Raw genomic sequence first — 143,603 nt, forward strand, 5'->3', positions numbered from 1 at the left:
ATGATTTTAAATGTGTACTTAAGTAGGTTAGTTCATTTCGCTTAAAATGTTTTTTGTTAAAATACAATGTCTTTTAATTAATTGGGAATAAATATTACATAAAAACTTGTAAAATATATAGTATTGGTTCACTCATCATCATATTTCCTTCTTAACCCTGTAGTGCATTCTATCCATTTCTAAATAAAAAAATATTACACATCAATCTGTTAAGATTTTAGGTGTTTATGAATTACAGGTTTCAGTGCGGTAATATCTCAACACGTGGCGTTATATAAAAAACAAAAATTATCGATTACTCCTTACATATCTGCACAATTTCTGTTGTCCAATTATAACACAATGTAATTAAAAAGACAAAGTATTATTTTCATGTGTGCATGCTCACGATATCTCAAAAATCATTCTAGATAAAACAACTTTTTCATAACAAAAACTTTAAAAAAACGATTTAGAACTCTTTTGGTTTTTCCTCTAGGTTAATAAATAAGGTTTTAAATTGTTTAAAAGTTTGAACGGTGGTCGTATTAAAACAAAAAGGCTTACCAAGCTCCCCAACGATACGTAACTTATTTTAAACGTTAAAGAATTTAAAACTGTTCTTACCTTTATTAAAGGTTGAATAACAAATAGATATTTGTTAACTATAATTATAAATTTTATTCACTCATTATCTCCTTTGGTCACTCTGTCAGTCACCAAAATAATAATTTCAGTACATTTACAAAAATGTATTCGTTACCATTCGTAAGACTGAATTGCACACCAAATATAAGGAAAGTGCGGCTGGACGGCGGGTAATTGAAGAAGTATTTGTACAATATGAGACTCTATGGTCATCTGGCGAGCACGTAAACGACAATAAGGGTTCTAACGATAGAAGACGGTCGCCAGTCCGCAGAGTGGCTGAGAGCACTAGCGTGACAGCTGAGCTCTTCAGGGTAGATGTCCAGGAGGGGAGTCTGGCGGCCGGTGCGATGGTCTGTACAGGTGGCGGCACGAGTAGCTAGCACCAAGTGCTGGGCGGCGTCTAGTGGGGCTGTGTGGATCTGTAGACTCCCGCAGCCACCGCCGCAGCCAGTGTCCCAGCCACACCAGCCCGCAGTCACACAGCCATGGGTTGTCATGTAGCAGAAGTCCACCTGACATAAAACACATAGTCAACCACAGAATGTACGGAATAATACCATATAAGTACAAGGTGTTAAGTCACTTCTACTGGAATATAAGAACACATCTGTAGAGACTCCCTAGCTAGTGTCCTAACCACAGTCACACAGCCACAGGTTGTTATGTAGCAGAAGTCCACCTTACATACAAGACATATGTAGTCAACCACGGAATTTAAGGCACGATACACTTTAAGGTCAAATTGTTAAGTAACTTCTATTCGACTATAAGAACAAATCTGTACAGACTCCCTATGAATTGTGCCAGCCAAACACTAGCCCGCAGTCATACAGCCACGGGATGTCATGGAGCAGAAGTCCACCTGTCTTACAAGACATAGTCAACTATGGAATGTAAGGAATGATATATTTTAAAGTACAAGTTGTAAAGTAACTTCTACTGTACTATAAGGTAACCTCTATTAGACGATAATAATAAACTTGTTAAACCTACATAAATCCAATCCTTAGATAAGAAACATACTAATCACATTACCTGCGATGAGCTTGGTGCCGATATGCTCCCAGGAGGACGTATTGCTGTAGAGGGCCGAGGGGTTGAGGGAGAGGAGACTGTTATCCCGCAGGTTAATGGGCAAGTGAGCCGTTTTCGAAAGGCCGGCGAAGAAGCCGGCGGGGATGTCCTGTACCTGGGTGCCGGAGACCTCGACAACCAGCTCGCGACATTGCCCTGAGAGCGGTCAGGGCACCAGGCTGCAGGGACATGAGAGCGCGACCGGTGATGACAAGGTGCCGTAGTCGGGACAGTGACACACCGGCCAGCTGGTCCGCTAGCACGCTCTCTCCCATGGTGACTGTCAACTTCCTGAGGTGTCATAAAATCGTAAAAAATATTAATGATTTTGGACGTCAAAAGAACAATAGAAAACTAAGTAAATTACATAAAGATACGAGGATTATGAGCAATATTTGTGCAGAGCAGCAGAAACTAGCATTGATCCAAAACCAACTAATTTTGGAAACGTGTACAAAATATTTTCTTATAAAATGTACACGATTTGATTTCTAATAAAGAATTAAATGTTAGTAGCAAGAAACACTTTGCTAGGAATTTTTTTGAAGAAACAGTTAAGCTCTAGTTTGATATTCCACGTTCAAATATATAAGTCATTCCCACGTGGTTCCTAAGTAACAACCAGTGCAGAATAAAAAATATGAGGAAATATTATTGAAAATGTATAGTAAGGGCTCAATTGTATGAAGTTTATGTACATCTTCCTTACCCGCTATAGGAAGATCCTTTAGTGTTTGAAGTCTTTTACAAAAAAAAATAATTAAATCCATAAAAGAATAAATTAATATAAACGGTTTTTCTATTAAAGTAAAAGTATTCACATTACAAAAACCATTCATTTTCTAAAATGATGGAAATTGCCTTAGTGCCATAAAACACGTTGTCGTTCAAACTTGTTATGTGATTAGAGTCCAAATTTAAATCCCTGATTACAACAGAACTATTAAAAATCTGATGCAGTTCACTGATAAAATTAACTCCAAGATCAACTTTTTCGAACTGCCTCCTCCTGTGAACTGGCCTCAGAGTCACACTTCGCAGGTTGTTGCCTCGGAGACACAGCCTGACAAGTCTGTAGATGGGTTCGATATGCGGGAGCTCCGACAAGTAGTTGTGCTGGACGTAGTAGTATTATTTGCTGCTAGTAATATTTTCTTAACTACTATAATATTACTTTTCCAACAAATTATGCTAATATGTTTCTTCGGTTCTTGGCAATGGGCCATTATATTTAAATTATTAAATAAAAATAATTTAATATAACGAACATTTCATACTCACAAGTTATCTCATAAAATATAATATGATCAATAATATAAGTAATTTTCTACAATAGAAAGTCCCTGATGAGTAAGGTCAGTATACAGACAAGGTTAGGAGAAGGAAACACAAGTCACTCCGAATATTCAATTTTAGTACGAGAGAAAAGTTTAACAAAAATAAACATACAAAAAAATAAGCTACAAAGCTTTTATAGCGCTCACTCAATGGGGATAATTTAAAGAAAATGCATCTTTTACTATTATTAATGTATGACTGCAAACCAGAAGGTTTCGCTAGAGCTGCTTTAGAGAGGATAAAGCTTTAGTAGTGGTCACTCAATGGGAATAATTGAAAGTAAATGCGTATTTTACTATTATTAATGTATGAGTACAAATCATAAGGTTTCGCTTGAGCTACTTTAGAGAGGGTAAAGCTTTGGTAGCGCTCACTCAATGGGATTAATTGAAAGCAAATGCATCTTTCACTATTATTAATGTATGAGTGCAACCCAGAAGGTATCACTAGAGCTGCCTTAGCGAGGACAAAGCTTTAGTAGTGCTCACTCAATGGGTATAATTGAAAGTAAATGCGTCTTACTATTATTATTGTATGAGTGCAACCCAGAAGAGCTGCCTTAGAGAGGAAAAGGTTTTAGTAGTGGTCACGCAATGGGAATAATTGAAAGTAAATGTGTCTTCTACTATTAATATTATTGTATGAGTGCATCCCAGAATGAGTTGCTAGAATTGCCTTAGAGAGGACGAAGCCTTGCCTTGGTAGAGCTCACTTAATGGCAATAATTGACACGGAGACGCCTTTGAGCGACAAGGAATAAGCTATTAATGAGACAAAGCTTCAAATCATTGTTTGTTGTAGCTGTCAAACTTCTAATCAATTCAGATTAGCTTCAAAAAATATAACAATACTTTTGCAATAACAACACTGTATGCTTCGTTATCATTGCAACATGAATATCACTTAGAGAAATATTTTAGCTAAACTACTCTAAATCAGCATATATTAATTATCATGTAACACGCTGCGTTGTCATTCTAATAGTATATTAATTACCTAAGCTATTGAATTTTGAGACTGACATTTTTAATAGCTGGCTCAAATGAAGTTTTTCCTGAGGAGACTTATTGCTTAAAATTTGCGTAAAAACAACACGTAATTTAATCACTAAAGTTTGTAATAGTCAAAATTTAGGAACATCTGGGACCTATATACCAGCTATGAACACTACGTGAAAGTATTTTACGCGTAACGACATTATATGTTATGTATATCATAAATTAATTTAAAAACTAACTGATACTAATAAAACTTCAAAAGAATACAATGGTGGAACGAACGCTTTAAGTAAGAACGATAATGCAAGGCGTGTTGCAGTACAATATTGCTGTTTAACGAGAGACTTGTTTCGGCGCAACAGCTGTGCCCTTGTCTGTCCTGGCAGACCCTCGCTCACTGATTCTTACCTTTCCTTTCCATAAAAATTATACATTAATATAATCATAATACATTTTTAGAATCATAATCCTGGCCAACATATCTATATAATGTAGTATGTACTATAAATTGATGAATAGTGTGAGAAATTGTAATATGAAAAAAATTTTAACGCGTAAGATTTTGGCACAATTGTATGACTTTCAACATAATCCATTTAAAACCAGAGAGATCTTTGAGTAATTGTAAAGAATTCATAAAGCTTTGGTATAGCAATTGGACAATTTACGCCACTTTTCAAACATTATAAAGCATACTGTTTAAAAATATTTTTATTTAGTTATAGTAAAAAAATACAAAATTTTATCTTGTTTTCTAAATGACAACATATATACAAATGCATACTGTTTAAAAAACATTTAATTATATAATGTTAGAAACAACTGAAAAAAACCATTCAGCTTAAATATAATCAAGAAAGTTTTCAAAATCTATGTTACAGTAATGTATTCTATAGACATTGCCAACAATTATAGCACTGAGTGCAAAATCGCAAACAAGGAAGTGGACTCACAGGAATGTTTTATCCCCAATGTTGATGATATTGTTTGTGATGAGTCGCAGTGTCTCCACTTGGCTGCCCAGACTGTCGCTGTCCACAGTGTCCAGGCCAGCCCCTACCACGTCCAGGTGTGAGATGTGGCTGTGCGGCAGCTCTTTAAAATATCGGTTAGAGTTGAACATGGTGAAATAGACATATTTCACAGGTACAGGATGTTTAAAAATGTTAGTACTTATTTTTGGATATAATTCATTTTGTAAAATAAAAAAAAAACATCTCTATAACACTATGATATAGTTGGACTCCTATAACACTATTTTGACCAGTTTAGTGTATGTTTTTATTTTTTATTTCAAAACACCATAACTCAGAAATTGCTTAAGTTATTACGTAATTTTACATCCGTCTGAATCTTATTTCAATATATCTTCCTACTGATAGAAACCAATAAATGTCTAACAGTTTCAAAATGGCAGTCCTTTAAAAGTGTTGAAACAAATTATTTGATAAACAGACAAGTAAATATCAAGACTCATTAAATATAGCTTTTAAAAAGTCCTAAATTGTATTAGAAATGTTTTTGGCTATCAAAATATGATAAACAACGAAATACATGCATGTTTTATTCATTTATCAGTCATTTTAATTTACATTATGAGAAGATTAAGCTTAGGTAAACAATATGACACGTTAATTTGTTATATTATGTTGTTTACTACTATTATGCAATGAATTTCAACTAATAACTATACAGATACAGGTTACTCGTATCACTATTTAAAAAGGAATGTATTGTTTAATAAAAACACACACATCCATAGCCAATTTGTTTTTAAATTAAAACTCCAAAATTCTTCTATACATCGCAACACGTTACATTGAAAAATGCCAATTTTACTTGGAATAAAATAACAAAGCTATAAATAACTAATGGTGTTCTCGCAGTAACGACGTATGTTCAACAAACAACAGTTTTTTTTTCTGTCGTCACTTCAATTTGTTTCCCATTATTTGAGCATGCAATGTGACACCAGAGAAAAACTGCAAACAATTTCAGTCAGTGTTCTTTAGGTTCGTTAAACTATAGTTTTAGAATGAATTACTTTTCACAAGAGTACAACATTGCTAATATCTTAAAAATTATAATCGTTTCCACATCAAATGTATTTTGTTAAAAAAAAAAAAAAAAAAAAAAAAAAAAAAAAAAAAAAAAAAAAAAAAAAAAAAAAACTTAACACTAATGTACATAATACAAGATTTTCGTAACATAATTGTTTGCTAAATGTTAGGCTCATATGGTATTGGTTATACAATCGTAGATATAGGATAAATAGTGTAAATGGAAGGCACGGGTCATTGGGCAATACATTTTTCCATTCAGCTATCGTTTACATGTTAAAGACGTTTCATATTTGAAGTAAATTTAAAACATTGTAAAGTTATAAAATATTTTTTTCAAATTGTCTCAATAGTTAGTCTGCTCATATTTAATTTATGTTCAGTATAAATGGAAAACATTATTTAAGTTCTTTCCACCAATAATAAAGAAATATCATTTCCTCGAGCCTTAAGCTAAATAACTTACGAAAATCTATACGTAATTTCTTTAAAACATTTTAGCAATTATGTATTTGTATATATAGTCTGGAATAGATTAGATAATACATTAGTCAATATCCTTCCTGTTGGAACCGAATTACAAAGAAGTCAAATTAGGGACAAGCAGACCAAATGCAATATGCTGGCCTATCTACAAAGCGGCACAGTCAGAAGCCAGAACTTAAAGCGAAACGAAACAACGACGCTGAGAGAAGCAATTACACTGAAATAAAAGCTACAAAGGGTTGTTCAGTGGATTGTTCAAGTAACAAGAGATTGTCCTAGAAAATCAAATCCGCAGTCGTTTAATTTCTTTTTTTTATCTTAGCTTAACACTTGGATAAAGAAATTATAAACCTTCAGTTTTACTGTACATATTGATCGTACAGGCACATGTACGACCTTGTGGAACACTCTTATGGGTATTTGTAAAAACAAAAACAAATAGCATAATTAATTGGTTTATTTAATGTTTTAAATTAGTTAGAAATACAGAAAAAGTAACGAATTAGGGATTTCAATAACTTTAATAATTTAAAAAACGTACCTACCAGGTTTTCAATTCTCTAGTACTTTTCTACCACAAGGTTTCGCACAAATTGACGAACTAGGGCTTTATTTTTAAGAAATACCCGTCGGAACCTTAATTATTATAAAATATGTTATTTAAAAATAATTATAAACCAAAGAATCATTATGAGCAGGCTGCACTGACCTGGTAGTTTATAGAAGGGAACGCCAACACAACTAACATCTTTAATGTACGATGAGTTAGATGAGCGACAGGAACACATCGTGTTGAAGGAGCAGGGATGAGATATTTCACTGAAGCAGAGGTGGGTCCATACCATCAAAACCACGATACTCAGCATCCTGTTCTCCCGCAAGTAGAAGTAGGGTTTTTTTTAGTGTAGGTTACTAAATATGCCCTTATATAATATGATCCGTATTATGCAAGGTTTTTAAAACATGAATCAAACACAAAAGATATTTAACATGTATTTTTTATTTCTAGATTTCTTCTTCAAAGGAATCGTGTAAGACGTTGGCTTTATATATTTGTGGTAAATAATAAATTTTTAATGCATTCGATGTCGATGGCTACATCATCCAAAGCTTAGCTTTAATTAATTCTGTTTTACAATCATACAAATCAAATATTTCTACTAATAACAAAGCTAGTAAGATGACAAAGATGTTGATGTTGCTAACGATTATATTTATTTGTAGCTCGTGTATCACGATATCGACGTCTGGTAGTCAGTGTACAGTAACAATTGACAAGGATATGAGTTAACCGATGCAACTCAATCCGTTAATGATGTATAACCTGTACATAAACAATCGACAACTGTTTAGCACACTTGAGAGTGTAGCTCGTGTATCACGATATTGACGTCTGGTAGTCAGTGTAAAGTAACGATTGACAAGGATATGAGTTAACCGATGCAACTCAATCCGTTAATGATGTATCTGTAACTATGAACAATCGACAACTGTTTAGCACATTTGAGAGTGTAGCTCGTGTATCACGATATCGACGTCTGGTAGTCAGTGTACAGTAACAATTGACAAGGATATGAGTTAACCGATGCAACTCAATCCGTTAATGATGTATAACCTGTATATGAACAATCGACAACTGTTTAGCACACTTGAGAGTGTAGCTCGTGTATCACGATATCGACGTCTGGTAGTCAGTGTACAGTAACAATTGACAAGGATATGAGTTAACCGATGCAACTCAATCCGTTAATGACGTGTAACCTGTATATGAACAATCGACAACTGTATAGCACAATTGACAGTGTAGCTCGTGTATCACGATATCGACGTCTGGTGGTCAACGATAAATAACGATTGACAAGGATATGAGTTCACCGATGCAGCTCAATCGGTTATTGGTGTGTAACATCTACACAAACGATCAATAACCGTATAGTACACATGACAATGTAGCTTGTGTTTCACAAGTATTGACGTTTGGTGGTCAGATAAGCATAAACAGTGCAAGGAATATATGTTCAGCGATACCACTCAATCAGTTAATGATGTACCTCGACATCAACCTCTACATGAAAGCTCGATAACTGTACACCACACTTGGCAGTGTTACTCGTGAATCATGGTATCGACCTCTAGTAGTCAGCCAACAATAGAGGACCACGCTTATTAGTTCATATACATTACTCAAGCAGTCAATGATGAGTAACCTTTATATTAGAAAAAATTATAACCGTATAGCAAACTTTACATTGTGGCACCGATATTGCAGTATTGTCGTTTGGTATTCTGCCAACGACAATGATGTGTAACTTCTTCATGGGCGATCGATAACTATACAGGCACACTTGACAGTGTGGCACGTGTATTAAGGTATCGACCTTTTAACAATAGAGAGCCAGGCATATAAGTTCACCGATACCACTCATGGAGTTAATGACGTGTAACCTCTACATCAATGTTCGATAACCCTATACATACAATTAACAATTTGTTACTTATATCAAGGTATCCATGTCTGGTATAATGCCTAAACTGCATTTAAAATAGACTAATAAGTCCATCAGTACCACTCAAGCAGTCAAAAAAGTGTAGCTTGTAAACAAAGGATTGATATATTTTATCCCAATTTAATGTAAAAGCCTTTTAAACATCCGCCTTTTTTAATGTATTTAACATGTATATTGTTAAATCTAACGTTACCAGTCAAAAAATCCACCAACCTAACGCATGATATTACATATAGCGCGTCATCTCACAATTTTTATAAAACTGCAAGTTATTAGAATTATAGTCTTTCTAAACTCATTGGATGTGTTTACTCCATAATAAAATATTAAATCTGCATTCAATTCATATTAAATTAAATTTTGCAAACCTTATAACTAAACATTGACGCCATATTAGGTTCGTGACATAAATAATTCTTTTATTAAAAGTAACTTCTTCTCTTATATCGGACCTATAAGTCACTCGAACTAGAAATGCTTAAACATGTGCAAAGTCTACGAAATTGCATGCGAACCCGTCGGTAATTTTAAATAATTTTTAATTGGGCAACATGGCAAACTCAACTTCTAAATTAAATTTTGCAAACCTTATAACTAAACATTGACGCCATATTAGGTTCGTGACATAAATAATTCTTTTATTAAAAGTAACTTCTTCTCTTATATCGGACCTATAACTCACTCGAACTAGAAATGGTTAAACACGTGAAAAATGTCTACGAAATTGCGTTCGGGCAACATGGCAAATTCAACTTATAACACTGAAAATATCCTACACCGGAAGTGAATTACATGGCTGAAAGTAATAAACTTTTTTATCAATGTTGTTTTTGGCACACATTTTCTTCATCTTGAGAACAATTAAGGCCTACTCAACTATGCGACCGGAAATACCTTAGCCTGAAAGTAAATTTAAACGGCCGAAAGGTGACAGTTTTTTAGCTGACATACTTTTAGTTTCCAAAACCTTTTCACTCGTAGGTATGTCTTTTCTTGATGTGTAAGGGCAAGCAAACTTAACAGAGGGCCAGAAGTTATCGTTAAACGCGCAAATTTTAATATAAAGACCAATAATAATTATATTAATTATTGAATCTCTTAACTGGAACCATGGAAACTGAATTAAAATTAAAATACCTATGACATAAGTATCACATCGATGGTTATAAGCACAGACATTTTATGTCCACTTTTTTTCACTTTTGACATTTTTATATCTTTGGAAAGCTGTAGTCTTCATCTTTCAGATCATACATATTGTATGTCCATTATTACAATAGAAAAATTAATAAAAATTCTTTAAAAAAAAGTGTACACTTTGGAATGACCTAATTTTACACTGCACACTTGTAGCATGTCCAGTGATTGCAGTACCAGCTGATCAGAGAAAAATACCATTAGAGCACAGAGTATCTTTGGACTTGCAATGATTGTGTATGAAAATACTAGGCCTACTATCTCTGGTATTTATTTTGCATCTTGTAGTATGTCCAAAAATTCGCTGATCTCAAGTGCACTCATATAGTATGTCCAACATTTTGGTTTACAATTAGGTTAGGTTTAGGACATTCAACATCTTTGCACAACAGAACATAATCCATAATAATAAACAAGACCACGAAGACCGTCTTAATGTTTCTAGTTCGAGCTGTTAACCTCTACTGAGAAAGCTTGTGTTATAACCTTTTCTGATTATTTTGTAATTACCGTAATTACTTTGAAGATTTTTAGGTTGAAATTTAAGAAATTTCAAAATGGTTAGTCGCGGGCAGAAAATGCTGGTAATGCACAGATTTATTATAAGAGAAAGCTCTCAGCTTACAACTTTACAGTTTACGATTCAATAGGTGAAGGTTTTTGCTATGTTTGGGATGAATGCTCTACCGAAATTGGTACTGGATTGATTACATACATGTCTTCCGAAGGAAATCAAACATGTCACAACGTTTTGTGACACTTCTGGTGGCCAGAATCGGAATCAATTCATTGCTTCAGGAATGATGTGTATGTTGTAAACAAGACACACATTGAAACTGTTGACTTAAAGTTCATGGAACCTGGCCACTCGTACTTAGAGGCAGACTCAATGCACGCCACGATTGAAAGAGCGCGCAAATACAGGAAAATCTATAGCACTCAAGAGTGGGCACTTTTGATTGGAATGGCTCGTAAAAAAACCTAAACCTTACAATATTGTGATTTTGGATTTTGGAAAAATCTTTGACCTTTGCAAACTGGGAAAAAAATCTAATATTGAACAGAACGAAAAACACCAAAAATGAAACTGTGAATTGGCTTAAGGTAAAGTGGTTCAGGTTTCAAAAAGCAAACCGTTTAAAATTCTGAACCAGTACGAACTAAAAAAGGGAATAGAGTTTTTTACTCTTGATTTACGTATGGATTTCGAGACGCCACTCGTTTGGGAACAACAACTTCTCAGTCCGAAGTACACCGAGCCTATTCCGGTTTCCAGTGCCAAGAAAAAGGATTTGATGTACCTATTTAAAGCGGGTGTAATCCCAGAAGCATACACCCATTTTTTCACTGGAATTCCTAGTTTGGGATTGGCAAGAGATATTGTACCTTACGTCGTAGAGGAAGAAGAAGGAATCGAGTCTCTCACTGAAGCAACCAAAAAGAAAAAAGGAAGACGCAGTAAAACAGATGTTAAAGGCAAGAAACCAGAAAAAGAACTCAGCAAAGAGACCAAGAAAATCAAGGAGCCTAAAAAAAACCACCAAAAAAGAGTAAAGAAAATAAAACCTCATTAAAGCAGTAGTAATAAAATGTCTAAAACGATAGCACTGCTTAAACCTTACAATATTGTGATTTTGGATTTTGGAAAAATCTTTGACCTTTGCAAACTGGGAAAAAATCTAATATTGAACAGAACGAAAAACACCAAAAATGAAACTGTGAATTGGCTTAAGGGTAAAGTGGTTCAGGTTTCAAAAAGCAAACCCGTTTAAAATTCTGAACAAGTACGAACTAAAAAAGGGGAATAGAGTTTTTTACTCTTGATTTACGTATGGATTTCGAGACGCCACTCGTTTGGGAACAACAACTTCTCAGTCCGAAGTACACCGAGCCTATTCCGGTTTCCAGTGCCAAGAAAAAGGATTTGATTGTACCTATTTAAAGCGGGTGTAATCCCAGAAGCATACACCCATTTTTTTCACTGGAATTCCTAGTTTGGGATTGGCAAGAGATATTGTACCTTACGTCGTAGAGGAAGAAGAAGGAATCGAGTCTCTCACTGAAGCAACCAAAAAGAAAAAAGAAAGACGCAGTAAAAACAGATGTTAAAGGCAAGAAACCAGAAAAAGAAACTCAGCAAAGAGACCAAGAAAATCAAGGAGCCTAAAAAAACCACCAAAAAGAGTAAAGAAAATAAAACCTCATTAAAGCAGTAGTAATAAAAATGTCTAAAACGATAGCACTGCTTAAACCTTACAATATTGTGATTTTGGATTTTGGAAAAATCTTTGACCTTTGCAAACTGGGAAAAAAATCTAATATTGAACAGAACGAAAAACACCAAAAATGAAACTGTGAATTGGCTTAAGGTAAAGTGGTTCAGGTTTCAAAAAGCAAACCCGTTTAAAATTCTGAACAAGTACGAACTAAAAAAGGGAATAGAGTTTTTTTACTCTTGATTTACGTATGGATTTCGAGACGCCACTCGTTTGGGAACAAACAACTTCTCAGTCCGAAGTACACCGAGCCTATTCCGGTTTCCAGTGCCAAAGAAAAAGGATTTGATGTACCTATTTAAAGCGGGTGTAATCCCAGAAGCATACACCCATTTTTTCACTGGAATTCCTAGTTTTGGGATTGGCAAGAGATATTGTACCTTACGTCGTAGAGGAAGAAGAAGGAATCGAGTCTCTCACTGAAGCAACCAAAAAGAAAAAAGGAAGAACGCAGTAAAACAGATGTTAAAGGCAAGAAACCAGAAAAAGAACTCAGCAAAGAGACCAAGAAAATCAAGGAGCCTAAAAAACCACCAAAAAGAGTAAAGAAAATAAAACCTCATTAAAGCAGTAGTAAATAAAATGTCTAAAACGACAGCACTGCTGAATAAATCCCAGAAAGACAGACTCATGTAACTGAAACACATTTAGCTGTTTACATGAAGCACTACCTAATTTATTTATTATGTTTTGTTTATTTGTATTTGGGTTTCTAATAGCTGGTAGTAATTTTTATTTTCAAAATGTAAAAAAAATAAAAGTAGTCTACAATGTATGACAATAATATTATTATACTAGCTTTTGATTTTTCATTACCCTACTAAATCATCTAGGGGCAGTTTTTGTTTTGCACACGTGTAGCATGTCCATAAATCTGTTGTTCAGAAGTGCACACATATAGTATGTCCAACACGGTTTGATTTACAAATTATTGGTAAAAATATGGCTTAAAGAAAGTTCAAACTATTTATTTAGATGCACTTCCAATGAATGTGACCAACAAAATTTATTCCATTCAACAGTTTTAGTTTAAGTTTCCCCCAAAATAGAAACTTTGTTTTCGCAGTTTCCGAAATTTTATGAAACTGGACATACAATGCCTGTGCTTATAACCATCGACATATTGTCGTAAGTACTTCGACTGAGAAGACGCATTTGATTTTAAAAATGGCATGCGATGCTGCGGGTAACTGCTAAAAAAGGACAACCACATCTAAAGATCTAAAAATGACATTTTTATTCACTAAAGATTTCTAAGAAGATAGATCATTTGAAATAGGGAAATTCAGGAAGTTAAAGAAATTATCTAGTTTTGTTTATGTTGTATCAACAACAAGTGCAAGTTAATCATTTAAAAGACTAGTATTTACATGAGTTTAAAATTTTTTAAATATGACCCGCCTAAAACCGTCCACCAAACTAATTAGCATCCAGTCTAGATAAGGTTCTTCGTGACCGACTTCTTATTCATCTTTGAGATGGACATGGGTTCCAGATTCTAAAAATCAGATTTCAAGCTGTGCTAAGCAGAAGGTGAAATTTAGCTGAACTCAATATTAGTCGAGAATAATCCTTTCCCACCATAGCTACATTATGTGTAGATATTCGATTACACCACCATGACTTGGGATAGTGTCTGAAACATCATAGTGCACCTTGGGAGATAATGGAAACACATGTCCATCTAGATTACATTTTTTTGGTCTAGGTGTCTGTAATGTCGAAACAATGAAAATTTTCTTTTTTGCTGACTTTTTTATTTATGGCGTCAGATTCCACTCGCTGCACTAAGCAAAAGGCGAAATGGAGCTGAACCCAACATTCGCTTAGCTCCTGATTTAGCTCTAGAAAACAAGAAAAGTAAGAATCACGTAACTATTATTTATCACTCAAAAGAATCAATTCAATATGTTCAACATATTCTAGACTTGATTAAAATTTTAATAAGCAAAATTGAATAATTATGTAAAAATATCGTGAGTTTATTCATGGCTGAGAAAGTCCAATTGAGAATCTACCGCATTATTAATTTTTATACGGCAGGTGGATATTTAACAGCCACGTCATTTTTTAATGTAATGTGAGAGTTTATTATGATCTTTTTGTGGTATTATCACATATTATTAATATTATAACATCAATTTCATACCTCTCAGCCTATCACTTGAGGGCCTGGAAAAATGCAATTATGTCTCTCTGCCCACATATATCAGGAACTGAACTATGGACTGAAGATTTGCATGAAGCTTTAGTTCGATGATGGTGCGTGTACTCCGTGGGATATGGCATGAGCGATTTTATTTACTGTGATCTTATACGAGACAATTGGAGAATAAATACACTTCATTTCAACATGAGTTTTTTTATTCATAGAGTAAAAAAATAAAACACATTTAGTCCAACACATTAAACGTAATTTTGTGGTGACTTGGTGTGAAGTCTTTTATTATGTAAACACTGATACACGTAAAGGTATCATTTGGCAACATATCTTGAGAAAGATTTGAAATCCTCGCTTGGAATTTTGCATGATACTTCATTTCTACATAAACATCATAAATAAATTTTTTAACACACTGAGTATACACGTGACATAAAATATAAAAATAAATAATAAACTATAAATATTTTGGAATTTGTATTATTACACTAAAAAGAGAAATAATCAAGAACAAGTTTTATTTCAGCGCACTCTTCCATTCTTTTACCCTCCATAGCTGACTAGAAAATTAATTACATACACACTGTTGTAAAACATAACTTAATGAACAGAAATGTTAATGTGATAAAGCGAAAACTGTTATGCCACTTGCGATGTTGCGGATTTACACCTTTTACTTGCTCAATCAGACCCACATTTTAACAACTCAGAAGACAACATCTCCAAAATAGCATCATTCTGAAGTTGTTAGTAAAATTGTAAAATTTTTCTTCTTCAACAACTCAAAAAGTGTCAATTTAAGGTCATGCTATCAAATATAATTGGAAACGCTTAGCTAGGGATAAATATTTTTTTTTTAATTTTTTTTTTTAAGATAAACTAGTTTTATTAACTTTAAATGGGTTCTTAGCATCAAAGGGGTAATTTAAAACTCGACAAAAATGTAATTAAACCAGCTTTGTTGGTAATGTCAACCACAATGACAGAGTTATTGACAGTTCAAACAAAGGTATGTCATTAATGATGGTCAGTATGTGGTGTGAGGTAAACTGACTATACTGTCTATAAACATGACGCCATTGTCACATGAGTACTGGGAAGCGACCACGACACTATACGTCACAATCAGGTGTCAAATAAAGCTCTCCTGTTGACAATATTGCATTACATTGATTTATACTCGTTTTACCAATGAAACATAGTTTGTCATCAGGTCTTGGTTACATTCGTGCATCTGTTTCCACACTTTAAATGACCAAATTACAGAAAATCTTTTATGCAAATAAATTTATATCTATGGTTGGTTTTAATTTATTAAAAATATAGTATACGAGCTTTCTCTCAACAAAGTATGTGGAATACCTTTGCGAATTTCATCCTGAAACTTTAAAAAATGACTGGTTTCAGAATACATTCAAATAAACTCATCAGATAATTGTGAACTACACGTAGTTATAGTATTAGTTTATTTATGTTATAAGGTATCTAATAAAAGTATTTCAGGGCATTTTAGTGCCAATAGGGGTTTTAAGATTATTAAATTAAATTATAAATTAAAATGGATTTTTAATGCCAACAATATTCAAGAGCTTTGCCAAAAACAGTCCATTCCTTATAGCCTGGATTTTGGTATGCTATGTAACAGGATTACACAACAAACCCCAATTATAGAAATTACAGAGCACACTAGACTTAATTGGCAATATTACTACTACTGTATGGCAGTGGCGTATACTGTACGCCGCACCACGCCACGCTAGCGGCAACTCCCGGTCACGAACGCTATCGTGACTCTCCCTAATTGGTCGCTATCAGCCACAAGCCTACCAACAATTCACAAGTTCAACTCATGAGTTAACGTATGAACAAGTTGCACTTAGCATTTAGTAATTATTTAATAACCTAACTACAAATATAGTTTATAATCAGTTAAACCTTTGGAAAGGATATTTTAAGCAATTTTTCAGGAACAAAAATGTTTAGTTACAATGAAGTTTTATTTAGCTTTAAAAATAAAACTGAGTAAAACTCAATAATAATTTCGTAGACTATAAAGACAGTAGACGCGATAAGATGTCTACATTCGTTACTGATAATATTTATATAGACGCGAGACCTTAAAGTATCACACATTTAGTCTTCCAACATTGTCATTCTCAGATTAATAAATAGTAAAATTAATTTAATCCAGAATCATGCTAATACATATAACACTGAATGAATTACGTAAATAATAATTATAATAGAAATAGAAATTACATTTATGGGAAATGTTTTTTCCTTTATTGTTTACACAGTCTTAACTCTGGAATAAATTTTAATTAGATTAATCAATAGGAATACAAATTGACAAATCGACTGCTAAAAATCCTGACTTATATAACTTGTATACTTAAATATGGTTAATGAGGAAGTATAATGATAAATAGTCATCCAAATATCTTTGGAGTAAACAATCACAATATATATGTAATATTGTCAAATCAAAAACCTGAGGGAATAAATTTATTTAATATATCAAAGTTAAACCCATGACTATATAATTCCAGAAGATGTTACCTAATAAAGGCATATAATGGCTCTGAGGAGAGTTCTAATTTTACAACTCTTAGAAGAGTACACGTTTAAAAGTTTTTGGATCCAGTAAAATTAACATTCTTAGAACTTTAGTTTTAGTTACACGGTTAGAGACAAGGGAATAGCAGTATAGAGACAAGGAAAACCCAGCTGGTTTAAAGTGGCCGTTTGATTTCTATATCTCAAGTCTTTGGGACACGTACGCTTGTCTCATGTTCCTACCTCCCCTTATTGAGTCTCTGAGAATTAGTAGACCAAGCCGTTTAACACGACAAACTTGTCGTTCTCTTGGCTCATAAAGCTGAAGCAACTAATTCTCAGCTCTGAAGCCGCGAATCTCAACTCGCTCTTCTGAAACCTCTAAATTTATTTTATACTGCTTGTTTTATTAAGCCATTCCCGAAAGCTACGTTTAATTCATACTAGGAGATTGTTCTCCAGAGTAGTGTTTGTGCTAAGTAATATTTGCAATAATAAACAATACAAATATATCACAATACCGTCAGGTTTCCACATATATCCATTCATTGTGCTAGTATAAATGTACATTTTATAGTAATAAAATATCTAATATACTATATGTGTTCGATCATTAAACTAAACCTTATGTAAATCCTAATAAGAGACCACTATGGTCTTGTATATTCTACAGGACTTTAACAGGTTTAATGTTTCTTTTGCAACTAGTACTACTTGTCCATATCCCAAAAGGAATGCGGTTATTCCATTGCAATCTTGCAAAATTATATACAGAAATATGTTGAAGAAAGTTCAAATGGCTATCAAACACGGAACTGTCTTGAACGTGAGAATCACCAAATGGGCGTTTTGGCGTCAGAATACAACTGGGCACGAAGTCTAGCGGTATTTTAAAACTACTGTACTGTAATTAAATGTACTCATGCATCTATAACCAATCTCGTGATCATCATGTATATAATTTTCTTAAACCTTATATCTAGTTTTTCCGGTATCGTTTATCTACTATAGTTTACACATTTCGTACTTTAGTCATAATGCATCCTATGACTTAGTTACCAAAGTTAGTCTTCTATTTGGGATAATACTTTTGAAAAGCTTCTAACTTACACTAATGGGATTTTAAAGATATTAACCATTGTTTATTGATACAAGAAATTAGTAACACAACGTTCTAGATCTGAAATGTGACGTATTACTCAGGTGAATACCTAACGTAACACATAACTACAATCTAGGTTAAAATAAACAAATCATTCCAGAGTAACTTGAATAAATATTAGTTATTTATTAAGTCAGGAACCTCAACAAACCTGTTGTGTCTCGACTTCAAACACTAGTCTCTAAAGCACTAATTATTAAATCTAAACTAAAGAATACAGGTCTCGATTGGTCATCACTGAAAAGGCCAACCACTGACATCTGACCAAAGGTATTAGGTATAAATGTGGATCGTTACTAATTCATAAGGAAAGAATACTTAACATTGTTTTAGAGTTTGTTATATTGAAGAACTAGATTCCTTGTTACAAGTACGTGTTATTTCATTTACACTTTGAGAACGACCTCAGATAAACTGTAAACTTTAATATTAATCATCCAATAAAATATCTTATCACTTGAAATCCCACGCTTTACCTTATTTGACTTTAAAGTGACTCAACTGCGGTCAATGTTACGGTGGAATATCTTTGTTATTTCACCGGAGACCGACATTAAGAGCACGTGAGACTAACCTTTGGCATGACTGCCAGGGCTGCCACTGCCGTGCTGGCATTTAGCCCGCAAACCTAGTCTTTCACCTTATACATCGGCAACAACAGCACTTTATTTTAAGAAATCAAGGCCTTTTTACTCAACGGGTGCAAAATTAAGATAAAGATCCGTTACAGTTCATGAGACAGGTACATTGAATCATAAGTCACTAATCCTCCAGGTTTCTTAAAAGCACAATACTGTTTATAAAACTAAATCTGAAACATTTATGTTTTTTTTTAGAGCTCCTAGACTCCAGGAACTCTCAGCCTCTATGAGCTCCATCCATCACGCATCTACCCGCCTCTGGAAGTATTCGAACTACAAAGAATCTCATTAGGAGGTATTGTATAAATTTAGTCTAAAAACACTAAAGTAAGTAAACTAAGTAAAGTAGTAATGTCAACCACTTATAACTTAGTGTATAGTACTTAGAGTGTAAAATGATATTATACTTTATACCATAATATAACCAATGAGAAATTCAACTAAACCTTCTTACGTGTAGTCTTTTTATCGCAAGGATTTCACTAGTGATGGGTTTGTTATTCTTTTTAATATATTTTTTTTAATAAAACCCTAGCAGTAAATTAAATTAGATAGAAAATTAGTTGCATTTGAAATATTGCTTATATTCTACCCAGGAACACAATATTACAGTTTTTGTAAATATTTTTGTTACACCCCGTATATAGTTTGAACTTTTTTTAAATTGAGTATATTTAAATAAAATAGTACTCAACACGTACTTACAGTATATAAAATCTTAGGAAAGCTTTTCGTGCGTTTAAAACATTCTTTTTTTTCTAAAAAGTGCCCACAATAAAATTCAAGTTTGAGTTACACAGAAAAAGTTGTACTCGCTGCTGTTCTGGGGGGAGGAAAAAACTTAAGTCGCTTCTCGCAGTTTATGATCACATTTTTAAACGTGTTTTCGATAAATGCCGCACATGGCGACTCTCCCAACTGTCCGAACCAACCCCCTTCAGATAAATAACTAGGTTTAGCTCATCTTTACTTTGGTATTTCTTTTTACAATTCCCTCGATGTCTTCTAACAAACGACCACTGTCCACAGTAGTGTTTTATCAATAAATGCCGCACATGGCGACTCTCCCAACTGTCCGAACCAACCCCCTTCAGATAAATAACTAGGTTTAGCTCATCTTTACTTTGGTATTTCTTTTTACAATTCCCTCGATGTCTTCTAACAAACGACCACTGTCCACAGTAGTCTTTTTATCAATAAATGCCACACATTACGACTCTCCCAACTGTCCTAACCAACCCCCTTAAAATAAATAACTGGGTTTATCTATTGTTGTATTGTAGCTGTAGTATTGTTGGTTATTGTAAACAACAGCACTGCAGACCGAGGTTAAATCAGTGATTACTGCGGGTTCGTTTGTTTCGTGTTGTCGTTTTGTAGATAATAGGAATTGCCTAAATAAGTTCATTATTTTAATTTTTATTTGATAATACATATATTCGAGAGGGAATGCGAAAGTTACGTCGGAAGAGTAAGGTAATAAATATAATGAAAGATAAATATATATTATGATAGATAATAAAGGAGGCTAGAGTAAGAAGGGAACAGATTGTTTTAGAAAGAGGTACAAGTAAACATGTACTATAATGCAAAAAATAAATCATTTAAAAATAGAACAAACTCTTAAGGTACGTAGTTACAGCAGAAGACCTAAGCTGAATACTACCTACGTATTGTAATTAATAAATAACAAATTTTATTGAATGGTCTTTTTACTCTTGGTCGTGACGACCCCCCATTACCATAAGTCTAAGTCGGAAATATATAGATGGTTTAAACTTGCACTTACGTATTTTTACATTAATGAAATAATTCGTACTGAAGTATGTATAAATGTTTATATCATATTTCAGTAAAGTTTCTTTAAGATTACCGTTTAAATAAACAAGAGGTATTAATAATTCCCTTATCTTTAAAACTTTTTCTTATTCGAATATAAATATAATTTATTTAAAAGCTGAATTTAGTATAACATTTTATGATATTTTAAATGCAAAACATTCAGGGTTCAGAAGTACAACAGTATAACTATTGATAAGGATATTTTGACCACATATTGGTGTATGTTCAAACAGTGGAGACTGATAGAGTAAGTAATCCAAACACAAGTGATAATATCACACGTACTGCATCTTCAAGATTTATAATACACAAACGTTGGGCTTGTAAGTTTTATAATAATTAAAAAAACATTACTGAAGTATCAAACAAATGAAATTACTTTGCCGGAATCGTCTTCGGATTTATGACAAATTTACTACTTCCATACATTTGAATCCAAGAAATGTTTACATTCTATACATGTTGCGTGTACAGTATATATAATCAGAAAGGTTTTACGCGTATCACGAGGGTGTGGGAAGAAAAGCGTAACGAGCGCTGCTCAACCTTGAACCACATCGAAAACACATTTTACCACGTACAAAAGGAATAATTTTGTTATGTAATTTTCTTCGGGAAGAAACCGGAATCATACACTAATCATTTATTTAGTTTAACACCAATAAATATTTGTTTCTCCCATTCTTTGACGCCGCTCTCCCCACACAGATCAACAGAATGTAGAAGTTATCTAAAGAGTTATTCATTGTAAACAACAATTCGATAACATTATCAAAGTAACAAATTTAATTTGAATTTCACAAAGCCTTATTTATTTAAAAATACTTAATTAATGGCTATTCAAAGCTAGTAAGACACAAATGTTATTTTCAAAATGGAATTACCAGTTTACGATTAAGTAAGGAGTTTATTGATGTGGTTGTTACTGACATCTTGACTCTATTAAAAGTTGAAAATCTAAGGTTCCTTCTCTATATCAATTCAGAGGAGTGCATGATAATCCAGACAATCACAACATTTTGTATTTGCCAACAACGAACAATGCAGGAAATGAGAGTGACTATTGTAGTTAGTGTCAGACTAGAAATGTTATTGTTGTATTCATCAAATAGTAATCATGTTTTTCTGTGTATAAAGTTATAATATTGCTGTAAAAAAGCAAATTGTATACTAATAAAAATAACGTTTTGTACTATTTAGTTAATTTTTTAAATCCTAAAAATTCATAAGGGAAATATTTGAAGAGCTATAATTAAGTCAGCTGCCAGCACGTGTTATCGTAATTTAGCTAATTTGATAAGTAATTAACAGGTAATGTTGTAAATTAGATCAAAAGTTTTGAGAAAATAAGATTTTTATTTGTATACCACTAGACGCGTAGGAATCGTTTAAAATTCGTGAAATAATTAATTCAATTATAATGTTATATGTAGTAGTGATATCTACAAGCATTGATTATATAGGAAATCTTAAAACTGTTCCACATTTTAACAGGAAGTATTTAGTGAATAATTCGTATTTTTGCCTTAAATAAAAATAAATATTAAAACAAACTAACCTAGAGTAATACTAAAAAGTATTTTAAGTATTACGAAATAACTATGTATTTGAATAAGAAACGGATACGAACAATAAAAGAAGATAAAATATTAAACAAAAATAAGAAATGGTAAAAGAAAACACTACTTTTTGTTGATTATACGAAACTATACCTTGAAAATAAATTTAGGAAATTTATGACTCTAAAAAGCATGATTAAATAAATAGTTAAATTAAAATATTGTTCAATTTTGTAAGCATAATTTGGCATTAATGGTTGAATATTTAATATTTATGCAATGGTTTAATTCCATGGTTAAATTTGGGATTAATTTAAACAACTACGTAGAATAACTATGTTTAAGAAAATTATAAATTATTGTGTCAAGTTGAGTGATTAGGATTTGTAACCAATGTTTTAAATATGGATGGGGTACAATTATGCCATGTCCTACGATGTCAGAAAACTTATTTGTTAAATTTATTTTTAATTAATTAGTACTTAATATATAAAAATAAATAATTTATATTAGTTATTTTAATTTAATATTAATTAATTTGTGCATGGTGTTATTTATTAGGTTGTACTAGATTTCTTCTACCATTAGTAGCAATAATGACTACCACTACCGAACTATGTGCCACAGTCGCGTGCCACAGCATGTGGCCACATTTCTGGCAGTGGTTCAATAAATGCTCAAGATTACGAGTCCAGACCTGTCCTGACCATTTCCACGACAGATAACAAACGAGGTTTAGGGCGCAGTCTTATTTCTGTCTGCTTGGAACTTCCTTTAGCAATAACTTCACAAAAGTACTGCAGTGTTTTAACTCTTCACAAAGGCAGACCTATAAAGCTCGTTGTAAATGGTTTCCACAGATGTTGTACCTAAATAAGCTGAAGCATGTATGTTTAAAATAAAACATGCATTAACTGTACAGATGGCAAACAATTAATTATTTCACAATTACACAAACGACAATAACAATTTGACGACATAATCATGAATTTATTTAGTTCAAGAAAGTTACAAAAGTTCGTGTGGTTCATCAAGGAATGCTTCAAATGGAAATATTGACGGCTAGAATCTAAAAGCATTCATTAATAAAAATGTTCATGGGGATTGACCCTCACAATAAAAATCGCCCTGTTTCTCACGGTTTTTTCCAAAACTACTCAAGACCTCTGGAATCAGAATCATTGAGGACTGTATTCTGGATAGTCACATGTATCCTTAAGATTTATCTAAGATCTGTTGACTGTATAAATATTAAATAATTAAATTCTACTGCTTGTAATTTAAACATGCCTTGATTTTCGCAGACTCTAACATTACAGTTTCAATTACGAAGTCTCACTTGCATTTACAGAAATAACTATAGACCACCAAACCTAGTAGACTATGTACGATTTCCTCAAATGTTTACATTGTTAACATTAAACGAAAATAGGTTATTACTAATTTTAACCTAACCTAATTTTATAACTAATTTTCTAAGTAATAGTACTATATTAATCACTGTAATTTAATGAAAATGAGTCTAATTAGACGCACAGAGGATTCATTTTGGAGAGAAACCACGCTGGATGATAGTTTAATAAAGTCACCTATTAAAGTAATTTAGAGAGAAAATATCAGGCAATCGGTTTGTTGTACCTTAGTGACACGTTTTTAATTAATTGTTATTGACTACAAACTTAAAATAAAAGATCCATGGACCAAAATTAAAATACTCAAACTCGTTTTTCAAAACCTAACCAAAATTAAATAAATACATATATTGTAATATTATAATATTTTACTAATCTATTACAATAATTTATGGGTTAGTGAGAATTATGTGATTCCTTAATACTTGCGAGTACTGGTTATGAGATTTGGACGTTGTGAATTAAATGTCAAAATAGATTGATTTTAGGTCCATTCTTCATTTTATTCTATGCGAAATAATAAATCCACTTTGGTTTCAATACAAAGTGTACCGGTTGTGTTCGTGCCTTCTTGATCCAAAGAAACGGAAATTATGATGACAAGTTTGAGAAGTTTTAATAAAGCTTTCAAAACAATAAAGTCTCTTCATCCTGGAGTTGGTTGAAAACAATTGCACTTTCAAAGTTATTGTTCGATAAAGTGTTCATTAAACTATATAAACTGGCAGTTCTGAATTTTACAAACTACCTCTTAAGTACTTTATTCCCCTGGCTTACAGTTCGGTATTTCCAAATATTAGATGAGGTTAAATTGAATAGGATGTTTATTATTTACATTTTAAACATTAATTATCATTACTGTTATTGGCTCCCTGACACCGTAATTTCTTTTGCCACTGTATATCTTTCGTTGATTATTGTTCCTTGAAATTAAACCTTTACAACTGTATATAACACTTAGGGTTTAACAATATTTTATTACGAAAATATTCTTAACCTTTTCTGAATTGGTAAGGAGCCGTAATAATCGACAAATAGACGTAAGGCCAGTTATAATAATTAATAGTGTCTTTTCCGTATGGTGGTAACAGAATTTCAGTGCTTAGATATTAATCGTTAATCGTATATAGTAAAATATAATAGTAAGAATGCTTACAATTGATGAATTTAGATTAAAATATAAGGGGAATGTGCAATTAACGAACGAAAATTAGGCGTTTTCATTCCCAGCACCTATATGGATAAACTCGAGAAGGTTGGGTATACAAGTACAGTGTGAGGCGGAGGGCGAAACTGTCGGCCCCAATAACAGTTTAGTTGCCGCTGAACTGTAAATGTTATTGTTATGGGAGTCTGTGGCTCACACTAAATGATAATGTCTCCACTCTTAATAGTGGTTTCCACTCTCGCAGTGATATTTATGTTATTGTGACGATGATGAAACTGTAAAATGTATCGCGAGTTAAATCCATATAACCATGTTTTGCATTCTAGGCTAATCGCACAAAAGGATAGATGTTTTGCTAGTCCTTGTTATAAGTAATTCAATACTGAGTTTAATGTCAAGTTATTAGAGAACAACAGACAGATCTAAACCTTAATAAACTTCATGCACATTGTCTTTCGTACAATAAGGGTCGTGGATAAAACCAAAATGTGTTATTAACACAAGATGTAAGTAAATAATCAAATCATTGGCTGGGATGGTTCTCGAAGAGAAAGCGAAGCTCTTTACCTTCAACTGAGAATGCTATAACACTGTGACGGCTGATATCTTATGTCTGTCTGTGTCTGAAGAAACGAAACCACGTCGAAACTGCTTCACTAGGCGGAGTATTTATCCTTTGCTGAACCTGGTTTCTCAAGCAAGCTATGTGCATAGCACAAGGGTGGTGCCCACAGTGCCTTTAGGTGGGGGCAGCTGTGTTTTCTAAAATTTGAATACTTGAATACTCTGACTGCTGAAGCTCTTTAGAGATACCCCGCGAATCAGATCGTAGTGAAAACTCTTACTTGTGAGCAAGGCAATGCTTGAGGAACGACTTAACAGGAGTCTTTCCCTCCCCAGGTATCATGTGCTGTTAAGATGACCTGACATATAGCCTACACGGATATACTTGTGTGAGTCTAAAATATCATTTTCTCGATTAGTAGAGAAATTATTTTGTTTAGAACGGTTTTACTCCCTCAACACGTTGTGAGGAAGGCACAGATGAGACACAATTTCATATTTAATTAAAAGTGTTGCAATACAACTGTCTCTCCTCAGTACCACGAAGAAGTGCAAGACGCTAGTCCCGAACGGATGAGAAACCAAGTTTGAGCAAAAAAGTAGATACTCTGAGTAGTAAAAGCTGTTCCGATGTTGCTTTGCCTTTTCAGACACATAGCCAACATATTCCAGCTGTCACAGTGTTACAACGTTGTTTTCAGTTGAAGCTGGAGAGCTTCGCTCTCTCTTTGGCTTCGCTCTCTCTTTGAGAACCAGCCAATGTAAGAGACAAAGCTCAACTATTAAAACTTTTCTTGCTTATAAGATTATCCTGGTAGACTACATCTCGTATATATCTTCAATCAAAGCATATTGCTAACAATCGCTATAAATAATAAATCGTGATTATACTTAATATATTATTTAAAAGATAAAGTATTGTATATTTGAAATACATCAGTTACGTAATATTTAGAATCGTTCATATTCCATTATTGTTGTTTCAATACATTTTATTATAAGTTAAAAAGGTTAACATTTTATAAGGAGAATATACTATCCGCCATTACAAAGATTGTATATTTGTAACAAAAACTAGTAGGAATCAGGTATGTTGCAACTTTAAATGCATATTTTACACAAACAATGTGAAGTAAGAGTGAGAACACGGTTACGTAATTTAGATTTCTTCTTACGAAATGTTTTCTCGTAATAAATCTCGGGAGTGTCATATAACAAAGGTTGGCACTTTTAATGCGGGAGTGTAAAGTCAAATTAAAACAAACACAGTAAAATTCTTCTTTTATACTCTTGTGTACATGCTGTACAATGATTAAAACTAGCTACTCTTCCATTCTTGTTGCTAATTCCTCCTATTTGCCATTTTTCTATACGAAGAAAGCTTGTTTTAAAAAGTGCTTGCAAAATAGACAACCTAATTTCCTATTTTTATTAATATATCAGAATTTAAATACTGTAAACATAGCAGGGATTTAAATTTACAAAAAATTGGGAAGTACGTTAAGATATTAAATATTTCTTAAAAATTATTAAATTATTTTGTATTCTTATTTTGATTACACTGAAAGAATATAACAGTTAGAATGAGAAAATTATTGCCTATGTTTGTTTGTAGGCAATTAAATACGAATAAGCGTGTACAGATATATAACAATAAACTATGTCTTAATGTAAGTATTAGATCCTCTTTATCACGTGTTCTTTAGAATCTAGATTCTAGTTTATGGAAACTGCAAGAATGCATATACTCTTTTTGCGTCAAAAGATCGTGTGCTCTACATAGTACTAACCTACATGTATAGTAAGTTGTATACTAACATTAAATATACTAATCAATACAAAAGAATACGTTTAAAAATTATAATTTATAGGTAAAAAAGTTTTAATACAGTTATGAAAACTTAAATTAACAAAGAATCCCATAAAAACAAAACCACTTTGTTATGATTGAGGTAAAAACAGTAGTATCTGGAAAATACATTATATTTCAATTTTATATTTTATTTTCTTCTTCACGTGTATGTTATGTTTCGTAGTTTTCTCTGATTGGAGGTTTATTGTATTCGGTCCTGAAGCATCGAGACAAAAAATAATTCAGTGATATGGGTTTCTTCCATTGTTTGTTACTTAAGTTATGCATACTTGGAAATATTTGGCTTTTACGGTTCTAGATGAGCTTTTTATTGCATTTCACAAATCGCATCAGAGATGGTAGGAAATAATTGATGTCTTTGTTATGTTTCTACCATGTTGGAAATAAAATGTTGTAAGCTACGTAGCAGCGGGAAAGCCAAATGGCAGAGACAATGTTTTCTTACGTGTTGTCTTCCACAAGAATATTAAAAATATGTAGAATATTGTAATAAGTTTTAGGATAAAATCTATTTGGTATACAATGGTATTTTACACGGTATTATAAAACTAACGAGATAAAAGTGCAGAACTAAGGGTTTCTTCCATTGTTCGCCATCATCTTAAAGATTCTAGGAAAATGTCCCTTTTTATGTTCTGCTTCCACTTAAGACTAAATTTTACGCCGTAGAGCAACGAAATGGATTGGAATGTAAAAGCTTTGATTTTCTATCAATTTTGAAAATAGTTCTGGTTCCACGTGAGTTATTTTTTGCAGCTGGAAAAGTGGCAACCAAGATACCATTTAAATATTCTAAACAAAACTGATTCGCACTTCCCAAGTATGTAGATACACAACAAAACCACCTATTCTATGAAATAAAACCAATACACACGTTATGTTTCTTATGTCCTGCTGTTTCTTCTATTGACAAATAAATTTTGGCAGCTATAAAAGATTCGAAACAAAACTATTTTATTTCAAGATGCAGCTGCCACAATTTTAGGTTGACAAACTAAAAAAACAAGCAAAAATAATAAGTAAAAGAAATGTAGTATTTTTGTACAAAGATTGCCGTGATCTAAAGACCAACTTGCATAGGCTGTTAATAAAATATTGTTTAATCCTAAATGATATATGCAGTTGTAAAGGTTTAATTTTAAGGAACAATAATCAAACAAAAATATAACGTGGTAAAAAGAAATTACGATGTCAGGGAGCACTTAAGGGTAAAAATAATCAATATGTCAAATGTAAATAATTGTCAAATGTCATCCTATAAAACTTAACCTTATCGAATATTTTCTAATACTGAACTGTAAGCCAGGGGTATAAAGTACTTAAGCAGTGATTTGTAAAATTCAGAGCTGCCAGTTTACGTAGTTTAACGAACGCTTTGTCGAACAATAACTTAGAAAGTGCAATTGCTTTCAACCAACTTGAAGATGAAGGGACTTTATTGTTTTGAAAGCTTTATTAAAACTTTTCAAACTTGTAATCATAATTTCCGTTTCTTCGGATCAAGTAGGCACGTACTCAACCGGTACACTTTGTCTTGAAACCAAAGCGTTAAGTAGCTTCATTATTTCTCATCGACCAAAACGAAGAATGAAACTAACATTATTATCTTTTGACATTTGCCAGAACATCCTAGTGTCAAAACACCACTACTCGCAACTATTAAGCAATTCTCATCACTGTAATTCCCACTAACTCATCACAATGATAGTAAAGTAGAGCACCAAAAACCATGCTTTAATTCCCTCTTTAACTACATAATCATATCTCTCTTTGTTAAATAATACGCGTAATGGGTACTTAAACTACTTTTATAGATTAATACAATAATATACTAGTGCAATAATTTAAATTAATATTAATAAATTATTTTATTGGTTTTAAAAAACAAATTTTAGTATTTTACCAAAAATAATAACGTTCAATTTTTACCCAGGGCGTTTCTCTTTTACATATGTTGTCAATAATAATTAACAACATTTCAACAAATTACAGCACACTGTTTCCGATGCGTCATATTTTGTAATTTGCTACAATAGCTAACCTTATTAAACTACAATTCAACGTGATTTCTCTCCAAATTGAATCCTCTGTGGGTCTAATTAGACTCATTGTCATTTAATTAGAATTTTTAATATTGTAACTGAACCGTTCTGTAAGAAACAAAATGTTTTAAATATGCTATTTAATTGGAAATTGGTTATAAAAAAGCTACGGTTATTTTAAAATTGGTAATTATAAGCTATTGTAGTTTCTAGTTAATAATGTTTTAAAACAGATCTTAGGAAATCATTAATAATCTACTAGTTTCGGTTCTGTTTGGTTATTTTGGAAAATCCGTGTGAGGCTTCATAATTAAAACTGTAATGTTAGAGTTTACGAAGATTCAAACTTGTTGAAATGAGAAGCAGAATTTATTAGGTTTTTTTTTATTCAGTGAATAGACCATCGATGAATCTCAAGGATACATTTCACTGACCAGAAAACAGTCCCCAATGATTCTAATTACGGAGGCCTTAAGTAATTCTGGAAAACCCGTGGGAAACAAGCCGGATTCTCATTGTGAGGATCAATCTGAATGAAGTTTTTATTAATAAATGCTTTGAGACTCTACCCCCCAAAAATTGTTCTATGTGAAGCATTCCTTGATGAAGCACACACACTTCCACGTTATATTATAGTCAGCATTGGATACAGAGATGTTATATTTTCCATAGATATCACAGATCATAATGAAATATCGTCCAATGAATATTTAAATGACGGCGCCTTTGGAACTTTAGAGGTGGAGTAAAACGGATGGATTTATTCATGATAACCATATAGTGTTCACAGATTTCTGAATTGGATGTAGACATTCCTGATCACAGGCGAGAATTTCCGATTACGCCAAGTTCAAAGGTGGTATTTTGAAAAGAAGAAATTAATAATTGATCTCTTCAATAAAGCATTACCATCAATCGTACTCTTAGGAAATCCAAGTAGACCCTTTTTAACAGTAATATAGTGCCGTACACTAGAGCGGTTGTTGGTACTGTAAAAGTTAACTCGTAAACATCCTATGATATTTATCAACAATATCAAATTTACAACTATAATACACAAAAATAAAAACATTTTAATAATATATAATATTAAATAGTAAATTTGTAATTACATTATGTATTATAATAAATTTACATGCAATTTATATATTTTTTACAAAGGCAAAAACGGATCTCAAAATACTTATTTAATATATAGTAAAGTCGCCAAGAAATTATAATATATTACAAAACTAAATAGAATTCACAGTTGGTACAATAAGGATTTAAAACACACACACACACACACACACACACACACACACACACATATATATAAAACACTAACACTACTGGAACATTTTAAACATGTCATACATAAAGAATAATTAAAATCTTTGTATGTGTTTGAAACTCTAAGTCCATATTAAAACTCTATGAGTATTTACTCTAAGCCCTCTTTATTTTTATTCATACTATGTAAGCAAAATTTTAATATATTTGAATAATGTGAAACTTACTGTAAAAGAGACTAGAAATATTCTATTTCACTTAGGAAAGCAATCTTACGTAAGAAGACGTTTCTTTGCTTAACGGAGTGATTTATAAGGAACAAGGTCTGCGAATACATAAGTAACTGAAGTGGATCTTAGACAAACTTATCTCGAAAACACAGATCAGGTCTTTGATATTCAGATGTTAATAAAATCAAAGATCGTTGGCTGCAGCTCCGACGAGGCTGTTTCTCTCAAAGCGATCCGGGTATATTAGCTGAGAGATCTTCATTTAATCTCGACTCGAATTCTTCGGTAACGCGAATCTTTTAATTCTATTTACGCAGTCTGCAGTTCTTTTGCTACACAAAACACACTTACTCGGTACTTTCTAAATTAAAATCTTTATAGAAACAGAGTTCTACGTTGGCAGGTTTTCATAGGTTCGCTGGTGTTATACCGGCAGTATTGATCAAAGCGTATTTCCATTCATTGCTCATTCATTAGAGGTCAACGTTAGACTTGTACATGTTAGCAATACAGAGAAGACATTGGGAGTTTATAATTCTTCTAAAACATTATGTCTAGCTAAGTATTACTTAAAATATTACCCACTGGGTAAACCAGTTTGAGTTAGCTTATTCACATTTAATAGACACGTTTTATTTTTCCTAAATAAGTGTAATAAAAAGTACTGTGTGAGCTCTTAGTATTTTTTTTTATTCCCTGAGGACAAGAAGCTTATAAATTGCACTTAGTGCTATAAGAACCTTAGCACTGCATCCGGAGAGACAGGATGGGTAAGGTTAGGGGTAGGGGCCGCTTCCAATCGAGATCCGTGAGGAAGAATTAGGGCACTAATTTCAAAGTCATGTCCCCCCGAAAGAATGGGAGGCCAGCTCTGAACCAGCCTCTCCAGTCAAAGCAGGCAGGGTGTGGCACACCCTTGTTGAGGTTAGGAAGAACCTTTGGTAGTTAAGGGAACGAACTCCACCAAACCCCAAAAGTCATCTCCCGTAGTAGACTAGACCTATCGAATATCCCTTGCACCCCAGAATCTCGACATCTGCGGTTAGTGATGTGCCGCTCCTGGACACTCATAGGGTTCCCAGATTTAAGTGATCGGTTTTTACTGTGCCCAGTGGTAGGTTCAACTGGAAGGTGTAAACCAGCCAAAAGTGATCCCTGCTGGGTCAGAGCTCTTAATTAATAAGGGTCCGTCCGTGAGGTTAACCTTGTGGGACTGCCTTAATGTTTTTGGTCTTCTTTAATTTTCTTCATCTCTATCGTACTTATCTTTAATTCTGTCCTTCGGAGAGCGTTACTTCGGTTCAGCGAAATTTCGGATTTCCAAAACATACCAAACTAAGTTCTTCCCAAAGTTAGTAGTAGTTAGTTAGTAGTTAGTAGTTAGTTAGTAGTTAGTAGTTAGTTAGTAGTAGTAGTTCTGCCTACGCTCCGGTGGGGGTGGAGTGAGGAGCGGCGGACATTTCAAATGACAATGCCTGGTACGGGACGGCCAATCACCGTGGACGGGAGGAGCCGGAAGTCTTTGGCGTCGGCACTGCGGCGAGCACTGCAGCTCCACGGCCGGGCTACCCTTGCCGCGAAGCCGGACCAAGGCAGGGTGGCTCGAGTCGTGACGACTTGCCCCACCTCCAATCACATGATGCGCGGAGGCCGACACACCCGTTTTGCTGACTGGCGGTTTATTCACCGGGCGCGGCTGAACACCTTGCCGCTGAACGGGTGTCGGAGGTGGGGGAATGAGGACCGCCGCTGCAGAAGATGTGGAAGATATGATGAGACGACTGCCCACGTGCTATGTCACTGCCTTCCTATGATGCCTGTCATAACAAGACGACACGACGCCATCCTGGAACTTTTGACATCGGAGATCCGTGGGCACCCTCAGGAGGAGACTCGTCTGGACAAGAGGGTGCCGTTCCAGGAGCTGGTACCAGACGTGGAGGTCCCGGAGGAGGTGGCCAGCTGCCGACCGGACATCGTGACGATCGACCGGAGAAACAAGATTGTACGTGTAGTCGACGTCACGGTGCCCTATGAAGACGGTTGGCAGTCGGTGACGACGGCCAGGGAGAGGAAGGTGGAGAAGTACGCACCTGTGGCACGACTGCTCTCGGTTGGGGGCTACCGAACAACTGTAGACGCCTTCGTGGTGGGGTCCCTAGGCGCCTGGGATTCCGCCAACTGGACCACCCTCAGCCGCCTGGGAGTTGACCGCCGCAGGGGTGCTGCCCTGGCCAGGCGCTGCGTCTCCGAGGCCATCAAATGGAGCCGGGACATCTACGTGGAGCACGTGACGGGCATCCGGCAGTACGTGGGTTAGTCGCTCATCAACTGTCCCAATTTTTAATTATTGATTATTTATTGTCTATTTATTAATTATTTATTGACTATTTATTATATTTTATTGCATGTTTTAATTATTGACTAGTATTTATTGTATTTATTGATTGTTAAGTTTTATAGTTTTTATTAGATTAAGGTATGCATGACTGACTGTTTTATGCATTGTATTACTATAGCGTCAATGGCCTGTTATTAGATATATAAGATTTTATTATGTTGTTATTTTGCTTGCATGTTTAAATTCTACCTATTTGTCCGGCTAAAAACAAATAAAGGCAAAAAATGAGGCCCCAAAATATCAGCGGGACACAGTAAACAAGTCCTATCCATCCACTCTGCCGTCCGCCATCCGTGGTTCGACGTTTGACAGGTTGCGATGCTTGTAAAGGTTATCGTAAATTATCATTACAAAAGATATGCTTCCAATTAGATTGTGAATAGAAAGGCCGTGGCTAGTAATTCACTCAATAATTCTCTCAATCGAATCGGTAAAATCAACTATTTAATTATTAACTATGGGAGATGTGGTCTACAAAGTTACAGTTCAACGAATGAATTTTTTTGGTACACGTATTAAAATTTCACTGCCTCATCAGACTTGATGGACTTTGAGAATGCGGATTGAGGGTTTCATTATATCCATGATCGAATGAATTTACCAAAGAAGAACGAGAGGGGTGAAGATTATGTCCGAAAGCGCTTGACAGATACATAAGATCGAAGGTAAAACAGGATACATGTAAGTTGTTCTACATCAATAAGGACTTAACTTCTGTATTATTTGAGAAAAGGTTATCTTTATTAACGACCTTTATTTTACAGCCAAACTCGGGTAATACAAACATAATTCGACATTCTGACCATTATATTTGAACTCCTTCGCCACGAATCTACGTGATTTTTGATAATAGCTCTTTTTCAGATTGATTTAAATCTTAACGCTAATAACACAGCTTGTTAGCCGTACCTGATTACTTGACACAGAAAACGGTCGTAAGAAGGCAGGATTGTTATAGCAGTTTCGGCTAAGGTCTCGACTCAGTTTTTTAATAAAAGTATCAATAATGTCCTCTGTGGAAGCCATATCAACTGCACTAGATGTAACAATAAGGTCACCAGAGCTACAGAGTTATGCAAGGATGGGTGTTCTATCCAACACACTTATCTCGTGTTGGAGTTGGAAGAAAAGTTATCAGGATTGTAGGTAAGCGTTTTAATCTCAGATCAAGGTGAAGAGATTCCTTGTAAGCGTCAATTCGAAGCTGTAACAATTCGGGGTATCCAGGTCCGTGTGATCATTCCAGGCAGCAAAAAAAAGATATATCTATCTGATGGTTTTGTGTTTTGACAATTGGGAAAGCTAGTGGAAATGCGTCTTAATTGAAACATTATTAAAGGGATTTCCCACAACAATAATAAAGAGTCTATTGTGGAAGCGTGATTGAAATTAAAACTTTTGAAAGAGAAAAATATTTAACGATAATTTAAGACGTACTGGAGTCCCTCGTAGTTATTCCAAACCAATCACAGGTGCAAACTGTGTGAAACCGATTGGAATCAATTGCCTTTACGCAACAGTGAGTAAATGTTGGGTTTAGTGGAATGCCAGATATGGGCTCATTGTAATGCCACCAGTCATTATCTGCGGATATTAACATCGACCGTCCCGGGACGATCATTTATTTAATCATTTTAAACAATGCAACGATTATTTTTCAAATTTATTACAGCTCACCAAGCCCTTAAAATCCATTTCGTTATATTCTTTAAAATATTATGAATATTCTGTTAACTCTTAATTAATCAAATAAACAGAGTAAGATATACGCTTGATCAGTAGTAAATTGAAAATAGAAGACTCACAGAAGTACATAAATATTAAACACAATTTTGCAGTACTTAAGGTGATAATTTCTCATATGTGAAAAATTAAACATTCATTTCGTAAGTATTCGATAAACATTTAACTAGTTACTAACAGAATTGACCACGATACCATATTTTTTATAGATTATAAAAATCTATTTCCACTTACATTTTGGTAATACAATCCATTATAAAACGACTTACAGTTTTAAAACAGCTAAAATAAACCGTCATATTATGGTAACTTTGCAGTAACTTCAGTATGATGTGAATTAAGGAATTTTAATAAATACCGATGACAAATTCGAGTTATTTTGTATGAAAATAAATATGGGTGTGGGTTTTAAGTTTAAAACATTATTCCTTTTATATAATGAATACTGCCACTAGCTTTCATTTGATAGTTAATAAATATGTCATCACTTAATTTTAATTGTTGCGCTGAAAATTGGCTAGCGTAATTACGGAGCGCGTGCTTACCTTCACTAAAACTTCAAAATCTCTGTAATTTTTCACTCAATACACTTAAACTGTATGTAATTTAACTTGTAACCAAAGTTCTTATACAAAGTTATTCTTGTGAAATATTTGTATAATGCTGGTGTTTCGGGTTATTTAAGTCAAACTTTTTAAAATTCCGTCATTTTGAAAATTTCCATGATTAATTTGTATTATTTTGACCTATTGCGTCAAGTGAAATGATTTAACTTGTGATAGTATACGTACTACATATACTAAACTAAAATCATACAACAGAAATTTTTAAGGAACATCAAATTGGTTCATAATGTCGAAGAATAAAAAAATCAGATGCTTCATTACATTCAATTGAACTAAAGAGATATTCTGTGCTCGTATAGTTACAGTAAATAGGAAGTCTTTGACCTTGAATCTCAGAAACCGATTAGGTTAGAAATTGTTAGTACATTGTTATACTATATGCATCGTATGGACAAACAGAATGTATAAACTATTACTATAAAGGAGCACCGTATACCGTGATAATTTAAAAATACTGCATAGAACATACCCAGTACATATATTCTATGAAATAAATAAATATCGTACGAAAAACTAACCTTTTTTCAAAATAAGACGATATGAGATTCTTCTTAAAAAGACCAATACTCTAAATGTGGATGGTAAAATAATTGTTATGTCCTACATTATAAAAAGGCTTTAATTGTACTAAAAATCTGAAATGAAAAGATATTTTATTTAAACAAGTAAAATAAAGAAACTATTTATTAATTAATTAATAATGTACATTAATTATTTTTATTTGTAAATGGTGTTATAATTCGGTTTTAGCAGTTTTCTTCCACCTTTAGTAGAGTAGCAATAAGGACTAGCATTAAGGAACTATGTGCCACAGTCGCAGTCACAGTGCGACGCGACAGTGTGTAAGTCGCGTGCCACAACGTGTAGCAGCCACATTTCTGGCAGTGGTTCAATGATTACGAGTCCAGACCTGTCCTGACCTACTCCATGACAAATAACAAACGAGGTTTAGACCGCAAACTCTTATTTCTGTCTGCTCGACGAAGCTTCCTTTGGCAATAACTTCACAAAACTACTGCAGTGATTTAACTCTTCACAAAGGTAATGAAATGATAATTTTAAATGGTTTCCAAAGACTCTGTACCAAAAAACACAGTGATATTTGAAATCAAAATTCCATTTAACTGTACAGATGAAATAGAATTAGGTAACTGACTATTTTAAGGACGAAAATAACAATTTAACGAAATAATCATGGATTGGTTCGGTTATATTCTTACAATAATTTAAGAAAAATAAATTTAAGACGTAATTTTGGATTCCATGATTTAAGGCCGAGAAATGGATTCTTGCATAGAAAATGCTAGAGAAACCATAAATAATTTGGTTTATAACCAAACACAGTACAGCTATGAACACAGAAAATTTTTTCTGTATTTATATGAAAAATAATAAGATCTTAGAAAAACCCACAGACTCACAATCATGTCCATTGTACTTGCCAATACTTCTTTCAGACCTGCTAACATTTTAGTATACAGAATCTTTGGAAGTCTTTCTCCTGTTCGAAAATTGTCCAGGCATTTCGTCACCCATGTCACAGGCATTCTTTTTAATCTCATCAAGTTAACAATTTCCGGTTCACAGCAGAATCAATGGACTCCCGGCTCCTGATAGACTATTTAATTTATCTGGCCTTAACACTCGGCCATAACGTCCTACCAAGATTCTCCGTTACACGAACAATGTTTTACATCCAAGAGCTATCCATCCTTACGTCTATCTTTTTACTATAATGCATCAGAGTAGTGTTAAGAAAGTACATATATAGTATTGCTAGGTGGTAAAATAGCCTCTGAATGTATTAAGATTTGGATTTACTTTATTCAGTGTTGCTATGGCGATAATTATAAGGGTCATAAGAAAAGTGTCATTCAAAAGATTTATGTAAAGGTGTTTCCTCCTAAGCTACATAAGGATTTTATCAGTTACCAGGCTCTGAGATGAGGGTTAACATGTGGTTTCACAACAACACTATTAGTGTTCATAAAAAGTCACTGAAGAGTTATTTTCCAGTAGGTTCCTCGTAGCTTTAATTGAAGTATTAAAATTGTGCAATCAATTATTTCAACATGTTAATGGCATCAGTAACTATTTCATAGTTATAATAGCAAATTACTATTTGATAAACTAATTAAATGTTTTTAAAATGTTACTAAAGGTACTATTACACTTACTAACAATTGTTATTGCAGATATTATTGATGTTATTTTGCTAAACGAGCACCTGATGAAATTGCAGCCAATCAGTAAATGATTTCTCGTCTGAAGTCTATCCAGTCCACGTCAGATCCATTAGAGTCTTTCCATGCCATTGAACTTATAAGGCTGGAAATCATTCTTTTTATTTCACATATATTGCAGGGCAATTATTTTAGGTAACTGTATACCTGTGAACACATTTCACTATTTATGAAGTTAAATTACTTTAAAATAAACTGCAAAAAATATTAATACATTTTATAAAAAGCTGATTTGGAACATTTAATTATTGTTCGGGCGGTATTAGTATTTTCTGGTTTTTTATAAAAGATACGATTCACATAACTTAAAATCTTGGTTTTTTTCATAAAATTGCCTTTACGTAAGGTAGATTAGTAGAGTATTTTAGCTTATGAGAACACAACAAAGGCAGTTAAAATCAGGAAACATGAGGTAGGCAAGCTAATTTCATTAACGTAAATGATTTGTGTAAACCTTTGTGATGATGTAATGAGTAGGGTAAAAAACATGATACGACTAAATTAAAACGCTGAGACTTTAAGCGGACTTCAGTAAAAATTCTGAATAGTTCTCAATGTTGTCAACAAACAAAATTGAACCCAATAGATCTAATTTTGAAAATTTTACTGTTTACATTACGACACATTTGTTGAGACTGTTAGCGATAAAAGGTGAAATTAACAGTGCAAAGTTTCTTGTGAGCATTACTTGAGGCATAAAACTCGAGATGTTAGAAGAAAATCATATATGTCCTTCTGTCCGCACGATATCTCCGAAACTAAATTACCTAGAATTAAATTATAGAATTTAAATTTTGCAAAAAGCGTAATGTTTATTGTTGTCTAATACAAGTACTAAAAGCAAAACAATGCCTTGGTAGTCAAGCACAGAAATCTTTATCTAGTGCAAAACAGAACATTATTGTGGAGGACATGTGTAAATTGCATGTACGAATGCTGCCTGCTAATAACAATATTCGTAAATTTGAAATTTCAGAGGTTAAGACCCCTTCATCTTCCCAGAGGGGTGCTTTCAGTCTCCCTTTTTCATCCACTACCTGAGCGTATTTCAGAAGGCGAAGAAGAGCTAATATTATATGTTAAGTACTAACAGTCTCGGGTCAGGTGACGTAATTAATAATTTATTACGATAAATAATAAACATTAAATATTTCATAATTACTTAGTTTTTCAGAATTAATTTGCGTCTATGGTAGCCCTTTCCTTGTAGGAAGGCACAATGTGAAAGAAATAGGATCAAGCATTGCATACCCCTATAGGAAGCAATAACTAAAATAATCAGGCCTACCATCACCACATGTCCTTCTTCAGATGTCCTTCCCTATCACGAATCTGCTACTAGCACTTCCTCAATCCAATGTATTAGGCGGCTTTAATGGGTTCTCTTTTGTAATAATAGTATTTTAACCCCTCCTTTGTCATGTAATCAACAGTGTTACTTGTCAAACTCCTTTTTACCTCTTTAGAACAGTCGTTTGTGCAGGTGATGCTAGAAGACACATTGTGGAGACGGCAAGCTCTACTTACCCCGGCTTTTGTGAACTGACCTACGTCCTCGTTCGTCTAGTCGATAATTAAATTCCTTCAACCCGTTGGAAACTTTTCCTGGATGTTCACAGTTATCAAATGTGTAGACTGGGACTCACATAATGATAGCAACAGAGTGCTGTATTAATGGTCCTTCGAAATAATCTACTAAATTTTTCGGCCATTGGATAGCCTAAAAGCAATTAAGGGGGGTGAGGGGGTTCATCCAATCCCTCTCTTACCTGTAAACCTCAAATATTTATTTGAAATATCCCAGCTAAAGCTGTCACAATGATTTCATGCTCACAGGTTTAACTACTAGTAACACATTATGTCGCCGCTGACTTCAAAATTGTTTCAAGTATTTACCTAAGTAAGTTCGTCCCCTTTCGCTGGTTTTGAAACTACCATTTTTCTACAGTTTTAAAAGTAATAGTTAAAAAAAATTACCACATCTATATTAAAAGAATGTTTTCTCATACTAATATATAAATTTAAATGGTCATTTTGGGAGTTACATTAAGTAATTTACAACAATTCCATGAATAGTTACCCTTATTTTGTAAGGCCTATTGAGTACAGATTTCACACGCACTGGATTAGCTTCCCCCTTCAGTTTCAAAAGAAGATTTTAAAAGAGCTTTAATACGAGTGGGATAAGCTGACGTCGGACTAAATGTAAGAAACAGCAGTGTAAAGTTAATTAGCTTGGCTTTCTTTTATTCATACAAATACAAAGAACGTAAACCCACGCGTGTATGCTTAGCGTTCTGGATCATTTACAAGTCGTTGGCTTTAAATCATATCTAAACTTACACCCTGTGTTCCACCAAAAGGTTTTACGATGCAATTCTTGTACTCGATATCTTATGGATAATACTACAGCTTCACCAGCAAAGGGAATGTACATTAATTCTTTATCGACATAAATATTACTAAATAATATATTTAAGAAAGTTAATGTTAAATGTGAAGTTATAGTAATTTTATGCAAAAAATATGAGAATGGCGGTATCTAAACAACACCAATTAATGTGAATGTGGGTGGCAACAGCCCCAGGGCGTACGCTATACATTTGACAAGCTTTGTGGAATTTTACTAATTGCGATAGGTAATGCAATCAAGCCCAAATTTGCTAATTTAATTAATTAACAGCCACTATGAATGTACTTTTTGTTATAATCAATGGACGGATCAAGGTACTACATTTAGAAGTGACACTGTATAGTAATCTTTAAAGGAGTGAATTCTTCATATTTACCTCTTTCACAATACGATTACTTTTAAAATGCTATCCTATCATATGAACGTTTATACAAAAGTAACATTTGAAAGGAGTATATTACTACAAGGAACACCAACTGAGAAAAATATATTTATTGTACAAACATCATAAATGAATGCCTTTAATTATAATTAATTCATAATTTTTACTCGTATACTTTAAATTTCATAATAAATTTACACTAAATACGTTTGCTTTAATCTCAAAGAAAATCACCTGAATTTTGCGTTGTCGTTGATACATAAGAATTCACGCTATTACAAACACAAATGCATTTCCGTCTGGCATAAAACTTTTTTCTAGCTACCAATATAAAACAGAAAATTTTTCTAAACAAATAAAAAGTAATAAATTATGGTATTTCCAATTTCTTATTTTAAAATATTAACTATAGTTGGCCGCAAGAAAATAGTCCTATGGAGGCTGTAGCGTCTAACCACCCTCCTCCCCCCTATAACCCTCGCCTAACACTAACACGTGCAGTTTTAAACGTAACAAAAATTAATAATTTTTGTTAGTAAAAAATTTTACTAATAAACCAACATAAACTGTTACGGTAAACAAATATACTTAAATTATATTTCACTCATCTGTTTTGAAAAAAATCCAAGAAGACATTATACAACCTAGAAGCCAAGAGCCATTTTACACTCATGGATTTCAATCGAAACTTAGTGTGTGATACAATCCAAGTTAGCTCTCGGCTACTAGGCTACTACCCTCATAGTCACTCATGGCAGAAACATCCGGTGGACATCAACGATTTGGCAACACCGCCTCAAACGTGATTAGACTATTTTTCTGCGGACTACTCTAGTACTGTTGTACTACAACTTAACTACTCGCATATTCATAGTTCTTGCCTTATTTTTAATTTTTATAATTTATCTCACAGTTAAGTTTCTAGTAATTCTCGTACAGCTAAATGACATAACAGACTATATTAAACTTAATGTTAACAAATTATAATTGTGCTCTAGTTTTAAACATTCATTGCATAGTTTCAAAAATGTTTGTACAAGAACAATCAATCAGTTCACTACTGAATACAATACATGTAAGATTTGGTCTTAAAGATAGATCGTAAGAATCTAATATTTTACATATATACAATTATAAATCGTAATCTTAGAAACACATAAAACACTAAACATGATTTTAAATGCGTAATTAATTAGGTTAGTTCATTTTGCTTAAAATGTTTTTTGTTAAAATACAATGTCTTTTAATTAATTGGGAATAAATATTACATAAAAACTTGTAAAATATATAGTATTGGTTCACTCATCATCATATTTCCTTCTTAACCCTGTAGTGCATTTTACCCATTTCTAAATAAAACAATATAAAAATTAAAAATCAATCTGTTAAGATTTTAGGTGTTTATGAATTACAGGTTTCAGTGCGGTAATATCTCAACACGTGGGGTTATATAAAAAACAAAAATTACCGATTACTTCTTACATATCTGCACAATTTCTGTTGGCCAATTAAAACACGATGTAATTAAAAATAAAAAGTATTATTTTCATGAGTGCATAATCACGATATCTCCAAAATCATTCTAGATAGAAAAAACGTTTTCATAACAAAAACTTTAAAAAAATTATTAGCACTCTAGAACTCTTTTGGTTTTTCCTCTAGGTTAATAAATAAAGTTTTGAATGGGTTACAAGTTTGAACGGTGGTCGTATTGAAACAAAAAGGCTTACCAAGCTGCCCAACGAAACGTAACTTATTTTAAACGTCAAGGAATTAAAAACTGTTCTTACCTTTATTAAAGATTGAATAACAAATAGATATTTGTTAACTATAATTATAAATTTTATTCACTCATTATCTCCTTTGGTCACTCTATTAGTCACGAAAATAATAATTTCAGTACATTTACACAAATGTATTCGTTGCCATTCGTAAGACTGGATTGCACACCAAATATAAGGAAAGTGCGGCTGGACGGCGGGTAATTGAAGAAGTATTTGTACAATATGAGACTCTATGGTCATCTGGCGAGCACGTAAACGACAATAAGGGTTCTAACGATAGAAGACGGTCGCCAGTCCGCAGAGTGGCTGAGAGCACTAGCGTGACAGCTGAGCTCTTCAGGGTAGATGTCCAGGAGGGGAGTCTGGCGGCCGGTGCGAGGGTCTGTACAGGTGGCGGCACGAGTAGCTAGCACCAAGTGCTGGGCGGCGTCTAGTGGGGCTGTGTGGATCTGTAGAGACTCCCGCAGCCACCGCCGCAGCCAGTGTCCCAGCCACACCAGCCCGCAGTCACACAGCCATGGGTTGTCATGTAGCAGAAGTCCACCTGACATAAAACACATAGTCAACCGCAGAATGTACGGAATAATACCATATAAGTACAAGGTGTTCAAGTGACTTCTACTGGAATATAAGAACACATCTGTAGAGACTCCCTAGCTAGTGTCCTAACCACAGTCACACAGCCACGGGTTGTCATGTAGCAGAAGTCCACCTGACATAAAACACATAGTCAACCACAGAATGTACGGAATAATACCATATAAGTACAAGGTGTTAAGTCACTTCTACTGGAATATAAGAACACATCTGTAGAGACTCCCTAGCTAGTGTCCTAAAACCAGTCACACAGCCACAGGTTGTCATGTAGCAGAAGTCCACCACCTTACATACATGTAGTCAACTACGGAATTTGAGGCACGATACACTTTAAGGTCAAATTGTTCAGTAACTTCTATTCGACTATAAGAACAAATCTGTACAGACTCCCTAGAAAATGTGCCAGCCACACTAGCCCGCAGTCATACAGCCACGGGATGTCATGGAGCAGAAGTCCACTTGACATACAAGACATAGTCAACTATGGAATGTAAGGCATGATATATTTTAAAGTACAAGTTGTAAAGTAACTTCTACTGAACTATAAGGTAACCTCTATTAGACAATAATAATAAACTTGGTAAACCTACATAGATCCAATCCTTAGATAAGATACATGCTAATCTTCACATTACCTGCGATGAGCTTGGTGCCGATATGCTCCCAGGAGGACGTGTTGCTGTAGAAGGCCGAGGGGTTGAGGGAGAGGAGACTGTTATCCCGCAGGTTAATGGACAAGTGAGCCGTTTTCGAGAGGCCGGCGAAGAAGCCGGCGGGGATGTCCTGTACCTGGGTGCCGGAGATCTCGACTACCAGCTCGCGACATTGCTGGAGAGCGGTCAGGGCACCAGGCTGCAGGGACATGAGAGCGCGACCGGTGATGACAAGGTGCCGTAGTCGGGGCAGTGACACACCGGCCAGCTGGTCCGCCAGCACGCTCTCTCCCATGGTGACTGTCAACTTCCTGAGGTGTCATAAAGTCGTAACAAAATATTAATGATTTTGGTCGTCAAAAGAACAATAGAAAACTAAGTAAATTACATAAAGATACGAGGATTATGAGCAATATTTCCGCAGAGCAGCAAAAACTAGGATTGATCCAAAACCAACTAATTTTGGAAATGTGTTCACAATATTTTCTTGTAAAATGTACACGATTTGATTTCTAATAAACAATTAAATGTTAGTAGCAACAAACACTTTACTAGTAATTTTTTTGAAGAAACAGTTAAGCTCTAGTTTGATATTCCACGTTCAAATATATAAGTCATTCCCACGTGGTTTTAGTATTCCTAAGTAACAACCAGTGCAGAATAAGAAATATGAGGAAATATTATTGAAAATGTATAGTAAGGGCTCAATTGTATGAATTTTATGTACATCTTCCTTACCCGCTATAGTAAGATCCTTCCACATATAAAAACAATTTGAAGTCGTTTACATAATAATTAAAATCCATAAAAGAATAAATTATTCTAAAAGGCTTTTTTTTATTAAAGTAAAAGTATTCATATTACAAAAACGATATATTTTCTAAAATGATGGAAATTGGAAGCGATATCAGTCTAATAAACAAAATGAAATAGCACAACGATCCATCATACAGGGTCGATACATCACATTTCAATTAACTGTAGGTGCCCAATCTTCAATTTCTGTTATAACAAGCTTTGATGTATTACGTTAATATAAAGGATGTTTTCGAGGCATTGTACCAACGAACCTTCAGCACACATCACTTTCTCCAAATAAGTCGAATATTTCTATAATATGTACTAATGTCCTTGGTTTTCCACAATGGTCACATAACTCACAATGCTTTTTAATTACAGAATTGTTAATTTTGTATACTTGTGTTAATAAGATCTCATTCAGAGCTCAAATTAAAGAAATATTGTGACTAGTTTCCAAGTGCCAGCTGTTTAGAAGATTCTCCAGTAATTTACACAAAAACCGGAAAAAACAGCAAGAAACTTACAAGATATATAATAAGTTTTTTATGTAATTTAATTTAAAAGCAAACAACATTTGAATTTTTTCTGATATTGTGTGATTTTGCGTAAAAATAGGATGATGTTAATACTGTAGTAGTATTCATATTTATTTCAACAACAAAAATTTGCATAGTAAAATCATTTATGAGGTATACACGGATCTTATCAATACAAATAAGTATACAAAACAGCAATCCAAACAAAACGTTTTAAAGTTACAAACCTTTACCTAACAAAACACATATATTATATATAGACGAAAGTATAAGCATTTAGAAAACATGTTTCATTTTTAATTATGATGGGGTTAGTAATTTCCTTTCGAAGTTATTAGAAAATCTATAATTTCATAGTGAGTATCACAACACGAAAAAATTATAATGGTTCCAACCATCTCGCATTATCAGATACATTATAATATTGGTATACAGGACACTCCATCTTTAGTAATCAATTCCTATTTCAAGTATTAGAGTACTCATATATTATCGTGAATGAGAACTATTTTAAAACTATTAAAGTTAACACATCTTAAGGCTTAATTAAACGTAATATTTTATACTAAGTGGCCTAAAAGTATACCACAAGAGAGGAAAGATCTGAGTATTGGACGGTTATACGCTATCAATGGAATGTAGAGCAGCCTAACAATCGATACGTAGCGAAAATTCTCGACCTTTATCTAATAGTGTACAAACACTACAAATACTGAATTTTATGTACGCCAAATCTGGCACAAACCGAATGGGTAATCTTTAAACCTTCTACCTTCTGACCATCGAATTCCTGCTCCAGTGTTTCAGATGGCGTAATGTGGTGGCGAAGTAAGAATCGACATTGATTTTCTTGTTAGGCTCCTACATTCGCCTGTGCTTGTTGTGTCGTGTTCATTCAATCCTTGAAACTTTGTGTTATATTTTTAGTAACATATAACGATGGCAAATGTCCGAAATCCCGTTAGCTTTAATAGCTTCTAGAGTTGACTCATGAGTAGAGCGACATTCACTCCCTCACCTGAGACACAGTACACAGAGCTACTTATATGTCGATTGTAAATTCCTTTACTTTTCCCTTGTGAATTTTTAAGAGACCGTCCTTTCCTTACGGCTTGTATTATAAAATTATAAATAAAATTACAGAAATACCTCTTTGAAATAACAGGTTTTTTTTCTAAACGCACTTTACTATTTATTTTTATTAAACTAGTAAAAGAAAAGATTAGTTTTTCTTAGTGTATAAAGGAAGTTATTTTGTTTAAAATGAAATATATAACTTTGAAACGGTCTCTTTTAGATATCGCGTATAATTGGAGTTATATAAAAGTACTGGAACGGTTAGGCATTTTCAACCACCATAAATAAACTAAAGAATAAAAGTTTATATTCCAATACTATTTATAAATATTTACCGTTTTATGCAACATCATCACATAAGGAGGACAGCCCAAGAGGTGTAGGTAGAATATGTTGACATATTCTCTTTTGTTACTTTAGCTTTCGCGTCAAAATCAGTAATTTATGAGGTTTTAAGCAAATATAACACGTTAACCTCTAACAATATTTTAACACAAGTTTACGTTTATTATATTGGAATATTAAAGAATAGTTTGCAAATAATTTATCAAGAGCTAAAAGTCTTCGCATCCTGTGTCTAAGAATTCTTTTCTTCTCGATCTAAATTGATCAGTTTAAAACCTTTCTTTCTTACAAGTCTCTAGATCATTTCAACTCACAAGTCGTCTCCTCTTAATTTCCATACTTCACGAACCCTTTATTATCAGAACGTTATAAACCGTTCTACTATGATTCTTTTTACCTACCTGAGCAATGATATTTGATGATGCAGCCTACCTGAGCGAGGTGAGACCTTGCAATAGTACAGCGAGAGGGTGCCGAGGTCAGCTCTGCAGACTCAGCGTGGTCAGCACTCGAAGACCTGCCAGACTTCCCGCGTCCCAACGCTCCAGCCGAGGTAACTCCGTCATAGAGAGAGACTCCAGGCGCTGCAGTCCTTGGAAACTCTCTGCCGTCAAAACCTTTTGGCACATTAATTTCAATGGGTTACATTTAAAATAAAACGTGTATTGACTTCTTAAAAAAACCCTAACAAAACTTTCTGAACTATTACAGTTTTTAATTTTAACTAGTATGAAACGTTTATTTATTTGTTTTATTTTGTTTTGTTTTTTGTAATGTATAAGGTGAAATACATTCCTACAAAAAATCTTTACCATCCCACAATCTTTATTGTCCACAATATTTGAATGAAACTTTGGAGAAATGATTTTGTTATTTATAATCAAGGCATTCATTATTTTGTAGCTTATTCAACATTTTTTTAGTGCCTCGCTCCGGTAACTTTAAAACTCGTACTGTGAAAACGGGTTGATTGAAAATGTCCGGTTTATTACTTTGAATAACATGTTCTTGTGTGTATGTCCAAGTCTTTGGTTGTGTATAAGTGAGGTGTCACCAATGTTATAGGTGCTGTACAGTTTTGTTTTGTTTCGTTTCAGTATTGAAAACCAGTTTGAAATATTTTACTAAAAACCATCCGATATATATATATATATATATATATATATATATATTTATTTATTTATTGCATTAAAAATAAAATCATTTGACCTTAGGAATGTAAAATTTCATATGGCATAAAGTTCCCCTTCATTAAAATAATTTGAGTTGGTACTCATTTTCACGGTTGAATAATTCTGGTAAATACAATTATGTGGTATGTACTTTGAACAACTCATTATTTGTATATGAATTAGACCGTATAACTATTTTATTTAATCAAGTACAGAGAAAACCCGATGTTGTATTGAAGTAGGTTATTTTGAAATGGTATATCATTTTTGGAATATATTTATTCTAAAGGGCGTTATTGGCTAGAGATTAAAAACCATGAAGAGCCTGTCTTAAAATATAAATTCGATTTAAATAGATTCTTTAGGATATTACATGAGGATTTGAACTTTTTTTTACAGCTATAAAGTTTCTCCCTTTATACATTTAGAATACGTCGTATGATTCCTTAAACAAACAAAATATTATGATTTGTTTTTTTTTTTCAATATTAAGTCTAATTAAATTATAATTACGTAGAAAATAAAAATTGAATAAATTAGTTTATAATTTGTACAGGAATACATTTTTATTTGATAACAATATCTGTATTGTATCAGCATAGAGTATCCACTTCCATGAATCGTGATTGAACTGACATACATTAACAACAACTGGACAACAATATTTGTCTCGTACTGGTACCAGACTGTTAAATTCTCGTCTGATTATTCTACCGCAGCTGATTGAACACTAAGGGTAATGACTGATTAAGAATTTATACTGGAATGGAATTTGATGATATTATTGGCTGATAAAATACACATTACAATCCAGTCAGGTATTCAATAATAACCTGCTGCACAATGAACTCCATGAGTACCCATCAGCCAATTATGTAAAACGTAGTGGAATCTGCGATCTGATCATCCATTGGCAATATCCATTAAAGAGATTAGGACGAAACTATCGTAAAATTAATCTCTTTAATATTAGCCCTCTTTTTCGTGCAAACAATTTATTACTCCGTAATTTAAAATATGATAGGTCTCCCTGATTAACCTTATGAACACGTAAATTGTTTGCAACGCTTTCTTAATAAATACACTATAAATACATAATATATATGTAAACATTTTAAAATAATATTCGCCTTGGGCTCGAAGGTGGATGTAGACCAAATTCGATTTCATTGTCAGGGAGTTAATTAGACGTAATGTGTTTTACTCGTTTTACTCGGAGGGATTAGTTGAACAGAGAGTTATGTTAAAATATCGATTTACTTATTTATTTGTTACAGATGTGTTTAGTTTAATATATATATATAAACAATCGAAGCTTAAGCATTTGAAGCTTTGTTGCAATTTGTTTTTAGTTGTGTTTATGTTATTTTGACGTGATTGTAAAATTCTCTTTGAATGCTGCCTCATTTCTTGAAACAAGATGTGATTTAGCAGAGTTAGAGTGACATGATATACCATTTATTGAGACTTTTCTAAAAACAAAGATAATATTTTTAATTGTTGAAAATCACGTGGGTGGTAGTAAATACGTTACAAATTATTCAAAACTAATAATATTATTAGTTTTTTTTCGCTTCTTGGTAAAAGCTCTTTATTTACTGCGATTGATATCACACTAATGTGTCATAAAACATGATATTTGATTAATGACTATTGATGATAAAGCTATTATATTTGCCAGTTGGTTAACTCAAACAGCATAATTTTTCCGATCCTACCATGGGTAAGATCAGCGCATGTAACGTAATATATAGACTATTGGAGGTAAGTATGAGGAGAGAGAGCTCGACATTACAGACGGTTTATCATGAATCTCATGAACATAAATGGACATGTAATTGTTTTGTGTGTAAATAGAAAAGATTTTGCTCGAGTATTGATTATAAAAGTTGTGTTTGTCCATTGGTTGACCAATACGTAAAAAAAACTTTATGGAACACGTAAACAATATGTGAAGTTCAAATAAGCATTTTTAAAACCAACTCTGATAAAAAATGTGGTTTCTTAAACTAAATTCTTACATGCACATACTTTAGTTCTATATTCTATACTCATATATAAAGTATAACGTTTTTTGGGTTTGTAAAGTTTTGCAATTAAAACTAAATACTTTTAATTACGTAAATACATTCTTTAAACACAATTAATTTAAAACTATTTATGGAATATTTGCCGACTAAAATATTATTAATTAAATCTAGTTTACCAATTATTTTAACTGCGTATTTCAATGAAATTAAAAAGAAACATTTTAAAATTACTGACGGATGTTTTGATACTATTTGTAGAAAAATTCTCTGTTTATTTTCGAATAATAGCCGTGTATGAACTGGTTGTTACGTAATATTGTTCATATTTTAAACTCTGAATATAATTCAATGTTTAGAGTGAAGACAGCCAAACTTTTACTGTTCAAAATTATAATTATACGTGTTGAAATTGTTAAAATACTTAACAGAACCAAACCATCAACATCATTTCATTAATATTATGTGTTTCATTAATATAGATTATTCTAGCTTATTACCTGCAATGGGTTTGATGATACATCCAGGTGCTTCAACAGAGGAACCCTTGGCCAACAAGGGGTAGGGAGACTACTTAATCTGTTTGAACTCAAAATGAGAGTCTTCAGACTCAAGAGACTTTCTACGGCAGTGGTGGGTAACTCTTGAAGGTGATTTCCCGATAGGTTGAGATATGTGAGTTTCTGCAGAGGGAAATGTGGTGCTGTTCTAAGAGCAGTGAAAGAAAGGTCAAGACGACGAAGTTTCGGGATGTAGTGGAGAAGTTCTTTAAAATTGGCCGTGAGTGGGTTTCTGCAGAGCTGTAAATTCAAAAGGTTACCGAGACCCGTGAACACGTTGTCAGGGAGGATGGTGAGTTTGTTGCGACACAGGTTGAGACTGGTGAGGAACTGCGTCTCATGGAACATAGTACTGTCCAAGCGGTCGATCTGATTGTAGGACAAGTCCAGATGTCTCAGTGTGAAACCGATGTCACCAAAAGACTGGCTGGGGAATATTATGAATTCGTTGTTAGAAAGGTCTAAACCTTCAATTCTTGTGTTCTGAAATACGTCTCTAGGGAGAGTCCGGATGTGGTTCGACGACAGATCCACCACCCTAAGTAGAGGACAGCTGGAGAACTGTGAAACTTGCAGAGACTTTATGTGGTTATGAGACAGATCCAAGATTTGTAAACTGCTCAGTCCAATAAATGCCTTTCTTCTCACGAATACTATCCCATTATGTTGTAGATTTAAAGTCTCGAGTTTACTCGTATTTGTGAAACTAAATGGATTAATTTGATAAATCATATTATAACCCAAATTCAGTCGTGTCAGATTTTCCACGAAGTATAGAAACTGTGATGGCACGTCGCTTAACCTGTTGTGACTTATGTCAAGTGAGTTTATCTTTATTGGTATTGCCTCTTCGCCAACTGAAAGTGCGGCAATTTCATTCCTCGATACGTTTAAACTGATAGATGAACTCGCATTGAGCGTTGAAAATACATTTAATGACAATTCCCTCAATTCATTCAATTGTAAATCCAACTTTTTTAACTGGGACATAAATGAGAAAGCACTGGGATGAATTGTACTAACTCTGTTTTGTGAAAGTATAACTTTCATTAAATTTGGTAACTTATTAAATGCCTTGGGATAAATCGTTCTAATGTTGTTTCCAGTCAGTACAACAGTCTGAAGATTGTGCATGGACGAGAAAGTATTAGGGTCCAAAGCGTTAATGTGATTGTAGGATAATCGAATGACTCTTAGATTTTTGTGGAAGCTGGCGTTGAAAAGTCCTCGAGGTAGTTCTGTTAGTCGATTTGATTCTAGATTTAAATACTGTAATTTATCAAATGTACTCAAGGCACTATTTGATATTAACTTCAAATTGTTGTTATCTAACGCTAGCCAAACGAGAGACGTCAATGGCCGAAGAAAATCCTCTGGAAAGTCGTCTCTGTATAGACCGAAACTAATTTCCAAACTCTCTAAACTTTTTGCAACGTCGCTGAATGTATCACTCTCTATTTCAAGAAGTCTGTTGAAAGAGAGACTCAACTCTCTCAGATTCGGTGTGTTATTAAAGACGTTACTTCCAAGTCGCATGATTCGATTGTTTTGCAGCAATAGAGTATCTACATACTCTCCCCAACCTATGAAGTCGTCTTGTTTCAACTCACGTATTAAATTGTAGCCCAAGTTAACGTGCGTTAATTTGACACACTTTTCCAAAGCCTGTTGAGGAACGTGATCAAACTGATTTCCGGCTAAGGATACAGCCTTTAGAGACTTTGAGAAGTTGGTGAACTCATGATTGTCTAGTTTTGTAATTTTGTTCATAGGCAGGTACAAATATTTAAGTTTCCTTAAGTGACTTATTGCATTAGGGAACTTGGCCAGTAAGTTTCTCTCCAAATCAATATATTCTAAGGTATCTTCTAAGCCCGAAAACGCTCCCTGAGATATGTTATCTATTTTATTCATAGCTAATATTATTCTACCTGCCTTAGTGCCATAAAACACGTTGTCGTTCAAAGTGGTTATGTGATTAGAGTCCAAATTTAAATCCCTGATTACAACAGAACTATTAAAAATCTGATGCAGTTCACTGATCAAATTATCTCCAAGATCAACTTTTTCGAACTGCCTCCTCCTGTGAACCGGCCTCAGAGTCACACTTCGCAGGTTGTTGCCTCGGAGACACAGCCTGACAAGTCTGTAAAGGGGTTCGATATCCGGGAGCTCCGACAAGTAGTTGTGCTGGACGCTCAGAGTTTGTAGCGACTCTGGAAGATTCTCCGCTCTAACAGTCCTCAGTTTGTTGTGGTCCAAGTTCAGCCAGGCCAGACGCCGGAGTGACACAAGCGCCCCTAGCGGCAATTCCTGCAGGTCGTTCTCCCCCAGGAAAAGCGTGTCTAGGGTGTCCCTGAGGTAGCTCCAGTCTGCAGTGTCCAACGAGGATATTCGGTTACTACAAACAGTTCAAATTGTGTCTTACTAGATATATTTCACACAAATTTAGGAAACTTGAATAATTAGACGATTTAATTAATCGAGTTCACATACCTGTGTAAGTTGAGCCAATTAAGCGCTTTGAGGGATCAAAGAGCTTGTAGTGGCAGTTCATCAAGCTGGTTTTGGCTAAGATCTAGCGAGCGGAGTGAGCCAGCCATGCTCCTGTAACACAACCGATGTATTGTTTTGGTATGGAAAAATGTATAATTATTGAAATATGAAGTTATTTATGTACAATTATTTGTATTTTATAAATTGCCCTCACATTGATTGTAAATTGTATAAACTAATTAAAACAGTTCGTTAGAACACTCAAACAGATAAGACCTCTAGTGTAAAAATATAATGGATTAAGCTTTTACAGAATTGAATCAATGAAGCATATTATATGGAGGAGTAAACTATCAGATGGTAGTTAAAAGGTTTATAAAGGTGTTTAAAACTGTTGTAATATTTTCTTAACTACTATAATATTACTTTTCCAACAAATTATGCTAGTAAAAAATAATAATTCAATAAAAGTAATTTAAATATAACGAAAATCTTTTACTTACAAGTTATCTCATAAAATATAATATGATCAATAATATAAGTCATTTTTGCAATAGAAAGTCCCTGGTGAGAAAGTTCATATGTTTATAGCACTCACTCAATGGGAATAATTGAAAGTAAATGCATCTTTTACTATTACTATTAATGTACGAGTGCAACCCAGAAGGTACTAGAACTGCCTTAGAGAGGACAAAGCTTTAGTTGTGCTCACTCAATGGGAATAATTGAAAGTAAATGCATCTTACTATTATTATTGTATGGGTGCAACACAGAAGAGCTGCCTTAGAGAGGACAAAGCTTTGGTAGAGATCACTCAATGGGAATAATTGAAAGTAAATGCGTCTTACTATTATTATTGTATGAGTGCAACCCAGAAGAGCTGCCTTAGAGAGGATATAGTTTTAGTAGTGGTCATGCAATGGGAATAATTGAAAGTAAATGTGTCTTCTACTATTAATATTATTGTATGAGTGCAACCCAGAAGAGCTGCCTTAGAGAGGATATAGTTTTAGTAGTGGTCATGCAATGGGAATAATTGAAAGTAAATGTGTCTTCTACTATTAATATTATTGTATGAGTGCATCCCAGAAGGAGTTGCTAGAGCTGCCTTAGAGAGGACAAAGCTTTGGTAGACCTCGCACAAGGGAAATAATTGACAAGGAGACGCCTTTGAGCGACAAGAATAAGCGATTAATGAGACAAAGCTTCAAATAGTCGTTTGTTGTAGCTGTCAAACTTCTAACCAATTCGGATTAGCTTCAAAAAATATAACAATACTTTTGTAATAACAACACTGTATGCTTCGTTATCATTGCAACATGATAATCACTTAGAGAAATATATTAGCTAAACTACTCTAAATCAGCATATATTTATTATCATGTAACACGTTGCGTTGTCATTCTAATAGTATATTAATTACCAAAGCTATTGAATTCGAGACTGACATTTTTAATAGCTGGCTCAAATGGAGTTTTTCCAGAGGAGACTTATTGCTTAAAATTGGCGTTAAAACATCACATAATTTAATCACTTAAGTTTGCAATAGTCAAAATTTAGGAACATCTAGGACCCATATACCAGCTATTAACGTTACGTGAAAGTATTTTACGCGTTACGACATTATATGTTATGTATATCATAAATTAATACAAAAACTAACTGACATTAAAAAAACTTCAAAAGAATACAATGGTGGAACGAACGCTTTAAGTAAGAACGATGGTGCAAGGCGTGTTGCAGTACAATATTGCTGTTTAACGAGAGACTTGTTTCGGCGCAACAGCTGTGTCCTTGTCTGTCCTGGCAGACCCTCGCTCACTGATTCTTACCTTTCCTTCCCTTTAAAATTATACCTTAATATAATCATAATACTTTTTTAGAATAAAAAAAATATAGTAAAAATGTGTGAATTTAATGTAGTATGTACTATAAATTGATGAATAGTGTGAGAAATTCTAATATGAAAAAACTTTAAACGCGTAAGATTTTAGCACAATTGTATGACTTTCAACATAATACATGTAAAACGAGAGAGATCTTTGAGTAATCATACGTAAGCATACTGCTTTAAAATATTTTGACTAATTATAGTAAAAAAAATTACTAAATTTGATCTTGTTTTCTAAATGACAACATATATACAAATGTATACTGTTTAAAAAACCTTTAATTATATATATAGTTAAAAAAAACTGAAAAAACCATTCAGCTTAAATATAATCAAGAAAGTTTTCAAAATCTATGTTACAGTAATGTATTCTATAGACATTGCCAACAAATACAGCACCGAGTGCAAAATCGCAAACAAGGAAGTGGACTCACAGGAATGTTTTATCTCCAATGTTGATGATATTGTTTGTGATGAGTCGCAGAGTCTCCACTTGGCTGCCCAGACTGTCGCTGTCCACAGTGTCCAGGCCAGCCCCTACCACGTCCAGGTGTGAGATGTGGCTGTGCGGCAGCTCTTTAAAATATCGGTTAGAGTTGAGCATGGTGAAATAGACATATGATGTACAGGATGCTTCAAAATGTTAGTACATATTTTTGTATAAAATTCAATTTATAAAATAAAGAAAAACATTCCTATAACACTATGGTATATTTGGACTCCTATAACATTATTTTGACCAGTTTAGTGTATGTTTCTACTTTTTATTTCAAAACATCATAACTCAGAAATTGTTTAAGTTATAATGTAATTTTACATCCGTGTGAATCTTATTTCGATATATCTTCCTACTGATAGAAACCAATAAATGTTTAAAAGTGTCAAAATGGTAGTCCTTTAAAAGTGTCGAAACAAATTATTTGATAAAGAGACAAGAAAAATATCATGACGCATTAAATATAGCTTTTAAAAAGTCCTAAATTTTACTAGAAATTTTTTTTTACTATCAAAATATGATAAAAAACGAAATACATGCATGTTTTATTCATTTATTAGTCATTTTAATTTACATTATGAGAAGCTTAAGCTTAGGTAAACAATATGACACTTTAATTTGTTATTTTATGTTGTTTACTACTATTATGCAATGATTTTCAACTAATAACTATACAGATACAGGTTACTCGTATCACTATTTAAAGGGGAATATATTATTTAATAAAAACAAACATTGCCAAAGCTAATTAGTTTTTAAATAAAAACTCCAAAATTCACCTATACATCGCAACACGTCACATTAAAAAAATGTCCATTTTACTTGGAATAAAATAACAAAGCTATAATTAACTAATGGTGTTCTTGCAGTAACGACGTATGTACAACAAACAACAGTTTTTTTTCTGTCGTCACTTCAATTTGTTTCCCATTATTTGAGCATGCAATGTGACACCAGAGAAAAACTGCAAAACAATGTCAGTCAGTGTTCGTTAAACTACAGTTTTAGAATGAATTACTTTTAACAAGAGTACAACATTGCTAATATCTTAAAAAATATAATCGTTTCCTCATTAAATGTATTTTGTTTAAAAAAAATACATAACAAGTAATGTACATAATACAAGATTTTCCTAACAGAATTGTTTGCATAAATGTTAGAGTCTTATGGTATTGGTTACACAATCATAGATATAGGATAAATAGTGTAAATGGAAGGCACGGGTCATTGGGCAATACATTTTTCCATTCAACTATCGTTCACGTTTTAAAGACGTTCATATTTGATTGATAATAGGTTTTGAATGAACGGAATGTTTCTTGCATTACCACGTTTAAAGTTTAAACGGGATATCTAAAGGGTCATAAGTCCTTTAATGATTTAAAAACTAAAGAATGGCAAGAACTAATAGCACCGGTTGATGGCCTTAGGCTTATATTGCCCTAAGATATAAAAGACATCCAAAGTCTGTAAACGAATCGTGCGTGATAAACCTGGAATTATTTAAAACAGAATTCCCGTACATGATTGAAACGGATAAGTTTTTTTGTTACAGCTCTAAAAGTTCTCCTAGTAGGCTATACGATTGGGACACCTCAACTAACTTATCTGGTAAAATAGATAGTCTTAAATTTATGTTTTCCTCTATCCATTGAATACGTCAAAAGGACAGGCCAAGGCACAGGGAATGCGCTAGGTGTACCACAAATGACTTTGTGTTTACAGATTATATGATTTGAAGAGTTAAAGAATTATAAGAATGGCAAAAGGCTAGTTTACCTTGTAATCGGGACATTATTAGACACCCAGAGAGTTGCACAGAATGTGAAGCTTCCAAGAGTTCGTGGACTTAAAATTCTAAACATCGACCGAATTACCAGATAGAAGTCAGGTGTTTACAAAGGGCAATCTTCACAAAAGTAAATTTAAAACATTGTAAATTTATAAAATATTTTCTTCAAATTGGTCTCACTAGTTCGTCTGTTCATATTTAATTTATGTTCAGTATAAATGGAAAACATTATTTAGGTTCTTTCCACCGATAATAAAGAAATATCATTTCCTCAAGCCTTAAGCTAAATAACTTACGAAAATCTATACGTAATATCTTAAAAAAAACTTTAGCAATTATGTATCTACATATATAGTCTGAAATAGATTAAATAATACATTACTCAATATTCTTCCTTTTGGAACCGAATTGCAAAGAAGTCAAATTAGGGACAAGCAGACCAAATGCAATATGCTGGCCTATCTACAAAGCGGCACAGTCAGAAGCCAGAACTTAAAGCGAAACGAAACAACGACGCTGAGAGAAGCAATTACACTGAAATAAAAGCTACAAAGGGTTGTTCAGTGGATTGTTCAAGTAACAAGAGATTGTCCTAGAAAATCTAATCGCGCAGCCGTTTAATTTCTTTTTTTTATCTTAGCTTAACACTTGGATTAAGAAATTACAAACCTTCAGTAATACTGTACGTATTGATCGTACAGGCACATGTACGATCCTGTGGCACACTCTTATGGGTATTTGTAAAAACAAAAACAAATAGCATAATTAATTGGTTTATTTTGTTTTTAAAATTAGTTATACAGTTATTGAAATTCAGAAAAAGTAAAGAATTAGGAATTGCAATAACTTTAATAATTTAAGAAACGTACCTACCAGGTTTTCAATTCTCTAGTACTTTTCTACCACAAGGTTTCGCACAAATTGACGAACTAGGGCTTTATTTTTAAGAAATACCGGTCGGAACCTTAATTATTATAAAATATGTTATCTAAAAACAGTTATAAACCAAAGAATCATTATGAGCAGGCTGCACTGACCTGGTAGTTTATAGAAGGGAACGCCAACACAACTAACATCTTTAATGTACGATGAGTTGGTTGAGCGACAGGAACACATCGTGTTGAAGGAGCAGGGATGAGATATTTCACTGAAGCAGAGGTGGGTCCATACCATCAAAACCACGATACTCAGCATCCTGTTCTCCTGCAAGCAGAAGTAGGTTTTTTAGTGTAGGTTACTAAATATGCTCTTATATAATTATGCAAGAGTTTTAAAACATGAATCAAACACAAAAGATATTTAACATGTATTTTTTATTTCTAGATTTTTTTCTTCAAAGGAATCGTGTAAGACGTTGGCTTTATATATTTGTGGTAAATAATACATTTTTATTGCATTCGATGTCGATGGCTACATCATCCAAAGCTTAGCTGTAATTAATTCTGTTTTACAATCATACGAATTAAATATTTCTACTAATAACAAAGCTAGTAAGATGACAAAGGTGTTGCTGTTGCTAACGATTATATTTATTTCCTCATAAAAGAAGTTAGTACCAACTTCTATTTCAGAAAAAATCCTTGTACTTTCCCTGGTTCAGTTTGTTACCTCATCTGAAACAATGTTAAAAGACGGGTTTGTATAGCTTTTGTAAGCACGTATACACAGTTAGAAAGATCACTTAATATGTGTTTTGAATCCAAGATAGATGCAAGCTATTCTAATTTTCTCATTACATTGAGAGTGACGGGAATAACTTATTTAATTGAGGAAATAAAATAGCTCGTGTATTACGGTATCGACGTCTGGTGGTCAACGATCAATAACGATTGACAAGGATATGAGTTCACCGATGCAACTCAATCCAGTTAATGATGTGTAACCTGTATATGAACAATCGACAACTGTATAGCACTCTTGACACTGTAGCTCGTGTAATCACGATATCGACGTCTGGTGGTCAACGATCAATAACGATTGACAAGGATATGAGTTCACCGAAGCAACTCAATCCGTTAATGATATATTTCCTGTATATGAACAATCGACAACTGTATAGCACACTTGACACTGTAGCTCGTGTATCACGATATCGACGTCTGATGGTCAACGATCAATAACGATTGACAAGGATATGAGTTCACCGATGCAACTCAATCCGTTAATGATGTGTAACCTGTATATGAACAATCGACAACTGTATAGCACAATTGACAGTGTAGCTCGTGTATCACGATATCGACGTCTGGTGGTCAACGATCAATAACGATTGACAAGGATATGAGTTCACCGATGCAACTCAATCCGTTAATGATGTGTAACCTGTATATGAACAATCGACAACTGTATAGCACAATTGACAGTGTAGCTCGTGTATCACGACATCGACGTCTGGTGGTCAACGATCAATAACGATTGACAAGGATATGAGTTAACCGATGCAACTCAATCCGTTAATGACGTGTAACCTGTATATGAACAATCGACAACTGTATAGCACAATTGACAGTGTAGCTCGTGTATCACGATATCGACGTCTGGTGGTCAACGATAAATAACGATTGACAAGGATATGAGTTCACCGATGCAACTCAATCGGTTATTGGTGTGTAACATCTACACAAACGATCAATAACCGTATAGTACACATGACAATGTAGCTTGTGTTTCACAAGTATTGACGTTTGGTGGTCAGATAAGCATAAACAGTGCAAGGAATATATGTTCAGCGATACCACTCAATCAGTTAATGATGTACCTCGACATCAACCTCTACATGAAAGCTCGATAACTGTACACCACACTTGGCAGTGTTACTCGTGAATCATGGTATCGACCTCTGGTAGTCAGCCAACAATAGAGGACCACGCTTATTAGTTCATATAAATTACTCAAGTAGTCAATGATGAGTAACCTTTATATTAGAAAAATTTATAACCGTATAGCAAACTTTACATTGTGGCACCGATATTGCAGTATTGTCGTTTGGTATTCTGCCAACGACAATGATGTGTAACTTCTTCATGGGCGATCGATAACTATACAGGCACACTTGACAGTGTGGCACGTGTATTAAGGTATCGACCTTTTAACAATAGAGAGCCAGGCATATAAGTTCACCGATACCACTCATGGAGTTAATGAGGTGTAACCTCTACATCAATGTTCGATAACCCTATACATAAATTTAACAATTTGTTACTTATATCAAGGTATCCATGTCTGGTATAATGCCTAAACTGCATTTAAAATAGACTAATAAGTCCATCAGTACCACTCAAGCAGTCAAAAAAGTGTAGCTTGTAAACAAAGGATTGATATATTTTTTCCCAATTTAATGTAAACGCGTTTTAAACATCCGCCTTTTTGAACGTATTTAACATGTGTATTGTTAAATCTAACGTTACCAGTCAAAAAATCCACCAACCTAACGCATGATATTACATATAGCGCGTCATCTCACAATTTTTAGAAAACTGCAAGTTATTAGAATTAGTCTTTCTACGCTCTTGTGATGTGCTTACTTCATAATAAAATATTAAATCTGCATTAAATTCATATTATATTTAATTTTGCAAAACTTATAACTAAACATTGACGTCATATTAGATTCGTGACATAAATAATTCTTTTATTAAAGTAACTTCTTCTCTTATATCGGACATATAAGTCACTCGAACTAGAAATGCTTAAACATGTGCAAAGTCTACGAAATGGCGTGTGAAGCCGTCGGTAATTTTAAATATTTTTTAATTGGGCAAAATGGCAAACTCAACTTATAACACTGAAAATATCCTACACCGGAAGTGAATTACATGGGCTGAAAGTAATAACCTTTTTATCGAAATTGTTTTTGGTACACATTTTCTTCATCTTGAGGACAACTAAGGCCTACTCAACTATGCGACCGGAAATACCTTAAACTGAAAGTAAATTTAAACGGCCGAAAGGTGACAGTTTTTGAGCCGACGTACTTTTAGTTTCCGAAACCTTTTCACTCGTAGGTATGTCTTTTCTTGATGTGTCAGGGCAAGCAGACTTAAAAGAGGGCCAGAAGTTATCGTTAAACGCGCAAGTTTTAATATAAGAACCAATAATAGTTATATTAATTATTGAATTTCTTAACCATGAAAACTGAATTAAAATTATCAGATCTATGACATCAGTATCACATATTGTCGCAAATACTTCGACTAAGAAGACGCGTTCGATTTTGAAAATGGCATGCGATGCTGCGGGTAACTGGTTGCTAAAAAAAGGACAACCACATCTAAAGATATAAAAATGGCATCTTTATTCATTAAAGATCTCTAAGAAGATAGATAATTTGAAACAGGGCAATTCAGGAAGCTCAAGCAATTATCTAGTTCTGTTATCATGTTGTATCAACAACAAGTGCAAGTTAATCATTTAAAAGACTAGTATTTACATGAGTTTAAAATTGTTAAAATATGACCCGCCTAAAATCGTCCCCCATACTTATCCGGTCTAGATAAGCTTCTTCGTGACCGACTTCCTTTTTCATCTTTGAGATGGTCATGGGCTCCAGATTATAAGCCTCCAGAATCAAGTCTGTAGCAACATCAGATTTCACGCTGTGCTAAGCAGAAGGTGAAATTTAGCTGAACTCAATATTAGTCGAGAATAATCCTTTCCCACTATAGCTACGTTATGTGTACGATCACACCACCATGACTTGGGATAGTGTCTGAAACATCGTAGCGCACTCAGTTGTATACCTTGGGAGATAATAAAAACACATGTTCATCTAGATTACATTTTTTAGTCTAGGTGTCTCTGATGTCGAAACAATATAAAATTTCTTTATTACTAACTTTTTTATTTCTGGCGTCAGATTCCACACGCTGCAGTAAACAGAAGGTGAAATGGAGCTGAACTCAACATTCGCTTAGCTTCTGATTTAGCTCTAGAAAACAAGAAAAGTAAGAATCACGTAAATATTATTTATTACTCAAAAGAATTAATTCAATATTTTCAACATATTCTAGGCTTGATAACAGTTTTTATAAGTAAAATCTAATACTTATGTAAAAAGCTGGCGTGTTATTCAAAGCTGAGAAAGGCAAATTGAGAATTTACCGGATTATCATGATTTATACAGAAAATGGATATTTAACAGGCACGTAATTTTTAATGTTGCGCGAGAGTTTATTATGAATGTTTTGTGGTATTATCACATGTTATTGATATTATAACATCAATTTCCTACCTCTCAGCCTATCACTTGAGGGCCTGGAAAATGCATTTCTGTCTCTCTGTCCGCATATATCAGGAACTGAACTATGGACTAAAGATTTGCATGAAGCTTTAGTTCGATGATGGTGCATGTACTCCATGGGATTTGGCATGAGCGATTATATTTACTGTGATCTTATACGAGACAATTGCAGAATAAATACACTTAATTTGAACATATGTTTAACATGTGTTTTTTTATTCATAGAGTAAAAAAATAACACATTTAGTCCAACACATTAAACGTAATTTTTTGGTGACTTGGTGTTAGGACCACCAACTAAAGTATTTCAGTGCATTTTAGTGCCAATAGGGGTTTTAAGATTATTAAATTAAATTATAATCATGTAAACACTGATATAAAACAGAATTTAGTGAACAAAAACGTAAAGGTATCATGTGGCAACATATCTTGAGAAAGATTTGAAATCCTCGCTTGAAATTTTGCATGATACTTCATTTCTACATAAACAACAATAAATAATTTTTTTAACATACTGAGTATACTCGTGACATAAAATATAAAAATAAATAATAAACTATAAACGTTTTGGAATTTTTATTATTACGATAAAAAGAAAAATAATTCACAACAAGTTTTATTTCTGCGCACTCTTCCACTGTTTTACCCTCCATAGCTTACTAGAAAATTAATTACATACACACTGTTATAAAGCATAACTCTATGAAAAGAAATGTGAATGTGATAAAGCGAAAACTGTTATGCCACTCGCGATGTTGCGGATTTCCACCTTTTACTTTCTCAATCAGACCCACATTTCAACATCTCAGAACATAACATCTCTAAAATAGCATCATTCTGAAGTTGTAAGTAAAGTTGTTAAATTTTTCTTTTTCAACAACTCAAAAGCGCCAATTTAAGGTCATGCTATCAAATATAATTGGAAACGCTTAGCTAGGGATAATTTTTTTTTTTTGAAAGACAAACTAGTTTTATTAACTTCAAATGGCTTCTTAACATTAAAGGGGTAATTGAAAACTCAACATGAACTCAACATAAATTTAATTAAACCAGATTTGTTGGTAATGTCAACCACAATGACAGAGTTATTGACAGTTCAAACAAAGGTATGTCATTAATGATGGTCAGTATGTGGTGTGAGGTAAACTGACTATACTGTCTATAAACATGACGCCATTGTCACATGAATACTGGGAAGCGACCACGACACTATACGTCACAATCAGGTGTCAAACAAAGCTCTCCTGTTGACAATATTGCATTACATTGATTTATACTCGTTGTACCAATGAAACATAGTTTGTCATCAGGTCTTGGTTACATTTGTGCATCTGTTTACACATTTTAAATTACCAAATTACAGAAAACCTGTTATGCAAATACGCTTTATCTACGGTTGGTTTTAATTTATTTAAAATGATACTATAAGTAAACACTCTCTCAACAAAGTATGTAGAATAGATTTGCAAATTTCATCATGCAACTTTTAAATGACTGGTTTCAGGAGATAAATACATTCCAGTAAACTCATCAAATCTTATTATGAGAATTGTGAACTACACGTAGTTATAGTACTAATCCTTTTATGTTATAGGGTATCTAATAAAAGTATTTCAGAGCGTTTTAATGGCAATAAGGGTTCTATGATTATTAAATCAAATTAAAAATTAAACTTAAAATGAATGTTTAATGCCAACAATATTAAAGAGCTTTGCCAAAAACAGTCTATTCCTTATAGTCTGGATTTTGGCATGCTATGTAACAGGATTACACAACAAACCCCAATTATAGAAATTACAGAGCACACTAGACTTAATTGGCAATATTACTACTACTGTATGGCAGTGGCGTATACTGTACGCCGCACCACGCCACGCTAGCGGTAACTCCCGGTCACGAACGCTAGCGTGACTCTCCCTAATTGGTCGCTATCAGCCACAAGCCCACCAACAATTCACAGTTCAACTCATGAGTTAACGTATGAACAAGTTGCACTTAGCATTTAGTAATTATTAAATAACATAACTTACAAATATAGTTTATAATCAGCTAAACCTTTGGAAGGGATATTTTAAGCAATTTTTCAGGAACGGAAATGTTTAGTTATAATGAAGTTTTATTTAGCTTTAAAAAGAAAACTGAGTAAAACCCAATAATAATTTTGTAGACTATAAAGACAGTAGACGCGATAAGATGTCTACATTCGTTACTGATAATATTTATATAGACGTGAGACCTTAAAGTATCACACATTTAGTCTTCCAACATTGTCATTTTCAGATTATATTAATCCAAAAATAGTAAAAATAATTTAATCCAGAATCATGCTAATACTTATAATACTGAAGGAATTAAGTAAATAAAAAATATAATAGAAATAAAAATTAAATTTATGTGAAATGTTTTTTCCTTTATTGTTTACACAGTCTTAACTCTAGAATAAATTTTAGTTAGATTAATCAATATGAACACAAGTTGAAAAATCGACTGCTAAAAATCCTGACTTATATAACTTGTATACTTTAATATGGTTAATGAGGAAATATAATGATAGTTATCCAAATATCTTTAGAGTAAAAAATCACAAGGTATTTGTAATATCGTCAAATCAAAAACCCGAGGGAATAAATTTATTTACTATATCAAAGTTAAACCCATGACTATATAATTCCAGGAGATGTTACCTAATAAAGGCATATAATGGCTCTGAGGCGAGTTCTAATCCAGTAAAATAATTATTCTTAGACTTAGTTTTAGTTACACGGATAGAGACAAGGGAATAGCAGTATAGAGACAAGGGAAACCCAGCTGGTTTAAAGTGGCCGTTTGATTTCTACATCTCAAGTCTTTGGGACACGTACGCTTGTCTCATGTTCCTACCTCCCCTTATTGAGTCTCTGAGAATTAGTAGACCAAGCCGTTTACCACGACAAACTTGTCGTTCTCTTGGCTCATAAAGTTGAAGCAACTAATTCTCAGCTCTGAAGCCGCGAATCTCAACTCGGAAACCTCTAAATGTATCTTATACTGCTTTGTTTATTAAGGCATTCCCGAAAGCTACATTTAAGTCATACTAGGAGATTGTTCTCCAGAGTAGTGTTTGTGCTAAGTAATATACAAAGTATAATATGCAAAGTAATAACTATAAACAATACAAATGTATCACAATACCGTCAGGTTTCCACATATATTCATTCATTGTGCTAGTATAAATGTACATTTTATAGTAATAAAATATCTAATATACTATATGTGTTCGATCTTTAAACTAAACCTTATGTAAATCCTAATAAGAGACCACTATGGTCTTGTATATTCTACAGGACTTTAACAGGTTTAATGTTTCTTTTGCAACTAGTACTACTACTTGTCCATATCCCAAAAGGAATGCGGTTATTCCATTGCAACCTTGCAAAATTATATACAGAAATATGTTGAAGAAAGTTCAAATGGCTATCAAACACGGAACTGTCTTGAACGTGAGACTCACCAAATGGGAGTTTCGGTGCCAGAATACAATTGAGCACTAAGTCTAGCGGTATTTTAAAACTACTGTACTGTAATTAAATGTACTCATGCATCTATAACCAATCTCGTGATCATCATGTATGTAATTTTCTTAAACCTTATATCTAGTTTTTTCCGGTATCGTTTATCTACTATAGTTAACAAACTTCGTACTTTAGTCATAATGCATCCTATGACTTAGTTACCAAAGTTAGTCTTCTATTTGGGATCATACTTTTGAAAAGCTTATAACTTATGCTAATGGGATTTTAAAGATATTAACCATTGTTTAGTGATACAAGAAATTAGTAACACAACGTTCTAGATCTGAAATTTGACGTATTACTCAGGTGAATACCTAACGTAACACATAACTACAATCTAGGTTAAAATAAACAAATCATTCCAGAGTAACTTGACTAAATATTAGTTATTTATTAAGTCAGGAACCTCAACAAACCTGTTGTGTCTCGACTTCAAGCACTAGTCTCTAAAGCACTAATTATTAAATCTAAACTAAAGAATACAGGTCACGATTGGTCATCACTGAAACGACCAACCACTGACATCTGACCAAAGGTATTAGGTATAAATGGGGATCGTTACTAATTTATAAGGAAAGAATACTTAACATTGTTTTACAGTTTGCTATATTGAAGAACTAGATTCCTTGTTACAAGTACATGTTATTTCATTTAAACTTTGAGAACGACCTCAGATAAGATGTAAACTTTAATATTAATCATCCAATAAAATATCTTATCACTTGAAATCCCATGCAAGCTTTACGTTATTTGACTTTAAAGTGACTAAACTGCGGTCAACGTTACGGTGGAATATCTTTGTTATTTCATCGGAGACCGACATTAAGAGCACGCGAGACTAACCTTTGACGTGACTGCCAGGGCTGCCACTGCCGTACTGGCATTTAGCCCGCAACCTCCAGTCTTTCACCTTATACATCGGTCAATAAGAGCACTTAATTTTAAGAAATCCAGGCCTTCTTACTCACCGGGTGCAAAATTAAGATAAAGATCCGTTACAGTTCATGAGACGTGTACATTGAATCATAAGTCACTAATCCTCCTGGTTTCTTAAAAGCACAATAATTAGGTACTTTCTGTTTATAAAACTATCTCTGAAACATTTATGCTTTTTTTAGAGCTCCTAGACTCCAGGAACTCTCAGCCTCTATGAGCTCCTTCCATCACGCATCTACCCGGCTCTGGAAGTATTCGAACTGCAAAGAATCTAATTAGGAGGTATTGTATAAATTTAGTCTAAAAACACTAAAGTAAGTAAATTAAGTAAAAATCACGAATTTGACGTTATCAACGTATTCTGCTCACCTTATTGAACAAAAAATATACATAGTAATAGGGGGTGCAAATGACAAATAACATGATTTTAGGGGGTATATTCATAAGTGGTTAAGTTTCTAAGGTTTTAATGTTCAGTTTGTGTGCTGTGTCTGGATAATCTGTTTACAATGAATATTATCTGCGGCCGGGACTGATAGCAGCCTGATAACGTATGTGTTAGCTGAGTTCTCCGGGGCAGAGTCAGTGCTTCACAAGATATCGTATTTGGTAAATTGGATTGAGTGAGTGCGTTACAATCATGAATCAACCATCCACTAGTTCGACCAACCCTAGTGAATTGTGTGTGTCGGAGTGTTTAGTAGAGCACGTAAAGAGTTTACGTTTTAACCGAAACGAAATTATTTCCTTTTTAATTGAACATGGAATTTTTAATAATGAGTGTATTTGTTCATCGTGCGGTCGCGTGTTGTTTTTAAACCGGGAGACTTTGTTGTTTCGTTGCGATAGGAAAATTAGAAAAAGTAGTAAAAAAAGAAGTTTGAAATTTTGCAATTTTTAAAAATCCACTTTTTTTTGTTGCTACTGCTCAGCTATATCCGCCAACACACTAATGGTAAGTGTTCTCTGTTAATATCCATCTATATATTTATATTTGAGTTTTTCATGATTTATTAAGTTTTTTAACTTTACATAATTGCCTTTCCATTACATTTCAATTTATATTTCTGATCAGCTCCTCTAGAATTTTATATTTTACTGATAGGTACTATCTTGAGGGATGTTTTTCTTTAATTGACATCAGTGCGGACTTCGGCAGCACCTTCGGTTCGGCCGGAGGCACTCGTCTCATTTCGATAACAAGTAATTAATTTTTGCTCGAAATTAAGAAAAACATTGTTCATTTTGATCACAATTCTACTCATTTCAGTATAATTTTTCATTTACGTTTGCAAAGATGGCGACCCATCCGATGACGTCATCACGAGGTTAAATCATGGTCACAAAAGGTCACGTGACGCTCGATGTGGATGTAGAACATGGAAATATTACTCCGCCTGTGAATAGTTATTTATTTATTTTTTTTATTTTCTACAACTTCGTTATTTCTCATTTCCACCCCATCAAACCTTATACTTTTTTTGTTCTATAGGACGATTCCAATAAGTTAAGGACACAAAACTCGTATTTTTCCGCTCCGGCCGTTAATATAATAAATACCTAATTTTTTTTATCAAAACCATAGCATTAAATTAAATTAGATAGAACATTAGTTGCATTTGAAATATTGCTTAGATTCTCCCCATGAACACAATAGTGCAGGTTTTAAAAAGAGTTTTGTTACACCCCGTATATAGTTTGAACTTTTTTAAATTGAGTATATTTATATAAAATAGTACTCAACACGAACTTACAGTATATAAAATCTTAGGAAAGCTTTTCTTGCGTTTAAAAGTCTTTTTTTTCTAAAAATTTCCCTAAATAAAATTCAAGGTTGAGTTACACAGAAAAAGTTGTACACGATGCTGGTCTGGGGGGAGGAAAAAACTTAAGTCGCTTCTCGCAGTTTATGATCACATTTTTCCGCGTGTTTCCAATAAATGCCGCACATTACGACTCTCCCAACTGTCCCAACCAACCCCCGTCAGATAAATAACTGGGTTTAGATCATCTTTACTTTGGTATTTCTTTTTACAATTCCCTCGATGTCTTCTAACAAACGACCACTGTCCACAGTAGTGTTTTATCAATAAATGCCACACATTACGACTCTCCCAACTGTCCTAACCAACCCCCTTCAACTAATAATAACCCCCTAATAACTAATAAATAACTGGGTTTATCTATTGTTGTATTGTAGCTGTAGTACTGTTGGTTATTGTAAACAACAGCACTGCAGACCGAGGTTAAATCAGTGATTACTGCGGGATCGTTTGTTTCGTGTTGTCGTTTTGTAGATAATAGGAATTGCCTAAATAAGTTCATTATTTTAATTTTTTATTTGATAATACATATATTCGAGAGGGAATGTGAAAGTTACGTTGAAAGAGTAAGGTAATAAATATGATGAAGGATAAAATATATTACGATAGATAATAAAGGAGGCTAGATTAAGAAGGGAACAGATTGTTTTAGAAAGAGGTACAAGTAAACATGTACTATAATGCAAAAAATAAATCATTTAAAAATAGATCAAACTCTTAAGGTACGTAGTTACAGCAGAAGACCTAAGCTGAATACTATACCTACGTATTGTAATTAATAAATAACAATTTTTATTGAATGGTCTTTTTACTCTTGGTCGTGACGACCCCCATTACCATAAGTCTAAGTCGGAAATATATAGATGGTTTAAACTTGCACTTACGTATTTTTTCATTAATGAAATAATTCGTACTGAAGTATGTATAAATGTTTATATCATATTTCAGTAAAGTTTCTTTAAGACTACCGTTTAAATAAACATGAGGTATTAATAATTCCCTTATCTTTAAAACTTTTTCTTACTCGAATATAAATATAATTTATTTAAAAGCTGAATTTAGTATAACATTTTATGATATTTTGAATGCAAAACATTCAGGGTTCAGAAGTACAACAGTATAACTATTGATAAGGATATTTTGACTACATATTGGTGTATGTTCAAACAGTGGACACTACTGATAGAGTAAGTAATCCAAACACAAGTGTTAATATCACACGTACTGCATCTTTAAGATTTATAATACACAAACGTTGGGCTTGTAAGTTTTATAATAATTAAAAAAACATTACTGAAGTATCAAACAAATGAAATTACTTTGCCGGAATCGTCTTCGGATTTATGACAAATTTACTACTTCCATACATCTGAATCCAAGAAATGTTTACATTCTATACATGTTGCGTGTACAGTATACATAATCAGAAAGGTTTTACGCGTATCACGAGGGTGTGGGAAGAAAAGCGTAACGAGCGCTGCTCAACCTTGAACCACATCGAAAACACATTTTACCACGTGCAAAAGGAATAATTTTGTTATGTAATTTTCTTCGGGAAGAAACCGGAATCATACACTAATCGTGTATTTAGTTTAACACCAATAAATATTTGTTTCTCCCATTCTTTGACGCCGCTCTCCCCACACAGATCAACAGAATGTAGAAGTTATCTAAAGAGTTATTCATTGTAAACAACAATTCGATAACATTATCAAAGTAAAAAATTTAATTTGAATTTCACAAAGCCTTATTTATTTAAAAATACTTAATTAATGGCTATTCAAAGCTAGTAAGACACAAATGTTATTTTCAAAATGGAATTACCAGTTTACGATTAAGTAAGGAGTTTATTGATGTGGTTGTTACTGACATCTTGACTCTATTAAAAGTTGAAAATCTAAGGTTCCTTCTCTATATCAATTCAGAGGAGTGCATGATAATCCAGACAATCACAACATTTTGTATTTGCCAACAACGAACAATGCAGGAAATGAGAGTGACTATTGTAGTTAGTGTCAGACTAGAAATTTTATTATTGTTGTATTCATCAAATAGTAATCATGTTTTTCTGTGTATAAAGTTATAATATTGCTGTAAAAAAGCAAATTGTATACTAATAAAAATAACGTTTTGTACTATTTAGTTAATTTTTTAAATCCTAAAAATTCATAAGGGAAATATTTGAAGAGCTATAATTAAGTCAGCTGCCAGCACGTGTTATCGTAATTTAGCTAATTTAATAAGTAATTAACAGGTAATGTTGTAAATTAGATCAAAAGTTTTGAGAAAATAAGATTTTTATTTGTATACCACTAGACGCGTAGGAATCGTTTAAAATTCGTGAAATAATTAATTCAATTATAATGTTATATGTAGTAGTGATATCTACAAGCATTGATTATATAGGAAATCTTAAAACTGTTCCACATTTTAACAGTAAGTATTTAGTGAATAATTCGTATTTTTGCCTTAAATAAAAATAAATATTAAAACAAACTAACCTAGAGTAATACTAAAAAGTATTTTAAGTATTACGAAATAACTATGTATTTGAATAAGAAACGGATACGAACAATAAAAGAAGATAAAATATTAAACAAAAATAAGAAATGGTAAAAGAAAACACTACTTTTTGTTGATTATACGAAACTATACCTTGAAAATAAATTTAGGAATTTCTCTAAAGAGCATGATTAAATAAATAGTTAAATTAAAATATTGTTCAATTTTGTAAGCATAATTTGGCATTAATGGTTGAATATTTAATATTTATGCAATGGTTTAATTCCATGGTTAAATTTGGGATTAATTTAAACAACTACGTAGAATAACTATGTTTAAGAAAATTATAAATTATTGTGTCAAGTTGAGTGATTAGGATTTGTAACCAATGTTTTAAATATGGATGGGGTACAATTATGCCATGTCCTACGATGTCAGAAAACTTATTTGTTAAATTTATTTTTAATTAATTAGTACTTAATATATAAAAATAAATAATTTATATTAGTTATTTTAATTTAATATTAATTAATTTGTGCATGGTGTTATTTATTAGGTTGTACTAGATTTCTTCTACCATTAGTAGCAATAATGACTACCACTACCGAACTATGTGCCACAGTCGCGTGCCACAGCATGTGGCCACATTTCTGGCAGTGGTTCAATAAATGCTCAAGATTACGAGTCCAGACCTGTCCTGACCATTTCCACGACAGATAACAAACGAGGTTTAGGGCGCAGTCTTATTTCTGTCTGCTTGGAGCTTCCTTTAGCAATAACTTCACAAAAGTACTGCAGTGTTTTAACTCTTCACAAAGGCAGACCTATAAAGCTCGTTGTAAATGGTTTCCACAGATGTTGTACCTAAATAAGCTGAAGCATGTATGTTTGAAATAAAACATGCATTAACTGTACAGATGGCAAACAATTAATTATTTCACCATTACACAAACGACAATAACAATTTGACGACATAATCATGAATTTATTTAGTTCAAGAAAGTTACAAAAGTTGGTGTGGTTCATCAAGGAATGCTTCAAATGGAAATATTGACGGCTAGAATCTAAAAGCATTCATTAATAAAAATGTTCATTGGGATTGACCCTCACAATAAAAATCGCCCTGTTTCTCACGGTTTTTTTCCAAAACTACTCAAGACCTCTGGAATCAGAATCATTGAGGACTGTATTCTGGATAGTCACATGTATCCTTAAGATTTATCTAAGATCTGTTGACTGTATAAATATTAAATAATTAAATTCTACTGCTTGTAATTTAAACATGCCTTGATTTTCGCAGACTCTAACATTACAGTTTCAATTACGAAGTCTCACTTGCATTTACAGAAATAAATATAGACCACCAAACCTAGTAGACTATGTACGATTTCCTCAAATGTTTACATTGTTAACATTAAACAAAAATAGGTTATTACTAATTTTAACCTAACCTAATTTTATAACTAATTTTCTAAGTAAAAGTACTATATTAATCACTGTAATTTAATGAAAATGAGTCTAATTAGACGCACAGAGGATTCATTTTGGAGAGAAACCACGCTGGATGTTAGTTTAATAAAGTCACCTATTAAAGTAATTTAGAGAGAAAATATCAGGCAATCAGTTTGTTGTACCTTAGTGACACGTTTTTAATTAATTGTTATTGACTACAAACTTAAAATAAAAGATCCATGGACCAAAATTAAAATACTCAAACTCGTTTTTCAAAACCTAACCAAAATTAAATAAATACATATATTGTAATATTATAATATTTTACTAATCTATTACAATAATTTATGGGTTAGTGAGAATTATGTGATTCCTTAATACTTGCGAGTACTGGTTATGAGATTTGGACGTTGTGAATTAAATGTCAAAATAGATTGATTTTAGGTCCATTCTTCATTTTATTCTATGCGAAATAATAAATCCACTTTGGTTTCAATACAAAGTGTACCGGTTGTGTTCGTGCCTTCTTGATCCAAAGAAACGGAAATTATGATGACAAGTTTGAGAAGTTTTAATAAAGCTTTCAAAACAATAAAGTCTCTTCATCCTGGAGTTGGTTGAAAACAATTGCACTTTCAAAGTTATTGTTCGATAAAGTGTTCATTAAACTATATAAACTGGCAGTTCTGAATTTTACAAACTACCTCTTAAGTACTTTATTCCCTTGGCTTACAGTTCGGTATTTGCAAATATTAGATGAGGTTAAATTGAATAGGATGTTTATTATTTACATTTTAAATATTAATTATCTTTACTGTTATTGGCTCCCTGACACCGTAATTTCTTTTGCAACTGTATATCTTTCGTTGATTATTGTTCCTTGAAATTAAACCTTTACAACTGTATATAACACTTTGGGTTTAACAATATTTTATTACGAAAATATTCTTAACCTTTTCTGAATTGGTTAGGAGCCGTAATAATCGACAAATAGACGTAAGGCCAGTTATAATAATTAATAGTGTCTTTTCCGTAAGGTGGTAACAGAATTTCAGTGCTTAGATATTAATCGTTAATCGTATATAGTAAAATATAATAGTAAGAATGCTTACAATTGATGAATTTAGATTAACATATAAGGGGAATGTGCAATTAACGAACGAAAATTAGGCGTTTTCATTCCCAGCACCTATATGGATAAACTCGAGAAGGTTGGGTATACAAGTACAGTGTGAGGCGGAGGGCGAAACTGTCGGCCCCAATAACAGTTTAGTTGCCGCTGAACTGTAAATGTTATTGTTATGGGAGTCTGTGGCTCACACTAAATGATAATGTCTCCACTCTTAATAGCGGTTTCCACTCTCGCAGTGATATTTATGTTATTGTGACGATGATGAAACTGTAAAATGTATCGCGAGTTAAATCCATATAACCATGTTTTGCATTCTAGGCTAATCGCACAAAAGGATAGATGTTTTGCTAGTCCTTGTTATAAGTAATTCAATACTGAGTTTAATGTCAAGTTATTAGAGAACAACAGACAGATCTAAACCTTAATAAACTTCATGCACATTGTCTTTCGTACAATAAGGGTCGTGGATAAAACCAAAATGTGTTAATAAAACATAAGATGTAAGTAAAATTAATCAAAATAATTAGAGCTGGGAGAGGCTTCTCGGAAGAGAAAGCGAAGGTTCTTTACCTTCAACTGAGAATGCTATAACACCTGAGAAACCTATTTTCCAACGAGCTTTTATAGGATCCTGTGCCTTTGTGAAGAGTTAAAAACACTGCAGGTACCTTTTGTGAAGTTATTTTTTTTAAAGCTCAAGCAGAAAGAACATAAGGTGTAAATAATCAAATCATTGGCTGGGATGGTTCTCGAAGAGAAAGCGAAGCTCTTTAACTTCAACTGAGAATGTTATAACACTGTGACGGCTGATATCTTAAGTCTGTCTGTGTCTGAAGAAACGAAACCACGTCGAAACCGCTTCACTAGGCGGAGTATTTATCCTTTGCTGAACCTGGTTTCTCAAGCAAGCTAGGTGCATAGCACAAGGGTGGTGCCCACAGTGCCTTTAGGTGGGGGCAGCTGTGTTTTCTAAAATTTGAATACTTGAATACTCTGACTGCTGAAGCTCTTTAGAGATACCCCGCGAATCAGATCGTAGTGAAAACTCTTACTTGTGAGCAAGGCAATGCTTGAGGAACGACTTAACAGGAGTCTTTCCCTCCCCAGGTATCATGAGCTGTTAAGATGACCTGACATATAGCCTACACGGATATACTTGTGTGAGTCTAAAATATCATTTTCTCGATTAGTAGAGAAATTATTTTGTTTAGAACGGTTTTACTCCCTCAACACGTTGTGAGGAAGGCCCAGATGAGACACAATTTCGTATTTAATTAAAAGTGTTGCAATACAACTGTCTCTCCTCAGTAGCACGAAGAAGTGCAAGACGCTAGTCCCGAACGGATGAGAAACCAAGTTTGAGCAAAAAAGTAGATACTCTGAGTAGTAAAAGCTGTTCCGATGTTGCTTTGCCTTTTCAGACACATAGCCAACATATTCCAGCTGTCACTGTGTTACAACGTTGTTTTCAGTTGAAGCTGGAGAGCTTCGCTCTCTCTTTGAGAACCAGCCAATGTAGGAGACAAAGCTGTTAAAACTTTCCTTGCTTATAAGATTATCCTGGTAGACTACATCTCGTATATATCTTCAATCAAAGCATATTGCTAACAATCGCTATAAATAAAAAATCGTGATTATACTTAATATATTATTTAAAAGATAAAGTATTGTATATTTGAAATACATCAGTTACGTAATATTTAGAATCGTTCATATTCCATTATCGTTGTTTCAATACATTTTATTATAAGTTAAAAAGGTTAACATTTTATAAGGAGAATATACTATCCGCCATTACAAAGATTGTATATTTGTAACAAAAACTAGTAGGAATCAGGTATGTTGCAACTTTAAATGCATATGTTACACAAACAATGTGAAGTAAGAGTGAGAACACGGTTACGTAATTCAGATTTCTTCTTACGAAATGTTTTCTCGTAATAAATCTCGGGAGTGTCATATAACAAAGGTTGGCACTTTTAATGCGGGAGTGTAAAGCCAAATTAAAACAAACACGGTAAAATTCTTCTTTTATACTCTTGTGTATATGCTGTACAATTATTAAAACTAGCTACTCTTCCACTCTTGTTGCTAATTGCTCTTATTTGCCATTTTTCTATACGAAGAAAGCTTGTTTTAAAAAGTGCTTGCAAAATAGACAACCTAATTCACTATTTTTATTAATACGGGGTGGGCCATAAGTCAGTTGTCACTAGCAATCCTTAGACTTTGTTTTTCCTAGCGTAGTAAGTTGTGAACTTGACTAAGTCAAACACAACTTTTCCTGCGGCCGGTTTAAGGAAAAGTTGATATGGCAACAAGATGGAGCACCCCCCATTATGGACTTATTGTGAGAGACTTTCTAAATAATAACTTTAATGAATGGATTGGCAGACGGGGTACTATTGAATGGCCTCCACGGTCCCCAGATATAACACCGATGGATTTTTCAGTCTGGGGTATACTAAAAAATGAGGTTTATTCAGTCAAGATTCGTAATGTTGAGCATTTGAAGGAACGAATCCAATCAGAATTTGAAAACTTACAGTCCAGGAACATTTGCGACAAAATTTGTAAATCTGTGTTAAAAAGATACAATCTTTGCTTAGAACAGCATGGAGACCACTTTGAGCATCTTTTGTAGGTTCATTGAATACTACATTTTTTCCTGTATTATTAAATTGTATTTGTACTACATAGTAAAATAAATGTATTTGTATTTTCGCTTGTTTGCTATATTATTGCACCAAATGCATTTTTGACAACTGACTTATGGCCCACCCTGTATATCAGAATTTAAATACTTTAAACATAGCAGGGATTTAAATTTACAAAAAATTGGGAAGTACGTTAAGATATTAAATATTTCTTAAAAATTATTAAATTATTTTGTATTCTTATTTTGATTACACTGAAAGAATATAACAGTTAGAATGAGAAAATTATTGCCTATGTTTGTTTGTGGGCAGTTCAATACGAATAAGCGTGTACAGCTATATAACAATAAACTATGTCTTAATGTAAGTATTAGATCCTCTTTATCACGTGTTCTTTAGAATCTAGATTCTAGTTTATGGAAACTGCATATACTCTTTTTGCGTCAAAAGATCGTGTGCTCTACATAGCACTAACCTAAATGTATAGTCAGTTGTATACTAACATTAAATATACTAATCAATACAAAAGAATACGTTTAAAAATTATAATTTATAGGTAAAAAAGTTTTAATACAGTTATGAAAACTTAAATTAACAAAGAATCCCATAAAAACAAAACCACTTTGTTATGATTGAGGTACAAACAGTAGTATCTGGAAAATACATTACATTTCAATTTTATATTTTATTTTCTTCTTCACGTGTATGCTATGTTTCGTAGTTTTCTCTGATTGGAGGTTTATTGTATTCGGTCCTGAAGCATCGAGACAAAAAATAATTCAGTGATATGGGTTTCTTCCATTGTTTTGTTACTTAAGTTATGCATACTGGGAAATATTTGGCTTTTACGGTTCTAGATGAGCGCTTTATTGCATTTCACAAATCGCATCAGAGATGGTAGGAAATAATTGCTGTCTTTGTTATGTTTCTACCATGTTGGAAATAAAATGTTGTAAGCTACGTAGCAGCGGGAATATTAAAAATATGAAGAATATTGTAATAAGTTTAGGATGACATATATTTGGTAGACAATGGTATTTTACACGGTATTATAAAACTAACGAGATAAAAGTGCAGAACTAAGGGTTTCTTCCATTGTTCGCCACCATCTTAAAGATTCTAGGAAAATGTCCCTTTTTATGTTCTGCTTCCACTTAAGACTAAATTTTACGCCGTAGAGCAACGAAATGGATTGGAATGTAACAGTTTGATTTTCTATCAATTTTGAAAATAGTTCTGGTTCCACGTGAGTTCTTTTTTTCAGCTGGAAAAGTGGCAACCAAGATACCATTTAAATAATCTAAACAAAACTGATTCGCACTTTCCAAGTATGTAGATACACAACAAAACCACCTATTCTATGAAATAAAACCAATACACAGGTTATGTTATTTATGTCCTGCTGTTTCTTCTATTGACAAATACATTTTGGCAGCTAGAAAAGACTAGAAACAAAACTATTTTATTTCAAGATGCAGCTGCCACAATTTAAGGTTGACAAACTAAAAAAACAAGCAAAAATAATAAGTAAAAGAAATGTAGTGTTTTTGTACAAAGATTGCCGTGATCTAAAGAATAACTTGCATAGGCTGTTAATAAATATTGTTTAATCCTAAATGTTATATGCAGTTGTAAAGGTTTAATTTTAAGGAACAATAATCAAACAAAAATATAACGTGGTAAAAAGAAATTACGATGTCAGGGAGCAATTAAGGGTAAAAATAATGTGTCAAATGTAAATAATTTTCAAATGTCATCCTATAAAACTTAACCTTATCGAATATTTTCTAATACTCAACTGTAAGCCAGGGGTATAAAGTACTTAAGCAGTGATTTGTAAAATTCAGAGCTGCCAGTTTATGTAGTTTAACGAACGCTTTGTCGAACAATAACTTAGAAAGTGCAATTGCTTTCAACCAACTTCAAGATGAAGGGACTTTATTGTTTTGAAAGCTTTATTAAAACTTTTCAAACTTGTCATCATAATTTCCGTTTCTTCGGATCAAGTAGGCACAAACTCAACCGGTACACTTTGTCTTGAAACCAAAGCGTTAAGTAGCTTCATTATTTCTCATCGACCAAAACGAAGAATGAAACTAACATTATTATCTTTTGACATTTGCCAGAACATCCTAGTGTCAAAATACCAATACTCGCAACTATTAAGCAATTCTCACCACTGTAATTCCCACTAACTCATCACAATGACAGTAAAGTAGAGCACCAAAACCATGCTTTAATTCCCTCTTTAACTACATAATCATATCTCTCTTTGATAAATAATACGCGTAATGGGTACTTAAACTACTTTAATAGATTAATACAATAATATACTAGTGCAATAATTTAAATTAATATTAATAAATTATTTTATTGGTTTTAAAAAACAAATTTTAGTATTTTACCAAAAATAATAACGTTTAATTTTTACCCAGGGCGTTTCTCTTTTACATATGTTGTCAATAATAATTAACAACATTTCAACAAATTACAGCACACTGTTTCCGATGCGTCATATTTTGTAATTTGCTACAATAGCTAACCTTATTAAACTACAATTCAACGTGATTTCTCTCCAAATTGAATCCTCTGTGCGTCTAATTAGACTCATTGCCATTTAATTAGAGTGATTAATAATGTAACTGAACCGTTCTGTAAGAAACAAAATGTTTTAAATATGCTATTTACTTCGAAATCGGTTATTCAATTAGGTTATTTTAAAATTGGTAATGATAAGCTATTGTTGTTTCTAGTTAACAATTTTTTAAAAAAGATCTTAGGAAATCATTAATAATCTACTAGTTTCGGTTCTGTTTGGTTATTTTTGGAAATCCTCGTGAGGCTTCATAATTAAAACTGTAATGTTAGAGTTTACGAAGATTCAAACTTGTTGAAATGAGAAGCAGTAGAATTTATTAGGTTTTTTTTTTATTCAGTGAACAAACCATCGATGAATCTCAAGGATACATTTCACTGACCAGAAAACAGTCCCCAATGATTCTAATTACGGGCCTTAAGTAATTCTGGAAAACCCGTGGGAAACAAGACGGATTTTCATTGTGAGGATCAATCTGAATGAAGATTTTTATTAATAAATGCTTTGAGACTCTACCCCCGAAAATTGTTCTATGTGAAGCATTCCTTGATGAAGCACACAAACTTCCACGTTATCTTATAGTCAGCATTAGATACAGAGATGTTATATTTTCCATAGATATCACAGATCACAATGAAATATCGTCCAATGAATATTTCAATGACGGCACCTTTGGAACTTTAGAGCTTTCCGATCTGGTGGAGTAAAACGGATGGATTTGTTCATGAAAACCACATAGTGTTCACTGATTTCTGAAATGGATGTAGACATCCCTGATCACAGGCGAGAATTTCCGATGACGCCAAGTTGAAAGGTGGTATTTTGAAAAGAAGAAATTAATAATTGATTTCTTCAATAAAGCATTACCATGAATCGTACTCTTAGAAATTAGGAAATCCAAGTAGATCCTATTTAACACACTTTTTGCCGTACACTAGAGCGGTTGTTGGTACTGTAAAACTAAACTCGTAAACATCCTATGATATTTATCAATAATTTTAAATTTACAACTGTAATACACAAATATAAAAACATTTTAATAATATATAATAGTAAATAGTAAATTTGTAATTACATTATGTATTATAATAAATTTACATGCAATTGATATATTTTAACAAAGGCATAAACAGATGTCGAAATGCTTATTTAATATACAGTAAAATCGCCAAGAAATTATAATACAGGGTGACCGCCGGGAACCGGACGTTTTTGGAATTGCTAGTACACGCTCAGCCAAGATGGGAGAGGGGGGAGAGTGTGGCGAATGACTTCGCTATACAATGCCATTTCAGTAGCCATGGAGCAGTGGACAGTGGAGCATCGCATGTTTGCATACGACGCGTATGTGCAAAATGGCGAATCTGTTACAACGGTACAACGGATTTTTCGCACTCATTTCAACCTTGGACGCCATGGTACGGTTCCTACCCGCAATACTATTCACAGGTGGGTTCTAAATCTGAGAACGACAGGAGTTATTTTAAAGAAAAAATCTCCTGGCCCAAGGAAGACCGTAAGGACATCGGAAAACGTCGAGAGGGTGAGACTAGCCCTCATTCGGAGCCCAAGTCGTTCAGCAAGAAGACATGCAAGTGAACAAAGGTTAAAGCGTGAATCAGTGCGGAAAATTTTGCAAAGTGATTTAAAATTTCATCCCTATAAAATGTGTGTTGTTCAGAAGCTATAGGAAAGAGATTACGCTCAGCGAGAGGACTTCGCCGTTCACATGCAAGTGTTGCTCGAAGATAATGACAGCACAATAATCATTATGAGTGATGAGGCACATTTTAATTTAAATGGAGAAGTTAACAAGCAAAATCCTGTCTAGAGGTCTAGACAGAAATGAACACGTTTATTTTCAACAAGATGGTGCCACACCGCATACTGCTCGCTTGTCAATGGCTGTGGTCCGTCGGATGTTTCCAGGAAGGCTCATTTCCCGTTTCGGCGACGCACGTCCAGTGGCCCCCAAGGTCACCAGACTTGACGACTTGTGACTTTTTTTGTGGGGGTACCTCAAATCACAAGTCTGCAACAACAAACCTCGCACCTTGGCAGAGCTAAAGGATGCAATCAAGACCGAAGTGGCAGCAATTAATCAAGAGCTTCTCGAACGTGTACATGCGGATTTTCTTAAAAGGTTAGAAACCTGCATTCAAGAAAATGGACACCATCTATTTGACGTTATACTCCATAAGTAACATTGTTCTTAAATGGCATGTAATTACAAACATTTCTATGTAATAAAATAAGTTTTATGTTAAAAAATAAGTGGTTTATGTTTATTTAAAAAACGCCCGGTTCCCGGTGGTCACCCTGTATATTACAAAACTAAATAGAATTCAGATTTGGTACAATAAGGATTGGATTTATATTTATATATATATATATATATATATGTATATATATAAATGTGTGTGTGTGTGTGTGTGTGTGTGTGTGTGTGTGTGTGTGTGTGTGTGTGTGTGTGTGTGTGTGTGTGTGTGTGTGTGTGTGTGTGTGTGTGTGTGTGTGTGTGTGTGTACCAAATGTGGATTCTATTTAGTTTTGTAATATATTATAATTTCTTGGCGATTTTACTGTATATTAAATAAGTATTTCGACATATGTTATATATGTATATACAACACTTACACTACTGGAACATTTAAACATGTCATACATAAAGAAAAATTAAAATCTTTGTATGTGTTTGAAACTCTAAGTCCATATTAAAATTGTATGAGTATTTTCTCTAAGCCCTCTTTATTTTTATTCATACTATGTAAGCAAAATTTTTATATATTTGAATAATGTGAAACTTACTGTAAAAGAGACTAGAAATATTCTATTTCACTTAGGAAAGCAATCTTAGGTAAGAAGACGTTTCTTTGCTTAACGGAGTGATTTATAAGGAACAAGGTCTGCGAATACATAAATATCTGAAGTGGATCTTAGACAAACTTATCTCGAAAACACAGATCAGGTCTTTGATATTCAGATGTTAATAAAATCAAAGATCGTTGGCTGCAGCTCCAACGAGGCTGTTTCTCTCAAAGCGATCCGGGTATATTAGCTGAGAGATCTTCATTTAATCTCGACTTGAATTCTTCGGTAACGTGAATCTTTTAATTCTATTTACGCAGTCTGCAGCTCCTTTGCTACACAAAACACACTTACTCGGTACTTTCTAAATTAAAATCTTTATATAAACATTGAGATCTACGTTGGCAGGTTTTCATAGGTTCGCTGGCGTTATACCGGCAGTATTAATCAAAGCGTATTTCCATTCATTGCTTATTCATTAGAGGTCAACGTTAGACTTGTACATGTTAGCAATACAGAGAAGACATTGGGAGTTTATAATTCTTCTAAAAAAATTACAAGTCTAGCTAAGTATTACTTAAAATATTACCCACTGGGTAAACCAGTTTGAGTTAGCTTATTCACATTTAATAGACACGTTTTATTTTTCCCAAATAAGTGTAATAAAAATTTTATTCTCTTAGGACAAGAAGCTTATAAATTGCACTTAGTCCTCTAAGAACCTTAGCACTGCATGCGGGGTGACAGGATGGGTAAGGTTTAGGGGGTAAGGGCCGTCTCCTATCGAGAATCATGAGGAAGAATTAGGGCACTAATCTCAAAGTCATGTCCCCCCGGAAGAAGGGGAGGCCAGCTCTGAACCAGCCTCTCCAGTCAAAGCAGACAGGGTGTGACACACCCTTATTGAGGTTACGAAGAACCTTTGGTAGTTAAGGAAACCAAGTCCACCAAACTCCAAATGTCCTGGTATTGTCCCATAATCGTCTCATGTACCAATCAGCCAGTACGTTGTAACTCACCACCTTGAAGGAGATATAGGGAGACAGATCATCAGGCTCCAGTGAGTGAGCTTAACCACATTTTAGTTTTCTCAAATAAAAGTGTAATAAAACTGTGCGGGCTCTTAGTATTTTTTTTATTCTCGTAGGATAAGAAGCTTATAAATTCCACTTATTTCTCTAAGAATCTTAGCACTGCATCCGGAGTGACCGGATGGGTAAAGTTAGGGGTAGTGGCCACCTCCTATCGAGAATCATGAGGAAGAATTAGGGCACTAATCTGAAATTCATGTCTCCCGGAAGAAGGGGAGGCCAGCTCTGAACCAGCCTCTCCAATCAAAGCAGACAGGCTGTGGCACACCCTTGTAATGGTTAGGAAGAACCTTTGGTAGTTAAGGGAACGAAATCCACCAAACTACAACTGCCCTGGTACTGTCTCATATATCGTCTCGTGTACCAATCAGCCAGTACGTTGTAAGTCACCACCTTGAAGGAATGGAGGGAGACAGATCATCAGGCTCCAGTGAGTGAGCTTATTCACATTTAATAGACAATTTTTGTTTTTTATTCTCTTTGGACAAGAAGCTTATAAATCGCACTTAGTCCTCTAAGAATCTTAGCACTGCGTCTGGAGTGACAGGATGGGTCAGGGGCCGATTCTCTCTGGTTAGGGGCCGTCTCCTATCGAGATCCGTGAGGAAGATATAGGGCACTAATCTCAAAGTCATGTGCCCCCGGAAGAAGGGGAGGCCAGCTCTGAACCAGTCTCTCCAGCCAAAGGAGACAGGGTGTGGCACACCCTTGTTGAGGTTAGGAAGAACCTGTGGTAGTTAACGGAACGAACTCCACCAAACTCCAACAGTCATCTCCCGCAGTAGACTAGACCTATCGAATTGCCCTTGCACCCCAGAATCTCGACATTTGAGGTTAGTGATGTGCCGCTCCTTGACATTCATAGGGTTGCCCAGATTTAAGTGACACATTGGTTTTTACTGTGCCCAGAGATAGGTTCAACTGGAAGGTATAAACCAGCCAGAAGTGATCCCTGCTGGGTCAGAGCTCTTAGTTAATAAGGGTTCGTCCGTGAGGTTGATCTGAGAGACTGCCTTAATGTTGTTTGGCCTTATTTAATTTTCTTCATCTTTATCATACTCATCTTTAATTCTGTCCTGTGGAGAGCGCTGCTTCGGTTCAGCGAAGTTTCGGATCTCGAAAACATACCAAACTAAGTCCTTACCGAAGTTAGCAGTAATATCAGCGGGACACGGTGAACAGGTCCTATCCATTCTCTCTGACGTCCACCATCCGTGGTTCGATGTTTGACAGGTTGCGATGCTTGTAAAGGTTATCGTAAATTATCATTACAAAAGATATGCTTCCAATTAGATTGTGAATAGAAAGGCTGTGGCTAGTAATTCTCCTAATCGAATCAGGAAAATCAACTTTAATTATTAACTATGGGAGATGTGGACTACAAAGTTACAGTTCAACGAATGAATTTTTTGGTCCACATATTAAAATTTCACTGCCTCATCAGACTTGATGGACTTTGAGAATGCGGTTTGTGGGTTTCATTATATCCACGATCGAATCAATGGACCAAAGAAGAACGAGAGGGGTGACGATTGTGTCCGAAAGCGCTTGAAAGATACATAAGGTCGAAGGTAAGATAGGATAAGTTGTTCTATGTCAATAAGGACTTAACTTCTGTATTATTTGAGAAAAGGTTATCTTTATTAACGACCTTTATTGTACTGACACAAAGACACAGCCAGACTTGGGTAATACAAACATAATTCGACATTCTGTCCATTAAATGTGGACTCCTTCGCCACGAATCTACGTTGTTTTTTATAATGGCTCTTTTTCAGGTTGATTTAAAGCTTAAAGCTAATAACACAGCTTGTTAGCCGTGCCTGATTACTTGACACAGAAAATGGTTGCTTTAACTAGTTTAAATAGCAGTTTCAACTAGGGTCTCGAACCAGTTACCTAATAAAAGTATCAATTATGTCCTCTGTGGAAGCCATATCAACTGCACTAGATGCAACAATAAGGTCACCAGAGCTACAGAGTTATGCAAGGTCGGGTGTTCTATCCAACACACTTATCACGTGTTGGAGTTGGAAGAAAAATTATCAAGATTGTAGGTAAGCGTTTTAATCTCAGATCAAGGTGAAGAGATTCCTTGTAAGCGTCAATTCGAAGCTGTAACAATTCGGGGTATCCAGGTCCGTGTGATCATTCCAGGCAGCAAAAAAAAAAAAAAAAAAAAAAAAAAAAAAAAAAAAAAAAAAAAAAAAAAAAAAACTATCTAATGGGTTCATATTTGAAAGCTAGTGGAAATACATATATACACTACCCATGCTAAAACATCTTAATTGAAATATTATTAAAGGGATTTCCAAAAAAAAATAATAAAGAGTCTATTGTGGAAGCGGGATTGAAATTAAAAATTTTGAAAGAGAAAAATATTTAACGATAATTTGAGACGTACTGGACTCCCTCGTAGTTATTCCAAACCAATCACAGGTGCAAACTGTGTGAAACCGATTGGAATCAATTGCCTTTACGCAACAGTGAGTAAATGTTGGGTTTAGTGGAATGCCAGATATGGGCTCATTGTAATGCCACCAGTCATTATCTGCGGATATTAACATCGACCGTCCCGGGACGATCATTTATTTAATCATTTTAAACAATGAAACGATTATTTTTCAAATTTATTACAGCTCACCAAGCCCTTACGTTATATTCTTCTTCTAAAATCCATTTCGTTATATTCTTTAAAATATTATGAATATTCTGTTAACTCTTAATTAATAAAAAAACAGAGTAAGATATACGCTTGATCAGTAGTAAATTGAAAATAGAAGACTCACAGAAGTACATAAATATTAAACACAATTTTGCATTACTTCAGGTGATAATTTCTCTCATATTTGGAAAATTTAACATTCATTCCGTAAGTATTCAATAAACATTTAACTAGTTACGATCTGTTCGTAGTTAAATTTGTAACCAATTACTGTGTCCGTGCAAAATTTTGTTGCTGTATGTGTAAGGATTGTAAATAAAATATGGTTTAATAAAACCATGCATACATACAGACTAACATTATACCAAAAACTTTAAATCCATCAATAATTAAAAATTAGTTTACTATAACCATGGAAACGTCAGCAGTCTCCTAATTTATCCGACAAGACTTCTGAAACATCTTTTATGTGTTTTATAATATAGAAAAGAATACACAATACAGAAAAGAAAAAAAATGAACATAATTTATTTCTTACTCCTTGTTTTGTATTCAAAGAATTAGATTTATGAAAGTCTAAAAATATCAGCATATGTTCTCTACAATAACCTATTTTCTCTATGGTATCCAATTTTCCAAGATAGAAGAACAGAGACCCATTACACCTCCCCTCCCACACTGCAGACACAATCCTCGATTGAGTGTTAGACCCTTGGGGTTAATTTGCGATAAACTGTTGATAGACCGTACATTTTAAAGGATTCTCAGCGCAGTTGTACTAGCATTTCTACAAGTGAAATTTACCACTTCCTGGCAATGTCATAATTTGCTATAATAATAATTTTATTGTAGTCAGTCACGTATATTTAAAAATTGTCAGATTAGATCAGAATAGAAGACCTGCCATCGCGTCACATTAATAACATTCTGGAAAATATAATTCAACAAACTCAATAGTAACAAATGTTCTAAAAAAAGGTTTTGTGATAAAGCTTTTAAGTATATACACAATTTTCTAATCTTAAAGTTGAAATAACTATTTGGCCAACACAGTTTTTTGTAAGCTAAACATTCATTTCCACCTAAAGAGCTATATACACCACTCCCTTATAAATATTTAAGAAGACTTTTCTGATTAGAGATGTAGCCTCGAAAAGGGTTTGATAAATAAATAAATAAATATATATATATATATATATATATATATATATATATTTATTTATTTTTATGTATTTCAACAACCTTTTCAACACTTTTTTATGTATTTTTTATTTCGTACAATGTACATTTCAAATTCTAAGAATTCATGATGAATTGAAATGTACATTGTATGAAATAAAAAAATACATCAAAAAGTGTTAAAAAGGTTTATTATTGTATATACTTTTTTCTTGTCACGGCATGTTTAGGAGTATCATCAGTCCAGCTCCGTCAGCCGAGCAGATAAGAGCTTGCGTCTTATCTCTCCGTAGTACAAAGTCGGCTTCCTGCATCGACGAGTTTCGACTCGTTTAGCAAATTAATATTCAACGAGTATTCTTGTTTTAAAAAATTTTAATAATGCCTGCAATCTGCAGCGTCTGTAGTGTGACGTGCGAAAGTGACAGTAGTGAAGTGAAGTGTTGTGCTAACTGCAAACGGTGCTACCATTTGCAGTGTATTAAAGACGACGTAGATGTTAAGAAAACAAGATCTGCAAGTAAGGAATGGCTCTGCAAAGAGTGTAGAAAGTCTGCCTCAGCAACCAGCAGTAATCAGCTCGTCAGCATCTTCGAATCTAACCAAGGAATTCCTCATCCAAGTGTTAGATGAATTTAAGAAGGAGGTGTTTGGAGAGATCCAGATCTTCAGAAAAGAAGTAAGTGATATTAAGACTTCAATTGAGTTTTTTTATCTGATGCTGTGGACAAGTCCAGCATAGTAATAAAGGCCATCCAAACAGACCTGACGGCTATGAAGAAAGAGAACCTAGAATTGAAGAAACAAAAACAACATGCCTACAGAGTGAGGTAGACGGGCTTAAGGAGCGTCTCAGGTCCCCTTGAGCAGTATACAAGAAGAACAAACATTGAGGTGAGTGGAATCCCTGAAACTCCTAAAGAAGACATCATCCAGATCGTCCAAGACTTGGGAGCAACGCTGGGCGTGGCAGTGGAGGAGAGCCAGGTGATGGCGGCGCACAGAATACCGTCGTACAAGCGCGACAGAGTCCCGTCACTGGTCGTCCAGTTCCAGAGCAAGATCACCAGGGGACGCCTGGATCTGCAAGTACAAGGAGAAGAGGACCATCCACTGCCAAAGACGTCAACGCAGCCTACCCTGCCAACAAGATCTACGTGAACGAGCATCTTTTCTCCAGAGAACAAGCTCGTCCTATCCAACCTGAAGAAGAAGTGCAAAGACATTGGCTACAAGTATGCGTGGTGTCGGGAATGGAAAATTTTTTCGCAAGGAAAACTGACGGAGAAAGATGCACGAGAATCCACAGCTACAGTGACATTGACAATCTCAAGTAAGTTGTAAAGTGAAGCCACAACAAAGGACAGAAACTTTCTTTAAATGTAGTCTAAGATTATTATCTTTTAAATAGTACCATATAAATTTACTGGAAAAAGTTTAGTTTTATCCTATATTTTTGGCTCCCCTTATGAGTACTGAAAACACACAAATTTTTAATTCTCTAAAATGCGATTTCTTTTCGTCTCACAGTAATGAAGATAACTTATTTTTCATATATGCCAACATTAGAAGCATGAGAAAAAATTTTAAAACAACTTCTTATTAGAATTATGCCAATTAGAAAATAAAATTGATTTTATAGTATTAAGTGAAGTATGGATCAGTAGTAATGAAACTAGTTTATACACAATTGAGGGCTACGACATGTTTTATCACTGCAATGACAATTACAGGGCTGGAGGCGTTTGTCTGTTTTGTAAAAAATAATATTAAATGTTACACAAATTTACAACGTAAATATGCAAAAACGGCTGACGTACTTTTACTTGAAATAAAACTTAACAAAATATACTTCAATTTATTATGTTACAGTATGTATAGGTTACATGAATTCTCAGAAAATACTTTTAAACACGGAACTAAAAGTCATATTGTCAAATATAAACAAAAAACGCTATTATTATTGGAGATATTAACATTAACTTGTTAGACTTATCATCCACACACACACAACACTATTTAAGTTTAATGAATAATAACGGTTTTGCATCTATAATTAACACTCCGACTAGAATTACGCAAACAACACAGTCTTGTATTGACCACATTTTTATAAAACACAGAAATATAAACACATTTAAATATGCAACTTTTGATATAAATATCACAGATCACTACATTATAGGACTAATCATGGAACAAAAAGAAGTTAGCTTATTGAAAACAAATAAAAATCTCAGCTTGCAAACAAAAACAGTAGTTGACTATGATAGTATTAGCCTTCAGTTAAAAAATGTTAATTGGGATGAGTTTTTACACAATGAATAATGTTAATGAATGTTACGATAAGTTTCACGAAACACTAAGCAATATTGTTAACAATAATACAAAGTCTCAAAGTAAATGTGAAAAGATAGATAAAGCTAGAACTAGAAGTCCTTGGATAACTAACAATTTGTTAAAAAACTTAGAAAAAAAGAAGAAAGTTGTATAAAATATCAAAAAAAAAAGGCCATACGATACACATTTTTTTAACTTACTATAGTACATTTTGTAAAGATTTAAAAAACAAAATTGATTTAACAAAAAATGAATATTATTCTAATAAACTCTCCAATTGTAAATGGAGACGCTTCACAACAATGGAAAATAATAAACAACTTAACTGGAGGCCGGGTGGTAAAAACCGTGGACAAGCTAATACTTGAAGACGGTACAATTCTTGTAAATCCGGAAATGATTGCTGAAGAGGCTAATAAACATTTGTAAACATACAATCACAAATAGGCACAAACAATATCGTTCCACGTACACAATATAAGTATCCCCAATCCAGTTTGAACTCTTTATTTTTAAGCCCAGTAACAACAAATGAAGTAAGAAATATAATTAGCAGTTTAAAGAATAAAAAATCCTCGGGATATGATAGCTTCAAATATAGTTTTAGTCAAACGTATTGCAGATGAAATTGCTCCATTACTCTCCTATATTATCAACTTGAGCTTTACCACAGGAGTATTTCCAAACAAATTAAAGCTTAGTATAGTTGTGCCATTATTAAAAAAGGAAAATGTTCACAATGTAAATAATCTAAGACCCATAAGCCTGTTATCAGTATTTTCTAAAAATAATTGAAAAAGCCATGAGAATCAGATTAATTAATTACATAAGCAAAAATTCATTATTAAGTAACAACCAATTTGGTTTCATAAAAGGAAAATCCACGGAGGACGCACTAATAAAAGTAACTGATAGCATTTTATAGTAGTATTAATCAAAATAATAAAAATAACAGGTGTTTTTATTGATATCAAAAAAGCATTTGATTTAGTATAAGCCATGACACTTTATTAGAAATGATGAGAGCGATGGGTGTAAGAGGTGTGGCTTTGGACTGGTTTCGAAGTTACCTTACAGGCCGCACTCAGAGGGTGAAGGTCGGCAACAGCCTTAGCCCGCCACTACCGGTCACTGTAGGTGTGCCTCAAGGAGCTGTACTTTCAGCAAATCTGTTCTGATCTTTTATAATGATCTCATCTCTCAAAATTTTCTTGGACAAGTAAACGCTTTTGCGGATGACATTGCGCTATTCTATTCGCATAGCAACATTAATGTAATTTGGGAAAATATAAACACAGACTTGAAAACTTTGAGAAATTGGTGTACATTAAATAAAATGGAATTAAATGTCAGCAAAACAAAGTATGTAAATTTCGATTTAAAGAGGCTTTGACTTTGAAAAAAATATTTTATATCACGATTACACATGTACAAATCGATTAATCGATTGTAACTGTCAATCTATAGAAAAAGTCAAATTTGTCAAATATTTTGGGAATAACTTTAGATGAAAAAAATAACTTGGCAACATCATATTATTTGCATTACATAAATCTATTTCCATCATATTCGAAAAATTTTATTTTTTAAGGAATTTTTGTAATGAATCTCTTTTACGATCACTTTATTTTGGGTTAATTCAGTCACGTATCCAATACGGAATAATTTTGCTGGGGAAATGCTTCAAAATACCTGTTAAATAGACTGAGAATAACACAAAACCATTATTTGCGAATAATCTTAAACAAACAAAAACAAGAAAGTTCATTTCCGTTATTCGTGACATTAAATATTCTACCTGTTCAACATCTTTTTGTATTCAAAGTCCTAAGATTATTTTACATTAGAAGCGGAAATCAGGGGACAAACAACCTTTATTACTCTACAAGAAACACTCAAAAAATAACTTATAGAATTCCAAAGGTCAACAAAACTGTGCTCAGACAATCATTTCTTTATAATGGACCCAAGTATTTCAAGCAATTGCCGCTTAAAATAAAACAAATTAGCAATGTTAAATTATTTTCAAAAAAATTAAAAGAATGGCTTTTTCAAAATAAGTGCATTGAGTTCTTAAACTCCTTTTTAGTCTAGTTTTGTACTTATATATGTATGTATAAAAAAAATGCTTTGTATTTTTATTTTTTATTTAGTTTTGTTTTCTTTTTTAGTTATATTAGATGCATGGTGTTATTTTGGACGCTGCGGAGAGCTCTTAGTTCTTAGTTTTTAAAGTAGAACTGGACTCAAATTTGTTAATTTCTTTTTAAATAGATGTATATTTTTTTTCATGCTGGTCGCTTACTTGATACTGACCAGCATTATTTCCTGGGTTATAAAAGTGTTACTTTAAAAAATTATTTTATTGATGGAAAATAAATCATTTATTCATTTATTCAGTATGGAATACTATACAATTACTCATTTATTTATAAAAAATCGTGTATGTTATGAAGATTTAACAATCATATTTAAAATACATTATTAATAAAATAATGTGTATAATAAGTTTGGTTTATTTTAAATACTAAGTGAAGAATACTTGTTCTTTCGGTTCACGACTCTAACCAGCATTTTCTATTCTCAAAAGAAGCGTATTGCTATTACAGCACAAAATGCTTTTATAGCTTACCGATGGTTATGTCTTGGGATAGAAATAAATAAACTGTCCATACAATTGAACACACGAACTAAAAAGCGACAAGATTTTTTATATAGTTTTTTTTAAATATTATACACACTACTACTTGCATGATGAATTTTTTCGTTGTTTGGCAAGGAAACTCTATTGCGTCTTAACTACAAGTGTTATGTTTCAATAATATTCACAAAAAATTGGTCAGTCTAGAAGACGTTTTACTGGTTGGATTCACATCAAATTCTATGATTAATACAAATAACGAAATACTAAAAAACCATGATTCAAGATGAAGCGAAGTCGTCCGTCTCGATTCAGACTATCCATTACGTGATTAACATAACGAATATTTAGTTAAAATGAGTAGCAGTAGTGTTTTAGTTATTTCTTGTAAAACACAGAAACACCGATGTGACTATTTATGTTTACTGCTAGATAAGATACATTAGTACATGCAAATAACACCTTTTTCCTGCACATGTACAAAGAGTAATGTAATACATCATGTTATTATTATGGAAATATACAAAGGATTGGGGATTCTTGGAAGTAAAAGGAATAGGATGTTTATCAATAAAACGAATCGATCCGCTCTTGGCTATTTTTGCACTCAATGTTGATTTACACAGACCACACTCAAAGAGCTCCTAGATATAAAGCATATATTTGTATTATGGCATTTTTTTTCAGGCCTGTAATAAAGTGCATACTCCACTTCTTTCTGATGTAGAACTTAAATTATGTAACGATTTAAGATGAAATAAACTGTGCACAAAAATAAGATGAAATAATATTCCAAATACATTTCGAATCATACAAAAAGTGTTATTAGAAAATACATTACCTATTGCCACAGAAATTAAAAATATTGTGTGTTAAAGTTGCACGCAGTTTAAAAAGTAATTTAACGATACGAGTATAAACATTGTATTCTTAAAACATATTTCTGCCAAAAAAGGAAACCTCGTATTTTAGGCATTATTTCCCATTTGTTTACTTGGTTTCTCATGCAGATGACAAAGGATTAGTTTTATATATTTGGTTTAATTGATTCACATTTTCTCAACACAGAATCTACTGCTTTACTTTTGTTAAATCTCTACTTTATATGAAAGTTTGCAATAAGGGAAGACAATGTTGTGTGGGGAGATGAAAAAGTTAAGGTAGTGGCTTAGTTTTATATCGGATGAAATGTGAGGGCAATTCCAGCGAGTGGCTACTTGAATTATAAAGTGAGTCATCTCAGCTCGGCCCGCGGCGCCATATACCTCGCGCTTAGCGTCTACATTCAAGCGATAATATTGAGATATTTATACCATCAAGCGCAAGGTAAAACCAGCGTTGGGTTTTACGTTTCAATATTTACTGTATATGTTTTAGGATATAACGATTAGTCTCTACAAATAAGATCATAGTCTATTCATAAAGATTTATTAGGAAGGTACATTTGGTATTGGCAGGTCAGACGACATTATTAATGAGCCGTGATGTAACAGAAATTAATTTAAAAATCACTTTACAATTGTTTGACATGATTTTATGGCATATTTTTCAACAAACCACGCATGATTGTGGCAGTTGATAACAGTATTTAGATGTTAAGCTTGTAATTTATGGGTGGGGGAAACGAGCGCCGTAAAATTAGTGCAAATCCAGATTGCCCGCAATCGGGCAATAGAAATCTCGAATTGATTTATGGGATAAAAACTCGTTGCACCCATTTGGTGGTATTGCACCCAGTGTAGTAGCTAAATTTGGCCTTTTTTCAACTCCGGGTTCGTCAACTTCGGAGAAAAGATTTGCCAGATGGTATTTGACCACCAGGTGTGCTTGAGGAATGGGTCTATAAACCGGATAACGCTATCGGATATTTCTTTCAATAAATTGACCTGAAATTTAAAATTTGTCGTTAACGAAATGAAAGTTGCGTATTTAGTACTAACAACAGCCTAATTTACTCAGTTTAACACCTTCAGTACGGCTCTGCCTTGACAGATCCTAAGTGTACAGCCAGCGTATGTACACCTAGAGTGTACACTAGAGCGTATGTACACCTAGAGTGTACACTAGAACGTATGTACACCTAGAGTGTACACTAGAGCGTATGTACACCTATAGTGTACACTAGAGCGTATGTACACCTAGAGTGTACACTAGAGCGTATGTACACCTAGAGTGTACACTAGAGCGTATGTACACCTAGAGTGTACACTAGAGCGTATGTACACCTAGAGTGTATGCTAGAGCGTATGTACACCTAGAGTGTACACTAGAGCGTATGTCGCAGTAAACGTGTAGAGATTCTACTTCGTACATCGGGAGGTTTAGGATGCGGGATATAAATGTAACTAAATCTAATAAAGCTGCAGCAAATATTATTAAAAAGTATAATCAGTTGAAAGCAGGCTCAAATTGTGTCTAAAAAATAAACGCAAGAAATTAAAAAATTAACTACCTTTTATGATATACTCACAGCATATGAGTACTTATACGGTATGTTGTACACTGTAAGCAACTTAAAAAATATTGAATTTTCTATTCTGGAGTTTTTTTTTATAAAGAAACGTGTTTTCTACTTTTTTACGTAAAAGCGTATTTATTTACTTTTATCTACTATTGAGTATATTAATACTTCGTAAAACTATAAAAACGAGGAAGAGATACTAATGTCTTATTCTCTTAAAAGAGAGTGAAGTAATGAAATTCCGAGAAAGAATGTATTTAAGAAATACGTGAAATAATCGTTTTTCAAGACCTTTCTTTGAAAAGTGTTTTATACGATAGCCTCATTATCAGATAATCACGTAGCTCCGACGCGACGCGAAGCGAGATCCCCAAGTCCCTGTACAATTCTTTTATCCCTTTGACCAGTCTCTATTCTTTGTTCAGAATAAACTTCATTATATAGACCCTTTCCCAAAAGACTGACCTCGTTCTCCGAGCTATTTAACCTAAGAATATCTCGTTTGTTTACGACTAAATTGAAACTTTGATCGTAAACTTCACTTTGCGCATCCACTTTATACCTTCATCGTTATCTTCATGCGATTCCACACCTTTACTTTGTAAAACTCTTCCCTACATTATATTACCACTTCAACATTATCCTTTGGAATACCGTTAAACGTTACACAGCCTACTGAATTTACGACTTTGGTTGTAAACTTTTCAGTAGGATTTAACCACAAGATATTCCTTACCATAATTTATAATTATTGTGATAAGTAAAGAGAGGAAAAAAGTAACAATTTATTTGTAACAAACCCAATTAAATGGCCCATATTTTCCTCATTTTCTCATTTGAGTAATAATTTCCTTATTGGAAATCACGCGCGATTCTCTACCCATTGCCAAACTGTAAACAACGTTGGCAACACAATTTCACATCGCCTACGTCCACTTCTTGGTCTTGTATAATAATCTTTGTGGATAAGAAGAGGAATCAGCAGAGGATATTTGGTTAGATTGTCCTGCCAGCTTAGAAACTCGGAAAAGATTGCTGGGAGCATATCCCTCAGCCCCAAGGACATCAGAGAAAAGGAGCCCTCAAATCTGATCGGATTTTGCAAGAGCCTCGGACTTTTAAAAAACAAAATAAAAATAAGGCAGGCGCTTAACATACACGTACCGCCTCACATATGTAGACAGACTCGCCTTTGGCTCGAAGGGGGTTAAGCCCCATATTTGGGTATTGGCCAAATTTGTGGACAATTTCAATGTCGTGTTAGGTTTTTTACCGATTAGGTTTTCAATCTAGTTATATAGACCTTAGCGTGTTTTGGGTCTTTTGAGTTGATACTTAAGTAATAAAACTGTGTACACAAATGAATTGGCAATGTATAACGGTATAAAATATTTTACTATAATATATTTTTCTTCCTGTAAATATGATCGTTTACAGCGATTATGTAATTTTACGTTTTAAATGTATCAATCAGCTAAAATTTAAGTACTGAAAGTTTTGACTTATTCATTCTTTTAGAATTTCAACCAACTAAATTTTTAAATTATTATCTGGTAATAGTAAAGAAAAGAAATAAAATTTAATTTTAATTTTTAAAGACGTGTACTGCTTTAAAACAAACGATAATAACGGATCTACAATATAACAAAAACCAGCAGTTAGTTTCGGTTATTAAATACAACAATCAACTGATTATTAATCAGTAAATAAACAACATTAATAACTCGAATAGTGCAATATAAGTGAGCCCTTAGCTACTTATTTACTATTCTTTGTAGCAAAATAAACTAGGTTTACAAACTTTCATCAACAAGCAACTTATAGTTTACTCTTCTAACACATTTGTAATAAAATGTACAGTTTCTCAGTTATTACAGTTTATAAATTTTGTATGGCTGCCAATTTTTTAACTAATATATATTTTTCTGAACCTTTTTTTTCAAAATAGGTCTTGTAGCTAAATAATTTGTAAAAAAAAAACAACTTTATGCCTTTGTTTAATTTAAAGATATAATTTTCTTCTAATATACAGAAACTGACAGAGGGTGTGTAGATAATTGTAGAGCTCAGAGATATTGCCTTTCGATTGCCGGACATTAAATGAACACGTCAAATGTTTCTCTATCTCTCTGTGATATTATCATCAAATCTTCCTGTATGACATTTAGTGTCGAGTCGATTAATTGTTCGTCAGTGACGGATGTAATGTACTGTACTATAATGGATGTACGCGTAATATACTGCCATAGACTTTAAATAGAGACAACAAATAAAATAGTTTAAATACATAAAACCTTATTTACATTTTATAAATTTTTACATTGTGTATTGGACTCTGCTGACAAGTTGTATAACTTAGCAGAACCAGTAATGAGTCAATTATGTATAAATAAATAAATAATGTATAACATCCCGCAGAAGGATGATTATTAAACCGAAAATGGAGCATATTTTAATCCTAGAGCCTATACTAAAGGAACCTGCCTTTTCAGCCCTATATTAAGCTATGATTAAAAATATTTGTCGTCATATTTTTATCACTGTTATTTATTTCTTGTATTTATAGTTTGAATTTTCTTCCATACCTTTTCACAAATTGCCTGATCCTTAAATCTGCCACCCTGGGCTACAGCCCTTAAAGCCCATGTGTATATCCAGTCCAGTACATTTGTAGTATACATAAACAAATCCTTCCTTTATCAAAGTCCGGATAGTTCTAGAAGCTGCCATACGTGATCATAAATAATACGTGGTAAACCTAAATACTAATAAAGTAATGCTTGGCCTCTCCTTAACAACGTTCATAATCATTTTCCTAGGAGGAATTCCAGTTATCGATGAATAATTTTATAACTTTTATATTTCTATTCAATTATAAATATTTTGAACTAAAATCACCATAAAAACATTAAATTACATCCACTCAATAGCTAAAATATCCCCTAACCAAATATCAATGTAATACAATACATATATAACTCATTTTTATTATAGTAACACTTAGTACAGCATAGAAGTTTCTTGTATTAAAAGCAGAGTATACCACATTACTTTTAAAACTTTGCTCTCCGGAAACCACCGAATGGGTTTTCTTGAACTTTACTGTCCGCAACTTAGTAAGATAAGCGATCCAACTTGCGATGGAGTATCGTTTCTGCGCTATAAGTAAATGTCTATCCGTAACAAAGTTACCAAAGAACTATAAAATTCTTTAGTGAGCTTTTACAATAAGAAATGTTTAGATTGTTTCGAAAAAAATATATTCTAAGTAATGTTGATTTTAAATATTTAATAATACCGTTACGTTTTTTCAACGGCAAACGTAATTCATTTACGAGAAAAGATCGCGTAATTAAACAATGTCCTGGAACGGACTTTGCGTGGTTTCAAAATGTTACATTTTCACTAATTACACTTCAACTACGAATTCAAACACATAATTACTACGCTCTAATTATATTCTCTTTTGGTATTTCAGAGAGAAATGAATTTAATTACTCTTTAGAAAAATATCCATTTTCATAAAAAAGTTTCTTTGTAGTACAAAAATTCCAATATTTGCATCTTAACGCTTGTTTTAGCCAGTTGACCAATTTCAAAATCATAAAAAATTTGCAGTAGGTAGGACAATCGCGGTTGTTTAACTTTTTTTTAATTCAGGTGTTAAGACAAGAACTCATACATTTGTATGTGTACTCACACTGGCAGTTGAGTAGCCTACTGACTAAACAAACGTATTCTGTATAATGATCTTTCAAAAATTTACTATCAGGTTCGGTAATACATCCGATCTCTACAAATGTTTTTACTGTTAAAAAATCTGTATTTTCCTTCCTTATTTAAAATCATTCTCCTCTCTTCAAATTTGACTATACCAGCAAACACATTCTAAAGTTATCTAGGAAAAAATCGTGCAACAAAATTATAACCATTGTCATGTTCATTCAAATTACTGAGAGAACATCCGTAACCTAAAAGTATATATCTAATCCACAGGCACTTTTTAGACATCTCGTTCGACTCTTATCTCATTTTAATTTTCAAGTAACCGAGGCCAATATTGAAAGCCAGATAATGCTGATAACACTGAGATATGTATAGCCATGTTCAGGTTGCTTTGCATGGTTCCCACTATTCTCTCAAACTAAGCCTTAACTCATGAAAACATTTAACCTATTTTGTCCAATCAGAGCATCATACAAACTTTTTTAAATACATTTTTATGCGTCTGGTTTATTCTATCATGTTTATTATTAATGTTATGTTAGTTTTCTTAATTTTAATTAACAAAATTATTTTCCAATACAAAACATAGTTTGGGCTATTGTATGGCAGTTTGAACTTTATTTTAATACAACATTATAGCAGCCTCAAAGACTTTAATAATCACCACAACAGCACTAGACCTGAGTATTGTAACATTAAATGCTAGAATCCGTTCAGTTATGACACATATACTTTAAGTTTAGAAAGTATCCTTATGCCCAACAAAAGTTTCCAAACTGAATGACCAGCTAAACGATTGTATACGACTTGTAAATAAAATGTTGCCCTACGGTAATAAGAAAGTAAGAACCACATGTAGATATTTATAATAGTTTACAACTTATAACATTTTCCCTTAAACCACCACTTATACAAGGATTACATTTTCTCTTTTCCTAAATACAGTGATCACATTTTTCAGTTTGCCTTCTAATTCTTCGTAATTCATGTTTTGTGATTAAATTCTGTAAACTGATTGCTGTAATCAATGTCGAAACAATATTCGTACCACGTACAAAAGTGTACATGATATCCACCCCCAACGAGAGTATCAGAAATGTTTATAAGTAAAACAGTTCACACCTTTACCTTACACTTAGCGTTATGTAGAAATATCCTACAATCCCTTCCCTAATCCAAGCCTCAAGACTCATTCCCTCGTTCAGATTTCTTCTTAATGCCAGTATTTGTAAAGAAACTCCTATTATTATGGGTAATTTAAACAATTCACGATTTTCTTTTAATTTGATTTAAAGTGGGAAATATATAGAAAAAGAAACAAACCTTTCTTCCTGTATAAGTCGTAAATTCACTCTGGATACCAAACTGGTAATGCCTGATACCCGTCTGGAAGTCAATATTATTTTCTCTCTCTCGCTCATCTGTTTATGTAATTAACTATTAAAATGTATAAAAACTTATTAAAATTCACACCTCAACTATAACGAATATATTGATATGCCAATAAAGGAAAACTGCACGTTCAATTCTTATGTCAAGGTGTTAATTGTGAATTTAAATTACTCTCCTCACTGCTTTGAAATTTCTGTAACTGTTGTCAGCACATACAGAACGTATTCTTTCTGTAACATCATTTAATATTTAATTTATAGTAACCTTTTTAAAAGTATTAAGTAAAAGTAGACTTAAAATATCTTATAAAGAAGTAAAATCAGTAACAATATTTAGTATTACTTTTAATTATTTAGTAATTAGCAGTGTGTGTAACTAACACGTAATATTTTCACATTTGATGCAAATATCTGAGAATATTCAGCAAAAAAACATCACGTAGTCGTGTCCCATAGATCTATAAATTTGGTAAATAGCTTTGAATTTGATTTAATTTACAAATAGTACTCACGTCAACATTTGCATCTCTTAGAAATGGAATAGAACATATACTAAATAACTATAACTATTAAGTAATTTGTAAAGTTTCAAACTGTAAAAGATTTTTTTGGATACGTGTGATTGTAATGAGACTGCCATGAAAGTTTTTTTTGTTGGCGTAAAGAAGAATAATTACTGACATGGGTTTATAATTGTAGCAGTTATGCAGATTAAACATAAAATTATATATATATATATATTTTTTTTTCAGACATACGAGTTAAGAAGCTCTTTTGGATTTATAAAAATGTAGTTTGAACAAGACGTTATCTTCATGTACGTGTTACATTTATTGTTGTATTATATATATATACAGAGATATTACACTTTCCAGCTAGTTTTTACCGAATTAAATACAAATGATGTTAAAAAAATACAGTTACTACTCAAACCTTTATATCGCAAACAATCGCCGTAATAATTAAATAAGAAAGAAAACAAAGAACATGAAAAGCGTGATGTAAATTGTTATTGATATTGATTTCCACTACAGTCACTAATGACGCTTCCCTTTCAAATGGAATAAAAAGGACCGTATTTTTTAATCTCTTCAATCGTGTTATCAAGGAAAAACTACATACGTTGAAACTGTTTTGCTTTATTTAGTTCTGATGCGCATATTGTTTCAATGTTAAATTAAGTTGTGCAAACACTCATAATGGTATGTAAGGTTTAAATGCCGTCCAAGTGATTATAATGGAAAGTAATGTCCTTAAACATTTTAAAATTGGTTAATAATAAATTAAGTTTGTTTAAAAGCTGAACGTACTAAAAGTATCTTACTTGAAAACTTAATTCAGCAGTATTACAGTGAGTAATTTGTTATTTCATCACGACTATAAATTTATCGTATATTATTTTGAGATATGAGTTTTATAAATAATTTAAAATTATAATCAGTTTCATGTCACCTCTTCTAAAAACCCCAAATTAAAACGTAGTGTCTGGGACTCTTAATTGACCAACAAATGATTCGTTGGCATAAGTTCTTATAAACCAAACATCCAAGAGCAAGATCATCTTGAGTTTCTGCTTGAAAACTAACCTTACCATCCTGAAGTAAGCTTACACATCAGTAAGTCAGTAATATTAACAGAAATTGAAGTTTGATAATACGACTTTAATTTGAATTCCCTTTTTACTTATATTCAAACATAGTACACAGATCAATCTCTTTCTCAAATATGCATTCATCAATGGGTTTTAATACTTTTCAACGTGCAGGAAATAAGTGCTAAAAATGTTTAGACAACTTAATTTAGTATAAAACCAGTGTAAATGATGCAATGTTACGTTATACAAAGCAAATAAACATTGCAACTGTGTCATTGAGGATAAAACCACACTTATTTAAACTGTGGATTTAATCGACCGGGCTATTTAAATTTATTTGCTTTTATCTGAGCCTTTACATAATGGAACGTAAAACTTTCAGTTATTACTAACTTTTAATTTTTTACTATTCTGTAACCAATACTATTTGGAGACTTTTTACGCTTTTGATGGTATAATATTTTAAGTTTGACCATCCTATCAGACAAGATATGTACATACAAACTGGAGAATTGCGCAATCATAAAAAAGAATACTTTCATAACTAATAAAAGATATAAAGGGGAATTTTCATCCGTTTAAAAAATCTTAAAAAGAACAGTTATAAAAGTACGAGTTCTGAGTTATTAAAGGGAAATGTTGATTGCTAACTCCGTGTCTTCAATAACTTTACAGCAGTGCCTGTAAAACCGCAACCCCGTGGGAGGTGATGTTGGCCGACGCTGTTTTAATAACCCTGCCAATATCCGGAGATGTGGTCGCTCCATCCTCAACTGGCTGGCGATCATCCTCAACTATATCCGTTCAGTTATCTACTAATTTCACACTGCTTAATCAGATTTTTGTGCATTCATATTCATATAGTGCAATATCCTGTAGTTCGTAATTCACACTGTTATTTTGTACTCGTATAAATAACTCACTACAGAATTTGTTATTTAAATCTCATCATGAAGATGCTTTTCATTTATTTTTAATTATCTGAGTACTTCACTATAACAAATAATGGGTTGATCATCTCAAATACGACATTAAAGCTATAAAATTTAAAATAAATTGTATTTAAAAAACGTTATACAATTCAGTTAAAAACAAACTAATTTATAACATATTTTACTATACACGTAATTTATAAACAATTATAAATTGTATCGACAATTGTAATTTTGCCAAAATATTTAAAAATTCACGAATTGAATTAGTTTTATAATCTGCTCTGTATGTTTTACGTGGAAAATTTTTACTTAGATTTATTTATTTTAAATTGGTTTACCCCGTCTGCTCGAATAGTAATTAGTATAAAATTCATGCTATGAGTTCAAAACCACTACTATATGCCTCATACACTGTTTTATTAAACATGTTTTAAATTAAATAGCACCTCAAAAACGTTTTATTTCATAACAGTAATAACATATTCAGGCTTTCCACAAATTCTTCATCACTAGCTGTTTGAATAACGCCAACAAACAGTATAATAGACCTTCATCTTCTATGGCATATTGAAATATACTCCTATTGAACAGTAAACCCGCACAAATGTTATTATTAAGCCCAATATATTACCAATAGAAATGCTCCAGCAGGTTTTCACACACGTTTGGTATTTGTAAAGATAATACATGTAATATTAATTGTCATTGATTTTGCTGCAGCATGCACATTATTCAACAGACCCAACCCGGAAATCGAAACACAAACGATATTGAGGAGCTATGTAAATTATAGGTTTATGTCAATGTTTATGTATTCATTTTCATAACCGGTAAGAAATTTTCGTCACTGCTTTTGTAAAATATCTAGTGCAAAATTTAATGTCTCTAACACAAAAATATACAATAGAAGAAGTAATTAGTGAGTCAGACTTTGTGTCACAACATTTAAGTATCAATATTATGTTGATTTTTAATCTGCTCAAGTGCATATTTATAGTTTTCTTGGAATTAATTTCGTCAGCCTCTAATTCCCAATCACAATATCAGAAATATTAATTTTTTAATATTAAAGTGAAAATTATGTACGGTACCGTATATATTTTCACATAAAAAATTCACATATTAAAATAAATTGTAGAAGCTTCTTTCTTATTGGATTTTATTATTTAATTAAAAAACAAACAATCACGTTGAATTGTTATTGGAGTGTTTGTTTTTGTATTAAGTACTTATTAAAATGTACACATTAATTCGTTTGTAATCTCTGCTGTTAAACGCAATCAGATTTAGTTAGTAATTATGCGTTTCAAGTACTCTCATAATCATAATATATAGGTTTTAGCGAATATGTAATGAGCTTTTAAAAAGCTCTAAATCTTCCGTATTTCTTAACAATAATAATAGACAGTAAAATATTGTATTATTATTAGCGTGAACTTCATTCATATCAAATATGCAGGCGAATGAAGATAAAATGTAGACACTGCAGTTAAGTAAGACTGTTAGACGTTGGTTAAAAGATTATATAGACGTTCGAGCACAGGATATACCAATAATACAAGTTTATTTCTTAAACTATGACCAACAACTGTTTAATTGATATATTGATTTAAATAGTATGATCTGATCAATTTGTTTAAACGTGGTCTAAACGTCTGATCTAGAGGAATGAAGAAGCCCTTGGTAACACTTCCCTGAAAACAAATAAAACCCCCAGTTCGTTTTGTAAAAACCAATCGTTTTTGTTATTTATGTTATGTGTTCTACATACAGTTAAATTTTGTCTCACTTTTAACTTTATTCAAATTAATTACCAACAATGGTTGCTAATGCAATGAATGTAAATTTTATGGTAATTCTAATTAACATAGAAAAATGTCGAAATTTGTTTAATACTAATATTTTTGGACGATATAGAGAAAGTCTCAACGTAGTATTTAATAATAATTACAATCTTGTTATTATGATGACAACTGACAGAAAAGCATCCAAATAATACGGTAGTTTCAGACTTTAACGAGTCACCTTATTAATTAATTTAAGTGAATTTTAAATACTTTTATACTTATATTGATGATACTACGTTAAACTACACATAGTCGGAAGATTGGTTTTATAATTATTCGCTCCGAGTGCAAAGGTCTAGAAATTGTGTGAGCAGATGAGGCCGGGATTAACAAGTAATGTAACAATAAACGATACCGCTTGCATTAAGTAATTAAGTACCCGCAATTCGATAAACACACCGTTATGTTGAATATCACAGTTAAATATGTAGTACGTTGAATCAGTATCGGCAAGCGAAGCTAAGGTGCCAGCTGAAGTTTGCTAGTTTAAAAGTGGACTAATAACTTAAAGTCCAAAAGTTAGTATGCAACCAATGTGCTCGTTACTCGTAAGCACTCAATTTCAAGAACTAATAATACTTTTAACAGTTGTGTATTTAAATTGTAACATATAAGAAACACAGCATGTTAGCTTACCTGAATGATCAACTCAAATAGTGTCTTAAGCTTTCAGCAGAAACTGAAACACTTCAATATTCACACTCTTAGGAGTTAAGTTTATTTACACCGTAGGGGACTAATTTCTACCGACACCAAGTGAATTTTGTGTACAAAGTAGGAACATTTAAAACAAAAATGACAAATGACTTAAAAGTGAAGTAGCTAGATTTCATGGAACGATTGTTGACTTATTAAAAGTGAGCTCGAGATATGAAGTTCGGAAATGTTCCGCAGTCCTTCAGACAGCACCGGCAGTAACGTACCACGCGGGGAGCGCACAGGGGACTGCGGCCTGACTAACCCTGTGTCACCGACAACCCCCAGGCGCACGCGCCACCTCCCGCCCATCGCGCTTTTGATTTTTGTAGCGATCTCACAGAACGTGTACACAGAAGTGTAACATTAGACTGGAAGGGCAAGGGGCACGAGTATTCGGCGCTGCAGCCTTTGAGCCTTTAACAGAACGATATGGACACGTTATATTGAAAATTAATAACGCTTTTTTCTGAACATTTTATGTCATGTTCACACCATTTTTATTATTGTATTCATGAAAAACTATGCAAGAATTTATAATCTAGCTTTTTAACTTTCCATGTTTTACTGTAAAACCTTCAGGAGGAAGACCTTAACAATAAATTGATTTAGATTGGAATTTTAAAAATTAAAATATAATGTAAGATGTAACTTTTATTTTCTTACATTAAATAAGTATATGGATTTGAGGGTCAGAGGTTCAATTCCTGGGATAGTTATCCCGTTCAAAGTTTAGAGGAAGACAATACTTGAATGCCAAGCGCTATAGTCCAGCTGGTGGAAATTGCTCAAAATTAAATATCTGAAAATACTGTATAGATGGTACTATTATTTGTAACGTATACTCTAGTGGGTTTATACATTTAAAGGTTCATCTGTTAATTTCAGTCTACAACTCTTTATTTGTTATGATTTGTGATTATGACGTAATTAATTACAGTGTTTAAAAAACGAGATAAATGAGTAGATTCAGTAATTACATGATGTGTTCTTCTTGCTTCATTTAACGTCTGCCTGAGTATGTATTTTTGGATTATAATGTCCGAGATCGGATGGTAAGTTATTGAGAAAATACTTGTTTATTTACACATTTTTTAACTACACGTAAGGGCATTTATATTGGAAATACGTTTATTTTAACAGTAAAAATACATTGTCTCAAACCAACTATAAAAAATGAAACACTAAATGCTTGCTACGCTTGATTTAGTGTTCTAACATAGCCATTTAAAAATTATTATTTTTTCAGGTAAAACACAGAGATAGTAAACGAAGTGCGGTAGAACGTATCATCAAAGGAACTTTTTTATTTACTTTAACTCATTTAATCGTTTGCTCGAGTTTTTTGCATACATTTTGCAAACATCCTGAGTAAATATCCGGATGTTAGGCGCAGTTTTACATTACTCCCTCTATATGGTGGATCCATCTAGATCTAATAACTGCCTACGAATGTTTTTTGATGCAGTATCATAAAGAATCAAAATAGTTGCTGCTAATTTGGTAATGCTATTCATGTCTAACTTTCCTTAGAGTACAACTGTATTTAATTAGAAGAGTCACGGAACTATTCAACTCGACTCAAATAGCCATCTAATGAAGTGCTGAGCTGCAGCTTTGGATTAAATTTAACCCATTAATCAAAGGATTCCAATTACGCTTCGCCCTTATACCGTTCTCAGTTATGCTACTATCATACAAGTTTACACCATTGGAACACATAATGTACATTATATGGTTTTGTGGTTACATCACTGTAGGAATAAATATAAGTTCACTACATATCACTTCACTACTGGAAATCAATTTATGCAAATGTTGCAACTGCTTCCAAACTTATTTAAAAGTACATCAACAAACTAAAAATAATAATATTCTTTTTAATATCCGACAACCGTTGCTTTACGTTTTTCTTAAGTACCATCTTTCTGAAACTACTAAAGAAAGATTTTTTCCAGCAGAAAGTACCAGCCTATTGAGGCATACATGAAAAACTATAAAACCATAAATTAAGCCGTTTCTGAGTTATTATTTCTTTATTCAAAACACAAACAGACGCTAAACGTAACGGAATAAACCATATTGTTAGAGGAATTGAGATTATTTTCATCTAATGAACCGTATACTAAAATTTTTATTTCCCCCCCATTTTCTAAACAACCGGTGCACATTTGAAAGTCAGCTAAGGATTTTCTTTTCGAATATTCTGTATTACTGATAAGAAAAAAAAACTTGTATTACATTTTTACTCTTGACACTTTCTTGATATGACTACATTAATAACGGATATATGAGAGCTCAAAGCTTGTATGGAGAGTGTTAACATTAAGAAAAAACTTTTAATAACCTTCCTTTGAATATTGCAAACTGTAAATCTCACATTTTAAAATTAGTTATGTTACCTTCTTTATATATATTTATTGACGTACGAGAAAGAGGTAAAGTCTTGTTAAGAGCGTTTCCATACTTTCCATAAGTCTGAATAGAAAAACAACGACCTGTACAATGGAAGCATTTTATTAACTTTAAATCTCGGCATGTGTTAAAAGTTACGTTTACGAAAAACATACAAATTTTTTAATTCACATTAGCATGCATTTAGCGCTATTACAAGCTTAGAAAAAGGAATGTCAGAGTAAAACATGTTTCCACTCAATTTACCATCGCAACTTATGAAGTTATTAATAAGAACCGAAATTGGAACATGTGAAAGTTTTATGAAACAAATTATAATCGTGACTTGAATATTGAGCAACGGATCCATTTAAAATGCCTATGGTCAAAACCATTTTCTATAAAACAACCCTAATTGTGCACTACACGAATATATTTATTAAACTTACATACTCATTTATTTCAACACCAAATGGCCTCTGACTATTTAGGTAGGAAGGAAGATTTAAGCTGCGTCTGTTATGTAGAAATTCCAAATTAATGATATGAGGAAATTATTAATTATGAAGATTAACTTGTCCAAATTTGTTGATGTTACGATTCTTTCATGTTTGGGTGTTACACCATTACAAAACATAGACCCAATAAAGAATAATCATAAGGCCTAGCATATAAAGCTGCAATATTTTGACTGTTATTTTAATGAGGCTGGTTAACGAATAAACTTAGGGCAGTTTAAACTATTTTTCAACTTCCGTACCTAGTTTATTAGTGTTATTGATATTTTTACACCATTGCTAAAGCATTGATTAATGCCAAATTATAAAAGAATAATGGCATTAATGACTCTAAACTCAACTCTCAAACGTCCACGAAATCACAAGTGCACTCTCGTTCATAATTGAGTGCACTGTTCCGTGCACATTCTCAAAGGCAGAATTCCTGTGACAAGTAGTAATTAAAGTGATTCTTGTTAATTATTTTGTTGATTAAATTTGATTATAAAAGGTTGGGATATTAAATTGCTATCGAGGATCCAATAACGTAAAAATAAACAAATGACGTAGTCGACTAAACATTTTAATTTAATCATAGTAAAAACAACGCCAAAACCAACATTTGCAAAAAATGTATATGTATTCATGTTTCATATTATTAATACAAGGATTGATCTTTCACAGTTAAAATTTTAAAACTAGGGTTATAATTTACCAATAATCTCACGTGATTTTAAAATAAAGTACCCCTCTTTAATCGTATTTGTTTTAAACAATAAGGAATTAAAATCGTTATTTGTTTACAAATACCATGTCACTACAGGGAACACGTTCCGTTTAAGATCTCTGATTTCACATGTTTTAAAACTAGACAGTACTATCCTAGATTAATATTAGTGAAATTTTAATTTAATATGCTTTACGTAATGCTTAGTTGTCATGAACCATTTTGTATCATTTCTCTAGCCATAAAGGTTTAAATAATATAAAAGGTGTTTACTGAATGTACCAAACTAAACTGTTGCAATTGGTTAATTGCAATGAGTTACAACTTGTTTATAAACAACTAACAAGTTATTAAGATTATAATAATGAACTGAAGCGTTAAGTGGTTTTTATATCCAGTGTTTGTGTTGTCGCAACAGTGAATCAAATATTGGTTCTGGTATAATAAATAACTAGCTACTTAGTAAATACATTTCATCTTTTTTTCCAATATAAACGGATACACAAGAGAAATCCAACATTAAAAAAAGTTTTTACAAAAGTTTTATTTTTTTTTATTTTTCTTGTAATTTGGAATTTTGTGAACATTTTGATACAAAAAATATTATAGTTTTAAGCTTCTAAATAGTTTTTATAATTGTTATAAAATATGTCTGCATTGCCTTTTACGCTGGCAAATGCTGTCGCAATTGTGTTACTTTCAATATTTGTTATAGTGCTGGTCTGGAAATTTACAATCTGTGATTTATCTTTGTTGGGTTGGCAACAGGATTACTGCAGATGACAAGCATTGACTCAGATGACATTTCTAAACACTGTGGTTTGTTTGGTTATAAAAGAAATAATATGTTCAAGTTCAGATCAACTTTAGTGGATTGTGATTTCTTTTAGTTCTTTTATATCTAGTTACATTTTGTTTGAAGCTATGCCTAGACAAAAAGGTTGGTGTACAAAGAGGACGTTTTTTGGTAACAAATATACTAAAAGACCAAGTAGTTTGCTCACTGATGTAGAGCCTAGGCTTAGTTATAGCTCAGGACTACCTATTGAAAAAGTGGATAAGCCTAGTCCAAAACCTAGTGCTTCTAAGAGGAAATTGTTAGCTACCTTAGAACAGTTTGAACAATACAGTTCTTCTGCTAGTAATATTTTGCTATCTTTTGATATTTTATCATCAGTTGTGTCTCAGTTTACAGCCTGTAAAGAGTGTTATTCCGAATTGCAACGGGTTAGCTTGTAAACTAGTACTAAAATGCAGTAGCGGTTCATGTAATTTTACTACTGACTTTTGGAGTTCACCTAAATGTAAAGATAACAGCTTTTTTTAAGTAAATATTAGGTTGTTTTACGGGTTGCGTTGTATCAGTAAAGGTCCTGAGGCTGGGAAAATGTTGTGCGGGATGTTGAACCTTCCCAAGCCTAATACAAATGTTAGGAAGTACACAGATGCTCTTAGGGATTCCCTTTGTACTGTAGCAGAGGATGTGATGAAGAAGGCTAAATTAGAAGCAATTGAAGAGAATAATGAAGCTACAACGCCTACTGATATTGCTATAGCTTTTGATTGAACCTGGCAGAAGCGGAGCTTCGTCTTAAAAAATGCTGCCTGTACTGTCACTAGCGTAGATACCGCTAAGGTTATAGACGTAGAAATCCTTAATAAATATTGCAGTGGTTGTGAGCAAACAAAAGGTTCTGCAGAGAAAAAACTGCCCATCTCCCTAACTGCCAGAAGAATTATGAAGGAACCAGTGGTGGCATGGAGACAGTTGCTGCTGTGGCTGTTTGTCTGCGATCTGAAGCTAAGCGCAATGTCCGCAACGTTAAATTTCTGGGTGACGGAAATAGTAAATCTTTCAGCGCAGTAGTAGAAAGCAGGCCTTATGGTGATTTGCAAGTGGAAAAACTTGAGTGTATAGGGCATGTTAGTAAACGTATGGGTACCCGTCTTCGCAAGCTGAAGCAATAGTTAGGCGGAACATTGCTTTCGAATGGTAAATCAACAAAAGGCGCTGGAAGGCTGACAGACACTCTCATTGATAAGTTAAAGCTGTACTATGGCAATGCTATCAGAAGTAATGTCAATGACTTCAATAAAATGAGGGAAGCTGTGTGGGCAATTTACTGCCATAGCTTGCCCACCGACGCTGCTCCGAACCATATACTTTGCCCACCCGCCCCCAACACATGGTGCAGATATAACAAAGCTGTAGCTGAAAAAACATCTTACACACATAAACCAGTACCAAAAGCAGTAATGGAAGCCATTAGACCTGTGTTCAAGGACTTAGTTAACCCTACTCTCCTAAGGCGTTGCCTTCATGGCAAAACCCAAAATGTTAACGAAAGCTTCAACAATGTGGTGTGGAGTAAAGTGCCAAAGAATGTTTTTGTTGGGCTGAAAACTCTTGAATTAGGTGTTTTTGATGCCATAGTTACTTTCAATGAAGGGAACATATGTAGATTAAATATTTTAGAACAGTTAGGCCTAACACGCATGAGGAAATACACTCTGGAGGCGCTGAAGACGGCTGATGTGTCGCGAATCAGAAAAGCGGAGTTTACGGCGCAGTTAGCAACAAAAGAGTCCAGGATCAAGGGAAGAAGGCTAAGGCTTGGGGAAGAAGAGGTTGATGATCCAGACTAACGCCCCAGTGGATTTTAAAATGTAAGTGGGGTCTAATTAAAGTTTTGTCTTATGTTTATGTTCATTTTATTCAATTGTTTTCGTATTTCTTCGATTACAGAAAATTTCATTTTTTTGCACTTAGGTACACTTAAAACAGGAACTATTTGAAATATCTTAATGTCATTTTTTTGCTTGTAGGGTATATCAGAATGCAGCTCTGGAAGTAAAATGATAGTAATATTTTGAAAAATGCCTTCAGGAAAAATTATTTTCACAAAAAAATATAGACAAAAATAAATGTGAGAAAAAAATCATAGGTATCAAAGTACTGAAGATATTTTAACACTTTTAGTTCCAGATATTTATATAAAATGGATAAACAAACATGCAAAATTTTACAGCTTTATTTCTAATAGTTAAGGAGAAAAGTGTACATAAAAAGCGTAAATTTAACATGGAAGGGATAGGGACGTTGGACTCCCCAAAACTTTGTACTTTTAAAACATAATCCTTTAGTTAAAAAATACCTTTTTATATGCTTTAAAATGTTAGTTTATGAAATTCTTATTAAAGTATCCTTGTGTAAAGAATAAAAAATATTCAGGTGTATTGATAATTTTATTTTTAATTTTATTTTAAATATAACTCTTTTTTAAATAAAACCTAACAAAGATTTACATATCGTACTTTATATTATATTCAAAACCTATAAAACATTACAGCTTATTTGTATAAATGACACACAAACACCTGTAAGAGAGTAAAGATTGCAAATTTGACAAGCACTCAGCTCAGTGTCAAAACATGGCCTTGTCAACAACTTGTCAGCATCGTGTAAACTCCAGTGATTGTCTCACGTTCAGAGAGATTTATAGCTAATGTAATAGTTTACTTATTTCATTGCTTAAAAGTGCTTTAGTTATTAAACACTGTCTATTTAAAATTCATGGCAGCGGTTATGAACGTGGAAATATCCGAATTTAAAACGTGGTTCGTTTGGTCATAGGCCAAAAATTATAGTCACATGCAAAGTTTCAAGGTTTGATTTTATATTTATACTACATTTGGCTTGGCATAAAGTTATTACTTATAATATAACTTGTTACAACTTCGAATATATTTTCAACTAACAATCTTGCAGTTATTTTCTTTTATTCTTATTTCCTCTATTGATATACACACAATTAAGTGAGTTATATATGAGTACAAAAGGCATGATCTACAGCAGAGGTGAAGAAAAATGAGTTTTTTTCTAAATTACGTTAGTAGTGCATTAGTTGTAAAATGTCTTAATTTTACTTTTTTTATTTTTAGTCGTAAATGTTTACTTTTTAACAGTACTTAACGTTGGTTACATGCTAAATATCTTGTTTAAAAGCAGTTTAATCTAATGTTTTTAATCATTGTTTTAACAGCAACGTTTTCTTTTTTTAAAGCTTGTTTTCTACAGCAACTTGAGCATGTTTTTACGGAAAGTGCAAATAATATATGAAAATTATACATGGCAATGGTATGAGTGTGAGTGTCGACTCATACTCGGCTTGTAACACCTCATTTTCCTCAAGTGTTATACACGCTTGGGTTTTAGGGCTGTTTTAAGAAGTGTTTATTATTGTTTGTCAGTTGTTGGCTGAGCGTTAGCGCACCGTATCACTTGAAGCATTGGAAACATGTCATTTCTGTTTGTTTGTCAACTCGATTTGCCCTGTAGACTTAACTGTGAATGCTGCCGCATTTTTATATGAGTAACACTGAATTCGATGATAGTGCATATCACTCCATGAGATTTCGTTGAGCTTTATTACATATTTTTACATTGGTCTCATGACTAACCACGGTAGCAACAAGAATAAATGAATTTTTAAACTAACTCAGTACACTATTAAGGAATTTTAACATGTGATATATTAACACACATGCCCTAACTATCCTAATATATAGAACATCATTCTGTGGTGACTTGGTGTGTGGTCTCTTATTGTTTGAAAACTGTTATCAAACCCAATAACCCAGTGATATTTTAGAACACAAACATGTGAATATATCATCTGGCAAAATATCTCAAGATATATTTCATCTGTACAACCGACATTTGCGTGAAACTTCCTTTCTAAATAGACAAGAATGAACTAATAGTCATGAAGTTTGACTGACCGTCGTTGAAGTCTACCACTCATTAGGCTGATACAATTTATCTTTAGTTTACCGGGGTTGAAATGTTTTACGTGTGATTGTCTGTCGGATTGTTCTTTCTTCAATGAAGCGACCTAAAATCTTCTAATCTTGCGTTAAACTTCAGCGAAGCCTATTATGGTACACGTGGTGTACGTTTATTTTATTTTCAACAAATTTGCAAGAAAACATCTCGTATGTATCTTGTTTTTGTATCTTTTTTTAAGAAAGTGGTAAATGTGTGCATAGTATTATTGATGTATATGTCTGCAGCACGCTGCAGCGGTTTTATTATAGTTTAATGTTATTTTACTTAATTAATTAACATACTAAATATTCAAACTAGCTGAAATTAACACAATTATTGGGACAAGATTTCAATGCCAAGGATAAACAATGCACACATTGCGGGTAATTTTAATTGTGCAGTTTAATTCTAATAGGTGGAGGGCTGTGATATTATATGTCGATGTAAGAAAATATATTTTTGAAGCGTAATAGATTATGAACATAGTACAACGTACTAAATAATAAAACTAACAAAAACGATGGTTTCGTCGTACGCGAGAAAACACCTTAACGCCGCCCACCATCTAAAGCGCAGGCCGACTGAACGCGGCACTTTTGTTGTTTCCATTCTCCCGACCCTACCTGTTTTATGTGTTTACTTGCAAAGTTTATGTGGTCTGAAAAGTTACTGTTATTTCAGCGTTCTTATAAGAGCTACTATAACGTATAAGCTAGATGATAATAGGAGTTTAATATCAATATGTTATGATAAATTATGTATTCCATGAGGCATTAGTAGTGTTATGAATTTAGTTTTGTCGGTAAAATGTAATCAATTATTAAATTATCATGAGTAGCATAGGCACTATTTTTAATCCACATCGCTGATATGCTCAGATAATTGACACAGCGCGATTCTAATCTATCCGCGATTCAACAGCAACATTAACAAAATGATTGAATTTAAGAAATAATCATAGATTGCTGGTACAAATAAAAGATTTTATAACGGTTATTAATTATTCTTATACTTGGAATAGTTCATTGCAAAGAAAAACATTTACGAGTTTTCATCGAGAACATGTTGGCTCCTGGATTTATCGAATCAACTATATATATGTTCTTGCCGTCTGTCAAATATCAGTCATGTGACTTACGCAGAGAATTTCATTTTCAACCACCTCGACTTCAATCTATATGAAATTAAAAGTGTTGAGTAAATATGTTCTTGTGTTTTCTTTTAAAATAACAAAACAATGTCGAAGACTAATTAATGAAAATTGTAGTATCTGCTTTCACATTGGGCCGAAATATGCAGAAATTTTCTCAATCATAGAACTGATATTGGCGGAAGGTATTAAATGTGTTTTTATATACCAAATAGACGATACCATTAATGAAAAATCGTCCAATCATAAAAACATTACTGTAACGTTTTGTAGTAGAATTCAATCAAAATTGTGATTTCCTCCATGATGCGGAATCCAGGATTATTCTTTATCTGGCGGTTTAAGTACTGGTTATTTAGCAAATATTTATTCTTTAAATAAAAGAAGAACTAAATCCACTTTAGAAAAGTGACTTTATGGAAAAACTACAAATTAGGAGAGTGGAAAGTATAAAACACTTTTCTGGATTGTGTTATATGAGTGTGTTCTTTTTGGTTACATATGAAGACTTCATATATACCTGATCCCACACTAAAAATCAAGGAAAATCGCTGCTGTCTTATCCAATATTTCATTTTTAAATTTCCCCTTCTTGTAGTCATTATTGTATGTCATAAAGAACTTGATGATTTTCAACAGGTTGAAATAAATCCCAAATTAAAGCTAAACAGAAGCAAGTTTTAGAGGAACAGAACACACGCTACACTAACAGTAGACGGCAGAGACTACCGCATTCAATATGTGGTACTCCACTATTATGTCATAAAGTCTCGTCTATGCTTCAGGTGCATCGGTTTTTTTATCTTGATAAAAAATAATGCATTTTTATTATTTATTTTCAACATTTAGGAATAAACACTATACTGACGGATTTGATGATGAAATAAGATTAGTACAGATCTTAATCCGATACAAAAAGTGGGTGGTGTGATTGGAAAACTGATTTAACCAAATTTATTTTAATTATTCATTATCTTTACTTGCATTACAGATAATGAATTTCCTGTAACGTATTTGTATGTAATAACAATGTTATAACTTGCAGTTTTGCCTTGTTCTAATATAACAAGATAAAATATTTCCTAAAGTTATACCAGTTATAAGTTCAGTTTAAATATAATGAAACTACGACCTAAACACCACTCTGTAAATATTAGGTAAACTAGATTCAATATTTAGTTTGTAAACGTTGGGTACAGGAAATATTTATACTGAAATCATACCATTACAAATGTACGTATCATTGTTCATTGAAGAACAACACAGTATTTATCAACAGTTGTTATATAATCTTTTCCGATACAAACCTGTTTACATAAATTTTACGAAAAGACCAAAGTACCAGATACATTGCGTCATACACTTGATATTATAACCTTTCTCCTCGGGATCGTAACTGTGTAGATGACCGCTTGAATAAAACATGACAGTCGCCCCGGAGCGTGAATACTTAAACCTCCATACATCTAGAAACCACACACGCACATCTACAACTTTGACAAGATCCCTCACGACGTATACCCTGAGTTTAATGCACGAAATTGTGACTTGGTATCATAACCTATTTCTCAGAGTAGTAACTGTGTAGATGACCGCTTGAATAAAACATGAAAGTCGCCCCGGAGCGTGAATAGTCAAACCTCCATACATCTAGAAACCACACACGCACATCTACAAACTTTCACAAGTTCGCTCACATCGTAAACCCTGAGTTTGATGCACGAAATTGTGACTTGGCATCATAACCTATTTCTCAGAGTAGTAACTGTGTAGATGACCGCTTGAATAAAACATGAAAGTCGCCCCGGAGCGTGAATAGTCAAACCTCCATACATCTAGAAACCACACACGCACATCTACAAACTTTCACAAGTTCGCTCACATCGTAAACCCTGAGTTTGATGCACGAAATTGTGACTTGGCATCATAACCTATTTCTCAGAGTAGTAACTGTGTAGATGACCGCTTGAATAAAACATGAAAGTCGCCCCGGAGCGTGAATACTCAAATCTCCATACATCTCGTAACCACACACGCACATCTACAAACTTTCACAAGTTCGCTCACATCGTAAACCCTGAGTTTGATGCACGAAATTGTGATTTGGTATAATAACCTTCTCCTAAGGTTCGTTACAGTGTAGATGGCCATTGAATAAAATATAACCCTCGCACCGGAGCGTGAATATATTATGTATTTCCCACTGGCCTTTAACCATTGAGAAATGGTTTCAAGGAAGAGTATATCTTAAGCATCCGTCCTAAAAAAAAAACGGGAACATAATTTGGTATGCAAGATAATATGGTCTCAAACTACATAAACAGACAGTATTTAATCTTCAAGAAAGCAGGCATGTAGTTAACCACAGCATTGCACTGTACGAAGTGATAGAAAACAAGAGATATTAAAATCACTGTGACTGGCTTTTTACTGGATGAGGGTTAGAGAAGTCTATTACTCGAGGCGATAAAAACTTTTTTTGTCTAAAGATATCTTGAGAACAAACTGACTAATAGACTTGACATGTTGCATGAAGGTTGAAGGTTGAACAGTGTGCAAAATTTATTTTCTGTATAGTTGTTTGTTTGTCTCTCTGTATATCCCCAAGGTATTTCAAGATTAAAATTAGCAATAGACTTAAAATATTACTTCCAACCTCAGCGAAACGTAATTTGGCGTACACTATACCTTCTAATAGTATTTATATATTTTTTCAGAACTGTTATCACGACGTCAAGCAAGAAGACATACATGTACTATTTAAGTTTCTTGTATGGTTCATAGATCTTACATGGCCTTGATATAGTGAAGTACTTTGTAGCTTACTATCGTTTTATATACGAGTTACAGTATGTACCTTACATCTCTTCAAGGATAAGTCAGTCCACAAGCTTCGATGAGGAATATTACTTTTATTACCAGTAATAACGTACAGTAATTTTAGATCAATTACGAAAGGGTCCCAAATAACTATCAGTAATCCATCCTCTGTCTAGCAGGTATTGGGAATTGACGGTGGGTGTTAATTGTAAAACGAGGGATATCCTTTTATCACTGGCCAACCTTTAAACTTAGCATCAGACTTAGACATTTAAGTGGAGCAGACCTCCCTATGTACCCCATCTAGCCTATTTATATATTAATTAAAGACTTAATACTTTCTCCAGTGGGAATCATTCTGTCTTCATGAAAGAAGAAGTTATCACTTCTTGGTTAAAACAAGACTAGATTTATTTAAAACAAATATTATTACAAAACAATACTTACAATTATTTTTTATATTCAAATTGTTTTCCGTCTTCATTAATACATCTTTGAAGTCTTTCTGGAATACTGTTACATACTCTACGGCATAGTGTGGGATCATTGTCCAAATCATAAAATGCGTCATGTATTACGCATTAAAACGGTCATGTAAAACGGTCAATGCATCATTGACCGTCGCCCAGACATTAACAGATGACAGACTATTAGATGACAGACTATTAACCACAGTCTTTCAGTGCGTCAATAGTATGAGGCTTTCGAGAATAAACAGAGTTCTTGACTACTACCCATAGGAAAAAATCTATTGCTGTGATATCTGGTGAACGTGGGGGCATGTCAATATCTGCCCTTCGACCAATAACTTTTCTTTGGAAACGTTCGTTTAAATAATCGCGAACGGAAAATAATAATTCGGGGACTACAGCTTTAAATACGTGTCACAGATGTACTCACTAGTTCGATTTTTGTGTGTTTCATTGCATTGTATTGCCAACTTAAAAAGGCATAATTACCAACATTTAGTAATACCAACATCGCGGACGAAAACTATTGTTCTACGTCTTGCTGTTATTTTTTTCTTCTTTTAACCAACTGTCCAGTGACTTTTGCGCCACCCTGTACATCATTATAAAGACGACTCAAACTATACAAATCCATTAAAACCTACAAACTGATATTTGTAAAATTTTCAAGATCTGCTCCCCTTAAACAGTTAATGAGTTATAATTTTTTAAAGAAACAGACAGAACGATGTCAATGCCATAGTTTTAGGCCAATCTTGTTTTACCTGCGCGAGGAAAAACTAGTATTGACGAAAGTCATTGATATAAAACTGAAAGATAGATGTCGACCTTTGTGTAGTTGTTAATGCATTGCAAACTGGGCCACGGCTTCATCTTGTGCTCGTATAGAAGCAGTAAGCTGTCTGCACATCAAGTGGCTCTGCAATATTCAAGTCCCTCTCTGCACGAGAGCGCTTTCTGATATTTTATTCAAGATAGTCATCTACACAGTGTTATATAATCTCTGTATCACCCGCAAACATCCTTTCAATCCTTCTGTCTCAAGTTGATATGTTAAATTCCAGTTCTGACACGTCATCGCAATGTGTTATGTCGTACAAAAATCAGCTAATGATATAGTTGCAAGAAAATAATTTCCTTCCTGGCATTCTAGAATTATACACAAATGTCGGGGGTACAGTTAGTTTAGTTTTATGTATAATAGTCATTATTTTTTATAATCATACACTTGTGACGAATTAAACATATTAGCATAATTTATAATTGCTATTTGATAAATATTGTAAATGCTACTATTTAGAACTCTTGAATAGAAGTACGTACAATTTAAACATACGAGTATGTTATCAATTTATGACAATGGAATGCTTAGTTTATGTATCCAAATGTGATCAACTGTAAATGTATATTTGCGTTGATGTGTCATTCAAGCTACTGAGGTAGACCGATATACCACATTTAAGCCACTTTCCTGGTTTATAAAACTGCTGCCAATTCGTGACTGTCTATTTTTAGACCACAGTCCTTTGTGTCTGCAGGAGTATTTTGTAAATATACGCAGTTTACCTAAACAAAAAACTGAACATGTTTGGAAGGAACCTTTTTTAATTTTATACTAGCTGTAGGCCTAAAAGTTTGTAATTATGTATAGTAAAATTATTTTAATACAAAAGATTTTCAAATTTATTTGAACAGTAAAAGTTTTAGTTTTACAGTTAGTTTAGTTTTATGTATAATAGTCATTATTTTTAATAATCATACACTTGTGATGAATTTAACATATTAGCATAATTTATAATTAATATTTGATAAATATTGTAAATGCTACTATTTAGAACTCTTGAATAGAAGTACGTACAATTTAAACATATGAGACAATAACAGCATACTGCATACTGACAGCCATCTTCATGATAACTCCATAAGAACAATATACAGGGTTTTCATAAATGAATGGTGCAATTTTGAATGCTTATAAACAATTTGCTATGCAAGGTAGAAAAATATGGTTGGCACCTCTGAATTCTTCAGCATAATTAGTTTTATTGCTCTGTGTTAGAAAACAGCTGTTTCATTGTTGTTGGTTAAATTGTGCAATAACTTCAAACATTTGATTCTGATCTAGAAACATGTTTTCTGATCAAGAAAAAGCCAAGTGTGTGCTATTGTTTAGTGAATTAAGGTCTACTGTTTTAGTGCAAAGGGCTTTTAGAAGATTATTTAAGATTTTAGAAGATTAACAAAGATCCACCTCATAGAAACAACATTACGCGTTGGAGTAAACAATTCGAAGAAACTGGATCGGTACAAAAACGGAAGTCTTCTGGGAGACCGACTGTATCAGAGGTAACAATTCAAAACGTTAGAGAATCTTGTCTTAGATGTCCACAAAAATCTCTTCCACGTCGGAGTCTGGAGCTTGGAATCCCAGTGACAACTCTGCATAAAATTTTGCATAAAAGGCTGCATTTTCATGCCTATAAAGTTCAACTGTTGCATGGGATCAAACCGAATGATAAAAATAAACGTGTGGAGTATGCAACTTACATCTTAAATCAGATTGAAGAAAATGAATCATTTTTAAATGATGTTATGTTTACAGATGAGGCAACTTTTCATGTTAACGGGTGTGTTAATAGATACAACGTTCGAATTTGGGGTTCTGAACATCCTCATGAGATCATAGAAATAATCCGAGACACACCAAAAGTAAACGTCTGGTGTGGACTGACTAAAAACAAAGTAATTGGACCTTTTTTCTTTGCCGAGAAAAGTCTTAATGGTAATGTGTATCTGGACATGCTAGAGAATTTTTGTTTTCCTCAAATTGACGAGTTTTATAATGTCAATATGGTGTATTTTCAACAAGATGGTGCGCCACCCCATTATAAGGACTTTATTCGTGATGCTTTGAATGACAAGTTTGGACAAAGATGGATAGGTCGAGGTGGCCCAATAGCATGGCCTCCTAGAAGCCCGGATTTGACTCCATGCGATTTTTTTTTTGTGGGGATACGTGAAAAACATTGTTTATTCTCAGAAGATCCGTGATTTAGCTCATTTAAAGGAAAGGATTTATGAGGCAGTATCATCGGTTACAAGAGACATGCTGCACAGTGTATGGGCCGAGATCGACCATAGATTAGATGTCTGCAGAGCTATCGGTGGTGGACATATTGAAATGTACTAAATGTATCAGTATAAAATTGTTTTTAACGAGGATTCTAATGAAATAAATATTTTTAATGTACTTCGTACGGTTCTCTTTTTATTTTATGTTTAAATTGTACCATTCATTTATGAAAACCCTGTATATCTATACGCACTTGATTTATAATTTTTAAATAAAAAATTGTTGTACTTCTTTTTTTGAATATCAAAATAAACATAAACTACACATAAAGGATTTGGATACGTATTTGACATATATTTAAATCTCCAATAACTGTACGACCGAAAGTAAGGTCGTATAAGTGTTTAACACTTTTCTAATGGGACAACTTTGTCTGTTTTATATTCATAACTAACGAATTATTGGTAATACATACGATATATATTGTTACGAATATTGCTAACCTACGATAATATTGTAATTAGTAGGACTTTTATGAAGAGTTTTACAAACGCTTTACCACGTACCCTCGGTTTCACTGTAATTAATTTTGCATTTTCAAACCATTATTAACTGATCATTTTAACTGTCTTGATAGTAAAATTTCTTTGTAATTTAAACTTGATGAACCAACTTCATCAAAGTATTTTCTTTAAAGCTAGTATCCTACATTGCGGTGTCTTCTTTGTGAAAATAGCAATTTATAAATTGCAACATTTATGAAATTTGCTATTCAAATGTTACCCAATAATTTATAACAAAACTTATAACATTATTACGTTCAACAATTATACATTTTCTTGCTAGGCTCAAAGATATATATAGTTGGGAAAAATACATTCAGTGTAAGAAGAAATAACCTGAGACTTTCCACCTAGTAATACCATAAAAAATGTGCCTAAATCGTATCCAAATTAAAGATCTAAAAATAAGTACCGCTGCTTAAAAAGAAATTTTAGATTGAATTGCCAAATATATAAGGTTCAACCAAGTGGACAGAACAAATCAGAACTTTAATATTTCTAAATCGTAAATTTATTTAGTAAGTACATTTTTACCGCGTATCCCAGACACCGCGTTCATTCTCTGTTATAGCGAAGAAAAATTACGGTACTTGGCCCTTTAATCCACATAAACACATTCAAATAAATATTTTAGCTTATGTGTAAATAATCGTTTCGCATTTTCATTTTTAAACCGGTACAAGAGACTAAGCCGGACAGTGACAAGCTACGTTGTGGTAAAGGTATTATAAAACTGATACAGTGTAAGGTTGCAACGTACGACAGGATGATACGTGGTGGGTCGTGTCAGAAGTGACAGGTGGGTCGATGTATGCGGGACACCATGATGAACGCCGCAGGTCACCAGTACAAGAGACTAAGCCGGACAGTGACGATCTATACACCATTCTAGTAATGGGTTGTCAGTTTCAAAGTTTGATATGCCTTAAAAAATACTATAGGAAACATTATTGTTTAATATAAATATTGTTTATTTTTTTAAATCACAGACAACATATGTTTTCTACCGAGATTTGTTTGAGCTTTTTTAATAATCACTAGATAGAAGAATTCTGTATTTATATTTAATATTTTGGGATTATTTTCCCGTGCGAGAAGTTAGCTCAACAGCGACATTATATTGTAGAACTACAAAATGCTATTACCATCGCCTTAGGACGTTTTATATTTATTATAAGCTACAAAACAAGAATTATTTATATATTCTATAATTTTAAACTACTTACGTATTAGTTAACTACTTATAAGTTTATAATATATTTCACACAAAAATAAAAATTTCCAAATATTAGTTAGGGAAATGTGGTAAAAATTCAATTCGACTGTTACAAAATCGGCGATACAACAATACAAGGATTACTGGTGATGGAGGTGACTCTGATAGCGAATGTAATCCATGATACCGAGTCGAACCAAAATAAATGTCAAAACAAGTCATTTAATCACGCCGAGCTTTGCCCAGGATTAAAAACATAGCCGGCCTTGACAGTTGGGTATGTAAAATTGAAAATCGGTTCAAATAAATATGTGACCTTAAATAAAATGTCATGTTAAGTGGAGTAAAGGATATAAGAGTAAACGTGTATCATTTTACTAATCGATTTTTTTTTGTATTAATCAATCCAAAACCTTCTAGTATGGAGTAAAAATAAGACGAACTCAGCACTGGCTATGGGAGATATAGTCTAGATTCTTCAGAAATACAGGCATGTTTCTGAGAGGAATTTGAACATTTGAAATTAATTGTAACTATATGACTGCAGTTATTCTGTGTTATTATTAATTATTGATTACACTAAAACATATTAATTATTTCAAAATCTGTCTTTAGTTGGGTTGTGGTAACAAAATTATTTACAGGGAATCAGCATATCTGTTCCTGTAAGTACAGTATTTCATAAACAACCTGTACTTTTAGAACTGTGATAATAGATATTTTAATCTTTTAGTAAAATTCAATGTAGTTCAATCAATTTTTTGTTTGGAAATATATTTTATTCAAAATTCATATCCCTTTAAGGACACCTCTCTTAAGAAAGTAGTAAAACAAAAAAAATAATTTTTTCAGTATGTGCATATAAAAGTTGTAGCTGCAGAGAGTGACATGTTCCTTATTCATTTGCGACTTAAGGATATTTACATTTTTAAATAGTTAAAATATAGTAAAAAATGCTGTTTTTAATCATAGTTTGTAAGGAGATAGGCTAATTGTTTTGTAAACATAAAAGGTAAACACCCTTCAGTTAGATTTTCATATTAATACCGTAATACCATCTTCACGTTTAAAACCATTTTCCTCTAGATCTAGTTATAGTATCCTAAGTTCTGCTTACTATTCATTACCACTCCTCGTAAAATAATTAAAAACATTTCATTGTTTACTATATTAAGAAAATTGTACCTTAGAGGACAATGTTAAAATCTGCACTAACATATGTGGAAAGTAATCTAACAGAAACCCGACTTCGTAATGGTCGATGTTCTTGATTAATATATATACACTTTTATCGAACATTACTCTTGGGGTAAATGACATTTCGTGTTTTAAGAACCAACAATGTTACTTTTAATTTGAGGACATCTGTTTATACAGTGATTATACGTTTTTAGCATAATTTTTATTTATTCATAAACAGAAATTATAATTTATTTTCAAGAGATTTTAATTATTTGAAACATAAGATGTATCATTCGAGACAGAATTTAGATTTTTTTTAAGGCGGTGTTTTAACAAATAGGCAGAATAATATTTTTAATTTTACATATTGAAATTCAGAATAACTTTTCGACCTCGGCAATATTTTTTTCGAGTGCAGTAAATTTTAACGAAGTTCAGTTTTTAAATCTAACAGTACCAATTCTAAATTTATTTTACAATGATTTATTGTATTTCTGCGTGGATTATAATTGTGTAAACAAATACGCCATTACTTCAGTAGCATACTTGTATTATTCAAATGTAGCAGTTATAGCAATTTCAAAAACCTTATTTGTAAAATGCATTCGATATTTGATTTCATATAAATAATAACTGTACTCCAACCATACATACCTCTCGTCCACCAGCCCTAAAAGCACACGAGAGAATGCTTAAAACCATCGGGGATTCCGGAATTGATGGTTTATTAAGGAGAACCGATCTGAGAGGTAAGTTTAGACGGTTTGCATTAGTTTCGTACACTTTGTAAGATCGCACTTTCATCATCTTGCACACCTATCGTCTACCAGCCAAAAAGCACACGAGAGAATGCTTAAACCATCGGGATTCCGGAATTGATGGTTTTATTAAGGAGAACCGATCTGAGAGGTAAGTTTAGACGGTTTGCATTAGTTTCGTACACTTTGTAAGATTCGCACCTTTCATCAAACTTGCACACCTATCGTCTACAGCCAAAAAGCACACGAGAGAATGCTTAAACCATCGGGATTCAGGAATGAATGGTTTATGAAGGAGAACCGATCTGAGAGGTAAGTTTAGACGGTTTGCATTAGTTTCGTACACTTTGTAAGATCGTATTTTCATCATCTTGCACACCTATCGTCTACCAGCCAAAAAGCACACGAGAGAATGCTTAAACCATCGGGATTCCGGAATTGATGGTTTATGAAGGAGAACCGATCTGAGAGGTAAGTTTAGACTGTTTGCATTAGTTTTGTACACTTTGTAAGATCGTACTTTCATCATCTTGCACACCTATCGTCTACCAGTCTAAAAGCACACGAGAGAATGCTTAAAACCATCGGGATTCCGGAATTGATGGTTTATGAAGAGAGAACCGATCTGAGAGGTAAGTTTAGACGGTTTGCATTAGTTTCGTACACTTTGTAAGATCGTACTTTCATCATCTTGCACACCTATCGTCTACCAGTCTAAAAGCACACGAGAGAATGCTTAAACCATCGGGATTCCGGAATTGATGGTTTATTAAGGAGAACCGATCTGAGAGGTAAGTTTAGACGGTTTGCATTAGTTTCGTACACTTTGTAAGATCGTTACTTTCATCATCTTGCACACCTATCGTCTACCAGCCAAAAAAGCACACGAGAGAATGCTTAAACCATCGGGATTCCGGAATTGATGGTTTATGAAGGAGAACCGATCTGAGAGGTAAGTTTAGATTGTTTGCATTAGTTTCGTACACTTTGTCAGATGATTCTTTGATCATAAAAAATCTAGTGACTATGTTCCAGAAGGAACTTACTTTCCAATCACAGTTACTGTTTAATAATTACGAATGGAATGGATCAATCCTTATTTTTCTATGCTTTTTACTATATTAAAATTATTTACGTACGGTTATTTATTACGCGTATATTATTATTTTCTAAATCAACTTTTTACTTATATACATTAAGCAACAATTTATGTGTATTAAAAAAACTTTAAATATTAACATTTATAAACTATATAAAAAGTAATACTGTTTTACATTAATGCTGAGTAAACCTCTTGACTGTAACACATTAATGTAACATGTATTACATAATGATCTATTACATAAAGAAACAATTAGCATCTGGGTCTTTCTTATAAACTAAAATTAAGAATGTGGTTGATATTTATAATTACATAAACTGTTCCAAAACGTCATCATTTACGGAGACGTTCTAATTTTCAATATTTTATTATTTAAAAAAAACAGGTATATCAGATATATAATAATATTTCCTTATTCTTAAAGCACGAGGAACTATTCCAGAGTTTGGAAAATAGAATATATATGTAGTATATAGGTAGTGGAATAAAAATATAGAATGTAATCGAAATAAAATGACCAGTATAAAAGCAAAGCACAAATCAATTTTTGCTTTAACAATATATTTGGAGGGATATTCTACAACGCTAGAAAGTGTCACCAAATATTAAAAGTGATCAAACATTTTAGTTAGCAAACATTTTCATGGTAATGAAAACTATGTTATATTAATACATTTTGAACTTAAAGCTCATCACTTAACACGGATAAAACCTGACAAGTCTGGATATGCTCAGGGAAATGCTGAGAGACAACACAAATTGAATGAACCTGAGAGCATTTTCCTGACGTCACTTTAGTATTAAGATATTTCCCAAGTGTCGACAATCAGGTCAATTGGTTCATGTTAAATTGCTTAAAGAAGGATTGATTTTGTTTCAAGACTTTTAACTTTCACATATATTAATACAAATTAATTCCATATAAATGTTTCTTTAACAATAAAAAATATAAAATTGAAGATTAATTTATCATTTAGACTATGACCTTCTCGTAAAACTGACTTGAGAATGTATCATCGTTCAATAATATAGCAACTATATATTTTTCTACACTAAGAAATAGTATAGATTCATTCTGCCCTTCCTCTTAGGTTACGGGTATGACCTACAGAATAAAATATACAGTAACCGGTACAAGAGGTGATCATCTGTTTCATATTCCAAAAGTTTTACTATTTTTACGTTTGATTGAAATGAATTAGACATGGTGAATTTCAAAAAACAATGCTCTACGTAATTAACTCTTTTCAGCAATATGTTCACAGTTATCCAGATACTTTTTATTTATAATGTAGCCTTCCTAAACTATTTGTAATATCATGATTTTTCGTAGAGAATATTCAATTTCGAGCATTTATAATATTCACTTTTCACACGATTTTGAGTCTAAGTTAGGGATGTTTAGTGTGTTACGAGATCAAGCAAAATAAAGTGCTTATTTCGTCCTTGTTGTATAAATAAAGACATCCGTAATTCAATTAATTCCATACATATACATTTTAATAGTACTATTTCCAAATACCTCAGTCACAATAATCCAGTTATACCTTTGATGACCTACGTTAATGTGTGCTCGTTAGAAGACTAAATGTGAGATTTCACCTGACGTAGTTAAAATGTTAAGCTAAAGTTTTTAAGATTAAAAAAGTAAAAGTACTAATTTATGTTTCATGCTAATATTTGTTGACGTCTCACGCCACACTCGGAGAATAATTAGGTTAAGATAATATTTTAACCTGACTAGTGTAATAAGATTAGAAGGCCAAATTAATCAAACCAATATAAGTAATTGCATTACTGATGAGATAAAACAGTAAGTAAACCTGCCAATACGATGCCAATAACGATAAAGACGGGAAGTAAATAATACGAGAACAAAACAATAAGTTTGAACATTTAAACAAAGCAGAAATAAACAAACAGCGATAGTGAAAGTTGATAACGTGCACGTATATTAGGATATTGTAATATAATTTATATGATAAGCATAAAATAACATTAGGACTCAATCAAGTATCAAAAATAACTCTCATGATCAGTTCAGTCAACCCTTGTTATTGTCTGCGTATGAAACTATCATAAAGTTGACATACTTCGAGTTTATTTTGTAGGTGGTACATAAAATTAAGTTGTTAAAATTTATGGCGTCAAAGACTTTTAGGCGAATGATATAAAACAGTAAATAATCCCATGCCAGGCCAGGTAAGAGTATCAGAGGGATGGAGAACACAACTCGAACTTGGCAACTGAAACCTAACTCTCAGTTTTATCCTGCTGCCAATTTCCTTGATTGCTCGCTTGTTCACGAGCCAGATAGACTTGGCCAATCCACCGCAACTACTTGTATTGGCAGAGAACTCCAATACACGCCGTATTACACGAGGCTTATATAATACGTATGTTTAAGTTCCAAAGGACTTTAAATGTTGTATTACCTAAGTATGTACGCCCTCTTTCTTCTTTTGAGGGAACTAAAATAGTTTGTCCTCTAGTTGAGCAATTTAATATCTATTTTTATTCTCAAAAAACAATAATACATTTAACAAAAAATACTGTTGGGGTAGTATCAAATATAATATTACAAATATATAATATTAAGACTGGTGGTCAATAAAATGGTGTGCGGAGTTTTTACCATTATTCCAATCTAGCTGTATACTGTATAAACATATGTAATGTAACCTGTTTCCTGGCCCCTCAGCTACCTGGGACAGGTACGGGTAATTTTCGGGCACTCTCAAGCATTAGCCACCGAGTCAGACTTCCGCTGCGGATATCTATTGTTCCAAGATGTTAATGGTACCATTATAAAAAAATAACTGGAAGCATAAAAATCATGTCACTAATAAACTACGTAGGGATATTTTAATTCAGTGCAGTAAGCGCTCAGCTTCTGGAGTACAAATATCAGACGTTTATTATATTTACCAATCGGAGTATTTGTAGTTGCACTGTTAGTCAATTTTCAGCAAAATCGTGTTAATCTCCTGTTTTACTTTACAAAAAAAAACCACATATATACACCTAATATAATTGCTTCTTTACTAAGCTAAATTAATTAATAATTAAAAATGTTACATATTTTTTATAGGAATTTTAAAGCTATAACCTAGTAAATATTGTGAAAAAGAATTTAATATAGCCATTTTAACACAAGGGATTAAACTTTCACTGCATGGAATATAAAAGCAAAGTTTCACTGTGAAAGCGAATTAAACATAGAACCATAATGTACTGTATTACATATAACAGGAAAAGCAATTTACCAGCACAAACTTTACGTTGACTAATAATACTAATGTGTTTACCGATGAAGGTTACAACGTAACAAATGTAGAATCTAATAACCATCGTACCAGGATTTATTGCTGAGCTGGCCTGACAAGTTCGATCATTCTTATGTCCAGATCGTGATGTATGTCTCCGTCCCCTTCTGTGTGTGGACTAAACTGTCATATTTGAGACCGACACAGTGTAAAGTGTGCCACAGCTGGCTCAAGTTCTATCATTCTTATGTCCAGGTCGTGATGTATGTCCCCGCCCCATTTGTGTGTGAACTAAACAGTCATATGTGGGACTGTCACTGTGTACAGTGTGCCACAGCTGACTCAAGTTCGATCATTCTTATGTCCAGGTCGTGATGTATGTCCCCGCCCCATTTGTGTGTGAACTAAACAGTCATATGTGGGACTGTCACTGTGTACAGTGTGCCACAGCTGACTCAAGTTCGATCATTCTTATGTCCAGGTCGTGATGTATGTCCCCGCCCCATTTGTGTGTGAACTAAACCGTCATATGTGGGACTGTCACTGTGTAAAGTGTGCCACAGCTGACTCAAGTTCGATCATTCTTATGTCAAGTTCGTAATGTATGTCCCCGTCTTCTCCAGTGTTTGGCCTAAACAGACATATGCGGGACAATCACTGTATAAAGTGTACCATAGCTGGCTCAAGTTTGATTATTTTTATGTCCAGGTCGTGATGTATGTCTCCGTCCTCGCCAGTGTGTGGCCTATGACACTAAAAGAATATTCAGAAATAACTATAAATATATAGGGAGAGTAAAAGAAGCAGATCACGGAAGGTTGTATCCCCAAGGACATACATCGCTGTGTGACTGTTCCCCACTCCAACGTGACTTGAGAACAGAGGACTAACAATGTGACGTTGGTACAAAATTCCTTTGCTGCTCACTCTATTTCATACTTATTTCTAACCTTCTGCCTCTCTGTACCTATTTACAGGCTAATATAATTTGTCATTATTAACACACACTCTATAAACAATTAACTACATTGCCAGTCTCAGGAGGGCAATGGAAATGCACCAAATTAATTAATTTCGCCGGCATCCTTATAACTGTAGACGTTTGATCGCGATGTGACGTCACTGAGACACGACGCTCTACCATTTTCAACCCATCACTATAGATAGATTGTTTACAAAGTTTTCTTCGACGCCTTTTGATTGCGAACACAGTCGATTTGTCGTCAGTATAACACGAGGGATGATTGTGCAAAAAACGACATAGTCATTAGGTGTTACATTGTAGAAAACGCTGTCAAAATTGTAAATCTTTGTTCTGCCTTTGCATGTTAGCAAGGCTTTTGACTCGTGCAGCCTTTTTAGAGGCTGATTTAATGTTATGCTAATAACTATGGATGTTTAGAATAGGGACCAATTCTATAAGTTGTTAAGCTAGATCAACGGTGTTCGATTGTGTTATATTACTATTATTGTTAAGTATATAAAATAAATGAAAAGTGGATCTTTTCAATAGACACCTTTTAAGTAATACTTAACATTTAGTTTTCTTAAACACTTAAATAAATTTCATGTTTTAAAATCATACATCATCTAAAACACATGTCACTCCCTGAATTCTTAATTCATATACATATACTATAAAAAGTTGCTTAATTATTTTCGTCGGTTTTTTTTTGGGGGGGGGGTTCTGATTAAAAAATTGCACTAAATTACTTCTTTGAATATCTATAAACCTTGTAATTACAAAATGTTTCACATATGTATTTTGTTGCCACGTAAATCTTATGACAAATGACTAAAATTACAAAATTGAATCCAACCCTCTCCAATAATGTGGAAGCCGTATTTTGTTGTTGTCAAGGTATGACTAGCATAACTCTTTAAGGGAAGGATACTGTCCATACAGCTCTAGGAATAAAAAGATTAAATATGTTAAGATTACTAGGGTTTAATCCTCCCCCAAATCAGGATCTTTAATCAATACGGGAATGTTACTATTTGATAACTGTATTTATATTTCCAGTTAAATATACGTTTAATATTTTTTTTTTTTACTTTTCCTTTAAACATTGATCTCGTTCGCATAAAACAATACTGTTACATTTAACATCACATTTCAAAAATACATATTTCACACTTCACCAGTAATTCTATCTTTTGACTTTAAGATGTTATGTTGGGATATAATAATCTACTTGATAACTCACGGAGAAATCATTGTACAGATAGTATACATTAAATAAAATAACAGCTTACCACTTATATAATATAGATATATAGTATGTACGGATGAATAAGTAGTAATTATCCAACCCGACCTAATAAATACGTTTTACTATTTTCATCACTACGCAGGAGCAGATTTATAAACTTTGGTATATTGGCACGGTCTAAACTCGGTAAGTGACAATTTGAGCAGTTCCTCAGTTGTTGTCAAAGAGCATAAGTAAGTTTGAGTGCCTCTCGGCTGCCGTACTAATGAAAGATTGATTACACTGCGCTCTAACGGTGATGACGGTAATCACTCTTAGCTCAGATCGGCGCTGTACAATAGAGCAGGAACACTACTTGATTTAGGTGAGGATCCTACTCGCTCTATGTCAATGTTTCCTGTTACTACTGAATATCTGACACTGCATAGCAAAACCGAACGTATTGTTTGTAATTCAATTAAATAAATACGCTACAAATATAAATGTAACATATTTTCACCATGAGAAGAACGATGTTGAAGAAAAAGTTGAGCAAAACTATTTTAACGAAGTTAGCCGGCGGTAAAGGTGTACATGCAAATGAAGGTTTCCTCATACGGCTTTGACTCGAGACCTGCGAGAACAAAACCACACAGAGTTTTTGTTGGCGCTCACAGAAGTCGGGATACAGGCTTTTATAATCTAAACAATAATACATTGAGTACTTTTAATACTAGAAACAATTTATTTTAACATGACTCAGTTACTAAAAGATTCTAAAAATATTTAGATAAAATAGCTTGTAAGCCTCAACGGTATAAATTATCATGGCTATAGCCAAAGCGCCATGTTAAAGTGCTTTCTCTCTACCACATGTATGATCCGCTCTAATCCACCAAATTTACCTAATTAAATATCTTGTTGACCTACTAGTAGAGGTTCAACGATGCAGTAACACGTTAGTAACAATAACACGTTAGTAACACGTTACTTCACAACTATCCCGTTACCAATGTCCACTGACGAGGAATTTACACGTGGAGTCTAAAAAGTGGTACATCGTAACTAAATCATACATCATATAGTGTACCTGAATTCTATATTTGTTACAATTTCAATTTCAATTTTTTACTGAAAGTGTCAAGCAAACACTTTCTTTTGGATTAATAGAAATGTAACACATAGTTTAATTTAGATTACAAATAGAAAACGATATATAATAATAAGTTAGAGGGAATTATTCCATATCATAGAAGTAAGAACGCATTAATTTAAATCTTTTAGAACGTTTTGACACTCTCTATAAATAACTTAATTTAATTTTTAACGAAATATTCAGTATAATAAGATAGTAGGATCTTTAAAGATGTGTCACAGATCCCATGTTTCCATTCATATTTCTCAAAAATTACCCTCAATTCCAAAATGGACCATTTTGAGGCATTTTCAAAACTGATACATAGTTTAAAATTTATTACCAACGATTATATTAAGGGGTAATAAAATTATAATAGGGAAATAAAATATCTTGATAATGACCACTACAAGTAAAGCACGGGTTGTCTGCCTCAGTTCGTATACATAAAACAGCAAGACACATATGATATTTTCATTTAAGAATAGATCCAAAATAGATACGTAAATTCCTCATAATTGCTTAATAACAACTAAGATATTAGAATGAGAATTCGATTAAACTATTCATAGTGAATTAATGTAATATCGTATTTTGCATGATATTCAGTTGACACGTTTTATTGCAATATTAGACACAAGAGATACAATCGACGAGCAGCTAGAGGTAAGTTCTATACAATGAGATCGAGGTAAATGGGAGGGGGAGGGATCGGTGATGTGATGGCTCTTCTAAGTGTGTGCATTAATGTAACAAGATAACAGAGTTGCTAATAACAGACTCTTGTCTCCAGAGGCTCTTGTAACGTTAAACTTGCTGTCTTTGCTGAGATATCACGCACCGCTGACTCGTTGAACAGTTACATCAATCGATTACACTACGCTACCTTTTGATTAGAAACTAGTATTAACTCTTAGTTGTTTTTTGTACAATAACATATTGTGATCGAAATTAAAAATTAAAATCATCACCAAGGTGCAAATTTATTAAGTTTCCTGAAAAGAAATGTCTGTGAAAAGGACACAATTTCGTTTTTATGTATAGAAAATACATACGACTGTCGTATTGCAAATTAATTAAATACCAAGTTCATCAAAGGCGTATTAAAGTTTTTCATCGGTTTCTAATTAATAAGAAATTATAATTTTGGGTTATGGTTACATTTTTAACTTCATTTTTAAAACCTTATAAAATACAGTTTGTCTACAAAGTCATGTATCACTTTAAAATATCTATGTAATTTGTTTTGTGTGTGATTTTTTAAATACACACCTATGTCTTTTTGTGTATGTTTTATACAACACAAAAATGAGATGGGATTAAGGAGTAGCTTAATAATAGAGTACCTCAATGAATCCAAAGTGTGATATGACGAAGTTATTCGGGGCAAGTGAAAATATTCGCAACTTGCCAAATAGTTGAGCAGGATTACAATTTTTAGAGTTCAACAATTTAGTTAAACTGTTATTTATTTATAGGATTTGAATCAGATAGCCACTGCGGAAGAACCCGATACTTCCTAAAGAATTGGGTTTACTTCATCACACCAACTCCAATAAAAAGTTTGAAAAAAGAAAAAAAAACATTTAAACGATCTTGTTTAATAAAACTATTTTATTAGCTATTGTTATCATAGAATACAAATTTTTGATCGTAAAAATCCAATAATGTGTTATTTAATATGTCAGTAAAATATGAATAAAACTATATTGATATATATATATATATATTGAAATTATATTGTTACTTAAATTATTGCACTAGCGATTGCAAAATCAGAGCACATATTATGATCTTAAAAATAGAATAATTTACCCGAGTATACTGTAGCGTTAGTTAATATATCGGCCAGTAAGTAGTAACTGGTGTGTGCACATATAAATTAGTATCGTATCAAAATCTTGTTAGGGGAGGCCTCACTAATATCTTGGTCGATGTACAGGAATAATTGTAAGAGCCCAAGTCAGGATAATTAATTACTTAAAATAATGGCAGTTAGTAAAAGCAAGATACACAATTAGAGCACAAGGTAAACACCAGTATATTAACAATAGCGAACAAAGGCAATATTCAATTACCAATAATAGTAAATATGCAGCCTTAGAAACTAAGTTCTAGCCAATTAATAAAGTGATGCTGAGATAAACATTAAGGAAGGGTATTAAATAATAGTCGTTCTGATAAGTACTATTTTTAACTATTAAATTTTATTTGTTTATTAGTTATAACTAATAATTTTTATTTATCAGCTCTCATTTACACGACTTACTTTGAAAACATTCATGTCACATTGAAGACAGCAAAAAGGGGTGAGCAGGTTAAATAATATTTGTGTACAGATACCATAATAGTAAAGCAGTACATTTTAATCGATCTGTCTACTATAAACCTTGTCACAAGGCGAGATCCAGATATATGGTAAAAGCAAGGTGAGATGTATGGGGGTTGAGTATTCACGCCCTGTGGCGAGCGACATGTTTTATTCAATCAGCTGCCTACACGTTAACGTTCTGGTAGGAAACGTTACAGCAACAGTGTAAAAATCTGATTACTGACACTTTGAACTTATCTGCGGCAGTATAAATCTGAATGTTTATGAAATATTGATTAATAATAAACAATTTCTATTTGATCATGTGACACTTTGTTTATTTTGTATAAGTATGTGAGAATTATATGATTGAAGGAAAACGTGTGAACCTTATTGCTAAATTATACAATGAACGTGATTGAGTAACGCACAAACACACGGACTGAGACCATTATATTTTCATATAATAGTATGGATAATTTTACATGCTTTAGATAGCGATCGTTCTGAAAATTATCTATTACTTATTATTTTTCCTGACTTTAAATGTATGTGTTTAAATATTGACGGAGAATAGGAGTCCATCATATGAATTTTTAATACTATAAAAAATTGTGTATTAAATACGTTTCTATATTAAATACAAAACTGCATTCCTTTCATACCCAGTTCCACCATCCTCGTACCGATGATTGCTACTCACTGGTCGATTATGGACAACTTACTATTATTGGTGAATCTAATAATAAGATCACCAATCATCACATTAACTGATGTGACTGTCATTGCTTTCACTTTATCTGTTAAGTTCTAAGCCTTAAATATATTTGTAACGTTTTAGAGTTTTACCGCATGATTACATTGTCTAATGTGGTGATGTTTATAATACGTCATGGAAAATAATGAAAGGTTTATCTTTCACTAATATGACTTTGCCATAAAAAAAATAAGTTAATTCAGTAACATTTTTTAGGTTTTTGCAAGAAACCTGTCACAAAAAGCGTCTTGCACCTTATAATACTGTCGCGATGATAACCTATATGGCCATACTTGATATATCCTGTAGGAAAGTCAAAGAAAGATTTAAACTCATCTGTAAGATTAGATTTACTCTTAAATCGTTAAGATAATTAGTCTTTAGTGTAGCTGATTAAATATACACAGTGCCAGACCACACGTTCGGTATTCATAGTGATCATAACTGTGAAACTTTTTATTATGATTATTACGTAATTTAACTCCAAGAAACTAAACAAAATTGTCTTTAACTATAAAATTGTCTCAAAATGGCCCAAATTCGGGAATAAGACTTTGATTTAGTTTTAAATCTAAATGTGAGTTGTTTGATACAATATCTTTTGGTAGGGTATAAAGATATCATTACACTAAACATTCTTGCGAAAATAAAATTTAATGACCTTAAAAGGTTATTACAACGCATGCCAACATGTTTTAATAAGAACTTTTATATTAAGTATTGTGTTATTCTTAAATCTTATTTTTGAGGTTCCAAATTTATTTCCAAACTCATTATTCATGTACTACTCAAGGAAATGTGTAGTAGTCACAATTTTAATTGGGATTTTCAAATTTGAAAATTTTTTAAACTTAAGTAGTGCTAAAAAGCATTAAAGTGAAGGTTTTGATATGCACCGTAAGATGAATTATATATCCTATTAAATACTTACTTGAAAAGAACACATTTTTATTAAAATCTTAAAATATAATTATTCAAAAATTATTCTAAAACAATTTAAACATTAACTAAATACTGATGATGGTTAAAAACCGAAACACGTGTATGTAATAAAAAGTTCTAATTTAAAGGGTTTTAGTTATTTTCATTACATTAATTAACTTAAATAATATACACAAAATAAATACAACAGCTCTGTACTAAAACAAAAACAATTTTTTAGACCAAATATATAAATTATGCTAGTATTAATAATTATAATACTATTAGCCACCCCTGCATGCTATACAAGATTACTTGGTTTTCATGGTGTCATCAAGAAATGAAAAGCACTTAAAACGTATATTTTTCATGACTATTACCTTGGCAGCAAATTTCTCCACAGAGTCTGGAAGATGAAGGACCTTGGTTTCGTAACTACTTTAACTCTCTATTCCGATTAACATGTGCGGTTCATTTGTAGGAGAGCCAACTCCACGCTTGGCTTCGTCTTTCGTTTCTCTGGGGGGCTGCATGTTGACTCTCTAGTAACATTGTATAAGACACTAGTGCGTCCGCTCCTGGAGTACAACTCTTCTGTGTGGGCTCCGTATCAATCTACGCTCATATCGGATATTGAGAGAGAGAGTCCAGGTCCGGTTCATTAGAGTTGTTGGCTGCAGAATGGGATACAACTACCTTTAAGTCTCTGTACCACTACTGAAGATTCACTTCCGTCTTCATGACTTAGACATTCGCAGAAGGATTCAAAACTCAGTTCTGCTCATGAAGTTGATCAATGGTGTTGTGGGCTGCCCTGAGCTGTTACTGGAGGCTTCCTTTTCACATTCCTGGTCGTACAAGATCCCAAGACTTGTTTGAGAGACTTCACTACTCTATGTTATACCAGCAACGCAGTACGCTCCCACGCCTTTTGCAACTCGGCAATGAGATAGGTGGATCTGTGGACTTTTTCTCTCCTGGTGTGGCTCGATTCGTAGCTAAGCCGTGCGCCTTCTTACTGCAAATGTTGGAGTTAGTGATGAGTGATTGGTGACGCCTTTAGAGAGTCACATGTCAGTGTGATGACAAAATGTTGAGTACGTGAGTGATTCTTCTCTACACATTCTGGCATCCTGATTGTACTGTAATCAGAAGTTTTATAATTGCTTGTTATCTTATTGTTTATTGCTTGTTAAATATTATAAATGTATTTATTGCTTGTTATAATATATTATAAGATACTTTATTGCTTGTTGAAACTTCATATTCTATTGCAAGTTAGATTTAATTATACGCACGTACATATATACGCACACACACAAACACCTCACGCCCCCTTCGAACGCATCCTCCCCCCACAAACACACATACATCGTTGCTATGATTATTGCCATATTTTCTAATTGTTCATATAGTTGTTGTTATTTATTTATTGCTTGTTATCTTTAAATATATTATTGGTTATTATACTGTATTATAAGATTTATTTATTTATTATTATTATTATATTTATATTAATTTATTTCTTGTTGAATCGGATTTAACATTTTGCTGTAAAACAGTGTATACCGTATATATATATGTATACCGTATATATATATATATATAGCGGTATAGCCGCAAGTGTCCCCTATATATATATATATCCTGTATATATATATATATATATATATATATATATATATATATAAATAAAACAACACCAAGAAAAATATTAATAAGTAAGGTAGCTCTGCAAACATGAGAATGACACTTTAGCACCTCATCAGCAGTGAATAGTATCATAGCTATAGTTAAAACTTTATTTTCGTTGTGAATTTTCAACTATACACCTGGACTGAAGTGGTCAGGTATTCGATCTTTGTGGAACGTTAAGATTAACTCTTAAACAATTACTTTATTTGACATTGATTTTAAAACCATCATCATTATTTGAGCTAACAATACACCTGCACTGTAGTTGTAACGTATTCGCTCGTTGTGGAACATTATGACACATAAACAATTACTTTATTTGTTACTGATTTTAAAATTCAGTATCATTATTTGAGGATCCAATTTTTCTCGTTTTGTCAGAAAAGAATATAAACGTTTGCGTCACAAAACTGAGTTACCACGTCCAACACACACGTCATTACGCCACACAAAAATAACGGCGGTAAAAAGCCGCAAGTGTCCCCTATCCAATTCCTTTCAGTCCCAGTCCTCATCCTGTAGTCTGTACAAAACACCAGTGATATTCTTGTCCCTGGAAACTTAACAGTGAACGAAATAAAACTTCTTGTCAAGCGAAATTAAACTTATCTGATAAAATATACCAGTTAAACTATTGCATTAGATGTAATGAGCAAAATTGTGAAGAGGTAAATTTATTCCAAACGTAAAATTTAAATTTTACTGCTGTTTCGATCTCGCACAAAAATATATTTATTAGTGTTTCCCAAAATGTATTGGGTCTTCTCAATTAATTCCTTAACTGGACATTCCCTTAACCTCAATAACACAATTTTAATCAAGAAAATGTAACATGTAGCTGTTGTTTTGATCTTCCACAAAAATATATTCTTTTGTGTTACCTAAAATGTATTGAGGTGTTTTCCATTAATTCTTTAATTTGACATTCCCTTAACTTAAAAAACATAGTAAATCTAGAAGTCGTAGCTTTAAATTTTGCTTAATGTATAAATAATGTATTTTAGAAAGGTAGAAAATAAAATGGTGGAATTTAAATTCGCTACTGACAATAATTCTGGAAGAGGTAACAATGTACACAAGACTGTCTGAATAAAACATTTCCTTACCCATAACACAATACGGTAATGAATTTTGTAACAGCCTCTTGTACGTTATTGCTAAATTATGCCGCCGTGTTTTATGTTGGGGCTATCCTGCTGACAGTTCATTTGAAAACAATACTTACAATAATACAATAATAAATATATTTAAAATTTCATTTAAGTAGTACAGGGAGATAGAATCTCAATAACCGTGCTACAACATGTTTTAAATCCATGTGGCCTATCTGGGATTATTATAAAATGTACAATGTATTACGTTTGATACACTTTAATATGAAATATATACAAACCATTACATCCATCTATACTTGTGAGTAACTTACGATTAACTGTGCTTTTCTACGTGATGAAAACATAAGCTAGTTTCACTTAAATTTTAATCTGCTAACCATTACTGTGTGTTGGATATAATCATAAATGAAAATTCAATAGAATTTGTAAGTTTATCCCTTAAAACTTCTCTGTGTACGGCTTTTTTGTGACTCTTGCGTAGCAGAATAACCAGACTGTCAGGATAACCCACTCGAGAGCACGCTAAATGCGTGCAAGAAACACTCCAGCCATTTTTAACAATTACCCTAGAGATGTATTCACTGTTATATAAATACTGATTTTGACTGTAGTCTATTAATTTGAAATTGATAATTAAGGTTTTATACTATTCAAATTATAGTGAAAACTTCTGCTGAAATAAACCCTATGCGGTTTTTGGGTTATCGAGGTTAATTAATTTCTATCTCGCTAAATAGAAAAGCCATATTGTTTTACATAATTATATTTTAAGAGGACTGCTATTCTTTTTTTGTGACTTTTCATTTTCAAACTATGACCTTAAAGCATTGTTTGTGGGAAATTTCAAATTTCTAGTTAGTGCGTTTATTAAGAGGAATGTTAAAAAATGCAGAATTTTCTGACATGCTTTCTTAGTATGCATCTAGTCCATATAAAAAATACTCGTGGTAAGATTAATGGTCCAAAATAGTTTATTGTTTGTGAAAATGTGATTATTAGTCAGTCGATAATGTTTGGCTTTTACATATATAGACTACAATATTTATAGCTTGTTCATTCAATATTTATTGGTTTACATTGTACTTATTTAAAGTACACTAATTTAATGAGTATACAAATTATTATTGTCCACACGATTCTTAGAAAAATTCACACTGATTATGATTCCGTTTTTACTGCACGCACAACAATTTACTAATTCCTAAAAGATAGTTTATTCATTATAGTTGAGTACTGCCAAATATGTCTCAAGCAATGTTTGAATATAACGCATAAATTTAAATCAAAATTGAATCTTTTGATTTTAAATTATCACGTTTGTAATATATTTTCCATGATTGCATTCATACCATAAGAGTGTTCAAGTTCTAAAAAATCAGAGAGCTCTCCATTGAATTACTAAACGACATATAATTTTTAGGTTTGTACTTCTGATATAACATACAAAAAATAGAAAAATAACATTTTTGGAGATTTTAATTTATTTATTTAGCTGGAATATTACTGTCACAAAAATAAGTTCTATACTTTTTCAATTTTTAGAATATTATTACAAATGAAATTTTGTTTTATCATAAATATGTAAAAAAATTCAATCTGAGATTAAAATTGTAAACAAGTCTTTTATTACGAAAACCAGTAACAGCGGTAGATGCAGGGCACCGTATTCCCTAGGGTGCCATATACTCGCCTATAACCCTCTAAACCCTCTGGCCTCTAAATCAGAGACAGTTCACCGAACTAAGGTTTGTAAGGATTCAGGTTGTGGCTGACAGAAGCTTGGCAGTAGACACGTAGAGCCTATTCTCTTATATGTCCTGTAAATCACAGGCGGTTCATTGGATGTTTACATGTTCGACTTGTGACTGACAGAACCTTGGCAGTAGACACGTAGAGCCTATTCTCTTATATGTCCTGTAAATCACAGGCGGTTCATTGGATGTTTACATGTTCGACTTGTGGCTGACAGAAGCTTGGCAGTAGACACGTAGAGCCTATTCTCTTATATGTCCTGTAAATCACAGGCTGTTCCTTGAAGGTTTACATGTTCGACTTGTGACCGACAGATGCTTAGACAATTTCCTATATCTTTAGTTCTAATAGTTTCTACTATAACTGTTACCGTTAATGTCGTATAACGACTTGTAAACTAGTACTTTTTAGAAAATATTATAGCTACACACTTTTGCAAACTTTCTATCTCCATTGCTTTAAGTCTTCATCTTACAGCAAAATTTGTCAAAGAAGAAGAGTAGAAACGTAAGACAATTTAAAGAAATAAGATTTCAAGGAATTTTCCAAAAAAGTCACTCACCAATATATTTTTTTCCAAACACAACCAAAAGTTGAGTCCTCCGATAAAGCTGCACGAGACCTAGTGATCCTACTTTCACCTTAACGGAATAGTGGAATAGTCCACGTTCTCAGGAAGTAATTCAGCTTAGCTCGCACAACGGGACACATCAAGAGTGAGCAAGGGAGAAGAAATTAGGTAAAATAATAAAGGAACATGGTGAGATAGAGAGGGTATGGGATATGGGATAGTTAGCAGAGAAGAAGTGTGCAGAATTCACAAAGACACAGGTGCAATGTAGAGGAAAGGAAAATCGTGTCGAGAATGACAACCACCATGCCAGTAAGAGAGATGCAGCCCCACTGGCCAACCCAGCGGTGGCGCAGGCTCAGGGGTGGTTCGGCCATGATAAATTTCGAATTGTTATTTGTGGGACAACAGCTAATCTCTCTCATTCGCTCATTCAATAAACTAAAAATTTTTAGTTAAAGAACAATACTACTAATGTACTTAACTAAAAAATTATATTGAAAATCTCCAAATATTGTGTAGACCTTACCTTTTCTATACAACTTATTTTTTATTTCGATCTACTTTCTCTTCTCACCACTATTAAAAACAAACACGGAAAACAAAATACTTTGTTAATACTGTCGTGATTTTATTATTTTTCGTATAACAACCACGGTTCACTAATGTAATATACACTTATAATTTTGAATTCATTCCTCATTAGAGGGTGCGTTATTAAAACTAAAAAAAATATATAATGGTTTCATTTAACGAGTAGTATCGCCTAAATGAGTGATCATGCAAAAGTACAACAAACTAGGTTTATGTACAATTCTAAAAACTATAAACTTTACTGTTGTGTTTGAGAGATTCACTAACAAGTACCTCTTTATACTGCATAGTTGTAGACATCGCCGTGGCTGTAACTGAAAGTTTGCCATGTGTATGGAACTTCTTGAATGAATAAACCAGTTGTTTCTTTACAATTCCTGGGCACAGCTTGTGAGTTTTACATAAAGGCTCTTTCTGTTGAGTTCCTTTGAAAGATCTCCTCCTTCAATGTCCGTTAATATTTAAGTGCCTGGACTTTTATTGCCTACCTTAAACTTTCGCGTTGTCCTTTTTCTAAGTATCTCCTTCTTCCTTAGTATCTTTAGTTCTTGTAGTATCTTTAGGATTATCTATTTCGACTTGGAATTGATACCTTTGAACTCTGAAAACAGTGTTGGCAAAGACTTATAATCATTCAAACTTCGCCAAATACTGAGGCTGAAGCTAAAAGACAACTAAAATTTAGGCGACTACGAAAGGTTACTAGTCTATGTGTTCAAGACTTCAAGTTTAATAACATAAAGAATTGCTATACCTAAAGTATCATAACTTGTTACAAGTTTGGTTGTGTGAAGTGATGTCAAAAGCATGTCAGTTTCAAATCAAATCGTAAAGTTTTTATATAAGAAAAGTAAAATAATTATGTATGTGTGTTAAAAACGCATAGTACACACAATTTTCGAACAGGCCGGGTGTTGTATAACGCATTTTGTAGTCACTTTTTTGTCCGTTGCTATATATTAATTGAGGAAGGCAGATTAACTTTTACTCTTTTATGTATAGTTATGTAAATATAACCCATTCAAATAAAGAGTGAAAGTTAAGTTTAAATAAAATAGTTTTATTAAGTAATAACCTAAATATTAGCTGGAACAATGTTTATCAGTACTAGTTTTAACACTTTAAATGTACCCTTATTACCCCATTTACCCTTCAATTTCATTTTATTTCGTCTCCACCTCCCCCGCCAATCATAATCAACTCCTCCCTCTTCTGATCATGGCTAAAGTTTAAGTGTTATCATGTACAAGGAGGTGAAGGTGTACAGAAAATATATTTTTAGTAAGTCCTGGTTCCTACCGAAATAGCTCATTCCATTAAAAATCTTTAAACTTTCGATTAAACTCATATAAATCGATCTTGAAGTAAATTTAACTCTTTACTCTTCCTCTTTGAAAAGTTTTGCTGTGTGAATTTAAGCACTGGAGACAGAAAGTTAGCTAAAGTGTGTTCCTGTAAAGATCTTTTTAAAGAATTAAATATATAGAAAGGTTTATCGGTTTGAATTTGATATATGTGTTTTATAAGACCAACTCTTACGGAGATGTATGTAAAATATTTTTTTAAAAGGGACCTTTGACTCGCCTCCCCCTTACTACGCCACTCCGAGGTTAGATGACTTTTAGTATGTTATATTACCAAGTACCCCTAACAACGCTCCGGAGTTCGTTTTGCCGCTTATTGACTTCTGACGCTAAAATCATTCATTGACTGGGCTACAAGTATGAGACAAGTTATGAAACTTAAGGATTTGAATTCTCGATCCATTGACCCAGAGTTTACTAAAATGTTGCGTCTAAGAGCCGAGAGCCAATTCTCAGTGTTCATTGGCTCTTAAACGAAAAATATTCCTTCTGTTGAAATGCACTCTCGCTTTGTCCTTTGCTGCTCTACTTTCGTACATCTGAGTCACCTGGCATCGACAATCATGATCAGCAAACACCTATCTATTATTAATAACATCTAACGTGACATACATGAAAAGATTTAAAAAGAGACTAAATTCTCATAAATGTTCATGCCATATTTGTATACTATATTGGAACATATATGCATACTCAGTAATTTTATGAAAGAGTGCAATATGAAGTTGAAAAACTATTGTGAATAAATAATAACTTCTATTTAGATAACCGTAAAACAAACAATACGATTTTGCTAGTTATAAAC

General features: G+C 33.1%; 3 protein-coding genes across 3 annotated transcripts; 2 read left to right on the forward strand and 1 right to left on the reverse strand.

The window, feature by feature from the left end:
• The first annotated feature begins 11,489 nt into the window (after window positions 1-11,489).
• On the forward strand, window positions 11,490-13,132 carry LOC124358458 (nucleolar protein 58-like). Its single transcript, XM_046810753.1, has 2 exons — window positions 11,490-11,840; window positions 12,959-13,132. Exons 1-2 carry the CDS (start codon window positions 11,490-11,492, stop codon window positions 13,130-13,132), a joined length of 525 nt encoding a protein of 174 aa, XP_046666709.1.
• Window positions 13,133-32,519: 19,387 nt separating this feature from the next.
• Window positions 32,520-33,368, forward strand: LOC124358459. Its single transcript, XM_046810754.1, has one exon. The coding sequence runs from the start codon at window positions 32,520-32,522 to the stop codon at window positions 33,366-33,368; it is 849 nt and encodes a 282-aa protein (XP_046666710.1).
• An 8,540-nt stretch (window positions 33,369-41,908) lies between these two features.
• On the reverse strand, window positions 41,909-104,583 carry LOC124358460 (chaoptin-like). Its single transcript, XM_046810756.1, is given in 9 exon segments — window positions 41,909-43,184; window positions 43,873-44,201; window positions 45,955-45,961; window positions 47,134-47,266; window positions 50,349-52,809; window positions 52,905-53,015; window positions 55,230-55,371; window positions 58,121-58,286; window positions 104,286-104,583. Coding segments are annotated over 8 exon segments (3,648 nt in total). The 5' UTR covers window positions 58,278-58,286; window positions 104,286-104,583; the 3' UTR covers window positions 41,909-42,876.
• Window positions 104,584-143,603: the final 39,020 nt, after the last annotated feature.

This window comes from Homalodisca vitripennis, chromosome 3 (assembly GCF_021130785.1).
Source record: "Homalodisca vitripennis isolate AUS2020 chromosome 3, UT_GWSS_2.1, whole genome shotgun sequence".
Classification (NCBI taxonomy): domain Eukaryota; kingdom Metazoa; phylum Arthropoda; class Insecta; order Hemiptera; family Cicadellidae; genus Homalodisca; species Homalodisca vitripennis.

Coding starts and splice junctions, on each gene's coding strand:
- LOC124358458 (XM_046810753.1), top strand. CDS start 11,490: ATGGATTTCGAGACGCCACTCGTTTGGGAACAACAACTTCTCAGTCCG. Junction 11,841..12,958: donor AAAAAAACCACCAAAAAAGA/GTAAAGAAAATA, acceptor CTTACGTCGTAG/AGGAAGAAGAAGGAATCGAG.
- LOC124358459 (XM_046810754.1), top strand. CDS start 32,520: ATGCCTGGTACGGGACGGCCAATCACCGTGGACGGGAGGAGCCGGAAG.